The sequence below is a fragment of the Aquila chrysaetos genome, chromosome 3, assembly GCF_900496995.4.
Source record: "Aquila chrysaetos chrysaetos chromosome 3, bAquChr1.4, whole genome shotgun sequence".
In the NCBI taxonomy this organism is placed as follows: domain Eukaryota; kingdom Metazoa; phylum Chordata; class Aves; order Accipitriformes; family Accipitridae; genus Aquila; species Aquila chrysaetos.
The window spans coordinates 44496589-44599495 of record NC_044006.1 but is presented as its reverse complement, the minus strand read 5'-3'; the positions used below and the strand labels follow the sequence as shown (position 1 = coordinate 44599495).

The 102907-nt window shown below is 39.2% G+C and overlaps 1 protein-coding gene across 4 annotated transcripts; it reads left to right on the top strand.

Moving 5' to 3' along the window:
• The first annotated feature begins 40213 nt into the window (after positions 1 to 40213).
• On the top strand, positions 40214 to 101848 carry ITGB8 (integrin subunit beta 8). 4 transcript variants are annotated; one of them, XM_030007618.2, is made up of 15 exons: positions 40214 to 40646; positions 56180 to 56265; positions 58934 to 59108; positions 61891 to 62137; positions 63890 to 64055; positions 66795 to 66953; positions 72011 to 72106; positions 72201 to 72290; positions 74903 to 75037; positions 77981 to 78386; positions 80624 to 80849; positions 82471 to 82574; positions 83703 to 83866; positions 91235 to 91360; positions 97733 to 101848. In XM_030007618.2, exons 3-15 carry the CDS (start codon positions 58940 to 58942, stop codon positions 97808 to 97810), a joined length of 2166 nt encoding a protein of 721 aa, XP_029863478.1. In that variant the 5' UTR covers positions 40214 to 40646; positions 56180 to 56265; positions 58934 to 58939; the 3' UTR covers positions 97811 to 101848. The 4 variants fall into 4 exon arrangements, with proteins under 4 accessions (XP_029863478.1, XP_029863475.1, XP_029863476.1 ...); XM_030007615.2 differs by lacking the exon at positions 40214 to 40646 and adding an exon at positions 41749 to 41965 and having other exon boundaries at positions 97733 to 101846; XM_030007616.2 differs by lacking the exons at positions 40214 to 40646; positions 97733 to 101848 and adding an exon at positions 41749 to 41965 and having other exon boundaries at positions 91235 to 91711.
• The last annotated feature ends 1059 nt before the right edge of the window (positions 101849 to 102907 follow it).

Sequence of the window (102907 nt, the reverse complement as noted above, 5' to 3'; positions counted from 1 at the left end):
TATTTAACTGTGTATTTTGGTGTTTTGCTCTTTAGGAACAGTATTATCATACTTACATTGCATATGTATATGTTTTTTTCTGAGCTGGAATCTGAGCTCTGGAGTACGTATCTCTCAGCTCCACAAGCAACTGATACTAACCAGACACTGTCACCATCCTGATAACACTGTCTCACCTTTTAATAACTGAAATGTAATTTTCCAAAAGCTCTACTAACACCCACCTGATCTGTAAAACACTATTTCTGGACCTGAAATCTTTTTCCTATAACAAGAAATTCCTGGTGCACTATGACCACATCACACTTCCTCCTACTACAGACTGACCCCACTCCTTTCAGAAAAGGCCTGGCAGTATCATCCTTGCAAGGGAAACACCGGACCTGGCTTTAATTCACAAGTGACCTCACATGGCTAATCCGAAGCACACATAATAGCCCTGAGACCTTCCTAGACAGTCTTTGATGTTGCCTACCAAAAGGGAAGATCATTTATGGCTGCCTTAGGTAGGCTGGAACCCAACAGCATTTCAGCCGAAAAGCCACTCCCAGAACCTGGCCAGCTCTGGGAATAGCTGCTGTTAGATATGGGCCCATGGTACTTAAAAGAGATCCTCTTATTCAGTAATACTGCCAATTGCCTCCGATTACCATAATGACTGTAATTAATGCCTACGCTACCAGAGCAGTGTGTGCTTGTACAGCAGCCCTCCACCCACGGCCGGCACCCACGGCCATTCCCCGCAGCATACGAGGCAGCGGCAGCTGAGCACTCCCTGCATGTACCGACATTTTTTGCATTGAGGCTGCTAATATGGGAATAATAGTAATGCAAGAAGACAATATTCTGACCTCATCTTCTGTTAACATCACGGTTTTCTTTGGTTTAAGCTTTCTCTTTTAAGGCTTTCAAAGGTTCCGACTAAAAATGATTTGCCAGCTTAGAGAAAACCTGCAAGGTGTAATAAATAGTATGATTTAAGTACAGCTTATGCTGAGAATGCAGTTATAAAAAAGAAATAATGCCAGATCTTCAGCTGCTATTAATCAGAACAACTCTGCTGAAGTGAAGGGAGTAATTCCAGTTTACATCTTCTGAGGATCTGATTCCTACGTTTACCACCAAAGCTGTTAAACATGGAACATCGCTTCAGCACACTAGGTCCCTGTTAACTGAAAGCTGTGGAAATAGGAGAATATTTGGTTTCAAGGCCTTTATGGGACCTGTTCTGGAAGGCAGGTTCCTGCAATGCACTGAATATTTTCAGCGCTGACTGGTTCAAGGGAGTGCTTACTCAGAAATCTTGCAAGGTTCGTTCCTGTCATCTTCATTTTGAATGTAACGATTTATCTTTGTTGACACCTACAGGAGCAGGATAAGATCAAATAACAAACTGCCTTAAACTTCTTTAAATGACATGAGTGGTTTCAGGAAATATTTTCCAGCAAAATAATACAACTGGCGCTTAACCTGACATCTTCCAGTGTCGTACACAATTCTCTTTGGCTTTCAAAACAAATGCAGTGAGGAAGCTGTGATTATTCAGGGGTAATGAAATTGTAGTTCTGCGCCAAAGCTGATTGTGGTGTTAACAGCTGTGACTTCGCTGACTTCAGAGAACTTTGAGTTTAGACCAGCAGTGACACTGCCGTGTGTGGAAGTTCAAGTAGGAACTGCAAATAAAAAGGGCTGTAAAGCCATCTCAAAATGTAACAAAAAAACCCAGCTGCATTTCCGTAAACACACACAAAAAAGTTAATCGGTCTATGAAGTAAGATGGTTTCAAATAACAGTTTGGATCGCAGAGGATTCATGAGGATTCCCTTTGCATGCATTTCTTGCTGAAGGCCAAGTTCAAAAACATACACAAATTGGACAGTGATGCTGGCACACTTCAGTAAAACTTCAAGACTTTAGTAATGCAAACGCAAAAACACATAAGAAGTGCTTATCAATACTTGCCCGTATAAAAACCTACATTTTTGCTTTTATATTATTAGCCACTCTTTTCACTGGCTTAGTCTACTGGCATTTTGGACTTCATTTCTATATAAAGAAATACTTTTTTGAATAGGGGCTCATTATCTCACTTTATTAATAGTGGACAAATTTAGTCATAGTAAAATACTGTTCATTAAAACATTAATCTTTTAAATATGAGGGAAAAGAACAATTTACGAATCTGAAAAAAAGTCCAGAGAGTGATCTTCCCAATGAGCACCTTGAAAGGAATTCTTCAGCCACATCTGCAAGCTGTAAGTCTTCCTTTTTTCTCCCTCATGAACATGTAAAATCATCTACAAGTTCAGTCATGATTGTTAAACTGTGGATCAAAGCCACAGTTTGTTATAACAAAGAGAGTACTTAAATACACCCAGCCACCAGGCCCGCTGCTACTGCCTTCACTACTTGACAGTAAACAGTAAACAGTATTGGTGTTTGCTTGAAGAAATACACATATTTCTGATCTGACTTTAACAATCTTGTTTGAGCTGACGCTGTCTCGCAACAGATACAACCTGTCAGGTCTCACACACTGAGACGGAGGCTCGGGCGTGTGGCTGCAGCCTCCTGCTCCTCTGTCGCTTGGGCCACATCTCATGCACTGGCCACGCGGTGCCTTCACTCTGGTTCCTTTACTGCTGTTTATTTGCTGACCAGCTGCACCTGGAGCATTCAGTTACAGAGTAGGGGAGTGGTGCTAAAGACGATGAGAAGACAAGTGGTAGCTAATAGTTGCCCCATGTAGAAGGACTTCTTCCAGGACTCCTTTCTCTGGTTAAAACAGTGCTACTTCCATGCCAGCCCCTTCGACTCAGGTCTCAACCTCACGTCCCCCTTTCTGTCACCCAGAATCTCCCTCGTGCATTGAAGCAGATGAATCTTGAAAGGAAACATACTAATAAAGTTGGAAAATCAGTCAATCATAGTTGCAATTAGAGCCATTCATCCAAAGCATGTCTGCATGCATGTTTCTATTAAGGTTGACATCATTATGAATTTCCAGATCTTATATAATTGGTGTCTCTTCTGTTCAAAGTTTGAGTGACTGCTGGACATTGGGCAATATATTTATGAGCCAATGAAAAAGTCTTAAAATACTTTGATGAATTTGAGTGTCTAGTTTTATTTGTCAGCCACGCTTTCTTTGGAACTTTCCTCTTCCTTGAAATCTCAGGCACCTCCAGGAATTTCTAACTTCACATCTTTTTGGTGCATATGTCCTAGAATATAGGCCTGGGCAAATCATTCCTGCCAAAATGTCTATGGCAGTTCAGAAATTACACCCTTCACAGATTTTTATTCTTGGTTCTCTGCCAAGGATCCTGTAACTAGAGCTCTTCTAGCATAACGTATCAGGTGAGTTCTTCTCATTGCATACATAATCTGAAACTGTACCTCCTACTGCAGCCCCATTCTGCCATTTGAATTAAAAGGTGCTAATTTTTGCTTGATATCATATTTCTAGATTTCAGCAATGTGAGCAGACAGAAATAAGATTTGTCTTCTTTGCTGCAACTTGCGTTGGAAAGGTGGTCTACCTTCTTCAGAGTTTTTCCATATAACTAGTATGAAAGAGGGTGATTTTTAAAACTCACAATACTTTGCAATCATTTCAAACAATCTTTTTAAATTCTTTCTTTGCATGTCTCCCAGTTTTCCTATTGCAACATGTTCTAGTCAGTTCAGAACTTAAAACCAGTCCTCCTCCATATGTATGCTATCCTTTTGGTCAAACTCCTTATGATGTCATCATGACTCTTCTTTATTTGGCCTGAAAAATAACACCTCATTTGTGTCATTTAGATTAAATTTGATAGTTTGGTAAACAAATACAGGGATATCACATATAATAGTAGTATTTTTACAGCCTGAAGCCATGCCAAATTCCAAGCATGGGCATTGTAATGAGCAAATGGAGGAGTCCTTGCCAACTCCATTTTGCTACATACAGTATCAAGCTTTCCATAGTATTGGAATTCTTGCAGAAGTTGCCATGACAGTTATTGAGCCTCAGGACTGAATAAAATATTGTAATTTTACCATTACAACTACTTCTCCACATTGAGTAATCTTGTGGACTCTATTTGAACCTTCTGTCATTACCCATGTACGCTTGAATAAAGTTAGTTGCTTTTTCTTGGGGAAGTTTGCTGTTTCATCAACCATAATTGGACACTGTTTACAAGAAACCATTGCGAAAATAGCCCTCACAGACTTAAGATCCATGATTTCTGTTATCTCATTATGAGTAACTGGAATTGTGCATTTGTTTTGACCCTTTTCCAGTTGTTGTGAAGTACCAGGACCACATCTGCTTGCAAAAAGCCGTTGAATCAAGTTGCACTCAGCTTCTGAGAGGCAGGCATGTCTTCAGCTTATTCAGTACAGTGATCTTGTGGTACAGATCTTTGTCTTGCAAGATGATGACTACAACTTAGAATTTTGCTATCATTTGCCTTCTTTCTCCTGTGAATACTGAAAACTAACCAAGTAACTGGCTTGCTTTGTGGTTGCTTGAAGAGTATGAGCTTTGATGCCTGAAACCTCTTTTCTGATTCTTTCTTGATTCTGACCCAGGCTAAGTAAATGCTTCTTCTGAGTAGTTATTCAGAAGTTACTCACAATTAAAAGCTGCATTACCACAGAAATGGAGTGCATTGTCACAAACTTCGAAATAGAAACCCCGAAAATTTTCAAATTACAGTGAGCAGAGGAAGGGTTTCATTTCCCAGAGTTGCACAGAAGGAGAGGCTTCAGTGGCCTCTGATGAAATGTTTCAACTGTTTTCTTGGGATCAAGCACTGTTTGTTCTTGTTTCAGGTGCTGATAAGTATAGGCCATTACTACACCAAGAAAAAGGTTCACTGTTTGTTAGAAATAGAATTCCATTTTTTACTTAAAGTGTTAAAAATATATTTCATTTTAAATATATTTCATTTTATCTTCAGAAAAACATTATACTTTCTCATTATTTTGTTCAACCACTACTTATTCCATTTCTTAAAATATACAGGACTCCTGACAAATGAAACTGTTTAGTTGAATTTGGGTTTACTTTTTAACTGTTCTTTATAAAGTAATTTGAAATACAGCAGAATGATGAAGGGAAAGTTAGAAAGTTAGGTTCGTACTTGTCCACAGAAGAAGTACCTTTTCTTGGTTCTGAGATAACTAGTTGCAACCAGTTTGTTAAAACAGAATTTTAAAGCTGGGGCGGGGGAGGCGGGGAGAAAAAAAGGTTAAAAACATTTCCTGCAAACTTTTTTTTTTTTTTTTTTCAAAAGGTCTGGGAACTTCATAAAAAATACTTTTATTTAAAAACATTTCCAATACCAAAAAGTAATTAAGCAGAGGTTTTGACTAAAAACTTTTGATCTCTTATTCTATTTATGAATAATCCCAAAGTCACACATAGATTTTGTAAGAGAGTGGTGTAGATTTTTTAATCATAGTCTAACCTCACCACAAGATCCACCTTTACCTCAGTGCCTCATATGAAGTTCCCAAATGACATAGGCCAATCTTTCACCAAGTATCATCCTTGCTGTAATTGCCACTTGCTCTCACTTTTTACTGGTATTTTTTTTAAAAGCAGGAAACCAGGAAAAGAGCTATGTCTAGTAAAAGGAAAAGCCTTACTATTTATTTACTTTTGGAAATGTCCTGCCAAATGCTTCAGGTTCATTTTCATGAGAAAGAGCAATATTACCAGAAGTAGAATATGTCTTTGTGGCTGTAAGCATCAGCAAAATACTGATGAATCAGAGAGATGGAAGTATGCTGCCAAATCATAATTTCAACAGAATATTTTTTTGTTTCTTCAGCTGAATACTTTGTTAGAGATAAAACACTATTTTACAAAATCAGAGGACTGAGAAAAAGATTTCCATTAAACAAAGAGAAATGAGCTGTCCTTTCTTCATTCCACCACCAGGAACACAGTGGCCTTAAAAACTAAAAAGCCAGGAGCCACATCTCAGGGTTTTTTGGTCTAAATAGAAAATCTGGTTACATCCATGAAGTATGAAAGGTATATTTTTCTCCCTGTCCCTTTTCTTCCCCTTCTGATTTCTTTATAAGCTATCCTTTACACAGTCAATGTTCACCATTAAGAACAGCAGTAGCCCACTTATAAAAGATCAGAAAACTTTACATTGTTCTACAATTTCAGGAGTTAATGTAGGGTTAGGTTCTGATTTTGAATATTTGTATGCTACTGCCATGTTTCTTACTAAAATAAATGGTCATTTCAGCATGCATAATGACCTTATGTATACCTTAACAACTTTCTCAATATTATGATCTTTTGTTGTTGTTACTTTTTCTATAAAGACCTTATCCCAATTAGTCATTGGTCATTGAATTCACAGTGGTACTGATAATTTTTGTTATTAATTTAACCTCTGGGCCATAAAAGTTTTTAGTTATATATTTAACTTGAAATGTTTGTATTTAATTGAAGTGTGCATTTACATGCTTTTCTGATGTCAGATATTTAAACAAAAAAAATGTTTAAAATTCAATTTCTACAGTAACATGCATTATTTTAAAAAAATGGACTCTATTCCGCAACAGATGTCATACAGAAAGTTGAACAAAAAATGTGATGAAGTGATTTTTATCCATACCAACTTACTTTCAGATGATTTGAATCAAGAGATTGTTGAATGTGATCTGTATATAAACATCTGAAATCAGGGTTAACAGACATCTCAAAAACAAAAAATACTCTAACATCTTTTACAAACATTTCCACTGATGAAACACCCATGAGTCATATTTTAAAAGCTTTGCAATAAAAAAGCTGCTATAACAGGGCTCTATTCCACACGCACACACAAAAACAGTTGGAAACTCACATTAGTTTGATAGTGGAATAATTCTCTTCCAGAACACGTTCTTTTGCCAGCTTTTTTTTCCTATGGAAACAGCAGATCTTTCCCCATGAAATACAAGGCTGGAAACACAGTGTACTCAATCAACAGAAAAGCATGTGCATTTTCATACAGCCTCTCTGTAACAGGATAATACAATTATAAATAAAAGCATATTTTGCTTTTATTTATATCTCAGTCAATGAACTCACACTTTAAATGAAGAATTTATGCTTATCATTAGATGTAGAATTAAATATTATTGATGAGGAAAACAGACATGAAAAAGAAGTTTATAAAGCATTTTCTAAAAATTTAGAATTTTCAAAACCTAGTGAAGCTTTGTTTTATTTACATAAAATTCTTTAAAAACTTACATTCTGGATCACTAATTAATATACTAAAAAAGCAGAGTCAATCTATCACTGGCTTACGTATTCCAACTAGACACAAAATTAAGCAAGCAGATGTAAATCAGGCGTGTTTGTGCCTTGCAGCATTTGTTCCAGGAATGGAGCTTTTTAAGAAAGCAGCAGAGAGATGCTGCACACAATTGTTTGCAGGTGATGACCTTGACAGAGTACTCGATGGGCCTGGCACCCTGCCGCCTTTGATAAACCATACAATTTGCTATGCAGATCTTTACTACTGAGGTTCTATCAGAAACAGTGCCAACAGACAAGAGTCCAGAAAGTGAGGAAAGCATTATATCAAAATATTTGCCAGGCATTCCTGGATGGGAAGACTACTGAGAGCTATGAGAGAGGCCTAGGGCAGATCCACTGAAGCGCAATTTTTTCAGAGAAATTACGTGAAGTGTTTTAGCTGGGAGGGCAAAACAGATGATCACAACAGTCCCTTCCACCTTTATGATCTATGAAAAATGAAGGATCCCATAAACTCCAGAAGAGTATTTGAGACAAAGATATGGCCAAGCTTGTGAAGAGAATTTATAGAGCCAAGACTGTCCTAATATACTACAGCAACAAAGAGCAGGCCAGGGATGGTTTGTACAGAGAACACTGTGCTAACACAGCTGAATGGTTTGGGAGAAAGGGCTGAAATAAATCAACTCTGGGATTTTTAATGGGATGAAAGATGTAGAAAGGCTTGGTAGAGCCATGTGATAACTTTAACTGAGTGAGGTGCATCAAGAGAATACTTGTTATGGAGCCTTCTCTTGAAAACATACTTTTCATGCAATGATTAATAGCAAGGCAGTTTTTAAAACTACTTTTTTTCTTTTTAAAAAGACCTGAGGACCCACTTTAAATCCCATCAGGCTGAATACACAGCTCTTAAATACACAGCTCTTACAAATACTTGAAGGATGACTTTTTTTGCATCAGTATCATGTTAAGCACAATTTATCACTAGCTCCCCTATAGTATCATTCTTTACCAAACAGGGTGAACACAGAAGGCACACAAGAAGGTTTCCACACAAGTCGTGACATCACCGTGGGCAAAGCGGTGTGCTCCGAGGGCTTGCGGCAGCGCTGGCTGGCTGAAGTAACCTCACCAGCTTTCAGGAGCCAAGGATGACAAGAGTAGAGTCTCTGTTGCCATGGTGCCCCCTTCCAATTAAATGGAAATGATCTGTGGGTTTTGTAAATGACGTCGCCCAATTACCCATCTGAAACGTGGCTAAACATCTTTAAGTTAGCACAACTTATGTGTCCTCTTTCTTCTTTTTCAGTCGTCGTCTTTGATGTTCAGACTGCACATGTTCTCTTAAGGGAGAAAGAAGAACTTTCTTCTTGTTCCAGAGCAGCTTTTCTGTGTTTTCTTTTCGTAATACTGACTGAAGATAAAACTCAAGGGTTCATACTTGAACATAGCCAGATACACTGCAAAAAGGTACTAGTGTTGTTCCAGAAAGCCTACAAATACTTGGGGGATACCTGTTTCAGATCTGCATCTGCTCTGTTGTCTAATAATAATTATACTCCAGAAGAAACCCACAGAAAAGAGGGGGAGAATGAAGACACTTTTGGGGTTGCCTCAAATGTCCCCCCACCGGAGGAGCTGTAACAGGATCTTAAAGGAATTTGAGACCTTTAATCCCATGGGTCACCAGGATCTGGAAAGAAATTGCTTCCTGGAACAGAAGTAAAAATACTTTTAAGTCATGTAACTGTGCACAAAAAGAACCTTAGCTGCAATATTTCCTAACTTCTGAGCCCTTGATTTTGCAACGTACATTTTCAATGGAGCAGGGAATGGTAGAGGAGTAGGCATGCAGACCACCTCTCTACAGTCTTAACTAGGTGGAGAGAACACAGTTTTCTCATGTTTAATGGGATATTTACCAGGCCTCTGTGGGATGTTAATTGTAGCACCTTTTCCTTGTGCTAACGACTGTTGGGAGGAAATTATCATTTTCAGGCTACAAGTAAATGCTCAGGTAAATAGTTAAGGTGGCCTTAATGCATGTTTGGTTCCTGGTTATCCAGTAACTCTGGGTTACTAAAGCTTTCTAGTGCTGTTCAGAACAAGTGACTGGACTGTTATCAATCTTCCATGTTTCTCACGGAAAACCAGCACTCTTAGCACCAAAATTTGACTTGTGTATATATTTCAGTGTTCAGTATGACAGGCTATCAGCCACCAGTGGTCAGCAGACCACAGTTCTGGAATCTGTGCTTTAAAATACTGGCTAAATTAAACAGAACTTTAGAGCTTTGGAATTATTGGCAGTAAAAAAAAATGGTTTGCTTTTAAAAATGGTGTGCTTTGTAGGGATAGTTTGCCACCTAGAAATAAAAAGTATTGGTCTTGAGAACTGATTGTAACAAGTTAGGTGTTCCATTAAAATGTCCCTTTTTCAGCACGATTAGCACTTGAAAACTTCTCCATTTACAGGAAAATGATTCCACTCCTAGCCTTCTTTCACAGTCTTTCATCCTGCTATCTCACTTTTTTCCCAGAGGTCTCAGTGCCAAAAAAAAGTCACAGTTGTCAGTCAGAGTTGCTACAGGTTTTGAAGGCAGATCTCTCCCTGAAGTATAATAATAATATTTTGTATGAGGGGGACTCTTTGTTATACTCCTTACTGTTTAAGGATCAGACCATGGATAAAGTAAACTTGCTATAAAAGCACTTTGAATAAGATTCTTACTTTCTTTTTCAAGACTGCATCAAAGGAAGTAATATACAAAAGGGGTTTTCAAAAATAAATTAAATTCCAGCTTACTTTTGTCATTGGGGTGCAAAATAATGCAGAGCTGCTTTACCTTGGAGAGAAGCTTTTGCTGCTCAAGCTCCCTGGCGTACAGAGGAGGAGCAGCCATTCCCAGGTGCCTGGCTGGCTACTCAGCCTGCAACATGGGGCAAGGAGAAAAGTGCATTATAATCGTGAGAATACATATGAGTAATAGGTTGCAGTCATGCCTACCTAATGTGCCTCTGTCAATGCAATGTGTAATTCACAGGCTGCCCCTCCAAAGCGCAGCCTAGATATAAAATGAAAGTGAAAGATGCCACAGTCACTTGTACACTGCAGAGCACATTGTACAACCACCACTACTCTGTTAGCTCAGCAGGTTCAAAAGTGATAATCTCTCACAGAATTTAAAGGACCATGTTTTATAACAAAAACACAGTTATACACTTAGAAACATAATCTTGTATATTGGGAATTTTATTAGGTTAGAGCAGAATAGAAAATGAATGTGTTATTCACCTGGTAATTAATGTTTGCCATATAGGTAATGTGCAGAATATCAGGCTCTGTTGTGTAATTTTCAGCCCTAGAAATAGTAACAACCAAGAGACTACAGGGTCTCTGCACATTAAAACTTCTACTTTGGCCCATCATCAGTATATCAGCGTCTAATACAAGAAATGGACAGGTAGAGTCCTTTTTATTTTTTTCCATTTGGGGTTATGGAAAGCTTTAATTTCTCTAACAGATAAGTAAAAACAAAGGCAGCAAATAATGGTGTCATTCTGGTCCTGAGAAGGAAACTTTGTCAAATAAAGGTCTGGTGGTAGTTCCACATATTTCTCACTTAGCCAGCCTCCTACTAAGAATGCACAGGATTTACACACTTAATTTTTGTTTTGACGATCTGTATTCCCTGGAATAATACAACCTTCTGAATAGTTCATAAGATTATTGTAAAAATTCTTCTAGTGTAGTTTTATGTCTAAGCTTTTGCATTTGCAAAACCTTGAATTCAGCATTTGTGTTTGTTGTTTCCCATGTTTAATTTGAATTTAAGAAAGAAAAAATGCAGTTTGTTCTTCTTTGTTGAGAACACACTCAAACCCACACATATGAAAAACAATGGGTCTAAGACCTGAGGAAGCTTTGGGATGGAGATGCTTTCAAAACTTGATCTTTAATCAAGTGACTTGTCAAATTCTCAGAAAGGGGTTAGGAAAAATCTGAGTAGAGAACTTGGTTTATTTGGAGAAAAAGGTGCAATTCAAATACATAAGTGACAATCTACAACAAAGAATGCTTGGAAGAGTGATTACACCCTGTAGTATGCATTTATTTGGCAGAATAAAATGCACTCATACATTTCTGAGGACCAACACAGAGTGAAACACTGAAGTACACTGGTAGGTGAACAGTCCTGCAAAATGCTGTGTGCTTTCAATTCTCAAAAAAAATTAGTGGGAAATGAATGCAGGTTCAAACCTTTATACACCTAACAACTTTTTTCTAAAGGATTTGATTCCTTTTTCTTTTTTTTCTTTTCCCTAGGGGGATTTCACTAATTTCTTCTAGCAGTATATTACCTAGCATATTATGCAGCATGTGGAGGGCACTAGCCCGGAACCTGAGACCTTACTTTGCTCCAGATTTCCCATATGACCTTGAACAAGTCAGATTTTTTGATTTTTTTTTTTTTTTTTTTTTTTTTTTTTTTTTTTTTTTTTGTTAAGAAACTAAAACATTTTGAAGGTCAGACCTTAATCTCTCTTCTCTATCTCCTCTACGATTTTTTGGCATGTAAAGTGGAGATAACAAGAGTTTTCTATCTTACAGATCATAAGAAAAAATAAATTAAAAAATTTAATGCAGTCAGATACTGAAGGGTTTTTTTAATAAGACTGTTAACAAAGCGTTATACATGTAGTCTGCATATTTGTTCTTGCTGGGAAAAAATGATGAAATTATACAAACTATAATTACAGACTTGTCATTCTCTGTCTTTGAAAGCAAGACACTGCCCATAAATTGAGTTAAGATACTAACTTGGAATTTAATATATGATAACCACTAAAAAATTAGACTACTTGTAATTGTCACAACTAGCCTGTCAGATCATTTTGAAAGATCTAAAATACAATATAGGTCATTGTAAATGGAGGATTGAGAATATACATGCAGACATAAAAGAGTTCATATAGCTCCCTGTTATCATGGTCCCAACAGAACAAAGTCTTTTCTGCCAGACAGGCTATGGAAAACAGACCTTTTGGGTGTGTGCAACTGGGAGTGATTTTCCTCTGGAATTAATATATATATGGAAAAATAAGAACTATGCACAGACTTTCACATACTTACACATGAATATAGAAAAGTACACATAGGTATGTGTATCCAGTTTATACAGATTGAGAAACGCTTAAAAACAAAAACAAAAACAAGAAAACCACAAACTGTAAAAGATTAAAAAATGACAGGCAAATTAATAAGATATGATTTCACAATTCTGGGAAAATAAGCTATGGCTTATTGTTTTGAGGGCTTGAGTCTGACAGTAGTGACTGTGTAAAAGAAATAACATCAGTAGTTCTCTGTTTCTTGGAATATTGCCTAGGACAGAATAATTCTGGAATCCACAGTTTGTGGCAGCATTTTCTCATTTTTATTTAGCATACATTTAGAATACATTTAGAGTTTATATACTGAAAGAACAGGGCCATATACACATGCACAAACATGTGACATATGTATGTATATAATACTTAGCCAGTGGAATATGTGCTGCAATTGATCCTCCACTTCATAGCTGTGAGCCATAAAGCAGATTGTTTTTTCATTTTTCTTGGTGACTGTGGTAAATGACACACATGGTTTTGCCCTAAAAGCCCATCCCTGAATGGTAAAAGGGTAAAAACAAGGATTTCTGAATCTAGTAACAGAACACGCATATTCTTACATATACACACACCACTTCAGCACTTCACCAGCATCATACGAGAAAATAAAATCCTGTTGTACATCTCAAATTGTCAACCCTTTAACTCTAGACAGTGGTTTTAAGTCTCTAATACAGCGATCTCTGGTGTGTCTTTGTCAAATACAGGGTTTCTCTATTTCATAAGCCTGGTTTTCTGTGCATGAAATAAACTGCAAAATATAGTGGCAGGCACCAATGTATTGAACAGATGCAGGTGAGGAAGAAGAATATCTAGAACAATCAACAGAATAAAAACAGTAGTAGAATGACCTATCATGATATGAACATTCAGCTCCATTGTTAGTCATTAAAGTTTAAAACACGTTCTCAGGAATGAAGAATAATATCCTTTTATTCTGAAGTTTAGCTTCAGTTAGGAAAACAAAATGGTATCTCTATTTGGGCTGTAAGAAATATTCACTCCAGTATATCAAAGAGAATTTCCTCTAATGTGTTCTGATGTAGAAGATAAATACCTAAAAGTCTAGCTTAAATTTAAAACTCCTGTGTGATTTGTCCAGGGGTGATTTCATTTGCAAATTACTATGGAACAGTACATAGTGGAAGGAAGTGGGGTGGTAAGATTAAGCAAGAAAGAGCAGAGGAGACCTCTGACAACATGTGCATGGGAGCTGAATACAAGCTTGTTGTGATGGGGTTTGCTCTGAAGAGATGAGAGCTTGTACTGAAGCATCACTTTTTGTTTCTTCAAACATACCTTGACAAAGAAATTATATTATATATTATTATATTAATTGCATACTGCATGCTACTGTCATCCAGTCTGTCTCCCAAAACCTAGAACTTCACTTTCCCACATGGCAGACAACTTTTTGTCTGCCTTGGTCACACATCATATTCTTCCATCATGACAATTTCTTTGGGAACCTGGGAACAGTAAAGCTATTGGAGATGTAGAGAGAACAGAACTTGTAGTGAGAGGAAGAATGTAAAAGATATTTGAGGTGTTTCCCAATGAGAAAAATGAGAGGTGGAAGGATAAAAGTCACCAAAGTACAGAGAAATTCTGGCGCTAAGCAGAAGCCACGTCAGAGTCAACTTTTCTATGTACTTGACATTGTTTCATATTTGATGCTTTTTTCTGTCTCATATTTTCCATTAATTATAATTTTAATTTGTGTCACACTGTGCCTTTTTAATGAGTTGACTCAATGGAGAGATTCGTTTATCTCTCATTTCAACCTTTCTAACCTTGCAACCTCTCTAACCAGAAGAAATATGTTAATTATTCAAAACTTGAAATATTGAAAAGGTCACAAAACCCTACAGAAGAGTGAGATGTAAATTATATATCTTGGGACAGATGTGTATGCATGTCAATCTATCTGTATTCACTCAAATGCCAAGCCTATCTTAGCCTTCTTCAGGCACGCACTTTACAGACTCCCACATCACCCTTCAGCCAAGTTCTCCAGCTCTTTTCTGGCCATTGCTACTTCCAGTTTCCTTTGCACCAGTCTGGCTTTTGAGCCTTTTTCTAGACTACACAGCAGGCCATGCAAGAGGGAAGAAACCACAGCATAAAGCTGCTAGAGAGGCATGTGAAATCTGGAAAGGTTCCTCTGCAAGTGGGGCAACAGAAAAGGCACGACAGATGCCCCTGTGTTGTGCCGTGTGTGAAAATAGGAATGGAGATGAAGGCACGGGTCTACCACCCAGGATGTGAGGCTGGAGAGGCCTGCCCTGTCCTACATCTGCCATGGGTTCTCCCTTCTTGGCTCCTGGTTCAGTTTTAAGTCAGATGGGGAGTGCCACCTACTGGGTGACCTTCTGAAAGTCATTAGCTTATGATTTAAGGTAATTGTAACAGGAATTTATACAGAGCAAAAACACAGCAAGGGCCTGAAATTAATGAATCGACTGATTGGACTCGGTGAGAAGGACAAATTGCACTTAAAGTTGCTCCCCTACAGTTTCATGACCAGCTTGCTGCCACTTTTAGTAATCCTTTTCTGGCATGCTGGTCAAAAATCTGTAGAGCTGATCATAACTTGCCCTCTTTATGTGTAATGAAGCTTTTCAAGAGCTGGCATGCAGAACCTGCCTGCCTGCTAAATCTCTCACAGATCTTAGGGTTTGATTCTAAGGTGCGATACCGTTGTCTTTATACACAAAGGAAAAGAAAGAACTGTCCATCAGCTCTTGACAAGGTCTTACACCTATACATACCAAAGTCAATAACAAAATATTCTGGGTCCTCCTGGAGATCCTGAAGGAATTTTCTATGGTTCACTCAGTATAACTGTGAATAGCCAATGGAAAAGATGGATCAAAATTTTCCAAGCAGTGTGTTTTAAATGCGCACACATATCACTCCGCTAATCGTGACTCCAGGATTCCTAAAGTGGGGAGACTCACAGCACGGGCCAAGAAAGGCAGACTTTTGTCTTGGCTGGCGACATCAGAGAAGATTAATTATATAAATTGCTTTAGGTTTTCTTATCTATTGAGTCTCTTAGATACGTCTCAGAAAGCTGGCCTAAGGAAGTTTAAGGAAAAATTTTATGTCTAGAAAATGGTGCAAACTGCATATAGAAACTGTGTTTCTGCTACTTTCCCTGTTACAGGAGGTGTTCTAAACTAAGGTGAAGGTATAAAAATGTGGCACTCTATAACCAGATTTGGGCAGCTGTGACACATCAGGTACAGCACATTGTCTGCCTAAGAGAAGAACAACTATGATTTCCAAACAAAAATATTATGCTTGGTTAGTTGATGAAGTCCACATTACACATGATATCTTGATCTTTATCTGCAGTTATTTGGGGAAAAAAATCAAAACAAAATGCCAAAAATGTGTAATATTGAAAAGAAGGAGGAAGAATTGAAGACGGAGCTGAACTAAAAGAGTGATAAAGTCCCAGAGGTTCAGCGCCCGATGACAGATCTCAACGGGCTGCCCAGGAAAACACAGCAAGGTCTGTAGTGAATGTCTTGGCTTCAGAACCAGAAAGGAGGCTGCCCAGAGAAAGTCAGTCAGGGTCTAGCACCTGACTATTGCCAAAATACACATCAGAAAGGTGGAGGTGATCGCTTAATTAAATGCAGCAACAGTGTCATCATTTCCCAATCTGACTACCTCCTGATAAAAGAAAGCAGTCTAAACCATGGCAAAGCAATCCTGTGAGAGCTGACTGGAGTAAATTAATCGACTTCTGTGTGAAAAGGCTACCAAAGGAAACAATGTGACCACAGCAAATAATAAAGCAGTAGAAAAATCACACATACTGCCATTAGTTTAGGCTTTTAAGATGATGGTCAATGACCAAGCAACACAAAGGTTTTGGTTCAGAGGCCATCTGTGACCAAATAAACGAAGGAGAATATCCTGCTGAGAGGATTTTGAAGGGACTACCTACAAGAAGATGGACTGGAATTGAGAAGGTGGAGTCAGGCTGTTCATAGAAATGCGTGGGGGGAAGATGAGAGACAATAGGCGTAAATTGAAACATGAAAAGTTCAGAAAAACTTTCACCACGAGGACAGACAGGCAGTTGAAACAGGTTGCCTGGTTATGAGGAGGGTGTGCTGTCTTCATCCTTTGTTTTCAAGACCATGATAAAGCTCAGAGCAACCTGGTCTGCCCTCATAGCTGCCGTGAACAGGACATTAGACTAGATGCCTCCTGATGTTTCTTTCCAGCAGAATTTTCTGTGAGTCTATGATTATATTATACAGGGAAAGTAAGTAACTGAAAAATTATTTAGACTGATAGAAATCTACATGAGAAGAAAATGGTTTAAAAATTGATTGGCAGAAGAAGAAGTATATGTTATGATGAGAAAAACAAGAAGAGCCCAGTTAAATTCAGTTATATAAAGATCATACAAGCATTCAAATACCTCAACTGATGTATAAAGATCACACAAGAATTGAAATACCTCAGCTGATGGGTAATGACTGTGAATAACAATGTTAGTTTAAATGTTAGTTGTCAGGATGAATAGAATGAGAAGTTGGAAAATCCCCACAACAGGAATATGCTAAATAAACTGCAGTGTCAAGTGAACTAGATGATGATTAAGCAAGTCACAAGGTACATGTCAAATTGGTGGCCAGCAAGGAGGGCAGAAGAATGACTACTGCATAGAATGAAAATGGGATTTCTCAGGAGAGTTCTGCATAAAAGGGCAGATATGCAGTGAAATTATAACCACAGCCTAGGGAACCCCTCTCACAGAAAACCTGTGTGGAATTAAAAATTGCATCATGGCCAAAAAAAACAATTTATAAAAATTTAAAGAAAACACAGGAAAAACAGAAAGAACTGAAAGAAATTGTGGTCAACTTGAAGGTAATGAAGGAGATCTGCTGACTTGAAAAATAGGCTAATAAGACTACTTAATTTCATAGACCTCCATAACACTGGAAAAAAGAAAATAGAATGCAATAACAGTCTCATTAAAAATAATAGTCACTGATATAAATCAAGCCAGAATTTCACCCCTGGGTTTTGTTCTAAAAAATTTATAAACTTGAGATGCACCCTAGGAGGACTATCTTTTTGTGAGTAGTCCTGGCCTTGGTGTTATACTAATAAATGCTATGTGAACATGCAGCTCTAGGCTGAATACAACAGATGATGATGCAAAGGGAAAAGACAAAAAGAAAACACAGATAGGAAATTGCTCTGGTTTACCTGCTATTATAAATATTTTAAAAGGGTTGCATTGTCGTGCTAGTACTAATACATTTTCCTGCACTTAATACCCAGCTGATCAATTGTAATAATAATAACTTCCAGCTTGTTCATCTCCATTTAGCTTTCCCATCTTTTGTCTTAGCTATTGTTTCATATATTTGGGCTTTTTTTTTTATTTTATTTTGTCTTCCCATCATTCATCCCTGGTCATTTTTAAGGCAACATTTCTCTTTGAAGCTGGTCAGGAAGCATGGTTCTGCTTCCACAAAAAAAAAAATATTATTACTTTTTAAGAATCACTAATCAAGATGAAATTCTGAAAGCTGATTTTTTATTTTTTTTAAATGGGAGTGTAGAGGCTATAATTTTTTAAAAAGCAAAACATTCCAAGGGCTGAGTCCATCTTTCTGAAGCCAGCTATGTTGCCTGGGCTCCTTAGTGGTGGGTGTTTGGGCAGTGAGTTCCCAGGGACTCTGAGCTTCCCAGTCCGTTCACACGCTGCATGGCAGTGGCCTGGAAGGACTGAGCTCTGGGGACTCAGGAACCAGCATGTTTCTGAAGAACCAATTGATGAAAACTCTGGGATTCTGGTGCCTAGGTCGGCTGCCAAGGTATAAAACCCGCTTGTAAAAAAGCCGAAAAAGTGTCTACAGAGATCAACATCCCCCAAAATATTTCCATTTTCAGCAGATTAGTTTTCTCCAACAGAAAACCTTCACATCAGAAAATGTCCAGCTGTTGTTCTCACCTTATTTGCATTCCTGCACAATGGGCCTGTATATACAAAACACAGCATTTCATCATGTTTCCAGCTTCCAGCTTCACTAATCATACATCGACCTCTTCCCCACGCCAAATCTGCTTTTACCTTTCTACAGTTTGGAAGCCTATTTTATTGTAGCATTCATGAACCCTTCCAATTTCTGCAATAGTCCTTGATCTAGATGCTTTGCATTTTGTGCTAATATAAGGAAATATGAGCTTTTCCCTGTCAAAATACTGTGAAGCAGGCATTCAGTAATCACGTTGACAGCTTGCTTTCCCAAGAAATTCTTTGGGCAGAACTTCATTAGCTCATGTTATATATCACAGCAAAGGGTGTCATGGCCAGTGGTGTTTGATGACAGCTTTGCAGTAGATAAAATGAAAGACAAAAAAACCAATACCACCTACCTCCCCACCAAAAAAAGGTGCAGTTTAAGAACTAGAAAAAAGCTGTTCAGCTTTCTTGTGTAGTTACCATATGTTTGTTCCTCAGCAGTAGAATAATGAGCCTCCTCTTGGAATAGAGAAGTTATGGCCTCATATTAAAGAACTGTGTTTTTCCCCTTGGTTTAGCAAAAAAATGAAAGATTTTTACTGATGTCAAAGTTTCAAGATGGCACTGAACCCAGCTGATAAAGAAACCATAACATATCAAACCGTTAAAACCTAAAAGAGACAAGAAGGAAAGGTTATAACTGAGGTAGATGGGGAACCAAAAAACTGAATACAAAAATGGGGAAGAGATGTGAAAGTTCTGGGGACACTGGCTGGTTACTTATGAGTGGTCATCTGCTGTCAGAAATATGCATACTGTGAAAAGAGTCTACTTTATTGCTGCTGATTCTCATATTTTTACACTCCAATCTGACATTTGCATATAGGACTAATCAAATAATTATTAAATACCTGTTGATACATTTATTGTCTTCTGTTTGATTAGCAGTGATATGGCTGGAACAATATTCTCAGTGGCTTCAGTCTCATGCCCCTTTTATGACATAGGAAGTTATATTGCTTGATTTGAGTCAAATCTGTTCTGACACTGGACCCATGCCTTGAAATAATACTTCATTATATGGCTTCAGATATTTTACAGTAGGTTTTTTTGACTAATGCTCCCATGCAAGTGAAAGTGCATTTGCAGGAAAACAATGCCTTCTAATTATTCTAATTATTTAGCAATATTTTAAATTCTGATTTTTTAAATTTTATTAAATGATTTTGTATTTCATCACTCTAACAAAAGCTCAGTCTTAAAGAAAAGTGATGCCACTTGATTTCTTCAGAGTTTTCATTAGAGCCTCTAGTCCTTGGGACTCTGGAGACAGAATAAAAATACTTTCATTCATTTCATGACTCTGTTGCTAACATAAAAATGTGTCATAGTCAGTTCAAGGTTTCAGTATTTACATCTAGAAAATAGAGAGCATGCGTATTTGCCTTTATAAAATATTTGAACATCTACAGTAATCAAATTTCAACAAGCTTAAGAGGAGAAGGTTCCCCTTGGGATTTATTTCATGGTAAAATTGTGCTCTAGTTACATTTTTCATTTTTTATATTTGCCTACATCTTGCTTTGCTCAGTTTTATTCCCTTCCATTATTCCAAGCTGAACAAAAATTTGCTTGTAGTTCACTTTTAATTTTAAATAAATTTTAAACTGCCAAACCCCCAAATTATATATGTCATTTGGATTTTCCCAGTAGAAATCTGAACACCTGCACAAACCAAATTTTCCTTTAAAGTATAATATGGATTCCCCCAAATCAATATTTGATGTCATATTTTGACGGAAAAATCTAGACAAGCATTGATATCACTAGATGTCACTAAACCGCCATTTCCTTTTCAAAGATTCTACTTAATTCTTTTCCATTTGGTAAAACTTTTGTATTTCATTAGCTTAGATTTCATCTCCAGATATGACTTTTTCTTCTATGATGGCTTTGCTTTTCACCTCCGTTGTGTGCAAACCATTGTGCTGTACACTTGAGTGCGGGGGAGTTTTTCTGGGCATTGTGTATAACTGTGTGAGGGGGCAGGTAAAGCCTTCTTGTGGGTTTAATTTTACAAAGTATTCTGTTTTCACATACTCAAGTAATATAAGAACCTCCATTTGTGGTAGCTTAATGTGCTTTTTTAATCTAAAATACTAAAAACTCTCTCCCCATTGATATATGTAAAGAGACTATTCATACCTGGCTTTCCGGGAAACCTGCTTTAGGTTTCGTATGTACCAAACTACGTATTTTGCTGTAACTTTTTAGAGGCAGCAGAAAATGAATATGCAAGAGCAGAAAGGCAGCCATCCCTATGCTTCTCATGTTCTAGCTTTCAACAAAAGCCAGATTGGCCCCTAGAGACTGCTTTGCAGGGGGTACGCCAGCTTACAGTTGTCTCCACACATCTGCCTAAGAGGGACAGTGAGCTATATATCCCAAAAAGCCTCTACCTTGAGACTACCCAGGGAAGGTAAGAAACTATCCTGGCCCTGCTGAAACAACCCAAGAATTCCATCTTTGCCACTGTGCAAACACCTGGCAGGCTCTTCATGCACCCTGGCAGCACCCAGGATCAGCCCCGGAGACCTCACCTCTGACTGGGAGACCAGTGCCACCAGTGACAGCGGAGTAACCGAAAGGGGAGCTCACTCTGTGCAATGCAAGAAAGGTTCCAGCATCACCTCTTACCTCCCTGTTCCTGGCTCCTGGGCCTCCAGTTATCTTATTCTACTTTGTCAATACCCAAATATCTCACTTTCATGCCATGCTTTACCATCACCAAAAAATTTTACATGATCCACAGCTTGCTTAGAAATAAGCATCTGGTTTTAATGCCTCTTTCCTGCTAACGCTGAAAGTGCATTTGTTCTGAATATAGTAGCTCAGCTTGCCTGAGTGTAATCATTTTAATGCATTGCTTCTGCCTGAAGAACCTCGCCACCGTCCACTGATGTGTTATCTATGCAGTGTGGAGCGTGCATTCTTTGCTTGATGGGATTTTAATATAGCTGTGATTCTTACTAGTTGCAAGAGGTTAGATTTGCAAGAGGTTAGATTGGCCATGTTTCTTTTTGATCCCTGTTTTTCCTGTCTGTCTGTGGCATATATATACCTTTTTCAATAAAAGCAAAACTTTCAAACTAATTATCTTTTACACAGCACTGTTTTCCCTTCTTGTTTAAGCTCTTAGTTATACCCTGGTTACAGGAACTTGGTTACCCTTTAAACTTCACCAAAACTTCACTCAATTCCTCCTCTGTTTCCAAGCTGTCACAGTTTAACCGCAGCCAGCAGCTAAGCACCATGCACACATAAATTAGCCTGTTTCAGACAGTACTGGGAACATTTGTAGTTCTTGGAAATTAAGCTTTCCCTATTACTAACCTTCACAAGCATACATATATTTCTTTTAAACCTGACCTTACTAGTGAAAGAGTTACTAAGAGTGAGCCCCTAGTAGCCCAGCTGGTGTTTAGGTAAAGAATAGGCTCAAATAGTATTTCTGAACTCCTAAGGGCATTATTTTAACAACCTACCTCCAGAACTGAATGAGGGAGTGACAGCCCATCTTAATCAAAAATTAGTGACCATTTTTGAAAAAAATGTCAGTGTGTTCCAAAAATGTATTTTTAGAAATGAAAATGCAAGAGATCCAGAAAACTCACATTCAACCATTAAGTTTTCAAGGAACTAGAACTCATTAAAAAAGAAGTATTTGTGCATACACAGAAGCACTCTGGAGGAGGGAATTTGGTGCCTACTTCCCATTTGATCTAGCAGTTATTTGGAAGGGCTTCCAGGTATTGTAGTTCTCTAATGAGATTAATTCTGAGCATAGATACTGTCGTGGTTTAACCCCAGCCAGCAACTAAGCACCACGCAGCTGCTCACTCACTTCCCCCCACCCAGTGGGACGGGGGAGAGAATCAGGGGAAAAAAAAAGTAAAACTCGTGGACTGAGATAAGAACAGTTTAATAGAACAGAAGGGAAGAAACTAATAATGATAATAATAACAATAATAAAATGACAATAATAAAAGCATTGGAATATTAAAGTGATGCACAATGCAATTGCTCACCACTCGCCAACCGACACCCAGTTAGTTCCCAAGCGGCGATGCCCCCAGCCCCACTCCCCCCAGTTTATATGCTGGACATGACGTCACATGGTATGGAAAACCCCTTTGGCCAGTTTGGGTCAGCTGCCCTGGCTGTGTCCCCTCCCAACTTCTTGTGCCCCTCCAGCCTTCTTGCTGGCTGGGCATGAGAAGCTGAAAAATCCTTGACTTAGTCTAAACACTACTTAGCAACAACTGAAAACATCAGTGTGTTATCACCATTCTTCTCATACCTAACTCAAAAACATAGAACTATACCAGCTACTAAGAAGACAATTAACTCTATCCCAGCTGAAACCAGGACAGATACACATCTGTATTAGGTAATACATATGATATAGAGGACATAATGAAACACAGTCAAGTTGACTCAAAAACCTGGCTGCTGGTCACAGCTGTAGAGAAATATTTAAAAATCTGTGCCTTATTGTCTCTAAAACATCCCTGAAGAGAAGTCCACTTGTTTTAATAGCTACCAGATGTAATGTTAAGAATGGGGTATCCATGAAGGAGTTCTATCTAATTTATAGCTTGAATATTTTCTTCTTCATGTTGTGGTACTACACAGTGATGCAATGCTATAAAAGGCCATGTAAATTGAATTCCACAAGCTACTTGCTGAAAATGAGAGACCTATGAAAATAATGCTTATGAGAAAAAAATACAGGAGTGGTTTTAACCTATCCTTTTTGATACAATGTGCTAGGATTCTTACTATTTTCACAGAGAGCTAGAAAAAAGTGATAATACAATCTGAAATAGAAGCTATGATTTTAGACAGCATAAGCAGGTAAAATAGTGCACTTCAATAAATGTAGCGCTGACCTTGGCATGAGTTTTCCCTTTGGCGAATTACTGGTTAGAGGTCCTTTGGTTAATTACTGGTTAGAGATCCTCTTATCCAAAAGCTTAATGAAGATTTTTTTGCTTATGCCAAGTGGCAGATGCATGGGTTTCAGAGCAGAGGCACTCATCCTTTCTCTCTCAGAAGTTCCACATGGGCTCAGCATATTTTAGAGCAATGAAGAAAAAGCAATACATTTTTACACGTTTGTTATGAATACTGAACTCAGAGTAAGCAAGATCTCTTTACATCAGCAAAGTCCTCACCACTGCTTTTTCTGCAAAGTTTTATCCATTTATTGCTGATTTCCCCTTTTCTTTTAATAGCACTTAGGCAAAACCAAAAACGTTTCTGTATTTTCCTTTATGGAAACAAAACAAAACAAAACAAAACAAAACAAGTAAAAGAAATATTAGAAGAATTACTAATCTTTTAAAAGCTACTCCTTAAACAACAACAGATCATTTAGGATTAGGGATATTTTATTGTACTTTTGATGGAGAAAACAAGGCATACCAGGACAGTGTTTACACTGTTTAAGCAGTGTACTTATGCCTCGAATTACATTCCTCTGGGGAATCTATCTGTATATATATTTTGTCTTTGCTCTGGTCCATCTCCATAGCAACATGTTTGTTCCTATGGAGAATCTGGGTGAATAATTTCAAATTGAGCCTGAAATTTTTAAAACAAGGTTTCTGTTCTCTATAAAATAATTATGGAGAAAAGCAATTTTAAAAAACCTCAAAAAATAAACATAATTTTGCCCTTGTTTCTTTTACGCTACTCTAGACATGGTTAGCTCTGAACAATCCTTTGATCTTTCTTTCCCGTTGATGTTCAGACTGGGAGCAGGCTTATCCACATGACTTCAGCAGCTGTTATAAAATCTGGTGGGGAATTTTTCATTCCAATTTGAATGGCTTACTTACTGTATTCACTAATTATGTTGTTATATACACACATTCCAAAATTTTACTCAAAAACTTCACTTCAGTGGGATCTTCACTTAAAAAAAACCCAACAAACAGGAGTCTCATGGGGAGAGGGGGGAAGAGAACAGGACAAGATGACTTTGAATTACTTTCAAAATAATACAGATGATTTTAGAGGTGGTCTTTAAATTATAGACAGTATCACTTCGTGCTCATATTTGTAGCTGTTCTTTTTTTCACCTCAGGGAAAGATTCTATGGCTGAGAACTATTTATTCCTACAAGATAACAGTGTTAAAAAATAGTTTTAAAAAAAGATTACTGCTCTTTAGCATTAATGGTAATGAAACAGTTGTTTCTTTGTTTCTTCAAATGTATGCACCCAGAGAAATCTAAAAAAAAGGGGGAGTATATTTCCATTAGAACTTACTGGAAAAGAAAATAAATTTTTAAAAAAAAGAAAAAAAAACAGAGAAAAAAATAAGAAAAAATTATCCCTAATTATATAGTATGTTTTTTAATCACGAGTTTTCGTAGACCAGTAGGTCTTTTAAGTCTAGTAGTAAAATGATCCAGCTAGTTTTTAACTCAAATAATTCCAGGAATTCTCATGGAATTGCCAAATTTGTCTGACCAAAGTCAGCTTTCCTGCATTGCACAATATAGCAAGACTGAAAATCCTGTGAATAAACAGGCATAAAAGGGAGGACCCTCGTTTTCTTTAATTGCTCAGGTGGTGTAAGCCTATTGAAACCAGCTCAGATAATGCCATTCATCCAACTTACCAGAACTGCTGCTGTGAAGTTTGAACAATTCTACAATATTTTAAGGCAGACCCAGCATCTGAATCATCTGGAGGTAATGAGGCTTTCATTCTCTATGCCAGCTATTCAAGTCTTATTATCCGATACTCAAAAAGTTTTCACAGATGGTCCATTCCAACCTGTTCTTTTTCTGCTTCCCCTGGGTTTGTATTTTTTTAGGCATTTCCCATCTGGCTGCTTTAAGATCTTTAAATAGGTGGAATATTCTGGTGAAAGGAATGAATACTTTTATTCTGCCTCCAAATTCTTTCCCAATGATGCCACATGCACATTAGAGCTGGCACGCCCATACTTTGAAAAGAAGCATAAAGTTAAGAAGCAAAATATGGACCTGTTTTATATAACAGTGAGTCACTGCTGCATTTCAATCATAGACTACAGACAATAAAATAGAAATGAAGTGTCAATGATTTAATTGGCAGTAACAGACAAAGGCTGTATAGAGACAGCATTATCTCTTTTAAACTACAAAAACATGTTCATTTACGGGATAGGTGCCCTGTCATCAGCCAATGAAGACAGCTTTAAAAATCTACATGGCGTAAGTAAACAGGACACACAATTATGGAAGTGGTTTCTGAATATCACTTAGAATAATATACTTGAATGATACAAAAATAACTGTGAAATAGCTACTGAGTAAAGAAAGATGGTATCATTCCTTTTGAATAAAAGTGTCAAAAGAAATACATTCCTATTCCACAAAGGTAAAAAAAAAAAAATTAGCAGTATCTGTGACAATTTTTCTTAATCATTTAAGCCAACCTTTCCTAAGTCAGTCAGGGAAAAAAAAGGAACATAGAAAAGGGTGGTAGCTTTGTCTGGAACCCAGACTGGATTTCTGTAAGAAACAAATCCCATGTAGCATGTGTGGCTTTCATTATTGCAATGTATGCACTGAACTAGTCAACCATCTTCAGATTTCAGATTGCAAGCCACTTGATTTCAGTGGGAACTAGAGGGAAAATAAGCTCCTGCCTAAATCAGATATCCAAAATTGTGTTGCTCAGTTACAAGGTACTTTGAGTCCCAGGCCATTTTTGAAAATTTGGGTTCAGAGTATAGCAGACTGTATTCTCTTGCAGAGTCCACTCATATTTGTAACTCAGTACTTCTGCTTGAAAAATCTATGAACACCTGCAGAAAGAAAGAGGAGCATGTTCATCAGAATTAAAGGTACTGAAGACAACTTAAATTATTACTCAGGTTCTTGCAGTTTTAGTGTTTTCTGTCCTAAAATTCAAGCTGATAAATATATCCTGCAATGTAACATCTGTGTACCATCCCACAGTGAAAATCATGGGCATTCATCAACTCTGTGGAATATAAATTAAAAAAAACAAGAAAGTGAAGTACTGAAAGATGTTTTTTTATGTCACATGAAGAAATAGGAGAATTAACAAGCGAGTCAGGAATAAAACACTGAAATGTGAGAAGAAAAAACATTATCAGACTCATTTCAATAAATTAAAGTGATCAGCAAGCCTCACATGCAGTTTTTTAAAAGCTGGTGGATAGGTACTTCAATGAGATGTTTTTAAAAGGCTAAAAGCCTTTTCCTGACAAAGGAATATTTGGACACTCACCATCTAATAGCAAACAGTCATGGATAAATAAGTTCTTCTCTTCAAATCCAAGGACTGTCTCTAAATGTGTGGAGACGTTGTAGGAAGCCCCTGGGAATACTGTATGTGTTTTGGATCACATAACAACTAAATGACTTTTAACTGTGGTTATGCTGGAATCTATGTCATACTAGAGGTTATATGAGAATACATAGGATAAAAGTTAAACAGCTAGTGAACTGAACAAAATGAACCATATTATTATTTATCAGTCTTTGGTACTGTGTATATTTTGAAGAGCCTCATCTCATTCTAAATAAACACTACACTGTCCTCATGAAGGACACAGTGGCATGTCATGTTAGAACAGGTTCTTTTCACAAACATCTTTTCTACATGTCTGTGTTAAAGAAAGCCAGGCCAGAGAAATATGCTTTGCACTTGGAAGAAAATACAGAAATATCTAAGGGGTTTTAAAACCTGTAGAATGCAATTCCACTGTTCTTTTGCTTACAAAAGTTTTACTTTAAAAAAAAGTAAGAAGAGTTGTACAGAACTGGAATAAGGGCATAATATATCATACTATTCATGTAAGAGACAGATTGACATTCCCACTCACCAAAAGAGTAAGCCAGAAGTTAGGGCACTTGCCCAGAATTTGAAGCTTGTTAATCCAGGGAGTGCCTTAACTAATACATTAGCTTTTCCATCTTGGCTAAGAGAACTTTTGCCCAGGACAACGTATCAAAGCCTACATATTGCCAGAAAATATTCTGGTTTCAAAGGGGGAAAAAAATTATAGTTAAGAACTTTTTGCTGGCTCCACAGCTAATGAATTAACAGCATATTATCGACTGCTAGGATAGGACCTAGCTAACTCAGGATAATATTAACAGACAGAAATAGCGCTTTCTGTGAAGCATCCATAAAGAATTGAAAACAACTCAGACACTACAGGATGAATTAGCCAAATGTAAATTTGCATCAACTAGCCAAAAAGATGAACCCTTCAGACTCCATCTCTTTAATGCTCCTTCATCTCTTCTTGGTTGGCTTTAGCACAGTCTTCTTCCATGAAATGTTCTTATGCAACATCCAAAATCATCTTGTTGGCAGCATGGTCTTAAGTGATGTGTATTACTTAAAACATTTATATCTCACGCTAAACATAGATACACTCATTCACATAAAATAAAATCCTTTACATGCACCCTTATATACACACACATAGGTTTTACATGACAAATACATTAAAAGACATAACAAAATGCATTAACAAAATAGTTACCTAAATACAAATTATGCCCCTGCCAACATTCCCTAAAGTCTACCCATTGCATTGATTAGGCTATGGATCATGCCTTTCTCCGTAATAGTTCTTCCTAAGCAGTTCTTCCTGAAAAGGCTTACCTAGAAATGTAGACGTAATTTCTGCTTTTTCTATTTTGTCACCTCCTCTGTGGCTCTGGCCCTCTGTTGTATTTCTGTTTAGAGAGTAGAAACTCTTTTGCTTTAGTGTTTCTCCCCATTTAATGCTGTTGTATAGCAGGCTATGGGTGTTGTCTAATTTGAAAGCCTTGGCCACTTAAAACGTGGCTGTCAGCAGCAGTTGCTAAGAAACTACAACTTAACTGCTTTCAAATACAGTTTTACTAAAGTGCAATTACCCACACCTGCTATTATTATTTATATGAGCTAATGTGTAATTCCTTCTTCACCATACCGGACACGTCCTCTCTTACCTCCCATTGCAATAAGCCCCTTTCCAGCAACTTGTGACATCATTTCTCATCTCATCCAAACAAACATTTTAAACCACCCCCATATCCTGAATATTCCCCGGGCAGGGGAATGTGTCACAAAACATCTTTGTGTAGTTCAGCACGAGCTGAGCATAAATGCCCAGCTGGTCACTGTCACTTAGAAAACCATTATTATGAGGCAGAGACTCAAAAGAAATTTTACCCCAAGAGAGATTGCATGGCTGAATAGGAAGCGGATGGGCATTTTTTAATTGAAGAAAATGTTTATGCAGTAATAAGTTATTTAACTAAAAAGTAAGTGGATCATTTAGTAACTCTGCTTCTAGTAAGTCAGCCTGCAATGTTTTGTTATATGAACAAACAAAATGCCAGTAATAAGGAATATACATGCAAGAGAACTGGGTGTCTTTTGGGTGGAAAACTTTTGTCTTTACCTTTTTTTATCATGTAAACATCTATTGATGCCTCTTGAATAACAAGGGCATCTTTTATAGTATCTTGGCAGTATTCCACATCAGCTCAAACCATTCTGTTTGCTAAGTAATTTCCACCATGTGAATTATATGCCTTACTCTGCTTCCTGAAGGTGAATGCAGACATCTTGTAGCCAGTTAAGCAGGGACTGGCCAGATAATAGGAGTGAACAATTAAAATGTAAAGAATATTGCTTGCTGCCTGCCCTTTTTACTCAACGGGAGGTGAACTAGTACGCAGCAACGCAGGGGAGTGAGGGGATAACAGCCTTAATAAGAAAAGCATGGCACCTCTCCACAAGTGGGAAAAGCCAGGCTCGCTTACCTCTTTCCTTCCACTCTGCTTCCATTCAGAGCTAACTAGACACAAACCAGCAAACAGGCTCTGCAGGGAGGCAGATGTATTAGCCCCAGTCCAGGTGTGCATTAAAACAGCTGTAAGTCTTCTGGAGAGACCCTTGCTTGTACCTGAAGATCCAGAAATACTGGAAATGGGGCTTACATACGTCCCCAGTCATTCACATGGGTTCACACAAAATAGGGATTGTGGAGGGAAAAAAAGAGAAAGGAAAGAGGAGAAAAAGCAAATCTTCTTACCTAATATTTACCTGTATACTCAGACAGACCTTACACATTCACCAACTGTTTAAAAGGAAGTTATTTATTCTAATGCAAATCTTGATGTAAACCAATCTTGTTAGTCATTGAATCACTAGTCATTTAAGTTAAACTACTTGATTTTCAACATCTGGTTTGTAAGCAGGATACAATTACTTGTCTGACTGCTGAATTTGGATATTTGTTCTGCACATATATAGGTTTCTGGCACCGCAATGTTGAATACTTCAGCCTGTCTGTGGGATGTATGTGAGACGATGTATGCTGCATTAGACTGCAGAGGTAAACAACGTGATTTGTAGCTGCATGTGATTGTTAATTATGCAAAGAAAAACTTTGGGAACAGTACAATAAACAGATGAGGTTATTTGTAAATCTCTCATTTTCTGGTTTTAACTCCCAAAATACTTAATACAAATGTGGCCATGTTTTCTTGCATGAAAATGATAGTAAGTTAAAAAAAAGTAAGTTCTGTATCAAAAGATATCGTTGTGCAGCTATTTGTAAAAACAAAGCTGCATTTTCTTCCCTAAGAGAAAGTCTCTGGAGTCTACAGTTTCTTTCAAATAGTTTTATCTTCATTAGCAAACATTCTGACATCTCTAGATGACTTAATAACATATTGGAAGAATGTATTTCAGCAGAATTTCTACACATCTACTGCATAACTGCAGCAAACTAACCTCAGGATTTTGACAAGTCCATTTTTGAAAACAAAACCCCAACCTTTTTTTCTTGTCAAAGCTGCATTTTAGACTGGCATGGGGATAATAACCCTGAATTATAATTCCTGAAGATATCATTTGAATGACCACCTTCAGAGATGCCATCTCCGACAGCATGCCCCAACTTGCGCAGGAGGCTTGCAGAGGCATGACTCTGCCAAAGTGACAAGGGACCTGATGGGCCATGGGGCAGAGGAGGTGCATGCCAGGGAACCACCAAGTATTTCCAACCTCCTCCCAGGTCCAGACACACGTTATGATTCACCTTCTGAATACAACACAAAAGCGCTATGTTGAATGCCATTTTTATAACAAATTTATCAATAGGAGCAAGATGCTAGGCTTTAGGGTGTGCTTTTAGGAGTACTTTGAAGGAGACAGAGGGTGGCCGAAGGGCAACAGACCACAGAGAGGGCTTCCAGGTGCCTTCCTGTATATCCAGACATATCCAGCTTTTTAAAAATTGTTTCACCTGTGTAAGATTTCTTCTGTTTTACTTTTGGATGGATTAGAAATTCATTCTTCATCATATCCTCTCTGCTGCTTGAAGCAGAGACCATAAACCACACAACTAATAAATCTAGGGATTCAAACTGTAGCCCTTGGCTGCCACCTAAAGGTTTCATATACTCCTTTAAAGGGATACCATCAGACTCCATTCCTGTGTTTGGAATGGAAAAATGATTGCCTACTATTGTTACAGGCAGCCTCTACCACTGCTATTGCTAGAAGAGATTAAAGTGAAAAAAAAAAATTGCTCTGGAAGAAAGAAAAAAAAAAACCAAAGCCAGAAAAAAAAGTTTGTCCAACAGCGCTCCAGAAAGAATGATTTCTTGTCTCTGCATATACTTTGGATTTGAAAGCCAATCTAAAAATTAGGAAAAAATAGTATACATTACTTGGTTTTGGTAAAAGAATAAAGCCGGAACAAAGAAACAATATAAAAGAAAGCATAAACCACTAAGCAATGGATGGCTCGAGCAAAAGAGGGTGGTGTGGCCAGCCACCATTTGGGTAACGCAACAGGGGCAGCAGGCAGGTTGTGTAGGTCTTATGCTCTCCGCAGAGGAAAGATTGCTCTCACTAGGCGCTTTTTAGAAATTCAATCTACCTAAAAATAGCAGAAGCTCAGATGGAAAAGAAAACCCTGGCCAATGACCCCTTTTTGTACCAACAGGCAGAATTCTGCCTCAACTCTCTATCTACAACTATCTACAATTTTCATCAATTAACTCAAAATCATTGTTTCTTATTCATGGTGTCTGTCCTAGGTGGGCAATACTGACTTCTTTCACAGATATCTTTAATCTATTATAAAATTTTCCATTTCAATGACCTATCAATTTTGCATACTGAAATCATATGTTGGGAAACCTTTTTCTAATGTATTTATATATGTAGAATTCATAACATTATACAGTGAATGTTATGTTTTGCTCCTTAAATAAGTGGATCTCATCACAACTTTTTGGTAGGCTGTAGAATATAGTGAGGATCTGAATGAGGAGAATGAAGGCTCTGAAGTGCTGTGGCCACATAGTATAAATGTAAAACTACCAGAGAATCAGCCTACTGTTTGAAATGAAGTTGTACTCGACTTTTTAGTGTTAGAGTAATACTGATGCACATTCTTTTTATAATTTCTGTAATATGTTCATCATATATGCCTTACACCCTGGAGCACAAACAGCAAACAAAAGAACAAATTAAGTAGGAGATATTTCAAGAGGAAAAAAAAAATATATTATCATAGGCTCAAAGAATTTCTGGACAACAAAGAACTGTATTTCTGCTGGTTTTAGTTTTGAAGTTTAATCCTAATTTACACATCCAACTCCATTTTGACTCCCCACAGGATCTGACTTCTTTTATTTTCGGTTTACCCTCTCCTACAGGAATGACACCTCTCATGATCTTATAGGGAAGTGGACTGACCAACTGACAATGATGTACTAAAAAATAAACCAAGAGTCTACAGAGAACTAGTGGTTTCCACCCACATATGGGAAGAAGCTTAGTGACAGCATAATTTTGGCCCCCATTGTAAAAATGAAAACCCACAAGTAATCAGTAAATTCATAACAGTGCATTTTCGAGCTGTGATCATAGTGTATTTGGAGTATTCCCTGGGAGACAGTTAATGGCTAAGAGCAAAAGATCTAGTCATTCTCTTCTGCCCTTCTGAGTGGTCCATGTGTTTATGTCTTCTGTGGCGCACACAGTTTCATTTGAGTTTATTACCTTGATCACATCTCCTGAGATCATAACCTTCCATGGCAGTTATTATTATGATGGTTTGCGGACAGTTAAGGTGCACGTCACTGGTATTTGTACTGCTTATGGTGCTGGCTGTTCTCTCCTTTACTTCGGTTTTGCACCTGTATTTTTCTGTTGAGTGTGGCGAAAGTCTAGTTTAATTTGATGTAATGCAATCCTTACTGGTTTCAGAGTCAGCCAGGACACATCTCCTGCAAATTAACATTTTGTGTTCCATTTTCTTCCAAGTCCAAGTCATACAGTTTTGTTAATTACCTGTAGAAGCGTGAACACTTAGAAGACTGATAGAATTTAAATCAAGAAAGAATTATAATGATCATCTTTTCTGACCTCCTGTGTTATAAAGGCTACACAACTTCACCTAGCAATTTCTCAATTAACCTTAACACTTCTGTTTGATCTATAGTCTGTCTCTTATACAACCATTGGGTCTTGAATTAAAGACCACCCATGATGGAAAATGGTGCCAAAGAAGAAGTCTAAAGGGAAACATTTTTCTTCAAACACAGTTAGGCTTACTAAATTATTTTGCAACCTCTATTTCCCCTCACCTTCCAGTGTTCATTAGTGTGTGATGTCACACGAGGATTATTTCCTGGTATAGTATCATATTTACTAAATTCTAAAGGAACAAATTACTAGTTTGGCTGTAACTTAATTATGTAAAATATTTTCCATTTGAGATAAAATTATAACGTCTGGCAAATCCTAGGGTAGCTGTGCACACTTATCAAGTATATGCTAACGGTATGACCTTAATTTTGGTCCTCAGTTTATACTGACTCTTTAAATATTATTGAACAATTCAGTTACTCCTAGACTGCCTCAACTCAGGCTAGAAGCGTCTGTTCCAAACAAAGTGGTGTCTGTTCCTTAGCAATATATGAACCCCATTGTCCCTCTCATGCCTTATCCTGGCTTCAGTAACAGCCAGTACCAGATGCTTCACCAAAGCTAGAAATCATTTCTAAAGGACCACATCACTATATGGCTGCAGGGGAAATTTCTCTGCAGCTCCAGACAGTGGTTGGTTCATGTCCTGAAGCATGAAAGCTTACCTTCGTTATGCACTTTTATGCTGGCTAGTGTAAAGGCACACAGCATTCATATAAATATCTCATCTATTTTTAAATCCTACAGAGTTCTTACCTGGAGCCAGTGAATTCCACAAGTTAATTATACATTATTGTAAAAAGAATCTTAGCTTTATTATAGCATAAAGGAAAAACAGTAAACCCAATAACTACAGCTCTACTGGATCCTGGAATTAGACATGAGAAGATTTACTGATATGAATAAAAAAAATTTGAGAAGCAGGGATGCCTTTCAGAAGTAGGGATGAACTTGTGTGAGGTGCTGCCCAAACATACATGTTCCTATGCCAAAATGATAATAATATAAGGATAAGCAGGATGTGAGAGGTGAGGAGACATATACAGACACATATTTGAAACAATTACAAAAATCAGTAAGCAATGGGGTTTTTTTATTATTTCTAAATGTCCCCATCTGCCTCCATTCTTTCTTGATTTCACCATTAAACATTTCTTAATTTATTTTAGTTGTCACATTAGCAGTGAGTCTTGAGCAGCAATCTGGTGAAAGAGAGGAGGGGATATGCAGATAAAATACCCCACAGAGAGCATCCTGGCTGTAATGTGCACACCACGTTTCAAGACTGAGGACAAGAGCAGATGAAATCCTATCAGAGAGGCTCAAAACCTTTGATAATTCTGGAAGAAACACATCCTCCCTGTCCCTGTTTCCCTCCCACTCCCTGCCTCTGCCACATGGACGCAGAGTTTGCCTGTGGGATTTTTCCACTCATCGGCCACTGCTCAATGCACCAGATTGAACAGCTTAGCTATGGACAGGAGAAATGATTTGTACTCATCAATCACCCAGTTACAAACTTCTGCATTGCAACTGTAGGATACTTTTGAGCCTGATCTATAGAGGTTATACTGTGCTAAAAATGAACTTTAATTTCTGTTAAACAATACTAGTCCTGTTTCTAAACCACAACTTAACTTTCCCTTTCAACCTCTAACACTCAATTTCGTCACTAGTTTCTCAGGAGGAACTTTAATCTTTCAGAAGTCCCAAGAAATATTTCCTACTATTTCTCCACTATATTCTACCTTTTTCTTTCTACCAGTTCCTTGTAAAACATTACATAGGAAACCTCTGGGAAATACAAGTGAGCTAATGGTGACAGGGGCTTACCTGGGAATTTTCTCTGAAAACTTCCCAAAATGTTGTCAGACCTGCTGTATTACTATGGAATATTTCATCTCCCCCTTTGGTAACCCAATATTTTAAATCCTGGGGAGACAGAAGGGGTGAAATCATCATGGAAAGAGGATGAGGGAAAAGCTGCAGCGCTGCATGAGATAGCTGCAGCGGCAGCAATCATGACCTTGGGACTCCATTAGGGAAGTGAGAGAAGCAGAGAGGGGGTAGGTAGATGGGAAAAGCAAGAAGCCTGTGAAGTATCTGAGGATCCATCCGAAGTGGCTGGAAAAAAACAAAAGACATGAGAAGAAAGAGCAAAAAAATAATTTTAATACAGGTGAGGAGGGAGGCAGCATGGGAGTAATAGTCTTCAATGCAAAAAAGAAGAAAAACTAAAGTTTGAGGAAGAAGAAAATTAAAAAACCTGAGGTGTAACACAGTCACTTGATTGACACCTAAGCTGGCTCTCAGCAGTAAATGGAGAATACATAGCTTTTTCAAGTACCAGAGAGAAAGGTAGGAGACAGGCAACAAGAACAGAAGGAAATGGGTGCAGGTAAAAGAAAGAAAAACACATGGAGTGCCAGTGTACTGTGGATAGTTTCAGCTTGCAATAATACATAAAAAGTCTGATAAAAGTGTGTGACTGTTGCTGAACTTCACAGTGGCGGTTGCTCCTCTGTAGAAATGAAAATGCTATTTTTTTATGTCACAAACTGTCCTCTGAAATGTGTATTTTCAGAGGGGTTCAGCAGCCTGAGTGCCTGTGGATCTACACCTGCATCTATCAAGAGGAAACCTGGCCTTCACCCATCCTCCATGGAGCTGGAAAACCAGTTTGCATCAAAAGTGTAATGACTGTTTTGGGGTGGGCTGCAGTCCTTTGTGAACATAAAGCTAACTAACTCTGTTAGTCATTGAAGGAAAACAGGAAAATGACACAAAGATTAGTAACATGGGGGTCTTCAGTCCTTCAGGTAAAAGTCCCACTGAAGTAAGGTTAATGAAATAACTTATCTGGCTTACTGCTCTTCTATCCTATTCCTTCCAGAAATCAAGCTGCAGTGCCTGTAAATCTGTGATGTAATAGCTGGAAAATATTAATGACAGCATTTAGAAGAACCCCAGGTAAATTTTATACTTTAAAGACAGGCCACAGGGGAGCTCTTCTGTCTGAAGTCAGAAAGGCTCTCAAAGCACACCACAAGTTTATTTGTCAAAAGGAAGAAAACACTTCTATCTGAAATACCAGTTCCGTCACATAAAAAGCATAGTGGAAGTACCGAAAAATCTTAGTGTATCAGTGTTCTTTAAAACTCTGCATGTGACAACAATTAAAATGTTCTTCTTTCAGAATACATCTGTTCAACTGAATATACTGCTGGGTTTTTTTCAGTAAATACTTCCAGAAAGAGATTATTAGAGCATTTCGATAAACAACCCTAAGCTTTGACCACTTGTTACATGTTTTCATGCTTTTGAGCATCTTAGTTGGATTATATAGATAATTTCTTATGCTTGCTTGTCTGTCGAAAAATCATCCTACTCTTTCTTAAAAAGAGGACAAGGACACCTTCATGGAGGCCCCCCTCAATGCTAATTTACAGATCAGCTGTCTGTACTACAGATGTCCTAGGAAATTAGTGTCTGTATAGAGCTTAAAGCATTGGTTTTGACCTAGTAAACCCTAAACAGACTGATACCTTCTCACCTGAGAAGCCACTGCTGTCTCTGCCTCAACTGCATGCTGACCATTTCAGTTGAGGATCCATCTGCATTGCAATTTTTTTCTTGCAATGGTGTGAAATACCTCAGGTTTATTGTCTCATAACACACACTTCTTCAGTGGGCTTCTGGCAAGCACTGAAGCACATAAGACCAAGATCTGAGATTTCTAGAGGACTACATACTCTTTTTTTAATATACAAATTTTAGAATTCAATTGGTTATATAAGAAAGGAAGAGAAGTGTACCGCTGGGGTTTTGCAAGTAATTCTCTACAGAAAAGCAGAAAGGGGGGAATATTGCTGGCACTTAGACCAGAAAAAAAATCCTCTTATAGTTAAACCCATACAAATAAGTGATGAGTAAGAACAACAGTTAGACACAGTATATACAAGTCACCAGGCTGAACGTATAGAAAATAGAAGGTGATATTCCACCTGTCTCTGCATAACATCGACCAAACTGTTAACATCAGGAAGGTAAATGTGAAAAGATTATGCTTCAGATGTTGCCAGACTGTTTCATGCAGGCCTACTGAAGCCACTGAAGTTGCAAACCCAAGCAAGATTTGTAAGCCCACATGAAATGCCCATGTGAAATCAACGGAAGCCTTCACAAAAAACTCTAACTAGAGTGTTAGTTATTTTGGATTATTGTTTTTCCCTAAAATGAACCATTTTGTCTTTGTGTCATGTGCATCAGAAGTTCAGTAGCATGGACTGGTAACTAGGGTAGGCATTAATGAAAAAAATAATGAAAAATACTATTTTGGGGAGTAAATATTCTATTTTGAAAGTTGACATTACCAGTTTTCACAGTGAGAACTGAGCCTAGAAATAAGAAAAAATGTACATAGTTTTAATACCTTATATGGAAATGCATCACAACTTTGTCAAAATTACAAAATTACATTTTGGTAAAAATTTTGTGTATTGCATCAGGCAGTTGGAATTTTATATAGAATTTTACTGGATAGAAAAAACAGCATAGGTGGATTGTTCACAGTCTGCACTGCTTGGGTAGAGGCCTATGACTCCTTGGCGATCTGTTTCTTGGGAACAGCCACTGAATTTGAATTGTTCCATCATTTTACATTGATGGGTTATGAAAGATTTGCAAAATACACTGACTTTTTATATGAAATAGATGCAGTTTAGATTCAAATGTTGTGTAAAAAAAAAGAACCCAAGCAATTGCAAATGCAACTGTATCTGACAGAGAAGCATGTGATCCTTTTATTTAGTTATATAGCAAAGAAATACAATTTGCATGTCAGTGAGATCAAGTGAAGCCACCAAATCCAAAACAATTACTGTGCTCCAGCAAGATTTTAAATAAATAAAATAGGGAAGTTGGAGGAAAGTGCAATTAACTTAAGTATACCAAAATGCTTTCTATGGGGATTTTAATGTCTAAGATGCCACGATAATGTATGAAATCACATGACAGGCTAATGAACACATAATGCATTTTTCTTTTTAAAAAAGTTTTGATATTAGAAGTTGTAAAACACCATCACTCTTCCCTTTGCAATCTCGGTTTGGACTCTCCCCCATGAAATGGCACATCAAAGATGGTTGGAAATATTCAACCAAAAAAGGAACATAGGTTTTGTAAGAAATGCTTTGGGTTTTTTGACCAGCTCTAGTGAACATTCATTGCAGATGCAACATTTTCAAAACTGTTTCCTGAAAAGAGAGGCTGTTCACCAGCACTGTAATAGACAATTATTTTTTTTTCAAAAACAAATGTAAATGCTGGAAAGAAAGCACAGTAATAACACTGTATAGAAATTGGGTACACGTGTAATATAAGAACAGAGAATTACACACTTTCCACCATAAAAATTCGTAGAATAACTTAGGTTGGAAAAAGCCCCTAGAGGCCCAGACAGCCCTCTGGTCAAAACAGGTCCAATTAGATCAGGCTGTTTGGGGACTTGTTCAGCTGAGTGTCAAATATCTCCGAGGACAGAGGTCCCACAACCACATTACTTCAAGCATTCATGGCCCTGTAGATAGGACAATGGATTGACACTTAAATTCAGTTCCAGCGGTCTTAAAAAAGTGGTCTTGTTAAAAGTCTCTTATGTGACCTTAGATGATTCAGTTTCTCCATTTGTAAATCTAGAATTATTATTCACATCTCCTGCTTAATGTTCTTTGAGAGGAGGTTTATATTACTGCATTATAAACACTATCTAAAGAACAATATATTCAAAGATGCTGTCACTGCAAAGTAAACATTTTTAAGTCTTTGGCTTCCACCATGGCAGGAATGAAACTAAAGAAATAGGGAGAAGCTCCTTTTTACATAAACCAGCAGAATACTTTGAACAGTTATAGCGGCCTCAACTGATAGAGTCCTCCACTATCGGCACCTTCAGGTCTTGGCTTCTTTGTTACTGCTGATACTGATGACTTTTACTATTCAGGGTGCATAGTTCTTACCCAATACTGGCATCCTTTTCCTCAGTGTTTAAATTAATGAATAGTGTTCATTTTGGTTACCTTATTCTCAGATTGTATATTCAAAATTAACCTTTTTTTTTCTTCCATGTTAGACTGTAGGTATTGTCTTTCTGCCTAGAATGCCAAATCCTTGGATGTCCTTCTCATAAGGAGTGCTGGATGTAAGGACTCCATTTCCTATTTGTTTGGTGAACAGCCTATGCTTAGAAATTCACAAGATAATCTATGCTGTTGAGGACAAAGCCATTTTCTTTATAATGCTTATGATAATTTAAGTTCTGATCTGATAAAGAGATTCGCAGAGAATATATCCATATGGAGTATTAGCTGTATTCTTCCTCCCATCAGCACTACTTAGATTGTGCAGGTCAAAATCCCAAAATAGAGATCAGTTTCGGCGACTATTTCTTTTGCAGGGATTTTGTTTAAAGACACTTGGTTGAATTTCTTTATGTCTCATCCCAGACCCTTTTTCCCAGACACATTTAAATCACCATGAATTTGCAACACCATGACCCAGGAGTTAGACATTATAGCGTCAGACAGAAGTAAATTGAGTTCAGTTCACCTGTCACAAGTGCATTTCATTTCAAAGAACAGCACCCAGCAGAGCTCTCTTGGGACGTGTAACTCACCACTTACATAGTTTGAAATTGTGACCTCTGAAATCACGGAGCTTTTAAGTCAAGAATGCCACAATATTTGAAGTCATGTAGATGCTACCCTTTTATGTTACCATCACCTCATAGCCCCATTTGGGCCGTGGCCACTTGAGGAATGACAGTCCAATGTCTGAAACGGTGGATTTTTCCAAGATGAAGCAGAAAGATGGTAGGTACTGCATTTAAAAACACCCAAGAGTGGGAGTACAGGACTGTTTCATGGCCGTCTCTTCCTCAGCAACCTTGAAGAAACCCAGTGTGCGTTCGGTTTCTGACCTTTGACGTGCAGACGGTAAACCGTCCTTATCAGCTCCTTGAGGCTTAGCACAGGGGCTGACAGTGCCTCAGCAGCCTTTCGTTGGTAACGACTGTGAAACAGCACGGTATTTAGACGGGTTGCGTTTGCACGGTTTATTAACGCTGTACCCTGCACAGGCAGACTTGGACGCTGCGTCGAGATACTATTTTGGGATCCTGCGTGCACCGACATCTGCTCGGTGGTAACAGAAACGAAGTGATGACACGGCGCTGGCTGGCGCTGGCGCTGCGCTCGGCCCGGAGGCCGGCAGCCCTCCTTACCCCCGCGGCGGGGCCCGTAAGGCAGCCGGGCCGAGGGCCGGCCACCGCCGTGTGACAGGACGAGGTGCCCAGGTGCGTTTCACCTGCCGGGAAAACGCCACCCGCCGCCTCCTCTGGGAGCCGAGCCCTCCGGGGGAGAACAGTACAAGCAGCGACAGGAGAGCCGGGAAGCGGAGCCGGGCTGGGCGGTGCGGGCGGACAGGAGAACGCACCTAGGCCCGGCGGGGCTTTCCTGGCCCGCACTGCGAGGTACTTTCCGCCCGGCCCAGGGCACGGTTAACCTTTGCGTTACTCCCACTTGGCCCGAAGGGGTGGAAACTCCGAGCAGAAATTACTCGGGGAGGGCCACAGGAGCGATGTAAGGAGGGGAGGTACTTTGAGGTAACGTGAATTAATCGGCGGGGGCTGAGGGGGTGCGCGGGGGTGGGGGGGGCGGGGGACGCCGCGAGGGGGAACGGAGGCGTTTCCGAGGTCGGGGGCAGCGACGGGGGGGGGGGGGGGAGGAGGAGGAGAGGGCAGTGGTGAGGGTCGCTCGAGCGCCCGGTTGCGGCGGCCGGCTTCACGCGGAGGGAGGACCACAGCCGCCTGCAGGGCGGAGGGCGGCCGCGCGGGGCCGAGGCGGCGGGTGAGGGGCGGCCGGGGCGGCGCAGCGCCAGCGGCCTTCGCCCGCCTCCCCGCGGCGGCCGTTGGCGGGGGGGGGGAGCGGCGGGGCGAACAATGGGCGCCGCGAGCCGCCGCCGAACAAAGAGGCGCGGGCGGGCGCAGTGACTTCACCGCCGGGCCCGGCCCCGCCCCCGCCCGCCCCCGCTCGCCCGCGGAACCTGCCCCGCTGCCGTCTCCTAGCAACCGGGGGGGACCCGCGGGCCCGGCGCGCACCGACCGCGGCGGGGCCCGACGGCTCCGCGGGCGGCCTGGGCGGCAGCGGCGGCGCAGCACCGCCGGCCGCGCTCCCGTGCCCCCTCCAGCTCCCCCAGCCCCAGCCCCAGCCCTGGCCCCGGCCCCGCGGCGCGGCGCGGAGAAGCGGCCCCGGCGGCGGCTGCGGACGGCGGCGGGCGGCGCCCACCTGGCGGCGCGGCGCCCCGGCGGGGGTGCGCGGCGGGGGCGGGCGGGGGCCGGCAGCCGGGGAGGGGGGCGGGGACAGCCGCCGGGCGGTTGTTTGCCTGAGAGAGGTGCGGGGCTGCCGCCGCTACCCGCGCGGTGCCAAGTGCCTCCCCGCGGCCGGGCAGAGCGGGCGGCGGGGCGCCCGTTGCGCGCCGGGCTGGAGGCGGATGGAGGGAGCCGCTCTCCGCGCTCGGCCGGGGCCCCGCCGCCGCCGCCGCTGCCGCCGGGGGGCCGCCCCACGCGGGGCGCGGGGGCGCGGCGGGCGCTGCCCCTGAGATGCGGCGGCCCACGCCCGCCCTGCCGCCGCCGCCGCGCGCCCTACCTGTGCCGGGCCCGCCGCCGCCCCTCCCCCGGCCCCGCCGCCGCCGCCGCCCCCGCGGGGGCCGGGACTGAGCGCGCCGCGGCGCCGAGACGCGGCCCCGAGGAGAGGGCGCGGGAGCGGGAGCGGGAGCGGTGCCGCCCGCGGCGCATGATGTGGGTGCCGCTGCTGGCGTGCCTCACCGCGGGGATCGTCTCCGTGCCCAAGTGCCAGCGCGGCCCCGGACCCCTCCTGGGGGCGGTCCGGCTGCTGGCGGCCGTGCCGGGACTCTGCCAGCGCCGTAAGTTGCCGAGCCCCTCGGGCCGCTCGCCGCGCCCTTGGCCGGTTGGGGTTGGGGTCGCGCGGGGGTGTGGGTTTTGCGCGGGGGTCCTGCGCGGGCGGAGGGCATGCCCAGGTTCGGCGGCTGCCCCCGGGGCGCAGCCCTCACAGCCGCGGCCGCCCGGTGCCGCGGGCGGGCGCACGCCGCCCCGGCCGGCCAGGCGGAGCTGCGGGGCGGAGGGTACCTGCGGGGGGAGCCGGGCTGGAGCGGCTGGCCCCCCCCGCCCAAGCTTCACGCTGGTTGAGTACCGCGAGCGCGAGCCCGTGATTTGAGTGTCCATCCCGGGGGAGTCCAGCCGTTCCGGAGCGGTGGCAGCTGCCCGGGAGCGTGGGGAGCCCGCGGGGAGCGTCGCGCTCCAGGGTGCTGCGGGTCCTGAAGTGCCCGGTCACCCTCTGCAAGCCTCCGAGAAGCGGCACGCAGAGCCCCCCGGGGGTCACAGACTGCGGACCGACAGTTCTGGGGAATGAAAACACTCGCTTTTACATCGTTCACATGGCATTTAGTGGCAGGGTTTAAAATGGATAGAGTTGCGGGAAGATTGTCTTCTCGTTACCTCGGGGTGACGTGTGTGCTGGCAGTTTCCCGGGAGCTGCGGTACTGGTGGTGGCAAAGGCTCTGGTAATTGTGGGCAATCCCTCAAATTGTGGAAGGGCTTCACAAACCCATCAGTTTTGATGCACGCAGGCTGAGAGGAGTCTGTGCAAACGTACCTTAGATCGTACAGCGGTTGATCAGACAGAGCTGTCGGGTTAGTCAAGTATTTCATAAAGGATCTTATTTAACTCGTAGTGGTCAGAAAAAGCAGATCAAGTCATCAATCACCTTTCCTTATTGTTTTTCTTCCCCTTGTGGAATAACTGCATATTCCAAGTTTAAGCCTGGAGTTAATTTAAGATGTTAACATGTAACCTCTAAAAATAAGATTTACAATGGGAACAATGTATTAGCCTTAAGTTCTTTATTGCATATGTGACAAATTCATGCCTAATTCAGTGGGATTTGCTCAGTGCTATTAAAAACAATGGAATAATTTGTTAACTTTCATAGGATAATTTATTTTGCTTTTTTGGCTTCATATTTTGAATTCAAAACCAAACTAAATGTCAATAGGAAAAATAAAATATAGTATTATTAAATTTCTTATGAAACATGGCATATTGTATTTAGTATTCCAGATTCTTTTTTATGCAGTGTAATTGAGTTGAAAGGCTAATTGAAACTTTATGGAAAGGATGGTTCTGTGCCTGAGCGCAGTGCTGTGCTTGCTCATGAGTGTAGCTCCTGGGTACATACTAGTGCAAGTAATGCATGAGAACAGAATGCCATAGGGGAAGATTGTGCATGGGGCTTTTGCACCAAAGGATGCTTGCTTGCTTGCTTTGTTGTGCTTGATAGGGAAAATATACATGGGCAATACGTCATGGGTTGCGTGTTTATTGTGACAACAGCTCCCAGATTGGGCAGACCGTAACTCAGATAGACCTTGTTTTTTCCTCTTCATTTGAAACCTCTGCTAATTCATGAAAGCTGAAAGTCACACTGAATTCTTTCCTTCATACATAATCACTTTACAGGCTAGAGCCACAGTTGAAGCGAGAAGAGTGTTTTGTTTTTCTGTGAATGAACACGTGAAATTTTTAAGTATTATTATTGTTGTTTGTGGTGTGTGCTTTTTACTTTTGGTTGTGATAGCTCTATCAGCCAGTGCAGCACCACCTGGATTCATTCAACTTCTGCAGGCTGCTCCGAGAGAGACTCTGGGCAGCAACTCCATGTACAGTTACTTGGCAGCACAGCTTTGTTGAAGCAGCCACTCCTCTTTGCTTCTGTGTTGACAGGGCTGGGCATGGACAAGAGCATCATGCTGTTCCTGTGCCATCAGCAAGTTCAGTTTATTTATTTGCAGAGTTGGCAGAACCTGCATATCTGTTGCATTGAATCTCCAGTTCTAAAAGAGACTGGAATTAATATGAAGTATACATGGAACTCAGGTTGATTTGTTCTTGTTGGAGCATTTGTGGCTCTTCTAACTGAAAAATGGAGAGTTTGATGCTACCTGAGGTATTTGTTCTGCAAACTGCAGTTTGAGATGTTACTGCTTGAGGATAAGTAAAGGTAGAATTTGGTCCCGGGGCTGGAGTTACGAGGAGCACAAAAGGAAATCTCACAACGCTGTAAAGTTGCAAGTCCCAAGTTAAAGGTTCTGTAAGCTCAGATAAAAAGGTTAGTGCTGCCACCTTCTACAAAGGGTCCCTTGTTCAGTAAGTCTTACCAAAGGAAATTTGCAGTTCATTAAGCCAACTAAAACAAATACCTGACATAAGAATAGAGCTAGTTCCATAGTGATTTCTGCAGATCCCAAGTTTATATTTGAACGCTGAAACCTGACAAACTCCTAAAGATGTAAACCAGTGAACTGAGTAAAAGCTGGATTCTACAGCGAGATCACGTGTATGTTTTGTGTTAACCAGTTGTGTAAGTGCTCACTTCAGTGGAAATAGTCAGTTCTCTTGCCTTGTTCAGAAACCAAACTGTTAAAACTCTTTAGTTTTTATCTGCTGTATAAGCACATGGAATATGTAGGGCTTAAATAGTGGGGAATGACTGATAGTCAAGGTTAACAGAGGACATTGGTTCAAATCTCAGCAGTGTCTCAAAAACAGTTTTAACTTATATTAAAATCTGAAAACTAAGGTATTTGGTGCTTTCAGAAATATCTAGGTAGTCATTCCTGTATGAAGCTGAAGTAAACAGAGTTTACTTGTGATGTGTGCACAGGGATGGGATGACGTGAAAATCTTTATCCCTAATTTAACAGTTGGAGAACAGTCACGCAACAATTCTGCTACATAGTCATGGTTGACAAATCCCTTGACCCTTTAAAAATTGGTATTTTTAGTCTTCTTTAGAGCATCATTTGGAAAGACCGGGTTTGGGGTTTGGGGAAAGTAGAGGATCTGTGATCATGGCAGGGACAACTGTTAATTGATTTATCCCAATAGCATGACTTCTGATGCCAGGCAGATTCATTAATGTTCCCTCATCTGGGTCTTTGGTGTTTTGCCCATCTTGTCACATCAGGTTCTCATGAGTGTTCCCTCTAGTTAGCAAGTCGCACAAATTGTTATTGTGTTACTTCTCAAAGGAATAGGAAAATTCATTCAAACCACCCATGGGAGAACTATTTTTGAAAAGAGGTGGTCAGGTAATGTCCCCGCACCATAAAAAAGTTGGAAATAAATGATATATCACGATAGCTTTAACTGGTGTTTGTTGATTTCCATTCTGTGCTGGCCCATTTCCTTTTGGGACTCAGTGGAAGAAGCTGTGTTGTATGGGGTACTCAGCACTGAGACAGTTCTGCTTTTCCTAAGGCTTAAAACAATCCAAGAAGAGGAGAAAACCCATTTTTAATTTCCTGAGTCTGCATGGGTGATCTGCTCCTTAGGGATATTGCACCATCTTCGGGAAAGCCAACCTGGGTGTTTGAGAGGGCTGTAGGATGCAGTTTTGAGGAATAGCGAGGGGGAGGTTCGCTTATCTGCACATTGCCCAAGGAGCATGTGATGCCAATGGTATGCATAAATTTGCTTTGCAGATTGTACACCTCTCATAATGTGTTGCAATTTCATGTCCCTTCAGGAGTTTTATGTGGTAGGTTTTTTTATTTTATAGTTTTTGCAAGTCCAATGATACTGGTGGTTGCATTTATAGTATTTACAATGTTTCCATGCTACAGATGTTTGTGATGGGGTAAGACTGGGAAAAGAGAGGAGATGGGCAGTTTACCAACTAGAAGAGCAATAACCATACTCTTGGTGCTCTGGGAAGGTTGTCTTTATGTCATTTAGGACATGCTGTTGCTGAAGGAAGTTGTGAAGGCAGCCTGAAGACTGCATGCAGCAGGAATACTCTCTAAGCAGTTTGAAGAGGCAGTAGCTTCGTTTCTGGTCCTTAAACTTTCAGGGGCTGGATCTGCAACAACTGAGTAAGCAGGAATTATACCCCATTACTCAAGAGGCCTGAATGAATAAATTTTATTTTCCATTAAAGTACAATCTAAGTTTAATTTACATCCTCAGAGCATCAGAAGGATGTCAGAATGTGAACTTTATGGAAGCTTAAGAAAATCTTCATCAAATAAGCCCTCATCTGGTTGTACATAAGTTGACATGGGCTGCTAATATTTATCAAGACTTTTTCAGAAAATCAGATTCATCATCATTTTGGGGAGTAAGTCCTCAGTTAGAAGCCAGGGATCTCACTTCTTTAGAATAGGCCTGACGTAAGAAACATTAGCCTTATTGTACAAGTAAAATCTACACTACATACATGAATTATTTTATTTATCACCAGTGTACATTTTTAAAGCTTCATATAGCAAACCCATACTTTTTTATTATCAGGATAGGTGTATCTTAGGCAGCGATTGGGATTTAATGAGTTCTGTCAGGGTAAGAAGGACGAGCGGAATGACTTTGTGTCCTGAGCTTTAAAGTTTGCTCAGCGTTTTTAAAATACGTTAATGACACTAAAATCATATGTTATATTTTCAAGAATCATATATGTGAACTATCTTGTGCTTTTACTGTAACTGGTAATGCAGATATCTTGGTATAAATCTGACTTCTCAAGTTGAATGTACTGAAAACAAAATTCTGGAGAAGAATATAAATTCCTTTGTGTTAATAAACTTTTTGTGGTTTTTCTAATCAAATTCTTAAGGCCTCTGTGTTTCTCTTTCTACTTACGTCCTCCTTTCCAGCAAAATCTGTTTTCAGAGCTCCTTTATGTGTCCATTACTGATTGCTGACTTCTGTCTAACCAGTGGAAAGATGTAATACTTCTTTCTGATCTGCTTAAATAGGCGTAATTTATGATGGGCAAAGTAGAATATGGTCTGTTATTCTTCTCTAAGCACTTGAACTTTATTAAAAGATTTTTTTTTCTTTTGGCAGTTTACATAAATGGACTTGGGCTATTTAGTTTAGCTTTGGGGAAGGAAGTAGGGTTTTAATGAATTAGTTCACTGTCCACTGTAATGGGACCTTCCTTCAAGAAGAAAAGTAAGCTTCTTGCCAGCCATTCAGGATTCCCCCTTGTTCTGGTGGCAGAACAAGAATAACCCCTTGAGCAAAATGTAAGTGTTTCAGGATGATCGGAATTTACGGCATTAGGAAGCTGCCAAAAAGGCAACTTCTAGCTAAGTCTATATTTGCCTAAATTCAAAAGTTTGCAAAGCTCCTAATTGACTTTTTTCTTCATATGTTTCTATGCTTCCCATGACTTCACTGTCATATGCTTGCGGTGATTTCTGCCTGCTATTACCTGTGGTGACAGTAATGAGTCTGAAGTATTTATAATTATCAAAATATATTCAGACAGAGATTTTAACTATAATTATTGGAGGAAGAAAATTCTGTAGCTTCAGGCAAGTGGTATGATGTTCCTGGATGCTGGATTTTTGTTTTTCTTCAGCCCCTTCTCTGCCTACTGACTTGGGAGTTAAGTTGTTAGCAACAGTATTTCATTGGGTTCAAATCTTGAAAACTTAAGTATTTTTGGTATTTTGCTGTTGTTGTAGCTGTGTTATGAATACAGCTGCATGATATATCATGGCATCACAGAAGTAGTCCGAGTCTGATTAAACCCGTAACTGCCCTTTCCAAAATAAATTCTGTTCCTTCTTGGTGTTCAAGGGAATTAGGTCAAGTGAATTGGAATTGTTCTACTGTGCTTAAGGGTACAATTTATTTCCATTTAATCTCTCCAGGGTGACAGAGGTTAGTACTGTGCTAAGGACAACTTGCTTCTCTCAGATGGGAACTTCTTGCTGGAAAGCTGAACAGAGATCCCATCTTCTTGTACAAACAGGACTCCCAGGAAATAAGAAAATTTGAGACAACTTAACACTCTGGCACAAATGATGCAAATTTACCAAAATAAAACTAATTGCATCAGCAAGCATGCTCTTCCAATCTAAGGAAAACTGTTGGATTGCATTTTGCTGTCAAAAACGTTGTGGCATTACTTCAGAACAGTAAACAAACCACTACCTGTTTAAAATCTAGGATTTGCATTTTTGAAGGCTGTCCCCCTTACAGATCATTTAAACTGCACCTGCAGACCATACACATATGTGAATACTTACTTGCAGAAGCTTGCATTCAAACAGTATATGTGCACCAGTAGTTACAGTTAGTATGCGAGTCTGCATATTTTATAGCCTGCGGTCATGTTTTGTGTAATCTTCACCCCCAAGTTATGAAAAACTAACAGGCTTATATAAACCTGAAATGGAGGTTGGCCAGTGTCTGTTCCTATGCAGGTATGGGTTTGGGGGGGGGGGGTGTGAATATTTGTGAACAATGCATGTATCTTCTATTTCAGAAACTAATTTCTCAGTATTCTCTTAGAAGATCTTTGTGTTCATCCATTTTTGATCTATATATTCAGAAAAGCACTGTAGTTTAACTCAGCTTTGAAGGACTTGTAATTCAGCTGTTAATTATCAAATGGGATCTTAAGAGTCTTTTGTGCTGTTATCACACAGTTAATTAAAATATGCATTCAAAGAGTATAAAAGTAACCAAAATAATTTAGAAGAAAATCCCAGAAAGTTTTTACCACATTCCATTTGTCTCAGAGCCAATAATCATGTTTGAAGATTGAAAACCCTATTGAAAAGCAAATTACTGAAATAACAAATACCAAACACTTTGTATTCCAGAAGGCAATAACATTTTTAAAAAAGCCCTGCTGAATAAATGCTCCTCCCAAACTTATGCACTACAGACTACAAGTCCTTAAAGAGTGGCAGTTACCCTCTCTAATACCAGTCTTAGCTTTTATTTAAATTCTTGAGGTTTTCTCATTGTGAATGTAAACTATGTATTACCTGTTCAGTGTTTTGTCTTAAACCTGACATGTCTTCCTAATATACACATATGCACAGTTTTTGGTTTGGGACTTTTCATTTGTTTCAGGAAAAACTTTTGCAAAAGCACAATTTGGTTACCGTTTTTTGTTCAGAATTGAGGGACTGGTTCCATTAGGTTTTCAGCTTTGAGAATTACAGTCTGAAACACAGAGGTTTGTTCCAACTCACAATGTACGCAGATAAAAGTGAATTGAGCTGTTTGCATTGCTATGGCCGAAGAACCTGTGGATCGGGTGGTCTATGGTGACGCTCCTTGGGAAGAAATGGCTCTGAGCTGTTGCCCACCCTCTGTGCTGCTTCTGGGTTTGTGAATGAAAGCACAGTGGCAGGAAGAGGTGGTGCTTTTATGGGGTAGAAAGCAAGAATTTGGAGAAGACTAGATATGCAATAGGAAGGTAGATTAGGGAGGTGATTGAAAGTTCCTGGTTTGAGGAAGTGCAGCTATAGAAGATGGTGGGAGATACAACTTGGACTTGTCTTTTAGTTGTGGTTCAACTTCTTAAGCGGGCAACTGTGTCTACTTTTATATTCATCATGACCTCATATTTAGGTAAAGACTTTATAGCATACATAGGAATATACTGACCATTCTAGGTTGTTGATGTGCTACTTGCTAGCATTGCTTACTAATACACAAGAAATTAAATTAGCAGTGAAATATGGCACTAGCTGTTCCAGGCTTCGCTCAAGCAGCATGACTGTATCCAAGCTGGCCAACTCCAAGGGAGATTCTAGCAGCTGGAAATGACTAGAGTATAATGATTCCTATGCCCATGTTCCGTCCTAAGAAACAAGGGAATTAACACAGCTCCGCACATCCTGAAGTTCCCTTTAAATCAAGGGATTTAATAAAAAAAGATTTAAGCTCTCTGGTTCATATGCTTTGCATTTTTATTGGTGCAAAGCTGTGCAAACAGGACCATCAAACCTGTGCCATAAAAGCTAATGGCTGTGGGAAATGAATCTCTTCTAATGATGTAATCAGAATAAATTGTCCTGTATGTTTTTATTTGCAAGAGACAGAATAGGTTGGTTTCAGAAGCCAAATAGGCTTTGACTCATTGTTTGCATGCATGGATTGCATCAACAAAATTTAACCATCTCCTGTAAAAGCAGGAAGTTTCATAGAAAGGAGAGGCTACAAGTAAAGTTGGCCAAGAAAGAAAAATTGTGTTGTGAAAAATTTCAAGGTTATGTTGCTTGTTTTCATTCTGTATTGCGGCTTGGGAACAAAGTCAGTCTGGAGTAGTCAATAGCTCTGTCTCCCACAGTCAAGGTCATGTTTGAGGCTGTGGTTTGAATGTTGTGTTTGTGAGTCCTAACTGCTATACCAGTAGCTATTTTGGGTAGTACCTTTTCCAAAATGCTGCTATATGCATCTTTCTGACAAAATAAAAAAATCCTCTATATGGATATATATACACAAAAAACTTTATATACATCTGTGCAAGGCTTCTGTTCTCCAAGTTTTCCTCTTGAGTGATGTGCAGCATTCGTGTAAGTGATGGAACTTTTCAGAGATGAGGCTAAGACAGACACATGCAGGCTCAGAGAGGTGCCAGGACTACCTCCTTGAAGCCTAGTGTCTACATCATTCCCTAATTATGGAAGTGTCCATACACAGCTTGGGAACTCCATCACCACGTGCCATTACACAACAGACTTCTCTGATACATTTGCTGTCCTCCAGCATCAGCTACAACTGCCCTTTTCTGCCAGAGCTTCCCTAATGCTGTGTTGACAGAGGTCTCCCCCTTTTCCTCCTCCCCCTTTGCCTTTGCCTTGTTCAGCTGATACCCAACATCAGTTCTCTCGAGTGGCGTCACTTGGAGCTTGCACAATGTGCAAAAAAGGAAGATCTTGGTTATTTTGCTTCATAGTTTCCAAAGGCATGAACTCTCATACAATGAGGCAGACTGCTGCATTACTTTGCATTTTGATGGCTTTTTATATCATTAGTGTTGCTCTCAGTAATGCCTCTCGTGTTCATAGGGTACTGTGTTCATATGGTAATGCAGATTAATTGGGGAACCCCAAAAATATCAGAGGGATATTGGCAGAGGTAGGAATGGGCGTCCATATCAGTCATCAGGATTTGCTTGCTAGTGATGCTTCTCACTGCATTTATCCAGATGTGTATATATACTTCTTATTTATGTCTCATTTATATCTCTTATTTTCTCTATAACTACATTGTGATTTATCTCTTCCAGTATACTCCATTTTTCTTTTTAGGAACACTGTAACACTTGGGGTTTTGGGGTTTTTTTAATGACTAGTAGAAAAAAAAGGCCTAGGGTGGGGTTTTTTTGGTTTGGGGCTTTTTTGTTTCTTGTTTGTTTTAATGAAAAGGTGTTCATGTTTACAGAAGTATTCTTCCTTTTACTCACTTGCTACGTTTACGGAAGTATTTTTCCAGGGCTCAGGATTTAACAGTGCCAGTCAAGTTTTGCACCTTTCTTCTACACATCTTCTCTTTCTTAGCAAACACATACGTCTCTTACATGCTGTGTTTTAGTTGACTGCTACTTCTCTTGCTGGTAAAGGATATTTTCAAATCAGCGTGCAGCTTCACTCCTGTCTGAATAATGAAACTAAAGTGGACAACCATTAATAGAGAAGTGAAACCAATTAACAAATCCAGTATGTAATTAAAAAAAGGGAGAGGGAAGAAAAGTTGTCTAGTATTTTTGCTCAAGTAATCTTAGGAATTTGTAATAAACATAATAGATGTACAGTTTGCAAGCTGAAATCTCCTTTTCCGGGCAAGGGTGAGGACCTCTTAAAGCTGATTCTGAGGCATACCTTGTAACCCTCTTGGAAAAACTGGTGGTGACAAAATGTGTTTTTAAAGCATGGCATTGTGTGCACAAAGGGTAGAGAGAATTATTGCTTGTTTGGAAAAAGGGGGTAAAAACCCTAATTCCAGGATTAGCTTGCTTTTAGGATTGGCAGTTAAAATACAGGCACTCATTTTTTCCTTGTAATCTGAGCAAGTAAGTGTCAGACACAATAATCATGGAAAAAATTCCCCCTCTGTAACATTTTTACAATGCTTTTCATTGTATCTGCACATTCAGCCAAAGTGAACTGAGAAGCTCTGTGTTAGCTGGGACAGTTAGTGCCTGTCCCCTCTGCAGGAGTCATGTTTAGCTCCTGAAGAAAGACAGAAAGGTAAAGGTAACTGCAGTATACTGCGTGAAAGCTGCAACTTTCCTCAGAAGCGATGCTGCAGGCAAGTTACTGAAGGTCACATCATCTGTGGAGAGGGACAGCTTGGCTGATTGGTGCCCTAGAACAAGATTGGATACAGAATTCAAGGAAAAAAGCTCTCTAAAGGCGAGATAATTTTGTGTCTTCTTGCCTTAACTAGTGTTCAACAGTCTGAGGACCATGATCAGGGAGTATAAGCTGCTAGTTATATTTTGGCTTTCTCTTTTAAGAAAACAAATGGTACACCCTCCAAAAACAGCACAAACATGTACCAACAGTGAAGTTGATGTAAATCTGAATTTTTGGCTGTACTTGAACAAAGTGCTGTCTGTTTGAAAACCCGTTTAACATCCCCTCTCAAATGCCAGTGTGCGTTATTGTTATTCCATCTCTGAGATAAATACCCTGATCATGATAAAGTTATTTACATAACAGGGAGGCAAGATATGATTATAACATATATGATATTTGTCTTGCCTTGATCCCTCTTGTTGCTGAGAGTTCAGGCTTGCCACACCTGTGATCACTGTAAATAGCTGCAGTCATTGGAGCACGGTTTTATTTTGTGGAGGAGGCTGGAAAAGTGCAGTTTAACCTGCTGCACTCACTTTTTATTATATGCATATGCCTGTGCAGTTCCCAGCACAAAATTTGGCCCTTGTTGAAAATACCTTTTGGCATACATCAGTTATAACTAAGCCAGTAGAAACTTGCCCTTAGTTTTGGCTGAACAGTAACTCAGTCTTGTCTGGACTCTGTTTTTGGTGAAGTGGCAGGAAAAATCTCAGTTCTTTTTTGAGCCAACTCATAAAAAATATTTCTTGCTTTAGCATATGATTTTTAAAAGACACTGAGAAGTTTACACTAAATCAGTTATGGTTTCAGAGTCGGCTTATAACTAAATAATAAATATTTGGTGAATGAAAGCATGTCCATAAATGTTACTGCTGTAAGGGACTACGTACTTGGGAACTACAGTAGTGATGTAGCCAGAATGTGTCTCGGGCATTAATAAACCTTTTTCAAGTTTCTCTTTATTCCAAAAAAATCAACTTTTTGAGCCAATGGTACCAAGCTTGTCAATTGCCAATCTGTGACTTCATGTTGTGAAAATGGAGCTCTTGAGACTGGAGAGTTATCAGCAAAGAGATTTGCATCCAGCAATACTGTATATCTCATTTGTTAAAGCATTTCATCTGCCATGATCAGACTGAAAACCCAAATTGGTTTTTAAGATCGTTTCTTCTGCCTTAGCGGTTTAGAAAGACACCACCTCCCCACCACCCATATTTTACCAGACAGGCTGTATTAATAAACTAAATCAAGCTTCAATTCAATAAACTAACCATACAGAAAAAAATAAATGGGACAACTATTTTTCAGTCAGTTTTCCAATGCATCTGGAAACATGGTACAGTTGTTCAAGACATAGACACATACTATTTTTTTTTAGCAAGTGCACATATAAGTGCACAATAAGATGTTAATGTTTTGTTACATGGTCAATGGCATTTAATTTTGGTAAATGTGTGTTATGCAGATAGGATTATACGTTTTAAGAAAGGAGTCTCAGACATTACTGCAGGAAATTGATTAGGCCAAACTCATTATTCGGTTTACTTTCGTTTACTGATTACAATGACCAGGAATTAATTTTACTTATTCCTCACCTGTATAGCTAGAAACACAGGTCTCTCATTTCTTCCTGTCAACTGTTCATTTTTATCAGAACAGCTCCGTCTCTTATGGTGGATGTTAACTTGATTAGTAACTTCAGAGTTCATGTCATCTCCTCCCTATTTTGCCCCATGGTGGTCTTTAGCCACTATTATGCTGCAGATCAGCAATTCATATCTTTCCTTGTCCTTTGACAGTTTTACTGAATCTGTCACTGTACTCTCTTTTTCTCGTAATGCCTTTCACCTCTGCTGTCTTTGGTATCCAGTTGAAGATGGGAGTGATGTTTCTGTGCCAAGAACAATTACATTCCTTTTATTTTTACCCCTTCAACAACTTTTCATCCTGTGCCTTTGCGCTTTACCAATACCATCTAGAAAGGGTTCTGTGGCAAGCTCTACAACCCTGTGCATGTCGGTACCTACCTGGAATCCTCATCCTCGTTCTCCTCTCCTGTGGTTTGCAGTACCTTTTTCAACGGCCTCCAGGTCTGCTCTTTCAGACTGCAGAACATGAAGTGCTGTTGCCATCTTCTTATAAATGCAAAGAAGTTTTATTGTGTCAGTGCCGAATGAGCTTGCTCTCATTTCACATCCAAGTCAAACTTGCTGTGTTTGTTTTTATAACAAGCAAACAAAAACCTTTTGGATTTTGTCTTGTTCTTTTCTGTCTCCTTAGCGACTCCTCCTTTATTTATCCTTGCCCACCTCTCCCACCCTTTAATCAGTTTTCCCTCTGTTCCAGCACCTTCCTGGGCTGCTTTTCAGCTTATTGTTTCTGTCATATCTGTAAGAGTTTCTCTCCCTTTTGTATACATTTCTTTTCTCACATTGCCTGCATGGCAAAAATTGTCAACAGCAGTTTATATGAAATAGAAATATGGCTCTGACCTTTGAAGTTAATGAGATTGCCACTAGCCTATATGTTGTCAGTATAATGCTGCAATTGTGTTCTACTAGGTTTTTCTATCTTGTTAATACTGATAATAGTATACATGTTGTTGATACTAATAACTTACAAGCTGTGATTAGTTCCTTGGATCACCAGTTATTCAAAGTGACCTATTGAGGACTAGCTGTTCATGTGATATGGGATCTCGTCTTTGAATCCATAGCTGAAATCAGTATAAAGATAAAAAAGATATTTTAGTACGTGTTTTCCTAATACAGCCTCTCACTGTGAGAAGTTGCTCTCATTACTCTAAAAAGAGAGATGGTTTGCATTATTGCAAAAGAATGGAAAGAAAGAATCTGAGTGACAGTACATGTAGCCAAAATTTTGGATGAAAAACAAACCTTTCTTCAAACTGTTTTGATATGATGATACGCACATTATCACAATGGACCAATTAACAGATGTAGCCTTTCCAGTATGCAGTAATTAATTTTATTTTGTTTCCAGTATATTCTATAATATGCCATGCTGAATATGCCACAAAGCAGTGTTATTAAACAGCACTACTACTGTGCTGTGCACTGATGAGTCATATTCTGTGCCTTCCGCATAACTCTTGGCAGGCGACTTCTGTCTCATGTAGAGGCACACTGGTCTACAACAGACTTGTGCTGAATGTGCTGAAAGGATACGCTAATGCTGACGTTCAAGTTGAGTTGACCAAGTCCCTTGAAAAGGCTATCTCTTCTCAATTCCGACTGCCAAAGTTTCATAGCAAAGAGTAGTAACTTAAGCAATGACCTATAAAACAAAGATCTGAAAAGGATATAAAGGACTTTGCTGATAGACCTGTTAGTAGGCACAATTTTTGCAGTTGTTAGTACAGAATGATGTGTCTTCAATCTGTGACACACATAATGTTGGATAAATTTGTATTCGCTTCTGGAAAAAAAAAAATCTGCCTCTTCTGGGAAACTATTCATTCCAGAAAATGCAGAGGGGGAATATTTATAGAAGGTGAGAAAATATTTTGGGTTCCATGCAGAGTGAATAATGAATATCTCAGTAAAGTGTAAATGACTTAAAAGGAAAATGTCTATGAAGAGATAAGCTACCTGGTAAATTTTTTCTGTTAGGCAGTAAATCAGCAAGGTACATGCCAAGGATGAACTTTCACTTCAAAATTATTCTAAATCAGGGTCTTAAGAATTTGGCCTTGAGAATGGAGTTTATTCAATCTGTACATATAGTTCTAGACTGTAGATAAAAAAAAAAGCTGCAAGTATTCCCTCACCGGGCTGCCTTTGTTCTGTTTTACTTCTGTTTGGATACGTTGTCATCACTCTTAATCTGGTGAAGTAATTTCTGAAATCTTGGTTTAAAATTAGGTATTTTACAATTCCCACATATTATCATAAATCATGAATGTTTGGTTTTGTATTTCATTGCAGCGGAAAACAGATGTGCCACTTCAAATGCAGTAACATGCACGAAGTGTCTTGCTTTGGGTCCAGAGTGTGGATGGTGTGCTCAAGAGGTATGGCATTTTGCTTATTTACATTTGACTTTGTATTTTAGCTGCTTCCAATCTTTATAAAGATAAAAGACTTTTAACTGTGAAAATTATAGTGAGAAATAGCAAGAAAGTCTTTAAATGATCCCTGGAGACAGAACCTGAGAAATCATGTGAAATATATTTTGTTTCCAAAGGAGAAAATACAATCTTTTATTTGGAAAATTGCAGTAATTTTAAATAAAGTGAGAACTTTTTAATGCATTCCATCTGCTTTGTAGACAGCTTTGGCAGACTTATAGTAGCTTTGAGAGTTCAACAGGTTTTGGCTGCAAAAGCAAAATTACTTATCAGTAATTTATATTAAGTCCTCATTATATATCAGAGCAAGTCTACACATACATGCCTATTGCTTTTAGCAAAAGGTTTTACTAACAGTGGAGTTAACTTTGACTTCACCATGTATTATGACCCTGTCACAAATGGAAAAAATTATACTTTTCTTATTTCGACACTTCAAACTATCAGTTCTGAGACTTATCACAGAAGATAGATCTTAGGTAGCAAGAATTATTCTGAAATTGTTATTGCTTTGCGAACTGTAAGAATATGGGAATTTCTGGTTTTGTTTGACAGAAAAAAACAGTTGATTACATGATTTTGAGTAAGGCTGGACCATTTTAAGCACTTCAGAGGAGCAAGGTTTTGAAGAATATCACTGACAATTACAAGCTCATATACTCTTGAAGGTCACATGCAAATTATCTGTAGTAGCTTTCAGGTTAGCAGAGAAGGTAGGTAAGTTCCTGGGGTGTGCCTGGTGGAGATAAGGAGTGTAAGGCACTGGTGTAACTTTATCTGAGATATTGTGTCTTGGAATGATTAACTTAGTCTGCAACGAGTATAAGGATAAGTGATGCAAGGATGAGTAGAGGCATGGAGGGCTTGTTTTCCAAGAGGAGCCTTAGGGCATGTGTAGATGGCACAATGGATTACCATGTGGAGTGGTCCATTATTTTGGCCTGATGTCCTGTCTTACAAAGTGCACAGTTTTATCCTGCTACATCTGTATTTATCACAGAACAGCCCTTGCTAGCTTTCCAGTGCTGTGGAGCTGCAGTAGGTGTCCTTCTAACCAGGCGCTCAAATTTGACCAGGTTTCACTTCTGCTCTGCTTCTCTTGCCTCACTTCTCATGTCAATCCTGAGAGCTGTTCATGGAAGCCAGGGGTTTGTCAAACCCTCTTAGACCATGCTTTGATAGCTTGTTCACCTATGCACTGTCCATGGTTGTGGAATGGCAAAACCCATATTAATGCAGACAGAAATTTTCCAGAGTAAAGTTACAGGAGCATTTTTCAGCTTAGCATGCCTGCTTCATCTAAACAATGTTTCTAATGAGAAAATCAGCCCTGAGGAGCACTTGAGATGCTTTGACTTTATACCCCCACACAGTGAACTTCAGAAAATGCTACATATCAGTCATGAATAACAATGAGAGTGGCTAAGTTCTTTATATGTTTAAAAATCTACCTTTTTGAAATGTATATACATCAAAAAGGGTATATAAATAGCAGTAACCTAAAAAAGTAGTCTCTGTTGTCTATGTTAAAGAACGTTATGGAAAAAAGATATCAGAGGTAGACTACAAAATTGAGTTGGAACTTGGAAAACAAGGTACATGACTGTCAAGTCTCATTCTTCAGGGGCTTTCTCTGGTCTTTTCAGGGTCTGGATGACTATTCTCTAATACACAGCTGGCTGTATGCACTTTTTGATTGTTTATTTTCCGCATCTGCCTCTGAAATATCGGAGATTGTCCATTGTTTGGTCTCCAGCTGTGGCTGGGATGGACCAATGCTTTGAAACAGTACAAAGGATCTTGTCGTTTTTTCCCTTGCATGATCAGGATCGTGTTACTCATCAGATTTGTGGTCAGGAAGGAATTTTGCATCGGATCATGTTGGCACAATTTTGGCAACTTTGCCCTTTTACTGCAACAAAGGATGTGCTGCTTCTGAGATCATCCTACTACTAATCACTCTTCTGTTGTTAAAAGGGCTTTTTTATGTTGGTGGCATCTTAAACTGTCCAGGCCTGTAGTACGTAGCTTCCTCTTTCTGGGGATTGAAATGATACAGTCCAGCTGGTCTTTGGATTTGGTGTAGGATATGGGGTAAAACTTAAACATCTGTGATAGACAAATTCAGGTTAGATAAATCTAAAGCTGATTTCTGCTGCTACTTTTAAATATTAGCCTGAGTAACATTACCAGTGGATTCCTCTGAAAACTAACCTGTTTTTATGTTGTGTGAATGACACTTTCTTGGTATAACTAACTCATAGCATAGCACAGAACTTTATTTAGTGACATAGTGACAGTACATAGTTTCCTTTTTCTCCAAAATCAGCTTGTTCTGATTGTGCAAGATCCTCTTTCTCATACAAAAGTTTTGTCCTTTGTAGAAAAAAGTCATTGTGGCAACTATGTTTAACTTCTAATTTAAATGTTTTGTCATTGCCCATATTAAAAACATATGGCTTCCATGAACTCATTCTACAATTTATGCAATTATAGTAGCATATTTTATTGTTTCAAAGACTATTATTTTGTTTTTCTCTTTCCTTTGAAGATATTACAGTTGGTTTTTTCAGCTCAGATTGTTTTGTACTTTTTGTCTCTTATAAAACAGGATTTCATGGCTGACGCAACACAGAAGGGACGCTGTGACACTGTTTTCAACTTAATGAAGAGAGGCTGCCAATCAGATTTTGTAGAAAATCCCACAGTTCGTGTCACAATACCCAGTGACCATGAAACAAATACACAAGTGACACCAGGAAAAGTTTCAGTCCAACTGCGTCCAGGTTGGGTTGTCTCTAACACATTGATATTATAGTCAATTTAAACTAAATGCAGTCCTTCTAAATACAGATATTTTGTGAAGAAGTGGCTGGAATAATTATTTTGAAGAATGATGCTATAACATTATATTGTAGGACTATGACGGTGTTGCTCCCATATTCAAGTACGGTCTTCAGCAAGAAGTGTTTCTGTCAAACACAGCTGAAGGTCAGAATAATGCAAGTAATTAGTGAAAAGGGGATTTTAGGTAGTCTTTTCCATTATCTGTTGTAGTTTCTTGACTCTTTTTCTTTAGCCACTTACTTACACAAATAGTTTTCCCTTACATGCATATAAACTGTATTCCTTACTGAAAGTAAATAGGGCTAGAATTCCTAAATTCATTGTTTGATAAGCTCCTTGATTATTTGATTACTTTTAAGTGCATTGACTAGACAACTATGAAGACACCAAAGCCAATATATAAGAAAGGACTGGATTTCTGAAGGAGACTTAGGTATTCACTGCCTAACTTTTCATTTATAAAATGTGAAGACACCTGGCCCTAATAAAATCTGCAAGTCCTTTTATGGATCTGAGATTTTCTAGTCTATCTCTATTTGCCCTCAGCTGAACTCGAGTTAAATCAATGTATGTTCTCTGTCTCTAAAATGGCTGTAGCCAACAGCAGAAGTGGAAAGTGATATAAAGGGATGCAGGGTATGTTTCATATCATAAAATGTAATTTATTTATTTATTTTGCAAACTATAGTTGGAGAAAGAAATATGTTTAAGAGGGATCAATCTTTGGTAGAAAAACATCAAGTGAATAGAAAAAGTGTCTTGCTGATCTTCACTGTATAAAAGATAATTTTCTGTCAATTACAAGGGAAAAAGGAAGGATCTGCATGAGTGTAAAGCACAAAGGAACTCTGGCTTTCTATCTTTATAATAGTAAAACTGAGAAAGTAATACCAGCACTTCCTCTCCTTTCCTCACTCTCCTTCCAAAGAAATGACTGATACTCTGCCTTGTACTGAGAGATGGTCTCAGGAACTGAACTAGCTCTAGAAGTGTCTGTAATCACATCTACTTCCAAAGGCATACTGGATTCATAGAAAAAACTTAGCTTTCTAAACTTCAGTTTAATTAATGTTTTTGCCATTAAATAGTGAAATTAAGTTTGGGGTTCCATATGCTTTGTGGAAGTTCTTGCATCAGGGAGGCAGAAGACTGAAATTCTGAGGGTTCCAGAAGAATAAGTTTTGATATATAGACATCCTGCCCATATTTTATTCCCCAGGGAAATACACAGACATACAGCTATAGTTGTGCCTCAAACCAGAAATTTGATACAGTATAATCATGCAGACAAAGATGTTTTTGTTTTGATACTGGTGGTTTTTGTCATTGTTTACATATACCCAACTGTCAGGATTTATGTGGGAAAAAATAAAAGCTGCACTCAGCAGCTTGCTATATGCAAACTGGAGACCTGCAAGGGTCATTTACAAAAAGTAATTCAATTTACATTGGCAAAGAGGAAACACATAAGTTACAGCACACTGAAATTGTGTTTTCTTCATGCAAGACCTGATACAGACAAATCCTGACATTTTCAGGTGGATTATGTTCAGAGACCATTGGAAGAAAGTACTTTGCATGTTTAACTTTTCTGGGTCAGTTCTTTGTTACATGTACTTTAATTACGCTATCTAGCAATGTCCTATGCACTAGTAAATGTCATGAATAGAGAAGTCACATTTCAGATGGGGTTTTTTTTAGTGAATCTGTTTCTGAATGTGTGTAGATAGCTTTTATTGAAAACCTGCATAATTCTTCTATAATGTCTCCCTTCCTCCTGTCCTTTGCTGTATCTTCATTGCATAATACTGAATTAGATTTTGCACTCATCATGTGAAAATCCTACTCCCTCTTTTCTTCTGTGAGCTCACACTTTGGGTGACATAAAGTAATGAATAATTTGAAGTCATGCATTTCTGAACCTACACTGCACATACTCCAGTCACTTCACTCTTTTTGCTGGCATTACAGAATATTAGCCAAAGAAAAATGTGAGGACTGCTTTTAGTGGCTTCCTAAGCATTAATGTTTTTATTGCATACGAGAATGTGATGTGGTTCTGCAGGACAGACAGACATTTGTCATCCTGAAATAAAAGAAGAGTTCTGTTTTGTATACGCCAAAAGCTGGATTTTTTTTTTTATATATTAAAACCTCTTTTTTAAAAAAAATATTTTGATCCTACTGAGTTTTCTCATCAAATCTTTGGAAATAGATTGGTATAAACTTGAAGCATAATCTACCTGAGTTTTTCAGGCTGTGCTGTCTTTATGGTACACATGTAGTTTTAGACTCATATGACAAACTATCTGCAGGATACACTTACATACTTAGAAGTGTCAACCTTGAAGTCACTGACCACAATTTGTATACAGATCTGTGTCCTTCGTGACTCATAACTGCTTTTTGGTATAATACCAAAGGGATTGCATAACCAGGAATTTAAAAGAAAATGGGGAGAAGTCAGATTTTTACAATAAATTGCACAGTGCTCCTGCAAGAAAAAAAAAAAGGCAAGATGTTCTACAAAGAGCCCCTTTATGGCTTATTTTTGCACAATGCTTCAAGGTTTCATTTACTCTTGGGAGGTTTTCTTGTTTATTTGTTTTTCTGTTTGCTGACACAAACAACTTTGTGCTGAGGTTGCTGCAAAAATAAATGTATTTTTAAGAGTGTCCACTCAAAAATAGTAAATAAACTTATTTGTTTCCTTTGAATCAGGAAGTGAAGCAAACTTTATCTTAAGAGTTCGTCCTCTAGAGAAATACCCTGTGGATCTTTATTATTTAGTTGATGTCTCAGCCTCTATGCACAACAATATAGAAAAACTAAATTCCGTTGGATTTGCTTTATCTAAAAAGATGGCGAATATTTCTCTTGATTTTCGACTTGGATTTGGATCCTATGTGGATAAAACTGTGTCACCCTATATTAGCATTCATCCAGGTAGAATCCATAACCAATGCAGGTATGTAGTCTTTATATATTTGCTGTACCACTGAGAAATTATTTAATTACACAAATACGCATTATGCATATTTATTTTTAAAGCTCTTCAGAATCTGTCTTTGTTTCATTACACCTTGGTTCTCCAGCAAAGTTCATAAGAAAATGCTGAAAATCATTATACAATGATTACTTCTGAAATATCTGGTGAGTGATTTCAGAAAAACTGTTTCTGTATCAGAAAAAATGTGCTGTATTTTCTTTAGCAAAACAAGCCAAACAACATGCTGCTTTGGTATATTTGAATATGTTTTGCATTTAATTTTATGATCAGCTGTTGTGTTCTTAGTTATTTTGGACCTAGGACTTCTGGTGTGTGGTCATGTATTCAGTAACTCTTTTCTTAAAACTCTACTTTTGTCAGTGATGCAGTTTCTTTCAGCTCATTTAATGAACAAAAGTGATCCTCTGATCTAATTCCACAGTTGTATTATGAATGAACTCCCATTTTAAATAAGAAAGGTGTTCTGGCTTGCATTTCTTTTTTCATGCCATGTCTTTTATACCTTGCATTAAACACTTACATAAAGTGAGGGATCACTTCCAAAACCCTCTGGAGAACAAGATTATTCACAACAAATTCAAATCTGTATAAACCATAACACTTGGAAAAGTGAATATTAACTGTTCATACCTTCTTGCTCGTTATTATCTTTCCTGGGAAAACATGATCCAAAGTTCTGTGAAGTCCATAAGTATTTTTTTGAATTCAGTGATTTTTTAATTTGTCTCTAGTAGTGGAATTCATTAAATAGATATAAATGTCCTGTCATCTAGACTGTTTATATAGCGAGCGGAGATCAATTACCACTTGTAGGACATGATTAATTTTGCCTAAAAGTAGTCATCTGCAGAGGTATTAATCCTTACAGTACCAGTTTCTCTTCATTGACTCTAAATTGAGTTGGGGGCAGGGAGGTCATAGTCTGAATGCCTACACTGTATGCAACAGAAGTTAAGTGGGTTGAAACCTGCTCAGCATCTCTGAATCAGATGAGCACTTCAGCTTGTGCCGTAAATTCCACTGTCATAAACGGGTCGCAGAGCAATGACCTGTGTAAGTGCTGTGGCATTAGCTTCCTTATGTCAAACTTCATACTTTCTCCCTTATACATAATTTCAAAAAGTATCATTTACAACTAAGTTATTACTGAAAATGGAGTTTCCTATCCCTTTAATAAGGTAACCGTTACTCAACATTAATTTTACATACCTTTACTTTCTACTAGTGGATATAGGAACTTAAATTTTGTTTTAGTTTTGATCCAGTAGCCTGTGTATTGAGCTATTAAAGGATCTTAATGTTGCAATGTGATAGCCCTTTCTCAGGATAATTAAAAGTAAAGCTGTGCCACTCCATAGACATTCCAAAAGGGGTCATATGCTCTCTGAGATGATACCATCACTCACGTTGTGTTTCTTTTCGTTCTATACAGAAACACTACCTATGTACTGTTACTACATTACCTAAATTATATTACATACATTTCCATAAAATACCAAAAAAATACATTTTTCATACTAAATTAGAACTAATTCCCACTGAACTGAATCTCACATGGAGTTATTCTTCTTTCTTTAAGTATTTCTTTTATGTGCATATATACATCTTCATTAGTAACAGGATTTTATGGGTTAATAGGGGTGCAATATTTACATCTCCTTCAAATGGAAAATATGAAATGTGTTAGACTTTTGTTTTGTTTTTGTACAGTGATTATAATTTAGATTGTATGCCTCCTCACGGTTATATTCACGTGCTATCCTTGACCGACAATATAGCAGAATTCAGAAATGCAGTGAATAAACAAAAAATTTCTGGGAATATTGATACACCCGAAGGGGGTTTTGATGCGATGCTCCAAGCAGCTGTATGCCAGGTAAGGACCTTATTTACAAAAGACTAAATGGTAGTTCAGACACGGATATATATATATTGGTACAACGGTGCTCAGTGTTCCTGAATTCAAAATGTCAGTTATAGGCCTGATAATAGTAAGATTTCTTCCTCCTTTTCCATTATTTTCCCCTTAGCTATACATTTCTGTTTCCCATTGAAACTGAAAAATGAGAGTGTAAGGAAATATTTTTCATTATTGGTTAATGATGTTCTTCAAATTCTGGTTTTAACCAGCCTAACCAAAGTAGGATGGACAATGAAAGCAACTGCTTCTTGCTTGAACAGGCACATGTATTCATTTCAGTCAATTACAAAATTAGTTTAAAAAATCATTAAAGCCCTCCTTGTGTTCTTAAGTGAAGACATACCATTAAACATTTCTTCTACTTAATGTATTTGAAAACCGAAGAATCAGTTACATATCTGCTTGCACAGATAAGGAAAACAAATGCACTTCAATGTTACCTCAGCTTTTAAAGAGTTTGTATTTAAAAACAATACAAATCAAAGAAAAATTAACTTTTGCGTATTGATAAAATTTCATCACCATCTCTCCCACGCAGAAAAGGATGGAAAAGTTCTGCATCAGTAGTTCCCAAGCTATAAGCGTATTAAATAATAAGAATTTGTTTGCTCTAAAGGCCTATTTTGCATGTTGTTTTTTCTTCTATGCATAGTACTGCCATAGAAGTTTTGAAAGTTGGCCGATTCATGGGTTTGCTAATGCTCTATAAGATAGTCTTTCTGGTCCTCTTTTAAAGAAAGTAATTCAACTCCCGTCCAAATCACAGGCTTGCTATGTTTCTCATCTCTTGGGATGATGTCAGGACAATTCTTTTATCTTGTCCATCTTCACATTCTTTTTTTTTGGAGCAGTAGAATGAGTCAAGGACAAAAAGTAATCCAAACTATGCTAAAAGTGAATAGTTTGGCCCAATTTAATTTTCAAATTTTGATGAGCTGTAAAACAGGTAAATAAAAGCCACTCTTCATAGACACTGTGACAAGAGCTGTTATAAAAAATTATTCTGGAGCTTTGGAAAAATTCCTTAAAATTCAGTGTTTCTTATTGGACACATTCCACACTTGTGACATGTGAGCTCTAGAATAATATATGCTTCCAAAAACAATGGAATGGAAACATTCATGAGAATGGCAAGGCTTTCCTGCTAACTGAATTGTGAACCAAAATGGGTGAGAACAATGTGCAATTCATAACAACCATCATGAACTATAATTTATATTAATGTGCACTCATTTTGCCTACAACAGAACTTCTTAACTTGCTCCATCTTGCTTTAACCAATACATCCCTCTTGCAAGAGGTAGCAGGTTAGGACATGAAGCTACTTTAAAATTTTGGTTGCTGTGACATATATAGATAGGAGTCCTGAGGTGGCAAAGTGAAATGATGGATTCTTAGGAGCAAGGAGTTTCTATGGTGCTGGAGGAGTATTTGGAATTATTTAAAATACAACCTGTTTATAAATAAAATGCCCCTTCTTTAGGGGAATGCTGTCCAGGATTGTCTGAGGGAGGCTGTTGCCTAACGTGTAAGCTGGAAAAGACACCACACCCCTCTGTACTTATTATCTCTACTGTTATGAGACACTTAATTCCCATTCAGAGCTAGCAGGGAATGAGCCTGAGACAGAAGCTAAATTCCTCTCTGCAAAGCAAAGAAAGGAAGGTAGAGAATAAGTCATGAAGCCTGGCTGAGTGCATGGACTATATTGCAGATAGACGTTTCACATGAGATGAAAAATACCTGGCAGTGTTAAGGGAAATGGTAGAGATGAGACAGCATTGTAGGAAGGAGGAGCAAGGAAGGAGGAAAAAGGAGGAAAAGTGGAATTAGTGAAGAAGATGGAAGAATTGGGAGGGGGAATAATGAAAAAGAATATGAGGTGATTCATGTGTGCCTCTAAAGTTTGATTTAAAGCAGCCATTTATTCCTTGCAAGGAAACAAATGTTAATTGAAATACAAATTGGCACCTAACCCAGTTTAGATATAAGCTTGCCCTGCAACCTCCTTCACATCACTGAATTCCTAAAACACATTAAATTTACCCTTGCGGATGCCACTTTGCTATTAATCCCTTAAAATGGTGGATAGATGTAGTATTTTGCTGCACGATAAGGGATTTCTCAATTTGCAGGTGCATGAAGACACTCAATTTTTAGTTTATTGATTTGTGTTGATCATATACCAATGTCCTTTCTGGAAAGCTGTGTAGGAAAAGAAAATTATAGAACAATTAGAATATAAAGTAAATAAATACAAAGTAAAAATAGAAGAGGGCACCAAGTACCAATACAAATGAATGCATATCTGTTAGTTGTAATGCTTTTTGGATCCCAGAGAATTTTACAAATGCTATGCATTTGCATTTGTATGTAATAGTGACACACAGGATGTGGCAGCTGTTACCCAAGCCCACTATATAATGCATAACTTGTATATATTTTGAGACATCTTTCTTTAAAAAGCAAAGAAAGTGGTAAGTGGATCCCTGACTCACAGTAGTAGTTTTCAGATGTAGGATATGACATATATTTCCACACAAATTGCTTTAAATAGTCCAGTTTAAACTCAGTGCTGCTAAGCAGTCTAATATCTGAAAGCAGACTTTAACATTAATTTTTCATTTTGTTATTTATTATTTTAGAAAATAGGTAGTTACTCCTTTCTTACGCTTAATTTTGTTTTCTTTTTAGAGCCATATTGGATGGCGTAAAGAAGCAAAGCGACTGCTTCTTGTGATGACAGATCAAACTTCCCATCTAGCCCTTGATAGTAAATTAGCAGGGATCGTAATTCCCCATGATGGAAACTGTCATTTGAAAGATAATGTGTACATCAAAGCTACGAGTATGGTAAGGTATATGTCATAGACTCTGCCTTCAGAGAAGCAGTGAAAAACTGCGTAAAAGAGGTTTTTAGATTGCTGTCAAAGCATTGCTTTTATTTCAGTTATTAGAATTGTATTTTTCCAGGTAGGCAAGTTGTGAAATGAAGAATCAGTCACCTGGAAATACTGACGTTCTTTTGGTCCAGGATAAAGTATTTTGGAGTTTGAGACAACAGTACACAGTGGAGGAGGATATGTCACTGGTTTTGTTCCGTTTTTTTATTAACATCTCATAAAAATCACACACATTTTGTATAAAATATAAGTAGGAAGTGTCCGGTGTGATATTTTGCACAAGAAGCAGCTGGTAATATGTAAGAATTGCCCAATCCTACTAAAAAGACAAAGGTAGTGGTCATGGTTTATGGTTAGAAGATGCATAGTTGCATTGATTGAAAGGCTTGGTAAGAGTAAAGATGTACAACTACAATGAACTAATTCAACCATGACGGACTAGAAAATATTCTTGTGCCACAAAGCTTTGCTGTGATAATGTAGCACTAAATACATTTGAATCTCACAGTATAAAGCCAATGTGTGGTGACACACACCTGTGCAAAAAGTTGCATTAAATCCACTGTAGCAAAATAATATGCCTTCAGCAGATATTTTTAGCTTTCAAAATAATGTCTTCAAGAATGTATAAAGTAGTCATGAGTGACTGAAGAAAGGAATTTTTTTTCTAAGAGTTGTAGTTTTTAATTGCTTTGGTTATTTCCTTAAATTAGTATGAATCATTTATTTAAGAAACATTAATCACTACTTAATTGCCGCATAATCACCAGAAAACAGAAGTATGAACTGTGGTATCATTAGAGCACGTTACAGTTTTATTCACCGTGCTAGCTGCACTTAGCTGAAGTATATAGCCTGTGTTCAGCCCAAGCCAGCAATGTGCTAGTGAAGTCAGTGAGGGCTACGTGTAAGTTAGGCTAGACCTGAATTCAGTCACAGCAACTGGTGTTTACAAGGGTGGTGGAGCAGTGGGAAGCGGATGCCATATGGTGTATGATCATGAAACACGGAGGTTTCTGGGAATCGGTGGGTGTTCCGGAGGTTGCTGAGCGGAGGAGGGAGCTGAGCATGTGCTAACAGGAAGGTTGTTTGGATTTCCGATTATCTGATGTTCTTGCATTCATATACTCCCTCTGTCACCTCTTGGATATTCCCTCACAGATGTCAGGATTATTTATTCCCCTCTAGCCAGTCTGTTCAGTTTCAGTATTTCTACAGTGTCCCTGGGATAAAAACAAGCCCTTCCTTTCTTCTACTTAAAGCAAATAATCCCGAAACTTTGCTTTCCCAAAGCAGAGCATACTTACAGGTTATGGTGTCCCTAGCTCTATTTTTCTTTCTTTATTTTTTTTCCCCTAGTTGCAGTTCTGTAAATGAGAGGTATTTTGCTCTGCTTATTAAACAATGGCTGAAGGTACAAATCTTTTTCTGGTGTTCAGGATTCCTTTGTTAATAAAGATATTGTCTGTTTGAGAAAAAAACCAACTATATTTATTTTCTGTCCAACTTGAGAAATTAACTTCTGTTGCAGCCAGAAAACCTCATCAATATAAAATACAGACAAAATTAAAGAATCTCTTTCTAAGCAACTATGATAGATTGATGGATGGTTGAAGAAAGTGTTTTAAGTGATATTCTGGATCCTGGTCTGAAAAATCAGATTTTACTGTCCTGTATAGAATAAGAAATCTCCATGATTATTGCTATTGATGCCTTTTGTGAAATGAGGTAGCCTTTTTAGCCACCGAAATGAAATTACCTTGAAAGATGCTTAGATCTGTGGTGGCACATTTTGGCCCACGTGTCTTCTGGCTGCTAGCCCATAATTTTTCAACCAGGGCCTAATTTCTGCATCTCCACATGTAACAGTGGCCATGCATTTAGTAATAGAAAAGGGGTAGAATGGAAATCTTTCTCAGTATTACATATTTTCTAGAGTAGATTTGACATGATAACGCAATAGTGTCTGTAAGGGTAGGTGTACTGGTTTCCTGCTTTTTTTTCTTCTCTGTGGTATATGTGATTATTTTAGTCATGGAGATCCATAAAGAAGCTTCAACTGAACAAGTAAAGTCGGGGGGGAGGGGGGGGGCAGTAAAAGGCTATTTGATATTTAAATGAAATGTCATGAAAGGCTGTCAGCTTTTTAAAAAATAGATCATATGAAACATTTTTGCTTTTTTTTCCTTATCAATGCAGTTTTGTTGTGCTATGCTAAATTAAAGAGACATCTGTAATCACATTGTTTTCCTACTTCGATTCTTAGCTTCTGGTAGTCTTGAGAAGATTGCATTTTGGCATATTTTTATTTCTTCCTTGTGCCAGTTAAGAGGACGCTTTATTTATTTGCATAAGCTTAGCCTTCACATCAGAAATGTTTCCAGTTAGTTACTTTTCTGCCTGTTTCTTTCTAACTTTTGCTAAGCAGTCACACAGAGGTCAGCAAAAAAGTGTAAGACAGGAAAGAAATCTAGTCCATTTTAATTAGATCTGTGCTTGGTTAACTCCCTTTCTGAAATACTAACATCTGTATTAGTTATCTTCTCAGCTTAACATAGTAGGTTAAAATAATAAAATGAATGATGTAATTGGAACAAGAAAGATGATCTAAAATGAAAGTACATTCGCTTGAGCAGTAGTGGAAAGAGATAAGATAAAAATACATGAAGTACAGCAAGGTTTTTACAGCAAGCAAAGTGAGGCTCCATTAGTGACCAACAGTTCCTTATGTCATCTCTTTACATGCTTAAAATGAAAAAGATGGTGTAGCTCTGTTGATGCTTCTTTTTTTTTTTTTTAACTCCCTTCTAATAAAAAGAAAAATTTTCTTTCTAATCTGAAGTGAGACTTTAATGTACTGCTAACCAAGCTGGACACTCTAGTGAGTTAGAGCTGACAAGTGATGAAAGTTCAGCTTTACCTGTAAGCAGACTAGGTAGTTTGGGGATGTAGTCCCTGCAACCCTTGCACATCTATGCATGTCATCTCTTGACTTCAGTAAGCTCCATCTGAATAAGCTTTTGTTTCATGAGGGCTTGGAAACCCATTGATCCCACAGTTCTGCTCTTAGTTGCAGAGATGTTGAGGGGCCACTCTGCTGGAATTTGGACATGTCTAGTGTCACGTGTTAAGCAAGAAGACTGACTTATTTGACCACCACCTCATGATCCCTCAGTACTGCCCCTGTCATTCACACATTTACAGTGCAGGAGGTATTTGCAGAACATCTGGCTTCACTTGCCCATGTCCTGGGACCCCTTGGTGTGTCTGTGATCTGCCAGCCTGTTGCATGTGGCCTGTAGGGTTGTGCTGCACAACAGAGGCCCCACCACTGTGCTCTGTGGTCATGGAGAAGGAAGGAGGGCTTAGTGCTGTGTTGTAGTCTCCTGAAAATGGCAACAAAGCCACTGCTGCTGCAGTTCACCCACAACTGCTGTGTAGTGGGAATGCATGCTCCCTGGACCCTCCTATATGGCATACTCCCTAGCTGGAGCTATAAGAAGGTCCATTTATTACTATGTTGCCTACCTATCATCACTTACCTTAAGGAATAGAATCTCTTACCGAAGGGTAGAAAAGTTGAGAGAGGTGTGTACCCTGGCTAAGATCAAACTGCTGCAAGAAAGTCCTTCGTTCTTTCTGTACAAGACTCTTTATAATGGTGCAATATGATCAAAAACAGATTTTGCCCCCTTGCATAACTTTGTCTCAGCTGTCTTGGTATTCAGATTACTGTTAGGAGAGCACTTGACTTGCAGGGTGCCTTGAGTAACAAGTGCACTCTGAGGAGAAATGAATTGTGCAGGGAAATGGAGCATGTTTGTGCAAGAGAGAGACAATATGGGGCAGATGGTGAAAAATATCAGGAAGAGAAAGACAGCAGAAGTATATGGGGGAAAGAGGTTGAAGGACCTGACATAAGTGAAGGTGTCCAGATGAAATATCTGTACGGGGAAACACAGACCAAGGCTCTAGTCACTTCTCTATGTTTAGTCATGAGTTTTAAGTGTTGAATTTACTTCTTGAGAAGTATTCACAGATATATGGTAAATAAGTGGTAACTTTCAGATACAGTTTGTTTTAGAGTACTGGAGCTGGAGGGATCTCACATAGCCCAGGTGTATAAAGCCCACTGGGACCACACAGACACCCTTATGCTTCCGCAGATCTTGGATGAAGGGATAGCAACGCACTTCTTATTCTCAAATGCATGTCAGATCTCTCAATGAGAAATGTAGAAGGGCAGGTCACTGGCACAGGACATGCCATCATAGGTACTTCACCAAATAGAGCAATGTCATTACTGGGGAGAGACGTGAAACTCATGCTACCTTCTTCAAGCACAAGCATGGTTAAGAAAATGTAGCAGGTCGTCGCAGTGAGGACTGGAGGCATCAATCCTAAGGCAGGTCTTGGACATACAGAGAAGGAGAAAGCTGTCTGCCATAAGTAAGAGATGTACAGAATACTGACATTGCTAGAACCTGACCCAGTGGCTGCATTTAGCTGATGTGCCTGGTCCCTGGTGCCAAAATACATTTCTGAGGAACAAACTTTTAATTACTCACCTTAAGCACACCTCACCTCAGTGCCCTCCTGTTGTACTTTCTTTCTCCCTGACTTTTGCACAAGAACCCACCTATCGTTCTCAAGAATCTTGTTATCATTCTAGATGGACCATGGACAACATCGTATCCATATTTCTTAAGCATCAGACTCAAACCAACAAAATAGTACTGTATGAGGTAGTCCTCCCATTGTGCAGCACCCCTGCATAGTTGGCAACAGATAAGCCTGTCACAGTCTGGCTGATGCCCTGATGATTTTTTTTGTCATGATCTGTTTATTTGGTTGGTGCCACTTTCTTCTGGATGTAGGCCTAGCATTTCTCTGTACATTTAGAAATAAGGGTTGGGGTGGTTTTGGAATCCTGTATCGTGTCATATGTGAAATATAAGGTTTTTCCCTACTGATCTGCAGTCTTCTCTTTTCTGTTGTGTTTTGCAGGAGCATCCATCTCTTGGCCAGCTCTCTGAAAAATTGATTGACAATAACATCAATGTTATTTTTGCAGTTCAAGGAAGCCAGTTTCATTGGTATAAAGTAGGTTAGAAACCTGATTTCTTTTTCCAATTTTGAAAGCACAATATTTATATTAAAAATTAAAACTGTGCATAAATGATTGTATTTTTCATAGGATCTGTTACCTCTGTTGCCTGGTACTGTTGCAAGACAGATAGAATCACAAGCAGCAAATCTCAACGATTTGGTGGTAGAAGCCTATCAGGTATGAACAGAGTGACAATGTTGTATGCCATATTTGTACAGGGATTTTTCACCTTTCATAGCCTGAAGTTGGAGTTTCCCAGATCTTGGCACCTATCTGAAGTCCACAAGGATAGGTTCCCTTATTTTCTGAATGTCCAGGTTGGTGAGTGACACTCCCATGACAGCTCTCAAATTCCCAGGCTGTCTCAAAGCCAAGAGCTAGCACTTTTTTCTTTTCTAAGGATGCTCCTAAATATGCTGTTTGATTTTCTGCACCTGTTGCCATGTAACTTCAAAAGAAATGTCTGACTTATTTGAATTTAGGCATCTCAGATCTTTAGTTACAGACCAGACACCACTGTCTAGGCACTGTAAAAATTCAGAGCAAAAAGATAGTGCATTATCTAGAGGGTTTTATAGCATAATTCTAAGAAAATGGACAACAGGTGGGAATTTACAAGGAGGTTGTTTGACAACAGTGGGTATTGGGGAAAGCAGGATTTACACTGCACAAAGCAGTGTAATGACTCGGGCTTTTAAGGCATGGCATTGAAGAAAAGTTTTGATAGGGATTTGGGAGAGAACAATGGAAATGGCTTTGTGAACTCTCACATGGAGTTCTCAGCTGAAAGTAATGGTATGGGAAAGAGAAAGTAATAGTATGGGAAAGAGCATAAAGTCATTTTTCACAAATGTTTGACAGCGAATGGCAGCTTGAAAGTGGAAATTGGCATCTTGATTGTGAATGAAAGATAGCCTGGTAAGAGGGGGCATAAACAGCTTTGGAAATGAAGCCAAATAGTATACACTTGAGGTGCTAGAGCACAGGGAGCCCATAGAGCAGCATCAAAATGAACGTGATGGGTTAGATGGTTGAATGCTGTTAAGGTGTGCAAGTTACACAAACATGCAAGTTCCCAAAGTTGAAAAATCATTTACAAAGCTATATGCAAGGTACCAACATGTATCACATTATTTTTAGTTAGTTGGATGTGGGAGGCTGAAATTATCCATTGTACTAGGTTAACCATCTAAATCAAGCTATTTGCTTTCAGCAAATTGGCTATAATGAAGAGCCAAATCCCATGTCTGTTCCTGGTAAATATTGTGAGTTTGTGCACATTTTTCTTACTGTCATGTTGGAAACATTGTACAGAAGGCAAAGACATTCAAAAGCAGAGGAGGTTGGGTGTAGTCAAACTGCAGAGAAGTTCTCACTGATATTGTACTTTCACTTATAAAATTGAGAAATCTAATTTTGAATATGGAGGTTTGCAGTAAATTGCTGGCAAAAAATTTTGAAGATCATAGTCCTTTTGTATGCCTCTTTTACACTGTCCATCCTAAATTGTATCCCGGTTTTTAGAGCACAGTGCAGGGCAAACATTCAAGGAGAGGAAAAGAAAATTTACAAAACAATTATTTAGTTCAATGGAAGATTCTGTGGGACTTTCCTGCTCCAGCCACCCCCAGTTTGCTCTTGCCTTATTTTCATTTTTTTAGGCAGTATCTTCCTTCCCATCCTAAACTTCATTGGATTTGATACTATGAGATTTTTATCATAGTTTTAGGGGCTGTGTAATATACAAACACACAGTGAACAGGGCTTGAATGTTTTGCTTTCTTGAAAGCAAAAGTACTTAGATAAGAAAATAAATTTAGTGTTGATGTTCAATGACAGTGGGCTTCTTGCACTCTTGTTCTAGGCAGGGAAACCTTAGGCTTAATTGTGGAAAACCCTTGCTGAAAATCCCTGGCAAAAAAGCCAAAGATGAGTCACTAATTTTCAAAAAGTTACTAAGATAAACATGTGTTCAGATTCATGTGATTAAATTTCCATTTGTAGCAGTAAAAATATCCCCCTAAACTAATTTTTTAAATAGTAATAATATGCCAGGAATTTTAATAATCTCTTCATGCAATTTTCAGCTCCATATGTTTGTAAAGAGCTTTAATAAATTTTTGAAAGGTCAAGAAGCAATATTCCTTCTTAGAAGGAAGCAGAATTTTAGAGCATGCAGTAAATACAAGTTACAAAGTAGCTGGTTTTTCATTATTTTATATTGCAAAAAGCCCTAATGGGACTTGTATAGTCCTAGCTGACCCAAATAAATCAGTAAGAATAATCCCAGTAGCCTTTAGGTCACCGTAAGGTTTGTTCAGAGAAAACTTTCGAAGACAGATGCAAAATATCAGAAGTTTATAAAATGTCAAGTCAGTTAGGAACCTTTTCTGCTGGGTAGTTGTATGTGTGTTTACTGTTTTATTTTAAATGTGTGGCTAAAAGGCAGTGTAGTCTCTCAAACAATAAGCAGTTTTTGTTGCGCATGGTTGGTAGAATAGATTTTCAAATTTTGAAAAATACAGTCTCAAAACCATTTTAGAAAAGCTGAAAACATTTTTATCTGGAAAACGTAATCCTCTTTATCAGAATTACCAGTTCACTCATTGTGTATATTTGGAATGTAATCGGGTCTTTATATGGGAAACAATGCTTTAATTCATTCCTTTATTCACACAGACAAGCTTTCTTCATTTTTAGTCAGACATAGTAGCAGTACTTGGTGTTAGTCACCAATGCACATTATATGTTGAGATGCAATGTGACTAAAACTTGTTTTCTGGTTATAGAAACTAATCTCTGAAGTGAAAATTCAAGTGGATAACCAGATCCAAGGTCTCCATTTCAATATCACTGCAATCTGTCCTGATGGAAGTAAAAAAACTGGCATGGAAGGATGTAAAAATGTGGGATATAATGAAGAAGTATGTTGATAGTTCTCATTCTTCAAGGAACTGGAATACTTATTTTTCTGTTTGGTTGGGATTCAATGGTGTGAAATCTTCTAGGGAATTACTTAAACTGAAAATGGATTTGTGTGATTAATGATCACAGACTCTCTATTATTCTCTGGTTTTATTTTTCCTGAATCTTATTTTAATTCTCACTAATCTTGTGGAACTAAGGCTCAAAGCTTTTCCTGAAAGCTAATGTCCATTAAAACTCTCCTTCTTTGTCCTCCACTGGACACAATAGCTGTTTGCTTTGTGATGAAATCTGTACGTAAAGAGGTTGAAAGATAATCACCGGGTGGAAAAGAATCACTGGAATTTGTGTTCCTTGGGTCTCTACTAGATGCCACCTTTCACTCTCTCTAGTAGTCTTCATGCACAACCAGGGTTCTGGATAATTAGTTTATTTTATAAATCATATTAATAAAATTATTTATTGCCATTTGGATCAGTACCACCTACTGAATTAAACGGATTGTAAAACTGGAGCATCATGCACCATGAAAATGCGGGGGAGGATATCTGGCTAATATAAAGAACATGGTTTTCTTCCCAGAACAACTTCTCTGTGCCTTGATATATTTATTAAATTGCTTGGACTAGTAGAGTAATTCATTTAGCTTGCCAGGAAGAGGTCTGTGTTTCTGGAGAGCAAGGTCAAGGAGTTCTTTCCTTCTTGACATACGTCTCAGCTGGTGTGATTTTACTTCTGTCTCTGTTTAGAAATAGCAAAACAAATCAGTAGATTAAATATGTGAATTTTTAAAACATTCATTTAGATGTATTTTATGCTCCTCTGAATTTTGTCTGCATGACTTGCTGCTCATTAGCTTCTATAGTTTAAGGGAGATTTGCTATGTTTTTCTTCTTAACTCATCTCTTCTCCAGTGTTGTTCCCTGTGCATGTCATAAGAAATAGGGCTGGAATTTGTTCTGTTTAATGAAAAGAAAAATATTTATATCTGTTTCTTTTTAATAAAAAGCTGCCAAACCAGTTGATTGTAAAAGATTGCATGTGGTCCTAAACCTCTACTGCTGTTGAAAATGAGCCATCCTCAAGAGATTAATTTATTTTAACCGTAAATCCTCCTTTCAGTATTTGTTTACAGGCAAAATGCTTTTCCTTAATTCTCACATTCCTTTCATTGTCTAATCCTTCTGCCTTCCTTTTCTTACCAAAACACAAAGTGTATTATATTCTGGAAGAATCCTACGGCCTCTTCAGAGTGCAAAACTAACTTTGGCTATTAGCGAGTGTCAGTGTTCACGGTGTTGTAATTATTTAGTCGCAATATGTTTCATCTTTCTGCTGCTGTGTTCAGACCCATCAAATTTCACTACTCGTACACAAGACATGATTTGTCCTTCCCTCCCATCTCGCTGCCATTCCTCCAGTACTGTGTTGTACATGAAGATGATGTTTTCTAGCAGGGCTCTGTGTTGAATAAAAAGCACATTCTCTGGCTGCAGCCTGTCCTCCCCACGTGATACGCACCTGCCGTATGAATTAATTACTGCATAGCCACACTTTTGCCCCATAACTGAAGGGAAGAAGTCTCATGCACGGAGAGTGTAGGCAACTGAGGGGTTATGTATGTAGTGGCGCATTTGAGAAACAAGAAGAAGAAAAGCAAAGGGCGAAACAAAGCCTCTGTGCCCCCTCGATACGACATTAAGCACATGCTTCTGCACAACATTCTTCTCCTGTTGTCCATGTAGGCAGCCGCAGCCCTGCTCGCCACAAAGCCACCATTGTCCCCAAGGGCTTGGCTGTCCTCATGTGGGGGCGCAGCGGGAGGGGGAGACAGTAATGAGAAATGAATGGCCTTAGTCTTTGCGGGTAGTTTCAACCTGCTCTGTAATCAGTTTCTTAGGTTTTCTCTTTTTTTGTTTGGAAATCTTTGTTCTTTGGTGGTAAAGAGTAAAGGTGTTTGCTTCTTTTGGGCTCCTTTCTCGCCTTTTCCTCTTGGTTATATTTTCTCTGTGAGGAGGTGAAGAAGAGTTGTTTTTCATCAGCAGGCTAACTAGCTCTGTCAGAAGCCTACCGGTCAAAAAAAAACCCAAAAGCAATCGTGAAATACAAGATTGCTTCCAGTGAGAGCATCACACGACAGAGCTGTCAAAGAGTTTTGGTAGTGATTGATGCAAACTCTATGGCAGTCACCTAACCACAAAAATGATCCAGGGTCCTGTGCCAGGACTCTGGAAAGCCACAGGGGCTGCTGCTGCAGTGGGCTGAGGACCTGCGGCATGGTGGTGATGGCGATGACACGGCCAGGAGATAGGCACTGGGTCCGCTCTGAAGCAGCACTTGGTCTACCCAGGACCACAGCAAGAGCAGCAAGGCTCTCTTGCTCCATCCCCATTGTAGGAACTGGGAAAAATAAGCTGCTACTAAGGTGTGAGCCATTTAGTGGGAGTAGATAGGGCCATCCAAAAAACCTGTGTGGTTTCTATTTGCATGGACTGTTTCTGCAGCAAGAACATTCATTATAGGTTCCTTTTATGAACAGTATCTCTGTTTCTGTTTGTGTGTTGTCTTGCCCAATCTAGTCCCAATTCTCATCTGAGTATTTCTATAATGTAACAGAAGGTACACATTCAATAATAACAGGAGGATGATGATGGTAACTCTATTAGTATTTAACTTGTATTAAACTTGTCTTTTGCAACTCTGCTTTCTTAGCATGAAAAGTAGACTGCTGTCAATCTTCTATTGTTAGGATTTTAACTGTATTTGTGATGCCTATCATTACTAATATAGTATATTTGTCAGATGGCCACTGTGTATTTTGTTATGATTCGCTAGTGCACATCCATATACAATGTAAGATTCTGCTTTATTTATGGGTTAAAAAATTTAAGCAATTTATAGGAAATAATAATGATGTAAGATCTGTCTTTATTTCTTCTTAGGTACTTTTCAATGTATCAGTTACCATGAAAGGATGTGATACAACTGGAGGAAGAAAATATGCAATACTTAAGCCTATTGGTTTCAATGAAACCGCCATCGTTAATGTGCAGAAAAGCTGTGCCTGTCAGTATGGAGACAGTGCAAGGCACAAAAGAGTATGGGCTGATGAAACTTTGTCTGATGGCAAACAGTCCCATTGCAGTGACAATAATTGTAGCTCTAATAGAGATATGCTTCCTTCTGAGAGATGCAGACAACACCAGGACCAGCCCATCTGCAGTGGTCAAGGAAATTGCATAGACGGAAAATGTTTCTGCTACAAAACCAAGCTAGGCAAGGTGTATGGCAGGTACTGTGAAATGGATGATTTTTCCTGCCCGTATCACCAGGGAAACTTATGTTCTGGTAAGAGTTTATGTCTGTATTTTGGGTTTTGGTTTTTGGTTTGTTTTGTTTTCTAAAGCTTATATACATGATGTAGCTGAAAAAAATTATGTAGGGCTGTCAAGTACAAGAACTGTGTGTGCAGAATTAGTGTGTGAAATGTCCTGAACAGCCTGGTAGGAATTCATGCTCCTGGGCTTTTTTCACCACAGAGGTATGCACTGTCTTCTAAACTTCAGCACTACTTTTTAGGGGATTTATTGAGTTTTTTCGAAGTTTAGCTATTTTAAGATTTAAATCTCAAACTTCTTCAGAAGTAATGATACTGATACCTCAGATAAAACAGTAACATTATTCTAGAAAGTGGGTTGATACATTTCAGTCTAATGGGAATATGAGATACCAAGAGATTGGAAGGAATCGTAACTTCCAGATGAGGTTCTGATTTTCTGATACCCTAAATCAGTTTTGTGAGAGATACAGTGACACTTGATTTCAAATACTGATATATGTGCTAACACCGTTTGTATCACCTGCTCCAAAAAGGAGAGTGTAAATGAAACATAAACAGGGAAAGTTGTTAGAAATTAGTATTCTTTTTGTGGCCTACTTTATGTTTTTTAAAGAAAACATGTGAATGAAAATTGCGTAAGAACAAAATACAAAACATGTACTTTTAAGTTGGTGTTATTAAGGAAAAATGGGATTGAATCAGTATCATTACAATATCTCTACCAGAATTTTTTTTTCCCTTCAGGAGTAATTAAATATTTTTGCATCCTTTCATTTCACTGTGTACTGACCAATGAGTGAAATGAGGGACCAATCATTTCGACCACAGTTAGATAAACTGAGAGTAATACTATGGACTTTAGTAGTTATTTTGGTTTTGCTCTGCTGGTGACTATGGACTTTACATAAAATGAAGAGAAATAATGTTACCTAATCCTTTAAATACTTCATTCCAGCACAAAGAATTACAGTTCATCTTCTTATTCTTCTTACCAACCCACTTTGCAAATTCACTATTTCTTAACCATAACCAGACCTTTCAAACTTAGAAGCTCCTAAAGGCTGAGATGTGGTACCCTAGTTGGCAGAGGAGACAGGGAGATCTTTGTCTAAGAGGTGATGGGAGACTGTCACCTGTGATGGAGTCCCGCCCTAGGGTACCACAAGGGGAACCTGCTGCCTAGAGCCGTGGCTGAGTGGTGTGCCTCTTCGTGGGATGTTCCCCAGTGCAGAGCCTTGCTCTGATATTTCCTATGATCCCCTTCCCCGCTCCATTTTGCCCAGCCCAGGCAAAAAATGGGGCATCCTATACCTTGGCCTCATTCCCACTTAGGGGATCCCGTCTGTTAGATGGGACTATCTCCCTGCAGCTGCTCTGTGGATCCCTGGAGCACAAGAAGGGCCATTGCAGTTTGTGTGAAACCTAAGTACTGCTGAGGCATAGTTGATGAGATCTCATGGGATTTGCTAGACCTGCCTGTGCTTTCTGCGCTATTTCTGTATTTCCTAAAGGTGCTTTCACGTGCTGTAAAAATGTGGCTAAACGTTATCAGCATGTCAGTTATACACCTGCCTAAATTTGCTACAACATGGAAAACATGGATTTTGCCCTAAAGCTCCCACTGCTTTGCCTGGGAAATTGTAAAGGCCACCAGAGGTTCTTCATAGCCTTTGAATCCTTGAGGCTGTGCATTTGAAGTTCTTATTAAACAACCTACAGTTCATAAGCACAGCACACCCACCTGTTCAGCTCAGTGATCTGTCCTTTAGAAAGGCAGAAAAGCAGTGCTGTCATGCGTGCTTCTGAAAAGAAAAGAAAGAAAAAAACCTGGCATGTGCACATGAACTCGATACTCCCTCCTCCATTGAATCTTGCTGTTTATTTGAATTGAATGCTTTCTTACTAAAGAGAAGTTTGTTTAGTTGGCCTGAAGACTGTTTTCCTGATTGTTGCATAATTTTTAGTCCCAGCTGCTTTGATCTAAGGCAACAGGGAAAAATTGTGGTAAAAGGGGTTAGGGTGACATCAAGGTAGCAGCTTTTGCTCAACTTGAACAACAAACAGCAGTCATAAATATGTATCATACTGGTAATTTCAGCCCAAATTGTTAACTTAAAAACTAATTACCAAGGTCTAACTTAGCTCTGTTTAACATAAAGCACCAGCAATACAGACGTATGCGTATAAAAATTGACTTTCTATGTTTTCACAAAAGCATATGACTCAAGACTATCTGATGTTGTAGGTAATGGTGAATGTGAAGCTGGTAAATGCAAATGCTATGCTGGCTGGGAAGGTGACCGTTGCCAGTGCTCGTTGCAATCAGCAAAGCACTGCCTGAATTCAAAGGGCCAGATTTGCAGTGGAAGAGGAAAATGTGTATGTGGAAAGTGTGAGTGCACAGATCCAAGAAGCTTTGGCCGTTTGTGTGAATATTGCCCTACTTGTAACAAAGCCTGTGAAGAAAACTGGTACGTTTCTTGTGCTAGACTTGACTTTTCAACTCCTTTTGAAACAAGGAGAAATATTTCTGTTTGGCTAGATGTGTGCTATATTTCTTAGATATTTAGAGTGTAGGAAATTGAAACAATTCATACTTGAGACTTTTCTCTGTGTAGCTGAGGGGTTCACACTGGCAATTAAGAGAATTGCATGTCCATATCTGTGTTCACCAATGTGTGTCCAGCTTTCAGCTTTCTGAAGTCAAAGGAGGTGTGGCCTGTGAGTATCATTTTTTCATACATTTATTAAAAGATGGTTCTTCATGTGAAATCTTCTGGGTAGGAAATAAAGCCCATAAATTTGGCATTTTAAAAAAGGACAGTAGATCCTACTCTTTAATGCCAGCAAGCACAATAATATTCTCCAAATTTGTTTTTGCACACTCCTTATGCTTCTCAGCTGAAAGAAGGTGTGGAACAAGAGCAGTACCTGCGCATTATTACTGCTGTTGGTCAGCAGAGCAGAGCTGGTCTTACCCAGAAAACAACATTCTCCGTTACTCAGTTTTAAACCACGTAGTCTTTGCCATGCTGGTTTTAAAGCATGTCATTTTTCCTTACCCATGTAAAGGAAGGGACAGTGTGGATGGAGGTCGAAATGAGCAGCCCAAGGAGGAGAGAAGCTAGACCAAGCTCTCAGTGGCACACTGAGTGGTGCTGGCTTAAAGAGTCAGTGAAGCCCTGTCCTTGGGCACAGCTCTTCTATGCCCTCCCATCAGCACATGTAATATTCTGCGTCCCACTGTGGCCGAGAGGGTGAGAGATCAGCCTTTCATTGGAAAGGGAATTGTGATCAAAACAGAATTGTTGGGTTTTTGTATTCACTTGAATTATAGCTCATCTGGTGAATACGCTGGAGAGCCAAGCTGGGCCATGTCTGAAAAGGTGATTGCTAAGATTTCAGTAGATGAAATGCAGTTAGCCTTGCTGGCTTTCACTTGTTCAAAGTCGCTATGAAATGCGCCTTTAATAAATTCAGAAGATGGCACAGCTTCATTAAAAATTCAGTCAGAGGTTTTTCAGGATCACTTGTGATGTCCATCTTCCGCAAGGCTGTACAGTGAAGATGGTAAGACTGACAGCGCTGCCTCCCACTGTGCTGCTGACCCTCTGAACTGCCCAGCAGTGGGAACTTATGTGTCTTTGTCTTAACATAGTATCCAAAAAATTATTGACAAAGCTGTGTTTCCTACACCGATCTCTACCCTTCAGTTCCAGCATGTACCCAATGAGAGTGATAGATAAGGAAAGACTAGGACTGAACTGGAGGCTGATAGCTGAGGAAAGGATGCTGGACCCTTAGCTATACCCCCTGAAACACTCACATCACAAAATGCAGAGCAGGGGCCGGATGAAGGTGGCTCGAAGACAAAGACATGTTTTACTTTATGGCTTCTGACTAGTTCGTTCTGAGAAGCATCACAGGGATAAAATGCTGAGAGAGGCATCACATTTCAGAAAAAATAAGTGTCGCAATGTTTTTACTAACGACAGGAAGGCATTATGTGCAAGTGATACGTCAGCCTGTTGATACAGTCTCTTTAATGGGAGTACAAGGACATAGGTTTTTAATTACATTTTTATTTTACAGGAATTGTGTTCAGTGCCATCATTCTAACAATGTGTCTCAAGCAAAACTTGACCAGTGCACAACCTCATGCGCTTACCTGATGCATTATATTGATCAAACTTCAGGTATGTGACATTTTCTAGCTAATTTTAGTAAGAAATGAAAATTTGTTGGGATTAATAATTGAATTCACCACTGTTACAATGTCTTTCAAAAGTGTGTCATATTCTTACAATAATAAAGAAAGCAAGCAGGAAAAAGAGGAGAATCACTCATAGCTTCAGGGAAAGTAAAAGATAAATAATAACAGGAAATGTGATGGGCAAGCATTGCTAAATCAGATTTCCCAGCTCCTTGAGAAGTCACATCTAACAATAATGAATCCTGCCTGAGCAATGCTTAAAGAAATATTTATAAAAATCTGTTATGGCATCGGTATGTTTTATTACTTTGGATTTGCTTACATTATTTGACATTACCAGAAACAAGTAAGAATGAAGTAGAATGCTTACCTCACGTTCAGTAATGTTTAAATATTCCTTTGAAGTATAAAAAACTGCACAGTTATGAGGGCTGTGGAAGAATAAAATTTTTTTTAATAGAATCTCGTAAAGCTTAATCATTCCGTGCTGCAACAAAAATGCAAGTAAATGGTTACCTTTTGTCACTTCACATTTTTGTATGTCATCTTATCTTACAGTTGTTCATAAATGAGGAAACTAACTGTGAATACTTTTCTCATAACTTTAGTATTAATTAAGGAAATCTTACCGTGTGAGAGAGGTCTACCAGTGAGGGGAGCACTGGACAATGATTCAATAAACTACATTTTCTTTCATATTTCGCCAATGATCTGCACTGTAATCTTGTGAAGATTAAACTGTCTTGGCCCTGTCCATCTCTAACATTTCATCCTCTCTATTTCAGCTATAAACTCACCAGCTTACAGAGAATTTATGGTGGCCAACACCATGAAGCCTGAGTCTTAGTTCTGTAGATTAAAGGAATAATGGTTTCACCATTTTTCTACAGTGGATATTAATCGGAATTGCCTTTCTTGATATGCCCTGCTTTAAAAGCTTGCATGTGGCAACCTTTCCCTTTAACTTCCCTTAATCTATTTTCCCTTAACTTTTACCAGGCTTGTGTTACATTTATGCGACATTACTGTGCAGTGGTAGATACATCTGTGTTTGAGGGATGTGCCTATTCCATACGTTAGGCTTTACACTTGTGTTTTCCTTTCGTTGCAGAATGTTTCTCTGGACGAAGCTACTTTAGAGTCTTTTCCATAATCTTTATAGTTACCTTTCTGATCGGGTTGCTTGTTGTCCTTATCATCAGGCAGATAATTCTGCAGGGGAGTAGCAATAAAGTTAAATCTTCAGCTGATTACAGAGTATCTGCAACAAAGAAGGTAATTGATTTCAGAGCCATCATATTGAGTAATCTTTTTCTTGCATATAAAAGTTAGCTAATTGTTGATAAAAATTGTATCTTCTCCTTCAAGGATAAGATGTTTTTGCCTACTGTTTGTACAAGAACAGTAACATACAGACGTGACAAACCAGAGGAAATAAATATCGACATCAGCAAGTTACGATTAAACGAAACTTTCAAGTGTGAATTCTGAAGACAGTGTGTTTTCTGCAAATGTCTATTTCCATCATGCTCGACTTTTTAGAAGTTACCTTTTGTACTCTGTCGGAATCTTGACTGTTGCCCTATGGTTTTGTGTTGTGTGTTTTGTTGAATACTGTAACAAAGTGACATGTAAGCATATTCACGTAATGTGACTATGTTTGAAACTATAGCTGCTGTTATTTCTTTTTTTTTTTTTTTTTTTTTGAAAGAGAAATGTGCGTTACTACTGTTCAGGAACATTAGTGTTGATGTAGCACTTTAGCGTATTCTAATTTATTTAGTTATGGCCTAGAATGTAGATATGAACCAGTCTGACAAAGCACTGATCTCACTCTACATGTAGCTAGTACTGATGTGCTCTGTGGGAATGGACAAAAGCTGTGACTGAAATATTAACATTGCTGTATATTATAGCAATAGATGAAACTATTCAAACGCTCTTAAATAGAGTAAATGGTACTTTTATAGTTCTCTCAGTTGACAGATTCCACTGATTTGTCTGCTTTAGCCTCTTTGCTTTTCCTCATTACTTACTAAAAATGACTGGATTAAATGAGTGCTTAGTTACTGGTGTGAGTGTATAGTTGTGTGTGTATACACACACACATGCAGACACACACAGGTAAATTATATATATAGTTTTTTATATGTATGATGTCACTTAAAGATAATTTATATCTGATAAAGAGTAATTTTTAGCTTTTTTACTTGTTTCAACATAAAAACTTTTATACAGATTTTAAGGTATTTGGAAAATGAGTGGCTACTGAAAATGAGAGTTCCTCTGTCCAACAGCATAGTCTACATGATGATCACTGCCGGCTGACTTCACCTGTGGAGTCAGCAGCATCAGCTCCACTGCAAGTAGATAAATTACACCAGAGCTGTGTTTGGTTTGCTAGCTACATGTCAGTGTTTTGCCAAATAAGGGCTTTGTTGTTTTTCTATGTTGTCAGACATAAGTCTGATTTTACACACATGCTCTTTTTTCTATGTAAATTAGTTGACAGGATTAGCTTTTGTGAATTCTTTCATAACTGCTTCAATTTTTGTGACTCTGTGTTGAGAAATGTCCCCCATGTGATGTGAAAAAGAACCTGCAATTTGGAAGAAGGTGAGGAAAACAGGAGTCTTTTTCTCAAGAGAACACATTAATTGACTTCATGAATGTGGGATCAAATTCTGCCTTCAGAAATGGGCAAAACTCTTCTAAACACAGTGGGACCAATATAACCTTATCTGAGAGCAGAATTTGAGCTACAAGTTCAAGCAAAAGTATTTTCTTACCCCTGAAACCGGCTATAGTGGTAGAAGACATGTTATTGTTATATGCTAGTTGGAAGAGTCAGCTAACAGTCTGATTTACTTTATGCTGCCAAAAGCCTACAAAAATCTGATCAACCTCTAATGCACTAAAATCTTGCTGGCAAAAAGAAAAATAATCTCAGAAGACAGTGTATCATTTTAGCAACATTAATTACTGATAGTAAATATTGGTCTGTACTTGTCATAGTTAAGAGTTACAGAAACAAAGCAGAATCTCTTTACATGCAGTTTTTAGAAATTAGTATATAGTCATATTTCCTATTCTGTATTTCTTCTGTAAATTCCCACTGAAATCTGAGGAGTATACATGTGAAAGGAAGGCAGGATGCAGAGCAAATGATTAAGTGTTATGTGAGTGTTTACAGTTTCTTGGGTCATGGATCAAGTGGGATTGAGAAAAATAATATAGAGACAATAGGCCTTCCATTAAATTGTCATAGAAGCTTTAGATCTTAGTGATTGTTTTTAAAAAAAAAGTAAACTGGACTATTAAATGTTTCTAAAGCAGACTTCAAAGTAGTCCCTGAGCTTTCTACCATCCAGGTAAAAGTGTCTCATTTAAAGAAAAGGGGATTTCCTTACACTGACCCTGATATTAGTGATAGCTTAATTGTAATATCTTAATAATAGATTCATTCTGTAATCTATCAAGTACACCTTAAACTTTCATTTTCTTTGAAAACCTGTAGAACCGTTTTCCTCCTGTGTAAATTAACAGATTCCAGACAATTGGTTTCAGTGGGATAAAGAGGAAAGATTGATAAAAGTTTACCTGCTATTGCCCTTATCACAATTCATTAGTATTTTTAAGTGAGTAGGAAACAAAGTCTCAGCTTATCTGTTTCACTTAACAAAACAAACAAACAAAGTAAAGCTCAGCAGAGAATATCTGAGTATATAACAAAAGATGATTATGTTCTTTAAACAGTGCGATAGATGTTTTTTAACAAAAAAGAGTCCTCAGAATGTATTTCCCATAATGGCCTTTAAAGCATTTACTGAAGTGGTAGCTAATGTTTTTTCTTTAGAAATTACTTTTCACTGTTAGAGGAACTTAAATTATGTGGGTGGGGGACAATGGAGCTGGGTTCTTTGTGTAAGAAAGATTTGAGCTGTAACACCCATATTCCAGACCCATCACACTGCTACTACTTTTCTTCTGTAGTACTTAGTTGGCATTGCAGTGCTGCCTGTGAAGGGGCACGGCCAGTATTTCCTTATCAGACACCTGCCTGAATGTTTAGTATGCTCTGGTCAAATAGAGTAGGCTTACAGGACAAATTGCACTGTAAGCTATTTGCTGTTCTGAGGTTAAAAAAAAGAAAGTTTTTTAAGAAAAAAAAAAAAACACTAAGAAAAAAAAGCTTTTCTTGCATCTCCCTCATGGCTTTGCTGTATTGTGGAGGAGGCTAGTGAAAAAGAATAAGCTGCTGCTAATGTGACAGGTCAAGGCTTTTAGAAGGCCCATGGGGAGCTTATACAGAGCAGGATCCTTGGGAGGAGGCTTTGTTTCTAGGGATGGAATCTATCCATGAGAAACTCTGGCTTTGCTTGGTACTTGTTTCCCTCTGCCTTTGACCATGTTTTTCAGAAGAGCTGCTGCAGGAGATGAATAGCCCAACAAAAGCCTCACTATTTAGGGAGCTGTGTTCCCTCAGCACATGACCTTAAATGAGAAAGCAGCCTGTAATTCACAAGGAATTTCCTCAGCGATTGCAGAAGGACTCTGCTTCCTATAGTGCTTAATATGGGAGATATTAAAGACGAATTAGTTCATATTAGTTTTCAATGTATTGTGCATCAAAGATGCTCATAAAAATAGGGGAAAAAAATCTAGCCTCAGAATAGAACGTTCCAATCTTCTTAAATAAAGCTTCTTATACCAGGCTTCTTCAAAAAATGAAAAAAAAAAGTCAAATAATTTGACTGCATGCCTATACCCCAAAATATACTGGCAGACCATCATCGGTTTGGGGAGTTGTTTCTAGATTCGCTCCCACAAACAGAGCATGTGCATGACTTTTCACAGCAGATTTGTTAAAGTTAAAGTCCATATGTATAATTTTCAAATTCTAATCCCACTTTTTTTACCTTTAACTGATTATTTGTCTAACGTTTCAGAAATGACGTGTTTATGCATTTAAAAAGCATGCATTTTACTTCGGATTTTTTTTAAAGACTCTAAAATGAAGAAATACTATGAATTGGTTATTTCCAAGCATCCTGAGTACCTTAATAACATTGCTACAGAAGTGTGTGGGAAAATAGCTGTTTCATCCAGAAAACGTGCACATGGTATGCAAGGAATTTTCATTGTGCCCAGCTGAAATTCCCTTACGTTCACAAGGAATGTTGAAAGTGAACCTTAAAAAGGAAGGACATCTGTATAGGCATACTTTACATTTTATCCATTATTTTCAACTGGATTTATTTTTTCCTCTCTATGGTGTCATGAAAACCTGCTATGTAAAGTATTCTTCAGACTGCAATGGAAAAAATTATTTGCCCAGTCTGATCATATATAATATTTGTTTCCTGCTTAGTGTGCATACCTAAATGTACATGTGTTGCAATCCGTGGGAGCGAACGTGTGAAGCAGCTTCAAGCAACCCTTAGTCCTAAAGTAGCCATAAGGCCTAGCGATGCCCAAGGCAGAGAGATGCTGCCTGTGCATTGAAGAGGGACGGCATCCTCAGCAGGCGCAATGAGTCCTACAGCTCCCCACAGCATCCCTGCAGAGATGGTGCTCTGAGACCACGCTTCTCCATTTGTCAAGGCAGGAAGCCTCTTCAAAGTAGGTTGTTGGCTTGGCAGAGGTGGTACGGTTTGTGTCCTAGGCGCTTGGCCACATGTTGGAACTGCATCACATGCAGTCCGCAACCCTCAGCGCTGCAGGCTTTTTGCATCTTTACTCGTCAAAAAAATGCTTGCATGTAACCTAGCAAGGGACCGCCTGTGCCAGTATGTACTGTAAACCCGGATGCTGCAGACCTCCATTAAAGCTTCCGGGAAGTCGTTGGGCATCTGCCCATTGACTTCCCACCAGCCCCAGGATCTCTCCCGGCCAGCCTTAAGGAATGTAAGCTGTAGCTGGGAAAGGGCACTTCTCATAGAGGCATTCCTGCTGAGCCAGTGCTGGGTGACGCTTACTCTGCTCTGGCTACGATTGAAGCACAGCGCCAGTGTTCTGGCTGAGAGGGGAAAGATTTATTTGCTAAGCAGAAATGGAGCAGTAGTTAAGAAGAACACTACTTTTTTAATGATGACCTTGACACTGCTCTGATGCACAGACATTTCATGGATCTTAAAGAGAATTGAAATTCATGGAAAGGGAAAAAAGGTTAAAATTAGCCAGCGTGAATGCATTTCTATAGCGAGCCAAATCAGTGGGGTTTCACTGAGTGCAAGCCAGCTCAGAATGGCTGGCCTTTCTGAGGCGGGGTGGCGGGGGGGGGGGGAGAAAAAGAAAAAACTTAAAATTAATAGATTCTTGAACTTTAGAAATGCTGCTCTGGATTGCATGTTCTCTTTGTTTCCTTTTCTGCACACACTCAAGAAAAAGGTATCTACTCACTAAAAAAAAATAACATTGAAATGTCTGGCATTTGTTAGAATAATGGCTTCTACTCAAATCCTAACATTTCATCCTGATACCTACATTGTGTTTGGGCTGTTTCAGTTATATTTTGAAGGGAGGTGTTGAAAGATGAAAGATTCTTTTGGGAAGGCATTAGTGTTGGATGAATTCACTGTGCTAACATCTTCACTTTTACCTACTACTGCTTCAAAAAACAGAGCTACTTTAAAGTGTCTTATTTAGCAATGGTGTGACAGCTATTAATAGTACTACAGTTTTTAACTTTCTATTTAACATATACTACCTTTTGTAAAAAAAGTATATACAGATAAATAATGTTTCTCTAGATTATATGTATAGAGAATGATAGTAAGGGAAGAGGTTTTACATAAATTTATAACTTCTTACTGTTCTTTTTACATTTTAAATGATACTTCTAAATCACTACTTTTGTTTGGAAATATACTGAATATTTTATTATTTAAAATAGTATACTTTTATAGCTGTTTATTAATTTCAGTTGACTACTAACTTCTATTTTGATATTTATTAATGAGTTGACACTGTAGTATATTGAGATGTTTATTTTTCTATCAGAGCTGTAACAACTATGACATAGCATTATTTTAATGCAACATCATTGTACTTGCTCTCTAAAAAATAAAATCAATATTTAATCCATATGGATTTTTCATATTTTTAATGTTTAATATGTCTATGATAAGGAAGAAATACTCACCCCCTTTTAAAAATATAAAGCACTTTCATTAAGGTGCACAAATATCTGCAAAGGGAACGTATGATTACAGTTGGTTTTAAATGGAATAATACTGTGTCGGGAGAGATAAAATACAAAGAATACCATGTTTATCTGATGTAGGCAAACAGATGAATGCACGTTCAGGATGAACTTTGAGAAGGTGGGAAGGAACACGATAGCAGTTAGCAGTTTGGAGGTGCAGCTGGTTTATCTTGCGCAACCTAACTGAAATATGAATGCACCAGGAGATGTTAGCACTTTGCAGGGGACAAGAAGATACTTCTTATAGAAATACAATCTATAGATTGATAGGTGGTTACAATAGCCTTTCTTCTGCTCTGCTTTGTTGGGTGGTAGAGTAGCTGGTTTTCTGGGAATGGGTAAATCTGCAAATGCCTCATCTATGCCACTCACTGCAGGCTTCGGTTGCTTTCTGAGTACTGGTGAAAATGCATCACTACATTGGGAAGGTGACACAGGTTCTGTTCTCGAGCAGAATCGATAATAGCATTTGCTTTGCACAATGCCATGAAATTTCTCCTGAAAAGGACTTCAGACATGCTGTGTGTAAGGACATTCAAAGTATGTGCTGTAAGACTACGATGCCTCAGTAAGAGACAGCTGTGGCACTAAGACACCTAACAGACATCACTGGTAAAACTAGCTGTTCATGCTCCTAACATGATCCAGTTTTTGCTCTGGGGATGAGAGAGCTAGAACCAAGTGACAACTGATACATGCTCAGTCATCACATCAATTAGTGTCCAGGACTTAACAATACAATAGAAAAACCTGGGAAAAGGTGTACAGCAAAACTAGAAAAACAAATAACTAAATATCACAAGGACAATCTGTTCATCTTTGTTGCTGCTTCTATCAAAGCAAGGAACATAATCCCAATATATGCCTGATGAGATTGAGGCTGAAAAATTTCTTTTCACAGAGGCAGGAGTCTTCAGCCTTCACTGACACACACAGCAAGCACATGCAACCAGTCCTACCAACCGAGAAACACACATTTTCCTTAAAATCTCTTTATTGAGGGACATTAATGTTGTCACCAACTCAGAGTAAACATAAACCTAGATCTGGATTTCAGACGTATAATTTAAGCATATAACTTGAGCTACGGACATAGGGCTTCATTTTGCCACGTGATAGTAATCTTGAAACTAAGGTTACTGTTAACACTTAAGTCTCCTATAGATAGTGATCCTGGCACCGAGCTGTGCTGCATACCCTGTATGTTGTGGGATGATGGTAAGTGATCTATATGAAGTCTTTCTTCCTATGTTCTGAAATCCAGCAATTAAATCATGTCTATATACCTTAAAATGTCCAGATAATGACAGATAGGGGTTTTGACACTAGTGGCATTGTATTTAGCCTATTTTTATTCACACCCATGAATTTGTCAGTGAAGGCACAATAGTGCCCTAATTTGGCTCTAATGTAACGCAACTGCTATTTTGTTGCAGATACCATTGACAAGAAAAAGGCTTGCTGCTCAGTCTCTCCAAAGAGGAAAGAAACCTAAGTTACAGCCTCTAAAGCCGGAGGAGGAAAGAGATCCTGATTTCAGCCACTTTTTTGACACCAGTCATGTAGGTGCACGCTATTACAGAATTTCTCTCCCTGCATGATTCCCTTTGTGGTAGGTGCAGAATTTGATCCAATAAGCAGAGAGGATGGCATTAGGGACAGTTGGTTTGAGTGAAGATCTGCATATGCATGATGACAACCAAAAGGCAATGATTACAATTAAGCATAAAGACTTTGTTAACAGACTGATTTTAACTGTTGTGGAGTTAATCTGAAAAGTGGGTGTTTTCTTCCGCTTTCAGGTCTACAACAAAGACGAGAGCTTTGGAAATACATTCCTGCTACCCTGGGTTTAAACCAAAGAATTTAAACATATTGTATGAATTAAATAAAAATATCTAGTTTTACAGAAACCCAAATAGTCTGAAGCTGTGTTTAGAGCCCAGGTACTGTCAGTGTGGTGCAGGGGCTTCTAGCTGCTCATCTTCTGCTTGGAGTCTTGGGGTGGTCCAAGTTGGGTTGGACTGTACAGAATTCATGTTACCTAGACATAGGCTGCCAGCTTGATTTATTAGCACTAAAGAGGCCCCAACATTATCATCCCCTGGCCCCTCATCCCAGGGAAACTGTGGTGGGTTGCAGAACACAGTGTCTTCATTTTTGCAAATGATGCTGTCATCTACTCAGCCCAGAGCATAATATGGCCTCTGATTATTTTCTTGGCCTTCAACTGCATGATTCATGAAGGACAGTTACTGTTTAATAAAGATGATGTGTATGCAAGCTGATAAAACTAAATGATTAACCACAGAAGCATAATATTGCCAAGTTATGTCACATATGCTTATTGAAATCAGTGCTTGTGATGTATTTCTTTCAGCTTTGCAGCTTGCCAAGTCCCCCTTTTGGGGCCCTAAGTCTCATCCTAAGCCTCTTGGTTCTGCCTCAGCAATCTGGAGAGCTCAGGACCTATTCCCGCCTGGGGTTCCTCGGCTCTCAAAGCTGCTCACAGGAGCAGCCTCTCCCACAAACACCCTTCTGACTCTTTAGCCTTTGACTGTAGCCTTAACAGATCCATTCTGAAAGCATCACCGAGGCTGTAAGATACGTGGCTGAACTGCAGAGGAGACAGGGGACATGTCAGTGGATGGGTTTTCCACAGAATTTTTAGACACACCTTCACTTTGCTCTGGACAAAGCAGGAATTTCAAAGACTTCTACAACTTAAACATGGTGATCTCTAGATTATCCTTGTCTTCAGAAGTGTTTAAGGTTGGCTTCTGTCCTTGAATCATTCTGCAGCTGCACCCAGGCTCCTGAGCAGAAAAAAAGCCAGCTAAAATAAATACTTCCCATCTTTCTCACCTTCTTGTGCATCTCTCCATATCTAAATTGGGCTATCAGAGAAAATTTTCCTCACTGTGCCTTCTTTGAAAATTGCAGACACTGAATCAGAGGGCTTCATCAGGGAACAGCTTTTTTTTATTTTGGGGCAGACAAGAACAAGTTAAAGTCTGTAGTGCAAAGCTAAACAGAGCATCTCTGAACCTGGTCAGATGCACTCACATAGATCTGCTCCTTTCCAATGTCAAGAAGTCAGGGCTATTTCTTGGTGTACTAGCCAGTCCTCAGATACCCACAGGCATTCTCCTGCTGTAAGCTTTAAATCTGATACCCTCACAGCTTCTGCAAGGTGTATGCCACATGCAAAACACAGAGACACATTTCCCCTCCAGTACCGCCGTTCTGGTGGCAATTTTTATCATTTGTAAATATTTCTTCGTGTATATCTTTGTGTGTGTGTGTGTGTGTCTGCATATTCCATTCAAATTAACTTTTCCTCAGCATCAAGATGTCCATCTCTGATTGCTAAATAGCCTGTCAGACCAAATTATATAAATACATGTACGATATGTACAGATACAGTCTCATGTACCTTTTTTGTATATATTTAAGATGGGATTCCTCCCCTAATTTCTCATGCATAGCAGGATCTTTCTTTAAAAATCCCGATATATATCCCAGTTTCTGTTAATGGCTAGGCTGCTATCATGTTGAAACCATGACTTGAAGTGTTCCCCAATGTTCATCTTCTTGAGTTTCTGCACTTTTTTTTTTTTTGGCTGCTGCCTGGCATAAAAAAACCTAAAGTGTGGAAGACAGACACAGCACCTTACACAGGGATTCTTGGTTCACAAAGAGGATCTAATCATGATGTTAAAAATAATGAGTATTTACTTAGCCAATTTATTCCCCATGCCTTTGAAAGTGAGGTCTTGCTTTTTAAAAAGGAAAGAATCATAAGGTCGAAGGAAAGAAAAGATAATGTGTCAGATCATTTTGCAAACCAAAAAAAGTGGCATTCTCAGAAGGAAGATTTATTGTCATATGACAGACTGAGAGTGTTTCAAAGAAAAAATAAAAAGCAAACCCAAAGAAAGCTTTGGTTTCAACAGTTTTCTGTGAAATTGCTGGGTCCTTGGGATTCAGCTGAAGGCTATGTTAGGAGTGAACATGCTGAGCATCTTTGAATATCAAGTCCATAAGGTCCCCTTTGAGATCAGATATATAACAGATTAGGAATGTTATTGTAACACGTGTTATATTCCTTCTTCAAAAAAAATGGTGTCTTACAGAACCTGTTTGGCAAGCCAAAACATAAGAAGCTTTATTTATTGTCTTAGCTGATGTTCTTTCTTGGATCACAAAGAATTTATGCTAGCAACTATCGTGGAGTATTCTTACATTTTCTATTTATCCCCTTTTCACTCACTGAAAAACTAGTTTGGATTTGAACTACCTGAAAATAATGCAATGTATAATTCACTGTAAATTCCACTACTACCCAGGAATTTTGCTTGTCTAGTTAGCTGGCTTTTTGTCAAGTGTGTTAATGTACTCAGTTATTTTGAGGGGGGTGGAGAAAGGAAAATTTAACAAATCGCTGTCAACATCACTTGAAATGTCCTGAAGGAAACTGTGTTACTGAGTTTAATTGCTATTATTTAAGCTATTTGATACAGTTGGTGACCTACTTCCTATGGAATTCAAGTGCTTTTACCTTGGCAAATTTTACTCCCCACTTGGTCAGTGCCCAGTTACTACTGCTTCCCTAGACCAATGCAGGTGCGTGCCAACAGTGAAGTCTGCAATGTCCTTTAAACCAGTGAGATAAGGGAATTGTTATTCTTGAGCAAGCTTTGGCAAAGAAGACAGTATTATAATTTTGCTATGATTAAAACACCTGGGTTATTGATGTTTTATTGGATATAAAATTTATAATCAATTTATATACAGCTACTCCTGAAGTCACCGGTATAGCATACCTGAAACCTTGCTAACTCTAAGGATTATTGTATGAAGGACTTGCTTGAAGAATCTTTTTTCTTTAAATTAGAATCTTTTTGAGATGTCCCTTGGAATGATATTTTTCAGATACTTCATTTCTCCAGGGTGCCTCCCTACAAGACATTAAAATAGGATTTCATTTACAGTATTCACAAGGAAGGGAAGCCACACTGTGCCTTCCTTACATTAGGGATACAGAAGTGACAACTGCTCTCACAGCACCAGAACCATGTTCTGACAAGAGGACTTACTTTTTGTATGAGTCCCCCATGAGAACAGCCAGATTTTTTCAGACCTACAGTCCTTCTAGCCCAGTGTAGCTGTCTCCAACAGTGGAGACAAACTCCCATGGGAAGTGTAAGCGCACTCCAAGTGTGTATTACTTCCCTGAGCTTCCCCCATCCTCCATTTTTCATCTTAGGGAATTTCCTACATCTGATTAGTTTGTTTAATCAGTAACCCTCACTTTCAGGTATGTGCCATTGAACTCACCTTAAAAAAAAAAAAAAAATCCACCAAGTTTGGAACTGCTTCCTTTTGTTTTGAACATAGCACTTTGCTTGGTGGCCCATAGCTCCTTCATTCAAACAGAGCAGACGCTGAGCCCCAGCCACTCTTTTCTGTAGAACTGTTCACATCTCCCCAAGTCACCTTTCCCAGACTGCATAATCCAAGCATACATGGTCATTCTTTATACTGAAGCTTTTCCTTATCTTTGATCATCTTTGCTGCCCTTTTCTGATCCTCTCCTATCACTGGCATCCTCCTTTTCTCCCTTAAGGATGAGGGAGCAGAGCTTTTTCAAGATTCAAAATGTAGATGAACCACCTATTTACATAGGGACACACTGATATGAATCTTTTCTTATTCCTTTTATACTACTTCCTAACATTTGTATGCATTTGATACAGAATTTTCATATCTTTCTCCTTAACAGAGGTCTTATACTGAATTACTGTCCTACCATGTTTAGCTCTGAAACTACTGAACAAAGGAAAGCTGCTCACTCACGGCTATCTTGAATGCAAATGTTAGCAGTTTGGTTCCCCTTTGGTTCAGGCAGATTCTCTCTCTCTTCTTCATAGCTTCCACTTAGTCTGTAAGTAGCCCCGTTCCTAGTGAAGCAGAGATCTCCCTCCAGATACCACCCTCCTAGAATTACAGCTCTGCCTTTCTGCTTCTCTCTCCAGTCCTGCACAGAGTACAGTGAATGTTTCAGAGAAAGTTCCCACTAAAGTCCTGGTCTCCAGCTTTTTTTCAGAGCAAAAAATTTTTGCCACCAGAATTTCATATCTTCCTTCTTCGTTATGTGGTTGATGCTCACCTGAATACTACCGGCTGCAACCCACTGCCTCTGAAGTTTACCAGCTTTGCACTAAGTAAGCAAATTGTATGTTTGTCTATATGTCTGAACCCCCATACGTCTGTTTGCTGGATGAGAGCATCCTCCCCCTCTTCCCTTCCTGCTGGACATCCTAATTCCAGAAGGGCACTCGCATTAAGAGAGAGCATAGATATATAAACCAGCTAAGAGAAACCTGTCACTGTAGTCATATTTCCTTTCACTTGTCAGTATGACATTCCTGGATATCTCCTCTGTCAGCCTAGGTCTCAGCAGAAGTAAATTGCTTTTTTGAAGACTACACTGTTCAGCAACCTCAATGTGTCCTCAATGGTCACCTCCATTAGCCCACTTTTCTCTGGGTCAGCTATCCTACCCTGATATCCATACACACCTATGCTGGCTTCCCCACAGGGGAAGAACTCACATAAGTCTCCCTCTCTCCCTGCAGGAAAAGTACTTCCAGTGTTCTTCCTTCCTTTCACCTTTCTGAATAGGTGTAAGAGCAATTCCTAAAGCAGTCTCTTTTGCCAGCTGCTCCTTCTCCTATTAACCTCCCATAGCACAAAAGCCAGAGAACCACCAACCTCTTCTGCTCCTATCTCTCCACAAGAGCGAAAAATCTTGTCCAGCCACTTACTTGGCTGTAAGTGAGTAGGAGTGACTCCTACTCACTCCGTGCTAGAGCTGGCCTTAACAGAGGAAGGCATCCTCACCTTGCCTCTGGCTTTATAGCTGTGGCTGGCTGGCCTCCTCCCACTCACCTCCCTCCAAACTCTTCCCAGACTGGGTTGCTGTCCTTGAATGCCCTTGGTTGGCTACTTGATTGCCTAATTAGCACCTCAGCTCCATACAGAGGGTTCTTGAAAAGGGAAAATTTCTTAAATGTGATATGGAATTAGTCCTACAACCTGCAGAGTTGTAAGAGGGATATGGAAACAAATTTTATTTAAGGAGATCATAAGATTTACAACTGAAAGGATTGCAATACTTTTAATTTTCCTGTAACAGAACTAAGTTCTTTAGCTCCTAGCTCAGCCTATTACTTCTTTTTAGCTTTTCTACCTACCAGCCAGTCCACAACTTCACACAATGGGGAAGGTACCTATAACATCACAACTACCCAGCAAATCTGCTATCTCCTGGCTAAATTTCTCTGTCCATTCCCCATGCGTCATAGGACAGCTCCTTCAGTTCCTAAGCCTGGTTTCCTGTGCATTAATTCTGCATCCTTTGGGATCTATCCCTTCCTATATTCAGAACTTCTGCAAAAATATTTGAGGGGGGAACCAAAAAAAACAACTTTAATCTGTGGTTGGGTAACTTAGATTCAAACTTGGTAGATCTTAGAGAAAGGGTCTAGAAATGTAAGGACGTTTGGCAGCCAGAGTTAAGGGATTATGCCTAAGTCACATAGAAGATGGAGCTTTCATATATGGGCCCTAAACTGTCCTACTGTAAATGATATCATCTGATAGCCAGGTCATTTGGTAAGTGAGGCTCCCTGAATTATAAACTGAATTTTTAATTAGACACAACTATGGCAATGGGAAGGATTGTTTCTAAGACAAAAATTAAAATGAGACAGAAACAAGGGTGCATCTGAAAACAGTTAAAACAAGGATTATCTTGTCCTCTACTATAGTGATTATCACCTTAAAAATGGTCCTTTGGGGTTGGGAATTCATTATTTCACTCCTAGACTGTTCAAAGTCTGAAGTTCTGAACTTCAAAATTTTGGCAGAGATTCCTCCAACTTTTGGCACAGCACAGGCCCAAATGCACTCCTACGTTTGTTGAATCCCAAGAAATGGAAAATTAAAAAACAAGAAAGACTACTGCGATAACTCTGAAAGTAAGAGTCAGCACGGTGGGTATCTATTAAGATATTTTCCACAGTATGAATCTCTAAGGCTTTTCCACATGGGGTAAGTATTTGGATTAAGGTAGACATCTTGACAGGCTGGAGAAATGGGCTGACAGGAGCCTCATGAAATTCCGCAAAGACAAATGCCAAGTCCTGCACCTGGGGCAGACTAACCCCTTGCACCGATCCAGGCCACGGTCTGCCTGGTTGGGGCAGCTCTGCTGGAAAGGATCTGGGAGTCCTGGTGGACACAAGCTGAATGTGAGACAGCAGGGAGCCCTGGCACCAAAGCAAGCCAACAGCATCCTGGGCTGTATTAACAGGAGCTTAGCAAGTAAAATGATGGAAGTGATTGTCCCCCTTTACTTAGCACTCGTTAGACCACATCTAGATACTGCATCCACTTTTGGGGCCTCAGCACAAGAAAGACGTTGAGAACCTTGGGCAAGTTCAGTGGAGGGCCACCAAGATGGTTGGGGTTCCAGCACTTGCCCAGTGAGAAGAGGCCAAGGGACCTAGGCTTCTTCAGCCTGCAGAAGACATGGCTTCAGGGGACTAGAGAGCAGCCTGCCTGCCAGGGCCTGTGGGAAGGTTATCAAGAAGATGGAGCCAGCCTCTTCACCAGGGTCCACAGTGAGATAATGGACATAAGTTGAAACAGGAGGTTGAGGCTGGATATAAGGAAAAATATTCATTCTGGGGGTAATTAAACATTGGAAGAGGTTGCTCAGACAAGCTGTGGGGTCTCTGTCCTTCAGTGTTTTCAAAACCCAGCTGGACAAAGCCCTGAGCAAACCAGTCTGATGCAGCTTTGACTCTCCTTTGAGCAAGAGGTTGGACTAAAGACCTCGCAAGGTCCCTTCCAACCTGAAAAGGTCTGTGAGTCTGTGATAAATGTGGACCCTGGTTAACTCCCAAGAAGTCATTGTTGTTCCCTTCCGTGTTACCTGCATTTACTTCGAGAGGCTTGCTGTATGCAAGTGGTAAGCAGTACAGCTAGCAATGGTTTACTAAGAATCTGCTGGGAAGGAAAAGCTGTGATTTTCAAACTCCTTTACAAAGCAGACAGATCTTCTTCACTGAAGAAATAGCTATATAAGGAAACTCAATACAGTGACATTTATAGCATATATTGGTTTTTTAATGTGCATTTCTCATCTGGCCCTGGAAGAGTTTTGCCATCTAAAGCAAGGGACCATATTCTGCTCTGAGGCGTATACAAATCCCCTTAGCTTCAATGGGAATAGCATATACATAGCTGAGGGCATGGTTTGGCCCATGGTCAATAGCCTCCTAAAAGCTTTTTTCCTACATTTTTTTTTTCCTTGCAGTATTCATTTTTTTCCTTTCCAAAGGTTCTGATGTCATTCCTGTTGCTGCAGTTATAGAGTTCAATTTAGTGGGAACATCTTTGAAGTCTAATTAGATTTCTTGAGAAAGACCATGGATAATCAGAAATACAAATTCACAAGATCGCTTCAGGCCAGAAGCGTCATGCAGCAATATTAGACCAAATATTATGCAGTTCTTCTGTAATTCATGCTGTCTTCCCACTCATGAGTTGGGTTTGAAAAGCTTGTGGAATATATATGACATATCAGAGAAGTGCCAAATGTTCCTCATATAGTCCATTCTCATATTTCCTATGGAAAATGTCCCTCTCACAATCTTCCCCGTCCCACATTAAGCTGAATTTTGTCCATTACACCAGGGTAACATCATCTATGTCCACGAAGGTGCAAAGCATAACCTGGTTCACTGCAATTTAGAAATGCTGTGAGGGGTATTGTTAACTTATAGGGAATCTACAGGGGATATATTGCACGTGTATGAGAAACTTCACAACAGGCTGACATCCACCATTAGTCAGCAAAGCACAGAGTACCAGCGTAGAAAATTTTCTGTACAGTGTCAACATTGGCCAGAAGTGGAGACTGCCACAAGACATAAGAAAATAACAACACAGGACAAAATGCACTTAGGCCTTATCTCGCTGGGGCCGGCTCCACGGATAGGATAGCTCCTGCAACTTTCCCAAGGAAAGCCTCGTGTGTACACGAGATCTGTTTCGACTGCAACATCCAAGGCCAGGTACAGACTGCATCCATAGAGCTAGCAAAATAAAATAAAATAAACACAGCTGGCACCTATGCCCTTTTTCTAGATATGCATAAGTGATTATGCAGAATTATTCACCTATGACTATAAAAACTTGAAAATTGAGCCTTAGAGCCATTCTGAACCAGCCCTGGCCTTTTCCATCTGCCACGGTGTTTGCGGTGGGTGTGAAATGAGGTCTGATTTGCCTTTGGAGGCAAGGGTAGAGGGCAGGGATAGGAGGGGAAGAAATTACACATGCACATGCCTGTGCTTTACTCAGGTGGCCCCTCACAAGGCGCACTGAGAAGTGCTGGAGAGCGGGGAGAGATGCCGTATCCCATCTTCTAGCATCTCACCACTTCCCTCCTGCCCAACAAGCAAGCACCACTGCTTTGCAGCGCAGAAGGGAACACAGCATGGACTACTTTTACACTACAGCAGAAGTGTATTTACAAACTCTAAGTTACAATTGACTCTTAGTAACTTACTCTTAAGCCATATTCTGTCTTCAGTGGAATAATGAGAGCAAAGCTTGTGTCAGGCTTGTCCCGAGACATGACTGTCTCTGTGGGCTGGTGCATCTTGAAACACCACAGCCGCCTAACGCAGCCTAACACCGCTGTGCTTGAGGAGGAGGTGCTGTAAAGAAAGGCTCTCCTGGCTGAATTGCTGCAAGAATTCAAACAGAGAGATTGTAACGCCACAAGGTGAAATATCGGTGACACACCGGCTTTAACAGTCCGACAGCTGAGCAGAGAGGAAGGCACCTCAGTGCTGGTGGCGAGTGCTTGGTTCGTGTCTCCTCAGCACTGTCTCCACTGCCCTGCCAGGGACGGGGACCCCAGGGCCACCGCCTCCCAAACCCTCACTTTCCTTGGAGGTTTCTCACTGAGGCACCAAGGAGGCGTGACCTGATATTAAGATATTAGGAAACTGTAGCCCAGGGTTGTTACTGTATTAAGATATTAGGAAACTGTAGCCCAGGAAACTGTACGGCCACAAGTTGTTACTAACAGGCACTGAACAGACTAGGAAAAAACAGCTGAGTTTTCCCTATAAAAACTTTGAACCGATACAATAGAAACCATACAATGGGTATGCATGTTGCTCAAGGTCATACAGACATGTTTTTTCTTGTTTGTTTGTTTTTTCCCCTCTGGGCATCTATAATATTGCCTAAACTATTGGGATGCAGCAGTGACATTTTTCTTATTAAATTGGGATCCTAAGGGGAAAACTCTTGTCATAAATTTTTGAGCTGAAAACAACTGCAAGGATGGCTATAAATGAGGGAGAGGCTTAAGCCCTTAACTGCTGACCGATAGTTCATAAAAAAATAGAGTTTGGCAGGGAAAAGTATGATTATGAGAAAGTTTAATCTACTGTCAAATATTTTATTACATTTCAGAATCAAATTGCAGGCTCCAAGCTATTTTAAATATTAAACAGAGGATTATAACAGAGAGATTCTATAAACAAGGCAAAATGTAATGCCACTCACAATAACTTTAGGAAGGCATTCTGACACTACAGCAGTGAAGGTAGGTTGATTTCATAGGGAAAAAAAGGAAAAGATACTAGATATATGTATATTTGTATTAACGGTTTTCTTTTGGTGTCAAAAAATGGACTGATTGACAGTCAAGTGAAACTGCAGTAATGTTGATATTTCAAAGGAAAAAAAAATAATTAAGATCCCTCAATCTGGTGTCAATTTCTCATTTTATATAATAAAAATTACAAGAATGAGGCTAAAGAAAAGCAGTATTGAATTTAACTTAACCTTTGCATCTGTGCCTTCTCTGATGTTTTGAGATTGCTTTTTAACTTGTTGAACAAACAAGGAGAAAGGTAGAAGTCATAGATTAAGACACAAACTGAATATTTTCCAAAAATATTCATTATTAGCTTGATTTGTAAAGGATGTCTTTCTATACTCCAATAAAATGTTCTTCAAAATAAATTCTAAACCAATGCATATTCATTTAATCTTCCTTGAAATTCAAGATACAATACAGTATATACCTGTAGGATTTGGAACTAAAAAAAATAGAGTTGCAATTAACTCTGCAATGTTTAAAGTTAACCAGACCTGCTTTCAGTTACTTTATGGGCTATATATTTATAGAAACACTTCATCAACTTACCCTTATATTTTTCCCACATTTTCAAGCATGAGTGCAACAGCTACATCTGACAAAACATGGTCTCTTTGCAAGTACTCCTGGCTAAGGGGTCAATGTATATTTCCTTGGGCAGGGTCTGCAAGGGCGAGACTCAGAGAGGTGACCAATGACCCACATCTTTATCAGCAGGTCATGATAATGGCAAACCACATGGTTGCAGTCCATGATATTTCCTTTCTTTAATGAATATGAGGAAGTTTAAGATCCCAGAAGATACCTGGAGGTGGGATGGTATTTCTTAAAAAAAAAAAAAGAAAAAAGAACACTTTTAACTTTTTTTTTTTTCTTACAACTTAATCCTGCAATAGGTTATGTGCTAACCTGGGAACAATGGACACAAACCACTCCTGAGACCAGTGTTCTCTGTATTAGCAAGGTGCAGGTTCTGATGTTTGTGTTGTTGGCTTTGTATCAGGATATAAAAGGGAAGGGTGAAATCTGGCGGGACTTAAATCAATAGTAAATCTCTTATGTCAATAACACTGTGCTTTCATCAGGTTGACAAGAAACTCAATGTGCAACCCAGGAAGGTAGCCACGTTAAGGACAGCTCATACTGGTTTCCTTTGCAATATTTTGTCGCTGGTGTCAGAAGAGCCCTTTGTGCCTCCAGCCAGGACGTATGGGTTGTTCACGTGTAAACTGTGTAGCACAAACCTCTCACTCTGCCATTGCTCAAAAGGCGATAGCAGTGTGGCATGAGTAAGGCTGTCTCCCCTCCTGGGGAGCCATTTGGCTTGTTTCAGGTGGACAGGTGCCGTTTGGGT

Bases quoted from the DNA above. Each gene is read 5' to 3' on its own strand.
- ITGB8 (XM_030007615.2), top strand. From the start codon at position 41,836: ATGATGTGGGTGCCGCTGCTGGCGTGCCTCACCGCGGGGATCGTCTCC. The intron at 62,138-63,889 runs GTATGTAGTCTT...GTTTTTGTACAG, and splicing joins AGAATCCATAACCAATGCAG to TGATTATAATTTAGATTGTA. The intron at 83,867-91,234 runs GTAATTGATTTC...ATTTTGTTGCAG, and splicing joins GAGTATCTGCAACAAAGAAG to ATACCATTGACAAGAAAAAG.